This window comes from Arvicanthis niloticus, chromosome 12 (genome assembly GCF_011762505.2).
Source record: "Arvicanthis niloticus isolate mArvNil1 chromosome 12, mArvNil1.pat.X, whole genome shotgun sequence".
Lineage (NCBI taxonomy): Eukaryota > Metazoa > Chordata > Mammalia > Rodentia > Muridae > Arvicanthis > Arvicanthis niloticus.
In genome coordinates, this window is record NC_047669.1 from 36898808 (window position 1) to 37042986 (window position 144179).

The window sequence follows — 144179 nt, forward strand, 5'->3', positions numbered from 1 at the left end:
TTTTTGTCCATGTCAAAGATGAGTCTTAGTCCATGGTGGTCTGATAGGGTACACGGATTATTTCAATCTTTTTGTATCTGTTGAGACCTGTTTTGTGACCAATTATATGGTCTATTTTGGAGAAGGTATCATGAGGTGCTGAGAAAAAGGTATATTCTTTTGTTTTAGGATGAAATGTTCTGTAGATGTCAGTTAAGTCCAATTGGTTCATAACTTCTGTTCATTTCATTGTGTCTAGGTTTAGTTTCTGTTTCCATGATCTGTCCATAGCTGAGAGTGTGGTGTTGAAATCTCCCACTATTATTTTGTGAGGTGCAATGAATGCTTTAAGCTTTAGTAAAGTTTCTTTTATGTATGTGGGTACCCTTGCATTTGGAGCATAGATGTTCAGAATTGCAAGTTCCTCTTGGTCCATTTTTCCTTTGATGAATATGAAGTGTCCTTCTTTATCTTTTTGGATTACTTTTGGTTTAAAAACAATTTTATTTGATATTAGAATTGCTACTCTAGCTTGTTTCTTGGGGCTGTTTGCTTAGAAGATTGTCTTCCACACTTTTACTCTGAGGTAGTGTCTGTCTTTTTCAGAAAGGTGCGTTTCCTGTATGCAGCAAAATGTTGGGTCTTGTTTATGTGTCCAATCTGATAGTCTATGTCTTTTTATTGGAGAATTGAGTACATTGATATTAAGATATATTAAGGAAAAATGAATGTTGTTTCCTGTTATTTTTGTTATTGGCAGTGGGGTTATGTTTGTATTGCTACCTTCTTTCAGGGTTGTTGGAAGATTACTTTCTTGCTTTTTCTAGGTTATAGTTTCCTTCCTCGTGTTGGAGTTTTCCACCAATTATCCTTTGAAGTGCTGGATTTGTGGTAAGATATTGTGTAAATTTGGATTTTTCATGGAATATTTTGGTTTCTCCATCAATATTGATTGAGAGTTTTGCTGGATATAGTAGTCTGGGCTGGCATTAGTGTTCTCTTAGGGCCTGTATGATATCAGTCCAGGATCTTCTGGCTTTTATAGTCTCTGGTGAGAAATCTGGTGTAATTCTTATAGGTCTGCCTTTATATGTTACTTTGCCTTTTTCCCTTCTGCTTTTAGTATCTTCTCTTTGTTTTGTATATTTGATGTTTTGATTATGTGATGGGAGGTGTTTCTTTTTTGGTCTAGTCTATTTGGGGTTCTGTAGGCTTCTTGTATATTTAAGGCCATCTCTTTCTTTAGGTTAGGGAAGTTTTCCTCTATAATTTTGTTGAAGATATTTACTGGCCCTTTAAGTTGGGAGTCTTCACCTTCATCTATACCTATTATCCTTAGGTTTGGTCTTCTCATTGTGTCCTGGTTTTCCTGGATGTTTTGTGTTAGGAGCTTTTTACATTTCACATTTTCTTTGACCGTTGTGTCTATGTTTTCCATGGTATCTTCTGCACATGAAATTCTCTCTTCTATCTCTTGTATTCTGTTGGTGATGCTTGCATCTATGATCTTTTTTTTTTTTATATCTGATCTTTTTCCTAGGTTTTCTATCTCCAGGGTAGTCTCCCTTTGTGATTTCTTTATTGTTTCTACTTCAATTTTTATATCCTGGACGGTTTTGTGTAATTCCTTCACCTGTTTGGTTGTGTTTTCTTGCATTTTTTTAAGGGCTTCTACCTATTTATCTGTGTTCACCTCAAATTCTTTGAGAGTGTTGTTTATGTCCTTTTTAAAGTCCTCTATCATCATCATGAGAAGTGATTTTGAGTCCTGATTTTCTGGTGTGATGTGGTGTTCAGGCCTTGCTATGGTGGGAGAACTGGGTTCTGGTGATACCAAGTAACTTTGGTTTCTGTTGTTTACATTATTACACTTGCCTTTTGCCATTTGGTTAGCTGTAGTGCTACTCGAACTCACTGGTTCTGACTGGAGTCTGCCTTTCCAGTTATCTTGGTTGTGTCAGAACTCCTTGGGGTCCGGATGACTCTATGATCCTGAGCTCCAGCTGCTCTGGGTACAGTGGCTCCTCTAGGATATTTCAGGATATGGTGTCTCCACAGTAGTAGACCAGCTAGGTGTTTGCTGCTCTGAATGTAGTTGCTCTTCTATGATGCTTCAGGATATGGTGTCCCCTGCTCTGCAGCTCTGTGGGCTGTGTCCTCTCTAGGATGCCTGCAGCTCTGTGGTCCTTGACCTCTCTTGGGTACCTCTGCAGCTCTGAAGTCTGTGACCTGTGCCCTCCCTAGAGTGCCTCCAGACTCAGTTTCCAGAAGGGAACAGATTGGCTGAGAGACTGCTCTAGCCACCAGTATCCGGGCCAGGGGCAGAAGGGGAGTGGCTCTCCGCAGGGGCAGGGTCTGGGTGCCAGGTGTGCTCTGGGGTCTTCCTACTGCCAGTTGTGCTTTTAAGGCCTAGGGCAGTGTGCAGGTTCTCCTACCTGCTGCTCTGAGGTCCGTGACCTCCCTAGGGTGCCTCCGGACTCAGTTTCCAGAGGGGAGCAGATCTGCTGGGAGACTGCTCCAGCCACCAGTATCCGGGCCAGGGCGCTCTTAGTTATTTTAGATGCTCCCAGTTCTACTGTTTTGTTTAACTTATTTCATTGATTTACTTCCAAGATTTCTGCTTCATTCTTTTATATTACAAAATTCTTTGGTGGGTCTCTCATTTAACTTGCTTCCCTTGGGAATCTTCATCACTTGTACATAGCCTTCCTTTGGAATTTGTTGCTAAAAAAAATGTTTTGTCCCTTTGGTAACACAACATCACCTTTATTTGTGACTCTTTTTGTGATCCCATCACTCTGCCATCTTTTATAAGGTGGCTTTCCTAGTGAGAAGCTGTGTATGGAAATTCCATGTTAAACATATGTGACAATTAAACTGACTTAGTTATATCTTCTTAATAAACACTCAGGTGAGTTATAATAGCTTACCTTTCTTCAGCTTTATTCACTGTTACAATTCTATTTCGAGGCAAAATGGAAAACCTTACTATAGTGACTGATATGATAGCTTCTGTAGAGGGCAAAGGTTTGCTGAAGTGGCCACTCCTTCCTGCAGTAGTTCCGTAATAGTCAAGTGATTGCAGCCATTGTCTTACCATAGCTCTCGGAATTAGTTCTCTTGTTCTTCCAACGACCCTTTTAACTACCCAGCATTATTTAAGAAAATTGACTTCTTGAAGCATTCAGATTGATTTATTTCACTTGCAACTCCAACGATGAATTATATACTATCATCTCCCATGAATCACCTTTGAAACTAAACCATGTTCTGGACTTTTACAACTTTCCCCACTATATGATAGCCAAGAAGAACTGATTACATTGGGAAAAAAAAACCATACTTTAGAGATATTTCTCTAACAACATTTTAAAGATTCCAAGAAGGATACCGAAATTTGAATCTTACACAAAAGTGTAATTTGTATGACCTTCAGGTTAAATTTGTTGTTGTCGTCATCATTGTTGTTGTTCTCAAGTCCTGCATGGCTGTGGAAGGGACAATGTGAAAAGCAAAGCATATGGTTTGTTTGCATAATAATGTATATATTTCACTTTATGTTCCTCCTTTGAGGAATGTTCTCCCTGCCAAAATTTCTGACTTTGGTTGGAAAACCAGACAGTTGCTTTGAGCAGAGTGCTGTCTCAAGCAGTGAGCTTTCTTAACCAGGGAGCTATCTTAAGCAAAGAGCTATCTCCAAGCTGTCAGATTGTGCCCCATCATTGACTTCAATTCATTTTTTCTGCCACTCCCACATACCTGTTCCTCAGAAACCCCTCTCCAAGCCAAAGCTGGCCCTTGGCAGTTGTTATTGTTAATTAGTGACTTAAATTTTGGGTGTTTCATAATTAAAATAAGATCTGAGTAATAACTCCATATCCACTATGGTACTGGATGTTCAACAGGAGCTGATTTATACAGCCATGGCACTCTAGGAAGCCAGGCACACACACCTTGCCTTGTTCAGTCACTTTGTTGCCTGTCTGATCCTCCAATAATCATTCAGTAGCAGTCCCACATCATAGAGTTCATATGCATGCTTCATTACTAATACAGAAGCCTGAAAACATGATATACTCTGTATTAGTTTTGATATGACTATGCATTATATATCTCTTAACTTGAAAGAAAGGAGCAAGAAATGGTTATAATTACAATAAGAACAGATGTGTGACTGTGTAGCTGCATATTGTCACTCTCGAATTTACTGACCCTGTTTTATCCCCTGAAAATTTTCCATGGGTTTCCTGTGAGGACCAAATTAGATTATAAGCACTGCAGTCAAAGGACAGCCTTTTGAAACACAGTTTAATTCTCTAATTTCATTTATGATTTCTATCCAAATGATGTCCTTTAACTTCCTTGATTTTTAATTATAAAATCATATTATAATATATATAGTTATAATATATTATAATTATTCATATGATCTTGTAAGATAAGAGATAGATAGATAGGATACGATATAGATGATACAGCTAAAGATAGATATGTGTATACAGGTGTGCATTTGCATACACATATAAAATAAAAATTCAAGATTTAATAGTTTCATGGTAATCTGTAAATTAGTAAGAGTATGATGTTTATGGATTATTATTTATTAACTCCCAGTTTAAGAAAATATCTTTAGGTTTAATATGTCCTGTCCTGTTTCCTTTTCTAAATAATAATTAGATACATCAATAATGAGCCATAAATAATGGCCCACATTCTATACCTGAGTAATTCTAACATCAAGTATGTTTTTTCTGCCCTCAACTACATCCCCATTATTAACTAAACAACAGAAAAAGTGCTTAAATAAATTAGCATTTATGAAGGACCTACTAAGTGCTAGTCAAACTCCAGTTGTAATGAGGCCCTTTGGTTCTTTGTACATGTCAAAATATTTGTTCTTTAGTGAAGCAGTATTCACATTAAAAAATGATCCCAGCATTTTACAATACTATGAGTTTGTGAGGCTCTCCCATAAATGTGATAAATTTACCTTTAAGCTTTTAGTCATTCTCCAGTAAAATAATATTTGCTTCTCATTAGTGGACCCAAGAGGAATGTCCAAGATTCAATTTCCTCACTATGTCTATTCTGTTCCAAATTTGTTGTTCCATCTAATAGCATCCAAAATAGAACCATCTTACCGGCATTTATGACAGTAGATATTCACCATTTCTTGCCAGTAATTATGAGATACTTTGCACATATGATTTCTCCAAAGCAATATTGCTTTTGGTGCAGGCATTCAAAGCTCTTCACAATGTGTACTTTTATTTTCTCTAGATTGCTTCAAGGCTATCAAGCAGAATTTTAGCACATGGAATTTATGTACTATGTACCCTTATCCATGGACAATATATTGCAAGATTCAGGTATGACCCAAAACTATATATAGTACCAGATACTACACATAATATCTTTTTCTGTAATCAAATATCTACAATAAAGATTAATCTTTAAATCAGATGTAGTAAGTGACTAATAGTAATTAATAATAGTGAAATTGAGTAGTTATGACAAAAATCCCCAACAACAGATGCATTATTCTCTCCTTCCCTTCTTCCCCCTCCCTCACTCCCTTTCTCCTTCCCTCCCCCCCCTCCAGTAGTGCTACAGCATATATAGGGCTATATCAGGTACATCATAGTAATTTGAACTTGAGCCTTGTGAAACCACAGTGGTCAACCTGCTAACCAAGACAGCTACTCAGTGATTAGCAGGAGAGTTGTTTGTAAAAGGTGAATTTGAACAAAGGGGTGGTTTAAGCCCTTGGCTAGTAGATCATACGAGATTTCATCATGCTACTTAGAACCATACAAAATTTAAAACTCACAAAATATGTCTAGAATTTGACATTTATCACCTTTGAACCATGGTTGACCTCAGAGAACCAAAACTGTGGAGGAAAGTATGAATAAGTCAAGGATAAACAGACTTATGATGACTAATACAGGATATGAAGATTAAAAAAATAAGAGAATACAGAAGAGAAAGGAGATTTTCACCCAAGAGTATGGTTGAAGTCTGTCACAAGTGAGGGACAAAAATTCGAGCACAATTTACCAACACTGCTGTAATTGTGTCTATGGAAAGACAATATTTCATTTATAGAAAGACAGTTCTAATGGGGATATTAAAACCATGAACCATGCTTTTGGCTAAAGAGTATATTATCAAGTACAGACTTTCTCCTTTCACAAATCATAAACCTACAATTTTCTTGCAATCTCACAAGCAACATAAACTCCATTTACACTAGAAGGCATGTCTTAAGCCCTTTTTCCCATGTTTGTGACCCCTCCTTTAAAAAAAGCTCCTCAGAATTCACTCAATAACTTATTTACAAAACAAACAACAGCAACAAAAATCAGTTCTTTTAGAAATCCTTGAAACAATGTGACTTCAGAAGCCACTCAAAATACCAAAATTATGTATATGGTTCTTAAAATATTTAAGTGTGACACTTAGTATGTATTTTCTTAAGTACATATTAATCCCTATGTTTAAATCTATCTTAAACTTTTTCCTAATAAATCTCAGCTCTGCTTCATATTGACTTATCCTGAAATTCTTTTTTTTTTTCTGACTCAGTCAAGAATCTCACTCCACCTGAGTAGAAGTCTCTAAAATGAACGTCTTGGTGTAATACAGCATAAGAGTATAACAATGTCTTCTGCTCCCACTCCTGCTGATGTTACCATGTGATCTTTCAAGATCATACAATGTGCTTACATAGTCAGCAGGATGGAATTTCCAATGGTATTTTGTTTGTTTTCATTTCTACTTTGACCCCTTACATATGAGAAAGATCTCACATAAACAGAGTTATGAGTGTTTTGCGGTTTGCTGAGCTATTTCAAGCATTGACAAGGTTCTAGAAAAACTCACCAGTGTTACTGTTTTTTGGCTTTTCACTTTGATACTTTATAGTTGTAATGCTCACAAGTGCTTATTATCAGTAAAGAGTTTTCTGTTCCAAAAAAAGTCTTAAATGGTTAAAGAATATTCAATATCCTTAGTCATCATGGAAAAGCAAAGCTACATTGAGATTCCATTTCATCAAACTATACCACTGTACTACTCCTAGACATACACCCAAAAGATACTAGGTAGCTATGGTTAGAGGTAATTATGTTCCCATGTTCATGGTGGCTCTAGCCACAACAGCTGAAATCCATCATAAGATGAATATAATATAGATGAATTAAAATGTAGAACATGTCATAATAGATTTAGCTGTAAAGAAAACTATAATTATGAATTTTATCAGAAAGTACTATACTGAGTGAGGTCACCTAGACTCAGAAAGGCAACACAATTTGCACCATTTGTTCTTTTCCATATGCAGGTCCAAGCTTTGAATTTTTAGATTTTTATGCTTAATTTGGAATGAATATATACAGAGGCTAGGAGCCTAGAAAAGTGCCATAAAAGGTGGGAAATAGAAAATGTTAAATATAAAGGAGATACCGTGTGCTCTGAGAGAAGAAAAAGGGGATATCAGGAATGGAAAGGTTTCTACAGGAATCAGAATAGATCAAGGAAAGAGGAAATGAGGGGAAAGTTTTATGACAATTACAGATGAATGAAAAATTCCTGAGAAACCTACTACTTTGAAAACTAATTTTTAAAGTGTAAAAGAGGTCAAACAAGAGTTTGGACAGATGCAGCCTGCATCCATGGACAATACTGTTTCCAGTAGCTATAGGTTGTTAATCATCAATCTCAGTAACAGATATGGAGTAACCCTTCCCTGAAAGCCTAAATGGCTTCTCAAAATACAGTCTATTACCATTTCTCTTGCTTACCTGATAGGCCCTATTGCTGAGGAAATTACACACTTTGAGTGATATAGAGGCAAATCAAGCTAGCAGTGAACTGGAAGCATCCTTCCTGCTGGCTCGTTTTGGTAGTCTTCATGGTTTTATGGAGGCTGCTGGAAAAAAAAATCATTCATGAAATTACCCAGCTGTGGACTCAATGTGCAATAATATTGATCTTTCAGACAATATGTGCCAACTAGTGCAGCTATGGCATGACTGTTTTGATGGCAACCATTCACACTTTGACTCTATTTGAGGCCTGCTCCACCAAACTGTAGCCATGCCTTGTGTTTTAATTTGGCAGAAAGCCTGAGCTAGGAAAATCATAGGCTCTAGAGGGGAAAATACTAGTGAAGACTTCTTTTTCCGAAATGGACGTTTCCAAACTTCCCTATAACTACTTATGTTAATATCTATACATGAGTGTGACTTTTTAGACTTGGTCAGGACCATTTCTCTTTATAGTAGGTTGTAATGAATGTAGAGCTTTATAACACGGAAACATGTTGAGATTAAGGGATTATTAGATGCTGATCCCCAGATGGATCACATTTTTTACTGTTCCTAGAATGTCACAGATAAAGGGGAAAATAAGAATGTAAATGTCTATTACATATGTGCAAACTTCAAAGGATGAGGAATATTGCTGTGAAGTGCTGTGTTCTGTATCTGATATGGTTGTTACATCTATAAACCCTCAGCAGTGATGGTTACCTACAATACCTGTCTAAAATTGGACAACACTCCATCATGGATTGGTGTTTCGTGATGGCCCCCACTATTCCCTGAGGAGCTTAAGGTGCCTCTGAGTAATCATCTAGAGTCAGTTGATTGAAGGGGGAAAGACTCACATTAAGCACTATTCCCTTGTCTAGGTTAGTCTATGTTATTGGACTGTATGTATCACTTTCCTCTTCATGACTTTGAAGGCAATGTGGCTAGCTACTTCAGGCTCCTGCTGTTGATGGATAGACGATATCCTCAAACTGTGAGCCAAAGAGAACCTTTATTTGACTCTTAAGTTGCATTGCTCAGGGTATTTTATCATAGTAACAGGAAAACCATCTCAGCACCATTCTTCCTCACTTCAAACCATTAAAGCTTTAAACAAGGACTATAGTCCATCTACGTGCAGATAAGAACATTGAATCCAGAGGATCTAGATAGTCTAAGATCATACAACACTTTGATGACAGAATATAAGCGTTAGATGAGAACTGACATTTCTCTTTTCCCCAGATCTTTGAGTCCGTCAACCACATTCACAAACTGCTCTTCCTTCGCAGCATGTATCCTTGTCCTCGGAGAACATCTTGAGAATAAAACTTCTAGAAAGGTGTCTGGATGTTTATGCATGGAACTACTGAGAGATATTATGCGGTTTTAGTTTTGGCAAAATTTTAAGACTTATTTCTACATACTTCATAACTGTTTCACTGAACTGACTAACAAAATGAGTCAGCTAATTTATTTCCAAATACATATTCTGAAGAAAAAAAAATATTAAGAAGTAAGAAAAGAAAAAAAGACTTACTTGATTACCTGGTCTATATTTCCTTCTGCCTTAAGTGGGACAGTTTGTAAAGACTGTCGTTGACTTAGAGAGTGACAAAGATGTCACACAAAACATATTACCACATTCATGAAGGTTAAGAACAAAGAAAATCCTATATTCATGTTTTATTTGTGACTTCAAAATACATAAATATGTATACTAATTTTCATCACAGAAACAAGAATCAGACATCCAAAAGGAGACTGGATCATTATTTCTACTTAATTCACTTAAGGTTTCTTGTTTGTTTGTTTTAATTTGATTTTTAAAAGGGTCACATACATACATGTCTAGTGGGCTTTGAACTCTTTTGAAGTCATTGGCAGATGAAACCAATATATTATACAAGTACTAATTTCATTATTGTTTTTTCTTTATTATAATCATTTCCCCGATGGAAAAAAATTAAGCAAATAACTGTACATCTGGAGAGCTAGTGTTTTTATTAGAGTTTTTAATGATGTACATGAAAAAGACTGAAAACTCATAAACTGTCTACTGGAAATACATAACATATGACAATATTTCAAGGGGCTTTTTTTTAACCACACTAAAAACTTACTTTATGGAATCATTAAAACTTAAAAATATACATTTCTCATCAGAAAAAATAAATCCCTAAAGAGTTTCTGTGCAGGATAACCTAAGCTTGTGAAATAAGCCTTTGTTCTCAGGCTCGGCTTTGGCAAATTCTCTTGGTTGGGCTCTTGTTCCCTAGACAACTAGCTAATGAAAATATATATATTGAAGTTCATATGACAAAGAGGCCAGCCTGGGAAATGAGCTTCCCTTTCTCACTTGCTCAGCAGTTCTTCCTCCGGGATGGGAGCATCTGGCCTAACTGATTCAGCTGCTTCCACCTGCCCAGAGGCAGTTTATAATCTAATTTCTAATCTAAACTCAGGGTATCACAGCTGTGGAGACTCTCAGGCAACCTTCTGGTGAAGAATTGCTTTGCTTTTGTTTCAGACAAGAGTGAGAGCTGGAGTTCCCAGCAATCTCACTATCGGATTTAGAGTTTAAACAAAGGCTGGTACCATTGGGAACCCTGGTCTCTGCTGTGAACCCGAGACAGGACATAATGAGGACATAAGAAGGAAGTGGACCCCCTCATTCTGGAGTCTCATTAAAGCCTTTTGTAGGCTTCCAACATAGAGTTAATACATCTTTCAAATATAGACATTTTATATTTTCAAATAGCACTGAATTGGGCTTATGGCCTAAATATGCAATATTGGGCAGGACCTATTTCTTTCCCCCAGACATTTCTTGAGAATCTTATGCAAAACTTTCATTTCTTTATAGCAAAGCTCTCCTACCCTCCTGCATCTATGCAGCCCATGACCTCCACCCTGAACCACCCAGTGATACTGAAACTTTACCAAAATCCTATGTGAGACTGTTTTACAGCAATGAGCTGCTACAGTCTTCCGGGGAGCCTGGACTCACATTTGGGTAAGTCTTACCTTTTTCTCAGCACCATTTTTTTCTAATAACCCTGATAATTAATTCTCTATCAAAATATCTTTAATAAAATCTCTAACTCTGGGTTGGAGAACTGACTCAATGGCTAAAAACATTTGCTGCCCTAGGAGAGGCACTGAGTTTGGTTGTCAGCACCCATATCAGATAGCTCATAGCTGTCTGTGACTCCAGTTCCAGGAAGGAAAGGGTTGAGAGGCTGACACCTTCTCCAGGCCTGCACAGATACAGTACTCAAGTGCACATCCCCCAAGTAGAAACACATATAATTAAAAATAAAATCTTCAAAAATATATCTCTCCTGCCTCTGAGTCATAAATTGGTTAGTTTTGAAACTCTTTTTAATACCAAGGCCATGGATACTAGTTGGATCAGAGTCAAGGTCATTAAAACTCCAGGAACACACGTCAGGATGTTTAGGGTGATGGTAAGGGACTGTGACGTTTTACTTGTACCCCACGACGTTGACAGACCTAGATCCATCCTACTAGTCCACGGACTTTAGAAAATTGAAGGGACATAGAAAACAGTTACAGTACATAAAGAATGACACCCATCCACCAAAGGGTTGCACTGAGTGCACACACCCCTTAGCCACTCTAAATATGTAAAATGTGTTGTGTTGAATATGAACTGACTTATGCTAAAGTACAGTGTGTCTCTGCAAGACAGTGGGCCCACAGCAACCACACTCTATCTGGAAAAGACCAATCTGCCAGGAGGTGGTATGGCTGGAGAATCCACTGCTATATCTAATGCAAATACAGGGAAAAGGAAGAAGAGAGAAAAAACAATTTCCAAGAAGCTATTAGTGATTTTCTTAGCATTCTAAACAGATGAATATCTAAGGAAAGAAAAAAAGGAAAAATGTAAAATAAACCTCTACCCTGAAGCTGGCCAAGAAATGAGGACAAGGGCCTGGCATTTCCTGGAAATCTTGCCCATTATAAAGAAAACAATTTAAAAAAATGTTAGCTTCTCACATAAAAGAATACTCATGATGATGAAGGAAAAACAATCATTTAAGCAGGAAGCTTTTTAGTTGAAATGTTTATTTGAACCGTTCCCTACAAGGAAGATTTGCCCTATTTGAGGTTATATTCATTGTTAATTTTTTTTCTATAGAAAAATTCTTCCTAAATTATCACAGTCTAGGAATCAAATGAAAACTATTCCTCTTTTGGAATTTTTAATTCTTTTCCTTGGTTCTTACATGGCACTAGAATGTGGAGTAGAATTCCACAGTTGGCTTCAGTTCTTTTGTTAACAGATTGTGAGTATGTCTGGTTTTAGAAGAAAAACAAAATGCACTCAGGGTAAAATGCAAAAAAGAAAGTTCACTTGTGCATAGATTGTGCCAGTCTTGAGCTGTCCAACTCTTGTGGTGTCAACTTCTTACCTTTTTAAAAATATATATATTTGAAAAGTACTGATATGTATAAAAAGATATAAAATAAAGGTATCCCAAATTCCTCAGAAAATCTCTTATCACCACATCTAGATCTTTATTCTTTTTACGTAGTGCTTTTTTGTTATTGTTTTCAGTTATTTTATTTTATTATCTCTTATTATTGAGATGGCACTTCTCCATCTGATTTTCTAGAGTTAATGCAGTCTAAAGCAACTCACTTGGTAATATTACTGAATGGTTTTACATGACAAATTTAAAATAAAAAATATAACTTCCGTTTTTACTTAGTATTGTAGTACATGCCTCTAATCCCAGAACTCAGAAGCAGAGACAGGCAGATGAATCTCTGTAAGTTTGAGGCCAGCCTGGTCTACATAGTGAATTCTGGAAATACCATATTGATGAAGTGAGAACCTAAATCAAAAGAAAAAATAAAAAGAAAGATGGAAAGAACAGAAGGATGGAAGGAAGTAAATATAATTTTTCCATCTATAATGCATCTTATGTAGTTGAATGATATTAAGTCTGCAGACAAATAATAGTGGCCTGTCATGTAAAAAATGATACTCTTGTAGCCAGGTGGGACTGCCAGGGGAGGGCTGGGAAAAACCTTCCCACAAAACCTTCAACACAAAATTTTTCCTGCTTACAAGATGCATAGGTATAAAGATGGAGCAGAGACTGAGAGAATGGCCAAACAAAGACTGATCCAACTTGACACCCATCCCATGGGAGGGAACCAACCCCTGACACTATTAATAATATTCTGCTATGCTTGCTGACAAAAACCTAGTAGAACTTTCTCCTGAGAAGATTCATCCAGCAGTGGATAGAAACAGATGCAGAGACCCACTAGCCAAATATCAGGCAGAGCTTGGGGAATCTTATGGATAGAACTGAGCAAGTCGGAGGAATCAAGAAGACCTACAGAGGCAACTAACCTGACCTCATGTCAGTTCACTGGCTGAACCACCAAACAAAGAGAGCAGATAGGGGCTAGTACCCGGCCAAACACATTTGCAGCAGATGTGCAGTTGGTCTCCATGTGGATTCCCTAACAACTGGAGCCAGGACTGTCTCTGACTCTGTTGCTTGCCATTTGAGCCCTTCCTCCTAAGTGGACTGCCTGGTTAGCTTCAGTGTGAGAGGATGTGGTTAGTTCTGCTGTTGCTCAATGTCTCAGGGCACGGTGTACCCAAGTGGGACATCCCCTTCTCTAAGAAGAGAGAGGGTAATGGGAGGAGACATTTGTAATGATGGAACTGGGAGAAGATGAAGCTATGATTGGGATGTAAAGCAAATAAATAAATTAATAAAAAAATCATGTGAGTAATCTCTCCTCACTGTCTTAGTCACTCAACACAAATTTATTGTGTGAATTTTCAAAGTTGGGCATGTGAAAAAGTGTATCATAAGGTCACAAATAAACTTAAACCACAACCCAAGTTGCTATGAATTCAGAAATTCCTTAAAATAAGTTGGTGCTTGGGTAGAAAATGAGAAAGAAGAGGCCCCAGAACTGGCACCCAGGTTTCTGTTTAGAACAAATATGAAAGTACTGACTCATTTACTAAGATGGCAATCAAAAGGGAATATCTTAAAATATCACTGTACCATTTAACATAGCTACATAGGTAGCTATGTTGAGCTGATACAAAATCTTCCTCTGCATAAATTTCAGTCAAAGGCCGTCAGTTTTTGACAGTAGTCTCATGTAGTCCTTTTGGAGCAGGGTTAGAGCTGTATAGGACTATTGATTCAAGTATATAGGACATTCGTGAAACCCCAAGTTTAGTTCCCACGTAAAACACCCACATAGAAAATCACACGTATAGCCTTAGCTACAGATGTAAGGTAGAGAATGGTGAAGCTTTGGACTCATTATATTTGGCTACCATCCTAGCATCTTTGGTGAGTTCCAGTCCAATGAAAGAACTTGCCTAAAATAAGAGTGGATCCTGCCTGAGGAAAAGCACATGAGGTTGCCCTCTGACCTCCATATGCACACATAGTGTATGTACAACCACATATTGTTCACACAAACACAGATACACACACACAAACAAAAAACACACAAAGTCATCTGCTGCTTTCATAACCTCATAGCACCTAAATATGAGACAACATTGAGTAAGAGCTGAAAGACCAGGGAATTTGCTGTCAGATTTTCTCCTCCATAATGTCAGAAACTATACCCATAAAGCTTCACTAGCATGGCTGCCTAAATTTGAGCTGAGCAGAGACAACAGCAATAGACATACTAAAGTGCCCAGGAAAAGACGACTGCATGCCTCAACCCTAAACAATGAAGTACGGGCAACTGAGGTATGCTGAGAGTGGGAAAAATAGTCTTCCCTCAGAAGAGCACACCAATTGGTCGTCTAATACCAAATGGTCAGCTCTGGAAAAAATATTTAAGTAATCCTGAACAATCTGAACAGGTGAGATATATATATATATATAACATATATTCATGTAACACATGTAACATGAGAAAAAGAGGACATGAGTTATATGTATAATTTTATTATACTCTAAAAGAACAATTTAAAAATGTTACTTCCAGATTTGCAGGATTTAACAGGTGATGCTGCTATAATAAATCTACTGGATTACTGGATGACCAAATGACCATACTTATATATACATACATATATATGTATGTGTGCTTGTGTGTTTGTGTGTGTATATATATATATATTAGGTACATGATTTGTATCATAAATGTATTTATGTTATATATATTATATATGTAAATTAATATACAGTAAATAATACTTGATGATATTAAGCAAATATTTTCCTTAATTTATATAATAAACTAAGCTGTTCTCAATCAGTGGGTTCTGACTATTGAAAAATACTTATTTCCCATGGTCTTAGAAACCCTCAACCATAAGTTTTTTTATTGCTATTTCATAAATGTAATTTTTCTACTGACCAATGTCTCAGTTCCTAAGACTATGGGAAATATGTGTTTTCTGATTGTCCCAACCCATGGGTCGAAGACTGCTGGTTTACAGATTTCTTATATGATAATTTTCAATGCTTTGCTTTTGCAATAGGCTCTCACATCTTCTAGACATGTCTAGAGCTCAGATGTAGTGAAGGAATATCTTTAAGATCATTCCTGAAGATGCTGAATACTTGATGCAGTTTACCAAGTCCATTCAAAGCAAATTAAGAGATTCAAAAAGGAAGGAAGAAAAATGCAGTGATTATGGAAATAAATTAGGAAAGATTTATAAATGTATAAATGGAATAAGAGGAAAACCTGACCATCAAAATAAGAAAGTAGAAGCCTAGAGAACTTTCCAGGGCAGTTTCTGGTGGAATGGGGAAGCTGGTGAGAACAGGATAGAGTTTGTGAAGGATAAAAGAAAATGAAGTTGCCAATGTAGTCAAATGAGTGATTATTTTTACTATTTCAAATATCTAAATCACGATCATATTAAAACCTAAAGGCATAACAGAAACATTCTTTTTAAAATATTGTATTTTTAATTAGTGTATGAGTATGCATATGTGTGTGGGTGCAGGCGTGTACCAGCCTTGTAGTTTTAGGGCATAGAATTCACGTCAGCAGACTTGGCAGACAGCATTTTTACTCAACAAGTCATCTCAGCTACCCCTGAACTATTTTTAAAGAGGCTGGGGTGATAGATGCAAGTACTTTCCATGCAAGCACGGCAACCTGAGTTTAGATATTTAGAACCTACATACATGTTTGTATATTCTATAATCCTCCTGCTCTTACATGATGGAAGGCAGAACCTGGAAAATCACTGGAAGCATGTCTGCCTGCTACCCTGGTACAATCAGCAGAAAACAAGAAACCCTTTCTCAAACAAGGAAGAAGGTGAGGACCAGTCCTAGAATTGTCCCCTGACAAACCATGTGTGCTTTAGTACATATTCTTTAGTATACATGCATACACAAAGATTGAAAACAGAGAAAATAATTTTTGAGGGACTTTATCTCTGTGTCATCACTGTAAATGGCTTTCTCCATTAAAATAAGCAAGCATCTTCATTCATGCCTTGAGGGCACTTATTCCAAACACTATGTCTATGTCTATGTCTATGTCTATGTCTATGTCTATGTCTATGTCTATGTCTATGTCTATGTCTATGTCTATGTCTGTCTATGTATATATATGTATATATACAGATATACATATATATTTAATAATTTTTATGACATCACAAGCTCAAGTAATGTGACACATATAAATTTCGATTGCAGAAGAAAAGCTGGAAATTCTTAGACTATCAGGTAATGTGAGGTGTTATTTGCAAAGTTTCCTTGAGGGGAGGTTAATCTATCCTACTACAAGCCAAGGTGTCTGTTGTTGCCATTTTTACATGTTTATATATGCAAAGAATAATTATACCATACACTTAACCATTTCTATAGAGATAGAGCAATGGTATCAGGTGGAACAACCCTGAGCTCCACTGAAGGCTTCTATACCCTGTACCTTTATTTATCCCACTGACATTCATTCTGTCTGCTTCTTTAGTACACACACTGCTTGCACAGAACATACGACATGCAAAGCCTTGGGGTTCAAACGAAATTGAAATGTTTGAGTAACTTATCAGTCAGTTATTAAGACTGACTTCCAACTTAATATTTAAACTACAAGTTTAGCCCACATAGAATAAATTATTTTCCTTCCTAAGCTGGCAAAGGAGGACAGGTGCTTTTGTATTTTTATAATGCATTTCTGTTTCTTGCTACTACTGCTAGCTACTTTGTCATTTATCTTCTCTCTCTCTCTCTCTCTCTCTCTCTCTCTCTCTCTCTCTCTCTCTCTCTCTCTCTCTCTCTCTCTTTCTCCCTCCCCTCCTCCTTCTCTGCACCTCCCCTACCCCCTCTCCATATAAATGCCTTTCAGTAGGCAATTACAAAGGTTTTCTGGCTTGGCTGAGTCTGAGTCACCAATGTTTGTCTTTCAGTGTGTCCCTGTAGCCCTCGCATTTCCAGACTCCATCTGTTTTCTATTTCAATTCAACCAAACCCTCTTTTCATCTAAGTCCTTGCAGGTCCACCTCGATAACCTCAGTTTATCTGCACTTCCCCAGGAAAAATCTGTCCTGGAAGTCACCAGTGTTTAGTTCATTTCTAAATAAAATGCTCACCACAGTATTTTTAAGCCTATTTCACAATGAAATTGTTTTTCCTGTTCACATGCAGTAATATTTTTTAAAGGCATCCTGATTTAAAATATATGCCTAAGTAAAGCATATGGGGAATAGTGCAGAGCTAAGATTTCTTCTCTGACTTTGCTCTTTGCATTCTAATGCCAGATGGGAGGTTGATTCCAGAAATCACTGTTCTTTTTCTTCACCATCTCTATGTAGACAGAGTGACAGATGCAGGATCCACTCATAATTTAAATGTAAATGTTAAGATATTATGTCTCAGCTAAAACTATTTACCAGATGAATTAAAATAACACATTTTATTGTGGTGAGCCACTTCATTAAAACTGTCTAATTCTATGTTATCTTCCCTCCCCTATTCCCTATCGTTACAAGAAGCCAAACTACTTCAGAACAAACATCGCCTCCCTGTCTATCGGATTTAGAAGTGCCAACAGAGTTTCTTTGCTTTGCTTAAAACATATTTATTTTTAGACCTTTCAATCCACGATTGCAAACAGATGTGCTCTTTTTTTCCCCATAGAAGAAAATAAATAACCAAGGTTGCAATTCTCTTTTAAAACTTTTTTTTAAGTAAAAGAAAAACAATAGGAGTTTTATTTCAGGGTTCTGCTCTTGCCAAGCATCCAATCTGTAAAACATTTTACCCTATTGGTTCAGGATGGGGAAAGACATCTGTGCACGAGGCATCAATCTGTTCTTTTGAAACACAATTTCATTTCACAGAGCTTTGATCTGTTGAGTGTAAACACAATTTTCTGAAGCTGCTCATTCAGAATCAGAAATATTGACAATCTGAAGTCTCATTCCTAAAGACAAAGTTTTATGCCAAAAATAATAACAGCTAATATTTATAGAGCTTCACAATGGGCCAGATGCTAAGTGAGCTACTACATGCAGGCTATTCCAGCTGCTAGTTTCTTTTGAATATCAGGATCAGTGTCAGCACTGGATGCATTTTGTGGACAATAACATGGAGAAACACACTGCACAGATCATTTGGATCATTAAAATCACAGCCAGGTACTAACTCAAAATTTTGCCTCTTAACATAGCTATATTCCCCTAAAACACGCCACTTCCTTCAAACTAAGTGTCCTCTGGACTACACACATGAGACCTAACTATGAGATTAGAATATACCTACAAATGTTCTTTTAGAGTCATCTGCAAAGTCATTTAGAAGAGGTAACATATGGAAATCCATCTATTGCATGCACAAGATCTAGGTATCCTATTACATATTTTTCTAGGAAAACAATTCTACTGAATGAGAACAATGGTATAACAGACATCTTGTTGGCTTCCTTAAATACTAAATCATTGGATATAAGAGAAATTTTTATTACCTAGGGTCAACAACACAAATACATCCACATAGTCTTAGAATTCCTTGTGTAGTTTGGCATACAGCTATGAAAAGTTGTTCTTTAATTAACAACTTAATAACTAAACAAACACTTAAATAACAAGTGTCATCTATATTTAAATCAGACCTCTCATGCAGTACCTCACTTCTCTGCTCAACATCTTTATGGAATGAGAAAATGAGTTGTTTGGAGTCTTCCCATGTGCTAGCCAGGATGTTTTTCTGTCGCATTCCCACTGAATTTTGCATGCATTTTCCTAGAACATAAAATAACAATCTCAAAGTCTTTGGTCTGCGTTTTAGTCTAATATGGTTAATCATCTGGCATAGTATTTTAGCTCCCTTGAGTTTGTGTTCTGTCTAGTGTATACTGTATATATAATACCAGAGAAGCTCTAAGCCTTTCTCTGGCTCTGGCTTTAAGACTTCCACATTGTTTGAACACTTGACATACTCATTAGAATAATTACTTTCAAGTCTGAACAAATCTAGGGATTTTCCTTTGGTTTCTTCTTCAGCTATTACAGTTATCACTTGTCTTTTTCTAGCTGTAAGACTTTATCGTGTATCCAGGTCCCCAGAGGACGCTAAAGAATGTAGCTTAAGTAAGAAATGCTGGGAAAAGAATAAATAAACAATGAATGAAGTGAGGAAATGAAACCAAGAGTTATGAGAAGAGAAGGAGAGAGACATTATAAAAGTTAGAGTGATCAAGAGGGAATAGAAATCATGGTTGTTGCCAGGCATGGTGGCATGAAGCTGTAGCCCCAACACTTGGGAAGTGGCAGCAGAAATTGAGGCCTCAAAATCATAACCTGCTATAAGTTGAGCTTAAAATCAGCCTGGGATGGTGAAGATCCTGTGAAAAAAAAACCAAAACAAACCCAAAAAAAATAAACGATAAAAGAAAACCACACACAGGTAGCAAAGAATAGGGAGTAGAAGAAGGAATGGTAAATGTGGTCAGCTACGAAAGGTAAAGTAAAGCCACCAGGACTCATACTAGCTTTAAGGACTTTTGGTTTTATTTAATAATGATCATTTTAATAAGAAGAACTGGTTTAGGAAGAGAGCATGGGCTTTGGAAAGAAATGAATTCATTCAACTCTTTACCTGATAAGTAGTGTGACCTGTCCTGGTCTATTCTCTGTTCAGAATTAAATAACAAAATAGTATACCCTAGATACATCTAGCATACATTAGATCACCAAATGACATTGATAGACATTCATTTCTCTCAAGTCTAGAGTCTGGGAGTCCATGATTAAAGCACTAAAAAGCACTAGCATATACATTGTCTAGTGAGGGCCAGCTTTCTGATTCATCATGTCTTTTCCTATGGAAAGTCCAGGGTGACTTTCTGACCTCTAAAAAAAGACAAAAACTCCGTTCATGACCTGACCATCTATCAAAGGCCGCGTCTACAATGACATCATCTACAATACAATGGGAGTAAGGATTCCAGTGGAATTTGGAAGTTACATAAATACCTACACGATCAGGATATGATCTTAGGAAATCCTGTCATCTCCATCTTTATTTCAGAAAGTGTCTAGTCTTGTACCTCGAGATTGTCTGGGACTCTGTATAATCCCAAGATGACCTCCAACTCACAGTCTGTCATTCTGTACATCCTGTGTGCTAGAGTTTCATGTATGAACTGTCATGCTCAACATAGTCAATATTATTAATCTCTCTGAAAGTTATTTGTAATTTTAAAGAAGGTACAACATTCTCCTCCTATGATATCTATAAGAACAATATACATCATATAGTACAAAATAACTTCACATCATTACTTTTAAGTCATATACAGGAAAAAATCTTCCAGAATTAATCATAATTGGTATTAATACAGCCAGGCAAGAATATATACAGTATGTTTTTTATGTCATAGAATGTCAGAATGCATACCTGTTATTTCTATGCCTTAGATTAATTACAACTCATCCCTCTACACATATTTTAGTTTCCTTTGAGATTTGCATGAATGTTGGTAGCCCACTGTCCTTATATTTGCAAAGTATCCCTCCATGGTAAAAGTCTGCCTTGCCAGACAAGGAAGTAATATAGGAAAGCATCACATGAGTATCATGAAAATTCTGCAGGCATATCCTCTATGATAGAACTTGTGTATGTCTCTGTGCATACAGAAAAAATACTGGATGGCTTTTAAGACTAAAATTTCAAGGAACCATGAAAATACTTGGCCTATATTTCTACTATGTTACTCAAGTATAAGCAAGGGAATCCCACTTTAAACCTCATGTATGTTCTATATTTTCTACAATCAGAGATGAGGGGCAAGTGAGATGATACACTGGGTAAGAGAAAGAACTAACTTCAGATCTCAACTCCCACGTAAAAAGTCAGAACAACTACACACATATCTGTAATCTCAGGACTGTGGTAGGCAGAGACAGCTGATCTCCCAGCCACCCTAGCATTTAGTAAGATACATTGTCTCAAGCTAACAATAAAGAGTGATAAAGCACCTCATATCCTCCTCTAGCTTCTGTACACACAAGCATACATACAGGTTTACACACATGCACACACTATATATACCACCTCCAACACCACACACATACACACACACACAGACACACACACACACACATACAAAGAATATCTGCATAAGAAGTATGAACATTTTCAGTGTGGTGAGATTCCAGAGAGTAGATGGAAAGGAAGGCAATCATTTTATGTATATGATTCCACATAGATATCAGAAAGAAAACATATCTTCTTTATACTTGATAATAACTCAAGGTTGTAAGAAATCAAGAAACCAGACTTACTTGTACAGGGCATGGGAGCACAGTGTGAAACAGAAATATGGCAAGAGAAGAATGTACAAACTGAACTGCACATCTCTCTCTCTCTCTCTCTCTCTCTCTCTCTCTCTCTCTCTCTCTCTCTCTCTCTCTGTATGTGTGTGTGTATGTTTGACTTCCTGTGTAACTCTGTCTCTCTGTCTCTGTGTTGTGTGTGTGTGTGTGTGTTTGACTTCCTGTGTAACTCTGTCTCTCTGTCTCTGTGTTTCTCTGTGTATGTGTTTGCCTAACTGTCTGTGCCACTCTGTCTCTGTTTTTATCTGTCTGTATCTCTTTCAATTTTTTTGAGACAGGGTTTCATTATTTAGACTTGGCCTTCCTGGAACTCATTCTATAACTCAAGCTAGCCTGAAACTCAGAGATCAGCCTGCCTCTGTCTCCTAAGTACTGGAATTAAAGATGTGTATCACCATGGTGTGACATGTGCCACCACCACCTGGTGTAGGTCTGCTGTCTTAAATGACTATGAATGACAGCTAAGAGAAGCTGAGGCATCATACTCAGAATTGAAATCTCCCAGGACATTAAAACATCACACATATCTGCCTTCTTTTTCATAGATTTTCCTATTCCTTTAACTAGAAACAAGTTAAACTAAATAAGAATAATATCACTGAAGAACAAGAAAGATTATAAAATCTATAATAGATGGTGATTCATCAATTATATAAAAGTCAATACTAGTCAGTATATAATATTGGATCAGTCCCAAGATATATCACTATTAAAGTTCAATGGCCAAAACAAACAAACAAACAAACAAAAGCAAAAACAAACCAAAAATGAAAAACAAACAAAAAACAGAATTAGAAAAAAATTGAGAGAAATGATTTTTTAAAAAAAATAGTATAGCCATGAATAAAAAGTAAAAATAAGCAGTTAAATTATATGTTAATGTTTCATTTCTTTTACTCCAATATATCTAATTTAATACTTCAATATAAAGATGTTTAAATAGATATTTATATTTTGTTTTGGAGTCTGTCTTTATACTCTGTCTCTCTCTCTCTCTCACTTAGATACTGATTCAATCCAGCATTGCCTCTCAAGTTCATAGTAACCCTTTGGGACTGCTGGTTGGTACATCGATGACACAATATAAACCTTTCCATAGCAGTACAGACGAGTTTATGACTTCTCATCACGCACTGGTATCCACTCTGCATTTCCTCTTCCTCCCAGATCTCCATTGTTTATTTATGGAGCCACATGTCTGAATGTCAGAGAAAATTGGGATAAGGCTGTGTTCTTGAATGTATTTAATAGTGTGCCATGTCAGTATGCTTCAACGTGTCTTACTAACCGTATTCTGAAAAGTCCTAACATTTTTGGTAAAAGACCAGAATAGAAACAGAAAATTGTAGTTTTGAATGTGAAGTGCCAGTGGGTACTGGAAGCCACAGAAAACCACCCAGAGTTTAAGAAATTAGAGGCTGTAATTGCTGTGCTCAGGCAGCTTTTCTGTGTAGCACCCAGCTCATTGCTTTTCAGGACCACCCACAGTCCACACCATTTACATACTGCTTTAATGAGAATATGATATGTGGAGTGGTACGTCACATAAACTGTGGTCAACAGATGGCCACATTTGAGGAGCATGTTGAACCTTTAGTGCGTTTATGGTCTTTGGGATTTTCCACAGGTCCATTTAGTTTAGTTCACCAGCAGGTACTATAGCATAGTGTGGTGAAAATATCAATATCCAAAATACTTGAATATTGATACTGTCACTTTTTATCAAGCTAGTAGGTTCACTTGAAAGAGTTTCATAGATGCTGACAGATGATGCAAGTCTCTGGGGCCAGAGAATGGACTTCATGTATTCTTAATACTTCTTTCCTTCCAGTCACTTGATGGAATAAAGGATGAGTCATGGGGTTACAGCGAGTACTTGTCACATGTAAGAGCTTTTGGATGAAGGAAATCTCAACCTCTTAAAGCCCCAAAATTTTACTACTAAACCAACCCAACCTTTAATCAAGAGGGAGACAGTTATCTTCGTTTTCCTCTATCCTTGATAGCAAACAAATCTGTCTGACATAGAAGGAAACATTATATCTATCTTACAGGGCAACTTGCCATATTAATATATTGGAAAGATACCTTCTCTCAGAAGACAGAAGCAAGACAGACTTGTTTCCTGACATTCTTGTAGGAAAGCCTCTCATTAGCATTTTAAAATCTACTAGATAAGCTCCCCTTTTCTAGGACAGACAATATTTATCCATTGATTGTTTTCTGGTATTGAATTGGAGAGATTGCCAGATATTTATAAACAATAATATCTTACAAGTAGAACCAGCAAGATGACTCAGTAGCTATAGGCACTTGCAGCACAAGCCTGGCATCTGAATTTGATCCGTAGAATCCACACAGTGGAGGGAAAGAACTGGCTCCTGAAGTTTGTCCTTTTGTTTCTCTATGTTCTCTGTGGCTTGTAGTATCTGCTTACACTTAGACATGCATCATACAAACATACATATATGCACACTAATAACACAAATGATAAATAATAGTAATAAAAATTTAAAGTTCTAACTAGGTATAAGAAACTAAAATACACTTAAGTTCAAAACTCTGTTTCTCTGACAATAAGTGACAGAAACACTTATCGAAACTAGATTTGAATGTAAAGTATATACCATAGAACTTTCTGTTTTTCAAACCTGGAAACCTTTATATGTTCAGGAGATATAGATGCAGATATAGATAGATACAGATATATAGCTATAGATATAGATGAAGGTAATTGCTAAGGTTTGGAGAGTCACATTTATAATTCCAGAACTTGTGAGGCTAAGTCAGGAAATCTGCTGTGAATCTGAGGCTACCATGGCTACAAAATGAAATTCTGTCTCAAGAAAAACTTTTTCTTAATAATCCCTAGTACCCTAATATCTCTGTATAGAATTTTCAGCCTTCCAGAGAGCTACGAAGGGACTCAGCTCTGCAGTTTAGGAACGTGGTGAGAGATGGACTCCACTGCCAGTTTAAGTTCTCAGGGAAACAAGTCAGCTTGAGGTCATTCTCAAAAATGGGATGGAAAGGAATCCCAAGAGGACCTGGTTTATAAAATGAGGACCCATGGGCCTCACTCACTCTGTCATTTATAGACCTCAGAAGGACTTGGGTTGGGCTCATCTCTCAGCTGGCCATAAAGACAACTTAGGAATAGATTGTCACATGAAAAAGAGTGTTACCCACTCAAGGAATCATAGCAAATTCTCAGATACTTCTTGGTATGTGTTGGTTTTGTTTAGTTTTATTTGGTTTTGAATGGTTTAGTCTCAAAGGCCTGACTTTTATGGGAATGAGTCTCCAAACCTCAGTATGATTATATGTCTAGGATCCTTTGATAACTGTCCTGGTAATTTGTTCTCTAACTTGAAGTTAAACTAAAGTCACCTGGCAAGACAGAACTTCCCTTGAGGAATTGCTTCTATCAAACTGGCTTGTGGACATGTCTGTGGGATATTTTCTTTATTAATCATTGTGAGGTGTATAGGTGATGTCACCCTCGGGCAGATGGTCCTGGGTTGTGTAAGAAAGCTGACTGAGGACAAGCAGGGAGAGCAAGCCAGAGAGCAACTTTGCTCTGTGGTCTCTGCTTCAGTTCCTCACTTCAGATCCCTGCTTTGAATTCCAGTCACCACAGTCTGTAAGCTGTAAGAATGAATCAAAGCCTATCTTCTCTAAGTTGATTTTGGTTGTTGCTTTTGTAACAGTAACAGAAAACAAACTAGAATAAAAAAATTTTCAGTCTAACTCAGAATAATCAAAATTTTGAAGATCATTATTGGTAACCACATTGTGTGTGTGTATGTGTGTGTGTGTGTGTGTGTGTGTGTGTGTGTGTGTGTGTGACAAGAGCAGATGGACATCCACTGTCTGAATAACAGTCTTGGTTTTGCCTCTAGTTGAATTGTACAACTTAGAGAAGCTTTCTAACTTCCTGATTTTCAGAGTCCTACAGTGTGATGGCAGGGGATGACTTTTGAAGTATCTTTTAGTTAGAGCTTTGTTTATTTTTTATCTCATTTAAGATTGGGTCATCTTAAGAGTGTAGTGAGAGGAAAATACTTAGCCAGGGCCCAGCTTTTGCCACTACTGTTTGCCCATTTAATGCCTTGCTTGATGCCCCCATTACAAAGCATCATGTACGGACCTAAAGAAATGTGTGCACCTGTTTGTTGGTGTCAGTACATACTCTGTGACAGTTGGATCACACAGCTCATTTCTCTTTACTCAGGTGACTCTAGCTCTAAAGGTCATCTTCCTTAGCAACCTGTCACATGGTGATATAAAGCAGAAGCCACATATCTTCAGTTTAACCAGAAGGAAAGGAAAAATACAATCATCTTCCAGTCCAGTCACTCTGAATCTTCTCACAGCATCAAAGGGAAGCTAAGAGATAAATTTCTTGAGGTGTTCACCGATGATTGTGTGGGATACCTCAGTTAGATGAATAATACATGCGTCCATGAGAAGCACAATTTTAAAAGAACCTGGCATTTACAAAGCAGCTTTTGCTAGTGGAAAAAGTAAAGGCTTAGAATATGCTGTCAGTTTGAAAAGAGGTTCTGTGTCACCCTATCAGGGCACACAAACCATCTGATCAACTAGCAATTGATGAAAGCATTTATTAAAGTCAGCATAGGCAAATGCCAGTCTGAGGGATGGAAAAGACTAGAGGACTTATTTTTAAACCTCTGGGAATGGAAAGGAGTAAGGGAGATTTCTGTGTTGAGAGTAAATAAGATACAAAATTGGCTTAATATTGAAAAGGAGAAAGTATATATCTAAAAACAATAATAACTTCTATTGATGCCTTTCATTTTTAATTCTTGACACTTCTGGTTTTGTGAAGGGAGAGATGTATTTTCTTTACTACCACAACTAAATGCAACTTATGTGTACAACAGATGTAATAATAATCTGAAATGTGGAAAGACAAGAGATTAACAGGGGACCTCAGGACTGAAGCACGACACAGCAGTGAGTTCTATGAATTTTCTTCATGAACATTTATTCTGAACTAGGAACAGAAGAATTTGCCCCACCTCCCTGGGAAACATGAATGAATGTAAATCAGAGTGGATTATATAAAAACGAATTATATCAAAAGCTTTTCCTTTCTAGTCAGTAAGGCTGACTAGCAATATCAAAAGTTTTACACAATACTGCTCTCTACTAGCCAAACAAAACACAAACTCTGTGATTTTTCCCTTTGATGCCAGTAAAAGCTGAGTAGGGAAACTTGACCCTATAACTTTCTCTACAAATTACCCTGTACAGTGAGGTATGACCACACCACACCAGGTTGTGGCACAGCTGAGATTTTCATAATCCTCATCAGTGGAAGTTATGACCAGCTTCTAACTTTAAGTCATAGGAGAACACATAATAAGCCTGGATTCCTTCTTCACCTTGTAGTGATGATGGGCTCCCCTCTGGTCTCATGAAGGTGTTGGAAGATATGCCCAGTAGATGACCAAAATGCTTGCCTCTATAATGAGAGCCCACATTTATGAGGTAGGGAGTTTGTATGAAACAGAGGGATGGGTTTATGGTTCTTTCTCCTCCTAGTAACTAAGAGGTTGCTGTCACCTTGGGCATCCATAGAAACTAGTGGAATTTTTTATACTCCCTTCACACAGCTAGAAGAGACAGACACTAGAACAGTATCTGAAAATCCCAACTAAATCAGATTCATACATACAGGTGACATTATACAGAATGAGCAGGTTGTGCTTATGTATTTAGTAATCTATAGCAGCATATTCATAAGATAAAAGAGACCATAAATTTGAAAGAGAGGAAGGAGGGGTATACAGGAGGGTTTGGAGGGGGAAGTGAAGCAGAGGAGTGGTGTAATATTATAATATCATGACCCATGTGTGAAGGCCAGAGGCCAGTTCTATGGAGCTGGTTCTCTTCTGCTACCTTTACATACAGGGATCAAATGCAGGCTGTTAGGTTTGCTCAGAAGTACACATAAAGGGCTGGAGAGATGGCTCAGTGGTTAAGAGCACTGACTACTCTTCCAGAGCTCCTGAGTTCAATTCCCAGCAACCACATGTTGGCTCACGACCATCTATAATGAGATCTGATGCCCTCTTCTGGTGTGTCTGAAGACAGCTACAGTGTACTTACATACAAAAAATAAATAAATCTTAAAAAAAAGAGAAATAAACATAAAAATGATGTCCATATGTATATAATTCCTCTATATGTGTGTAGTTTCATAAAAAAATAAAATAGCTGCAGGGCAAGTTCTAGGCCACATTATGCTCTACTAAGAAATGATATCAAAGTCTTCATACCTTGCAACTGTAAAAAAAAAATTCACCTCTTGCTTATTTTGTAACACCATCGTAGATGACTTTGGCCCTTTTCACATCATTTTTTACTATGACCTAGGTTACAGGGGTAATATTTCCTAGAACATGCTAAGCTTTTGATAGAAAAATAATTAACATTGTTATGAGACTTGTGTTTTCTATGAATACTTGATGTATGTTTCTTCAAATGTAGGTTCGCACTAGCCAAAGGAAATTGGGTGGTCAAGGCTGAGAACAATGAGGTGTTAATATATAATTCTTTCCCCACAAAAAGAAAACAAATATTTAGAATGCCTGCATAGTTCACCACAACGAATATATATATATGTATATATATACATATATGTGTGTGTACATGTGTATATATTCATATATATACATATATATAAATATAAATATATATATTCATATATATTCATATATATGGTACCAATTTGTCTACAGTAGAAGTATTACAACATCTATAAAGTTTTTCCTGGGCTGGGGATATAGAGTAATAAGCTTAACATAGGATTGTTCTCAACTTTAGTCCTAGCACTACAAACAAAGCAATAGTAAAACTGTTATGTTTTCTTTATTTCTTCAATGTTAGGTCACATGTCAAATATTATAAAACATGCTTCTTTTAAAGAATACATTTTCCTAATCTTAATTTTAGTTTGCTTATAAGTAAAATTTATAGTATTTTTCAAAAATGTCTTAGATGAGAATTTTTAAATGTATTTTTAATTTTCTTTACTTTTAAACCTGGAAAATACATTTATATTAATTCACTATGTGCTTAGTAATTTTCTGTTCTTTTAAAGTCAGCTTGTATGCCTTTAAAATACATATTTTTATATGCACATATATAATTTTTCATATATATAGAAATTCTGTATATCTATAAATATAGATAGATACCTTATGCTATAGCAACAGCATTTTAACACAATAATTTTTAAAATATAAGTTGCAAACATAATAGCTTTATATCATTCTGTCGGGTATCACCTAGTATTATTTAGTAGAATGCTTTAATGTTGTGATTATGTATCTTTTCAGATTTTTTTTGGTTAAAATATTGGTATAGAAACTTAGATAATCCAGGCAAGAAATTAAAATTATTTCCATACCGTCAATCAAAGGTAACTATTTATTTTACCACGATGATCAGATCACTTAGAATTGAGTCATCTCAATTGATAAGCATGATTTTAAGGCTCTGTTCATATCATCAAATTACTCAATAGTATAAGCAAAGTCTCTAGATTTCCTTCATGTCTTCTTCTCAGGTGATAATCGTCAAGCAAATTGATAGTCTCTAAATCCAATATTTTTATAAACTTCTTTCTATGATGATAATCTATTTCCTTGGAGTGCTGACAAATAAATAACGCTACAAGTTGGACAGAGAATACAAAATGAGAGGCAGTGCTCTGTCGGTACTCCTTTCTTAAAGGGAGATTGCATTATTTGAACAGGATTTGGAAAAGAACTTTTCCTAGGGGTTGGGGGAGAAAGTCAACCAGTAGTCAACTGTATAAAGCCAGTGACCACTCACAGAAAGAAACATTTGTAAGTCAAAGATGAGAATCCAAGTTGGTAACAGTGAACACTCGAAAACAAACCCATATGAAGGAAAAACTATTCCAACTGCAATTTAAGGAAAAAGAAAATTAAACCTATAGTCAAAGTCTTAACTCAGTAATTTGTGCTTTTGACCCATTTAGAAGCCTTTTATCACCTCTTTCCTAGACCTGGCCATTGTTTTTTTATGAAGGTATTCATTTATAGTTTATTGTTACCCTATGGGAGGGTAACAATGCCCCCACCAGATACCACAGGTTAACAAATAAAATACCTAGTGTTAAGAGTCAGTTACCTTTACTGAAGTTTCTGCACAATGGGGGATCCCAAATATCACAGACGAGTGCCATTGTTCTTAATTATTCTTCAAATCTTGATGGTAAGACCCTATTGCTGCAGACTTTACAGACTTCAATCACAGAACATGCAGAAACCATGTTGGTACTGACTTGGAAGCACCATTTCTACTGATTAACTTTTATAGTGCTGGAAGTTACTATGCATGCTACCAAAGGGAAGAAAAATCATCAGTCTTATCAGCTGTGAAAACCATGAGATACAATAATGACCATCTTAGAAAGATATGTCCATGGCCAGCCTGGTCTACAGAGTGAGTTCCAGGATAGCCAGGACTACACAGAGAAACCCTGTCTTGGAAAAAAAAAAAAGATATGTCCACTGGTACAATAATAACATGAATATCTAAATTTTGTTAGATCTAAGGTCTGCCACACAAAGTTGAGCCCATACTTGGCACTGTTAATAGGCTCAAAACCCTATAGCTAAACCGGTTGGTTTTAGGAGAAACCTACCATTATTACTCTGCTAATGGAATTAACCTGAAAGCTAATGAGTTCTTCATGTATTCAGAGATTAGCATAACCCTCTAAATTTATCAGAAAGGCTTCTTTATGTAGTAAGTAGATAGTAATTATCATAAAGACCAATAAGTGGCCAAAGTGTAGAAAAAAAAGTGGCTGTGGAGACATCATCCTTAAGAACATCTGTATAACACTTCCCTTCTTGCAAAAGCTTAGGGACCACTGCAAAAACAAACAAACAAACAAACAAACAAACAAAAACTGAGGGTAGAGAGAGAGAGTACAAGCCAAATGTAGAGGATGACTACAAGAAAACTGCTTTTCAAATAGGCAGTTGCACAGATGAAATCAAAGCTCCTGTGACAGCATACACGAGGACTGTTCTAGTTCAAATCAGACCAAATCCCAACATGGAGAAGAGGGTAAGCAGGACACACTTAACCTAAGTAATTGGTAGTTGCTGATGAGAAAGAGTTAGGTTTTCTTAAGGTTGTGGACACTGGTAGGATTAACATGCTCTTCTTGTGGACTGGCCACTCTTGAGTCTGTAGATACCAATGGTATTCAATAGGCTATTTTCCTTTTAATGAAGATGTGGATAGAAAGAGATAGAGTAGGTCTGGGAGGAGAGGTAGAAGGAAAGTGTATATGATCAAGATACAATAAATACAATCTTTGAAGAATCAGTAATTTTTAAAAGAAACGTTCACAGCAATTTCAGAGTAATATTGTTGTCTGGATCCCAGTGTTATAATCAAATATCATGGGTTGGGGAGCTTAAACAGAAGTCCATTCTCACAGTTAATGTAAGTCTATTGCACCTACAGATCTAGTGCTTGGTGAGGAGGCACTACCTGTTTTCTGAAAAAAAAGGGGGGGTGGGGTGGGGAGGAGAGATTGACAATCTGTGTCTTCTAATAGTGGCCTAATCCCACTGAGTAGTGGCAGAAGTATTACTTGTTTTCTATTCAAGACTCTCTCGAGTTCCCATCACACTGGGTTCAGGATTTCAGCATATAACTCTCAAAGAGAAGGAAACACTCAATCCCTAGAAATTGCAATGGATGAATGGCAGTGTTAGAGATTCAGGATCCAGTCAGAAGATTTCTACATAGATGAATCCATGCCAATGGATTCTAAACAGAGGGAAGGGTCATCAAAGTCTTCCTTCTGATGATTAACATCCATTCATTTTTGCCTGGCATCCTGATCTTCCTCAAATTTTCTGTTTCCCAATTGCAAATTCTGCTAGTAAGTTGTCTGGGTTAAATGCAACAGAGCCAAGCAATTTGTTTCTGCCATGACCCATGTCATTAGAAACAGTTTTTCTTTGAGTTTATTTCTAAGCTAGTTGTCTTGTGACTTTGACAAATGTCCTAGGCTTGTCCTTGTAAGGAAAATGTTTGTGTGACAGTTTTTTATTTTTCTAATGAGAGTCCTTATTTGTATCATCTTCACAGTTCAGAGCATAACAGCGATACGTGATTGACAGCAGAGAAATAAAGTACATCAAATGTTTTTTTTTTTCCACAAATATAACTGTTTCTGAGGTGCTAAGTTAGGCTGGAAACAGAGTTTCTTTTTCAAAAGCAACTTAGAACTTGAAGAAAAAAAAACTGACCAAATTTAAAAATGAATAAGCTTCAGAGTTGAGAGGTAGGGCACAGAAAAAAAAAAAAGAGGTCAAAGATGATTGATGATTTAAGAAAGCTGGAAGAAATGGGATTGCTGTAATTGGTTGTTAATTTCTCAAACCATTGAGAACATCAAAAGATGATCAAAATATCTCAATAGATGTCATAACCTGTTTACTACAGAACCCAAAGAGACAGAATTCCAAATCTGTAATTATGGTTTTATGCAGCATAATTTTAAAAGCAGTTACCTTAACTCCTAAAAGGAACACCTTCTATTTCCTATATGATTGTACTGACAGCAGGAGATTAATTGTTTTATTTTTCCCAATTTCTTGACAAAACAACATACCTAAGGACAGGGAATCTATAATCTGGCTAATGAGCCTGGCTCAGCTTCTGCTTCTGTACACTAAAAATTAAATTACGTCTGCACTTTAAATGACTGAGGGAAAAAAAGTTAAATAGTATTTTGGGAAGTATGAAAGTAATATAAACTGCAAATGCTGTGCTGTCTACTACTGCTTTTGTGCTGCAATAGCAGAGCTGAGAAGTTAGAAAGTCTATACAATAGTGAAGCTGAAATGAACCTGGTTTTCATCTGTTATTGCTTCACTCGGTAAGTATATAGGAGATGCTACTGCACATTGATGAAAACAGTTTAATAGAAACCCTGCTGGTGCCATTCCAGGCAGGAGGATTGGAAGGAAATCAACTGGCCCTAGAATACAGGGTGTCTTGCATTTCACTGTGACCTACAGGGTTAGAGTCTAATTTATCCCACTTTCACACAGAGTTTCTATTTATACTCAGCAAAAACAGCGATTTTGAAGAATAATACATTTCTCACATCTTATTAGCATTTAATTCGTTTGTTTGCTGATACAGCCAAGTAGGCATCAGATCATCTCTGATATGAGTAAATTGTGACAGTATAAATTGAGAAGTTTTTCAAAATAAATATGTCAGATATAATGGGCTTACTGAATATGTAATATAATCTCTTGCATTTTTATCTAAAAACATGAAATTATACTCAGAAGTAATGATGAGTAGAGCTAAATTTAATGGGAGATGGACAAGAATGATCATAGTTCTTCAATATTACTGATAAACACCTTTTCCATGAACATCCTTGTTGCCAGCACATAGGAGCCAGCAATGACCTTGTGTCCCAACTTATTTCTATAAAACATGAATATAACATGAATATAACATGAATATAACATGAATATGTTATATTCATGTATAACATATAACATGAATATGCTTATATATGTTTCTTGCATAGAAGTGTTATAATAAATATTATATATAACATGAATATGCTTATATATGTTTCTTGCATAGAAGTGTTATAACAAATATTTTGTACAGTTATATGAAAATTATGCTGCTTAGAAAACCTTGAGCAAGTTACTTTCTGACTCTTAGTATCTTCCCTTGTAACATGGAGGTGAAACCTTTGACTCTAAGTGGTCGTTCTCTCTCTCTCTAAATATATATATACATATATATATATATATCACAAACAAGGAAGATTATTTTGAAATTAATTCTTTCAGTTTCTTAATGCCTCTCTGTTTTTGTGGTTCAGTAAATAAGGGTAGAATTCATTACAAAGGAAAGAAAAGACTAACAAAAAACTAAAACAAGGCTAGAGTTGACACATTTTAAACCACTCCAAAAGCTGCACTACAATAGCAAAGCACATACACACTGACTCCAAAACCCACTGCTTTTCAGTCCAGCTAGAAATATTTGCACTTTGTCATCAGTAACCTAATGTTTGACATTAGTCATTTAGGAAGTTTGCACAAATAGCCTATACATTTATGAAAGTATGTAATATAGATATTTTATGTATGTCTTATGCATATCATAATTACATATAATGTTTTATATATAAATATGGAATATATAAATGTATAGACATAATATAACTATTAAATACATTTGTTGTAGGAAATTTTAATCCCAACCTTGGGTTTCTACCCTGCCTTTGACCATTCAGTTCCCAGATAAAAGACACACGCCACCTTTATATTTAAAATAAGCCTTAAACAGCACAAGCTCTGGACAGATATCTACCCTCTACACTATTAAAATCTATTTCTTATCAATAACCCCATTATTACTTATGATGTTTCATCTGGGCTGGTATTAACTCTAATTGACCAGCCCTCAGAGCCATGTTTTCTTAACTCGTAAGCCATTGTGACTTTCTCTTTTTCCTCACCTTCTTCTCTCCCTTCTGGTTCTCCCCTAACCTTAGGCCAGAAAATCCTAAACCATACCTATGTCTCTTCTGTCCAGATATTGGCTGTCAGCATTTTTATTTACCACCATAATATAACTTGAGGGCAATGTCACATAGTGACACTTGTGTCTATGTTCAGACTCTCTCATCCCTGAGGCAACCAGGTCTTCAGGGCCCACATTTAGAGTTCCAATGCAGAGCAAAAGAGTAAAACTTCAACATACACTTTAATCTGTTACCAGATCTTATGTTAAAACAGATAATATTAGCCATAAGTGTTTAGTTATGTCCTAGTAAAACTTTTAGAATTGAATTTTGAAATCTAAACTTATGAAAAATAGAATGTATGAGCCAATGAAGTTTGATTAAGAAGTGTTCATCAATTGATATGTACCTGACTTAGATGGACCAAAAATGATGAGGACTGATGAAATACTGGGAAAGTTGGGGAACAATATTGTTATACCTCAAAATTCTTAAAATATAAATAAATGGTAATACCTTAAATATGTAAAGCTGATAACAAAGGTAGGATAAAAATAATAAAGACATTTAAAAAAAAAGTTTTTTTGATATCCAGGTCCTTCTTAGATTTTTTTAAAATAAAAAAAAAAAACAATGAAAATTCTCAGGATATTACAGTAGTCACGTGATAGGGAGAGTAGCAAGACTTAAACAGCTATTGTCTAGGGGTTAATAATACATAATCTTGAGATGAGCTACAATATTTTCTTCATTCTCCTTTATGGAAGCTGATGGCCAATCTAGGAATTTCAGGAAAAGACATTCTTCACTGGATTTGAAACCAAGAGAAAAATCAACTGTCACTACAGGCTTTACAACAAAGATGAGAGACCTATATCTAGTGAAGCCTAGATTCTGCAATATATAACTTCCAATTGTTGTTGATGCCTTGCTTAATGCTCTAGCAGAGAACAAAGAAGTAGAAGTAGTAGATACATAAAACATGTCCTAAAAATGAAAGAACCAAAATGTGGATATGTATAAACATAAAAAAACCAGAAAGAAGGAAACTACATGTGAAAAATCAATAATAAATAAAAAATAAATAATCACAGAAAAACATGCGGCATGCCATCAGGACATAAGAATGTGTGTGTGTGTGTGTGTGGGTGGGTGGGTGGTGTGGTGTGTTTCTGCATGCACACATGCACTCTAACATTTTGAAAAGAACAACAAAACATGTTTACAAAATTGAAATATGTTATCAAATATTGGAAGACAAACCTAAATGCAATTTTCTCTTTCCTCTCTGTCTCTGTATCTCTGTCTCTCTCTGTCTCTCTCTCTGTTTCTCTATCTCTCTATGTTTCTCTGTATCTGTCTCTCTCTCAAAAGAAAAACATATGATAAGGTAATAAGGAGATGGGAGTTGTATATAAAAATAGCAATAATTAATTATGATTCCCACAGGAGTAGTATCTAAGTTGGAGATGCACTGAGGGCTTAGAGGATGATACTGCCTGCTCACCAGAGCATCTGGCAGTTCTAAGGCACAGACTTACCATCAAAAGCTCTTACTTAAGTTCCTGGAATGAAATAGCAGAAAGTACTTCTTTGCACTGCAGAGTAAAGATTCAGAACTGAAGATTAAACAGAAGATTCAAAAGCATTCAGAAAAATAAAAAGGTCACATACAAAGGGTGATGAAGTAGAGTGGCTTAAATCTATCAAAAGCAGTTCTGGAAGGAGGTTGACAAGCAAGGCAAAAATTTGAGACTCTGATTAGGAAAGATTTTGGCTTTCACTTATTCTAATTTAAAGTGACAAATCAATAATAAACTGAAAAGATTTTCATATATTCAAGACTTTCAAATGCTATTTCCATCTAACATTTCTTAAGAAACATATAATAAGGACACATGCTCTACTATGTTCATAGCAGCCTTATTGATAACAGCTAGAAGCTGGAAACAACCCAAATGTCTCTCAACAGAGAAATGGATACAAAAAAAATGTGGTACATTTACCCAATGGAGTACTACTCAGCTATTAAAAACAATGATTTCATATAATTTGTAGGCAAATGGATGGAACTTGAAAATATCATCCTGAGTGAGGTAACCCAGTCACCATAGAACACACATGGTCTACACTCACTGATAAGTGTATGTTAGCCCAAAAGTTCGGCATATCCAAGATATAATTAACAGGCCATATGAAGCTCAAGAAGAAGGAGGACAAAAATGTGGATGCTTCAGTGCTTCTTAGAACTAAATACTCACAGGAGGAAATATTGAGATAAAGTATGGAGCAGAGACTGAAGGAAAAGCAAAACAGAGACTGCCCCACCTAGGAATCCATCTCATAAACAGTCGCCAAACCTGGATACTATTCCAGATGCTGGGAAGTGCTTGCTGACAGGAGCCTGATATAGCTGTCTCCTGAGAGGTTCTGCCAGAGCCTGACAAATATGGAGGTGGATGTGTGCAGCCAACCATTAGATTGAGAACGGGTCCCAATGGAGGAGTTGGAGAAGAGACTGAAAGAGCTGAGGGGTTTTGCAGTCCCATGGGGGGAGCAACAGTGTCAACTGGCCAACCCCACCCCCCCCAGAGCTCCCTGGGGCTGGACCAAAGAGTCCAGCCAAAGAGTACACATTGAGGGACCCATGACTCTGGCTGCATATGTGGTAAAAAAAAATGGCCTTGTTGAACATAAGTGGGAGCTTGAGCTTGAGCTTGAGGTAGTTCAATGACCCAATATATGGGAATGCCAGGGTGGGAAGGCAGAAGTGGATGTGGGGGGAGTACCCTCATAGAGACAAGGTTGGGGGAATGGGATAGGGGGTTCCAGAGGGGAGACCTGAAAAAGGAATAACATTTGATATGTAAATAAAAAAAAATCCAATAACAGAAAAAAAAACCAACAGAAACAAAGAGAGAAGAAAGAAAGAAAGAAAGAAAGAAAGAAAGAAAGAAAGAAAGAAAGAAAGAAAGAAAGAAAGTTCTAAAGGAACATGGTACAAGAAGAATGGTTTTATTACAGTCCTCTGCTTAGGGATAAGAATTTCATCCATGTAGTATAGGGACTGTCCAGGTGTTCAATGGTCTCTATAAATTGGCTAAGTTTTAGAAGCTATGCTTAGTGCTTCCCATAATTTCAGTTAACTCAGTCATTCTGGATTTCTGATGGGGTTGAAGACCTATAGTCTCATAGCCAATCCTGGCTATTTACTTTGAGAGAAAAGATCTGAGTGGATGGTTTTCAGCTGACATTCATTCTAAAACCAAAAAAAAAAAAAAAAAAAAAAAAAAATCCAGGTTTAAAACTAAGTGTTTTAGTTAGGAGAGATGACAGAGGTTCTGGTTAGTCAACAAAATGATGGACTGGGTATTAGGAGTATCTTGTACCTCACTGGTACAAATAGACATAATTATGCTCTAATTGTATTTTGAGAGAAAAGTTTTATTTTAACAGGAAGGGTGATATGTAGGAGGAGCTAAGGGGAAAGGAGTACTGAGACGAAGAGATGGAGTAAGGAGAGGAGAAGATGATGGAGAGGAGAAACTAGGCGATGAGTGAGAGAAAGAAGGGGGGGGGATGAAGGCAGATGTTTAAGTGTCTCCACCAGTCAAAGATAGTTTATATATCTAGGTTGGGTATTGAGTTACACTTCTGATTGAGAATTATGAAACTTACAAAGCCTTTGATTAACATTTAAAAATATTGTACAAAAGCAAAAAGGAAAAGGGGGCATGGGATAGGGGTTTTTTAGGGAGGAAAAATGGGGAAAGGGGATGGCATCAGAAATGTAAATAAAATATCCAATAAAAAAAAAGAATTTCATCCATAAGACAAGAGAGAAATATTATAATAGCCAGAAGTGATAGATGATTCAAGAAAACTGTGTCTTCAATACACAACAGGACTAATAAACATATGAACACTTGCAAACTGTAGCACTGCACATAAGACTTTTGCAGATTCAAAGCAGAGACAATTCCAGCACTGAGAAGAGGAAGAGGGCACAAAGCCTCAGCCCCTAACCAAGAAACTATTTACCCTTGACAGCTGCTGAGAGAGGAAAAATCAGACTTTTTTTTTCAGTGAAGTGAAACTGGGTACATTAGGCACACTCCAGGGCAGACTTCGTGCTCAGTAGTTGAACAACACAAAACAGACTCTATATCTGCCTATCTGTCTATCTGCCTCTCTCTCTCTCTCTCTCTCTCTCTCTCTCTCTCTCTCTCTCTCTCTCTCTCTCTCTGTGTGTGTGTGTGTGTGTGTGTGTGTGTGTGTGTGTGTGTGTGTGTGTGTGTGTTGGGTTTTGTTTGGGGTTTTTAAGAGAAAGAAAGATGAAGATATGTGAGAATAGGGATCTGAGGGAAGTTGGAGGAAGGGACACGAAGATCAAAATTTATTATATAATTTTTAAATAAAAACCTAAAATAGTAAATGACATAAAAGGAGGAAAACCAAATGAGGAAGTAACCAAGAAACAGAAAAAAATTGAATTTAAAACTTAAGGCTTTCTTTCTTTTCTTCTAAGAGAAACTCTGATGCAGATGACAGAAGACACCAGGGACATAGTGACCAACTGGACAGAGTTTGACAGCCAGAGTGCCACAACAGAGAAGATTCCAGGAAAGCCCCCTGTACAGAGTCCAGGAAGTAACAAAGAGCTGGGGTTTCTCAGTGGTTAGTTAACAGAAAAATTAAAGCCAACAATGAGACTCATGATTACTAAACAAGGGAAAAATGTTACTTAAAGATGAAAAATAGTTGTCCTTTTTCACATAACCTCACTGTGGATAAAGATTGCATAGACATAATAATGTACCCTAAAATTTTCTAATCACCATCACACAATGTTCCCAAAAACAAGACAGAGAATAATGAGTATAGACATTATCTCTGGAGCCCATTACGTAAATGAGAGTTACGCTCTCATAACTGTGACAAAAACATTGAAAATAATCATCTTGAAAGAAGAATTTGTGTTTCTCATGACTAGAAAGAAAACACAATCATTTGTAAGCAGAAAACATAGCAGTGGTATCTCCATGGCCCCTTAATCTAGACCAAGAAGCATAGATAATGGGTCTAAAAGCAGGGTGGGCTAGAATCCTCAAGGTCCACCCCTCAGCAAAGCATTTTATCTAGTACAGCCCCATCAACTAAAGACTCTGTATCCTCCCAAAGCCATGGGTGCCAAGTATTCAATATGTGCATCAATGGGAGACATTTCACATACAACCACAAGAGCCAAAGCCTTTGTCCTCAGTTGTGGAACTCAATATACGCTGTCTAAATGGGAAAAATCAAGAAAGAGAATATTATTGTTTATTATTATTATTATTACTATTATTATTATTATTACTAACAATTTATATCATTATTAGATTTATTTGAGTAGAAAGAAGATATCAAACAACTGAAGGTTGCCTCGGGTATCTGAAAATGGAAAGTTAGTAATTTTCATGAAACATGCAGAGGTACCAACTCTCACACACAAAGATAAATTATTTATATCATTATAAAAATTCTTTAAGGGGCTAACGATCTGGCTCACATTAACAAGGTATACTATATATATTCTTGAAGTACACTCATGAAATGAAACGGTGGTACTGTGGTCCTGTTATTTGAATGATACTTAAAATTTTATTCTTAAGTTCAGGGTTACATATGTTCTCTCATCTAATATTTTATCATTACCTATTAAGTCTTTGGATACTTGTGGCCAAACTTTTTTCTTTTATTAATAACTAATTTGTAAATTTAATATGAAATTTAATAGAAATCTGGGTCTGGTGACATATACTGCCATCCAGCCTATAATTTAGAGGCTTTTTTTTTACAATCAACTTCTTGTTGAAGTCACAGAATTAAAGAATCATAAAATGCTAGGCTTGGTTTAGAAACACAGACTTTTGAGAGCCCAGAACAAAACGTGGCCGGTTTGTACCCTCAGGGCTACAGGGACACCAGAATGGCCAATGCAATGTTCACAGCTCAGCAAAACTAATGAAAGTTCACTAACCTGTGTGCAACTTGATTCAACTTGTCTGAACACTAGGACATTTCTGTACCCAGAACAATTTAAATAGAAATATAAGTCAGGTATCTTTTGTCCCAAAAAGAACATAGTCACCAGTAGCAAGGATGCCGTAAACTGATGAGATATGGCATCATTTACAAGGTGAATGAAATCAGTCAGTGCCCAAGAAAACAGTTACTTACTCCTCAGCTGGCTCTTTCAGCTCGTTTAAAGAATATCATGACTTCCTTGTTCACATTTACAACTATGTGTCTTATATGGCACATTGGATACCAAAGGTCAACTTGTACAGGAGAAAAAGTTTACCGTGGCTAATAGTCAAGCTCACAGTGAAATACTCTCTCCAAGAGGAAGAACCCATAGGAATTAGGAAATCGTTTCCAGGCTCAAGGAGCAAATGAAACTATGAGGTTTAAGAAATTCGCTTCAGAAAGTTACAAACTCTACAAGACCCCTCCTCTGGGTGACATAAGGAGGAACAACTGTTGGGGAGACTGATCGGGGACTCAGCATGCAGGTTGGGCTGGAGATCTAAGGATGCAGCATTCCGAGCTCATCCATGCTGTGTAGGCTTCTCTGTGGAACTGCAGGTTACCCTAACTCCTATAAGCAACCCCAAGAAACTCACTGGTACACTACATTGTACTTGTATGTAATCATTTCTTCAGTCTGGGATCAGTATCGACCAGGGTGAGGAGACATCTGTTCATGTATCTTCAGGAAAACACATGCCAGTGGCTATAATTTCTCATAAAACGTATTTCTTATAAAACATCCTTTGTTTTATTTAGAACTTTTTGACAATGAGGCATAGAAAGAGATGGGCTTCGGAAAGATAAAAAAGAAAGATTTGTAAAAAAAGAAGACGGCAAAGAGGTACAGTGTCCATAAGGATGTGACCAAATGGGACTGTGAGCAAAGAGGCAGCCAGTCCCCAAGAAGCAGAACATACTTTAGTCTAACCTGACTATGGGCTGTCAGGTCAAGCCACAGCCATAGGAAAGTAGAAACTCTCTGGATCTATTCTCTCCTCACTGTATTAGCACCAGGGTGTGCCTTCCTACGGTTCAGTGGGCTGTCCTTATGCCATTCTCCCCTCCATTGGTGCTAGGCGATGAAAGATCAGGATGAGCATTAGAGAATCCATTGACTGTTGTCTACACCACCAAACCAGAGTCACTGGGGAAGAGCCACTAGGAAATGGAGGGATTATGATGATTGCTAAATAAGAGAAAGTGCCCACTATCCTTCATTAAATATGCCCAAGCCACTGAATGCACTCCTGTTCCCCTTAACCAGCATACCCAGTAGTTTTTAAAACAACTGGCTTACAATAATACCTGCTTATCAAACCAAGGGTGAAATTTTTACAAGCACAGTCACAGAGACAGTGACAGAATATACTGTCGTTTTATATATTAAAGCTGACACTCAACGGAGATAAAACTTCCAATTTGTAGAATGCCCAAGGGAAATACCATTTATCCTGTGATAAGAATTTCTCTGTGGGTGCTTCTTTGTGTGAACATTCAAATGCTAGAGGAATAGACAAGACTAAAATGGCTTGGGAATACTTTATGTTGACTTTCTAGTTACAAGTTTGTTCTCAGTAAAAGCTGCCGTGTAGTGTTGGTCTCTTAAGCTTACAGACCATTAATAGTATTTGCTCTGAAGAATGGTAAGTCATTTCCTTTACAGAGAAGTGATGCAGCAATACCTAGGGAAGACAGGAAAAATGTAAGCCAGACAGAAAGGGGCACTGTGGGAACAGGTAAGGTTTGGCCTAACTTCTCCACATCAAGAATCATGCATTTCTATTTAATGGTTATGTAACTCCTGTAGCCTTAAAGTTTTCATCCAGAAATTTACTGAAACAGCAAATCATCTCTCCTACAACTGAGTGTCAAAAGGGCTCCATGAAGTGTTTAAAAATAATGAAGCAAGTTGGAAGAAATAAAGGCGCTGTTAATGAGGTAAAGGAAGAAAATCAAATGGGTTTTGAAACAAAAGGCAATGAAAGCCATTTTAGAAAATCTATGCAGAGAGATTTTACATAGTTCATACAACTAAACGATGTATCAGCAATTCTTGTCAAGCTTGGGGATATTATGTGAAGTCTTCCTTCAAAGATTCTGACTTAAAATTATAATTTGCTTGCCACTTAGCACCCATATCTCAGCACTGTGGATGGAGGTGGCTGGCATTTTCTCTGTGCAGTGTGACATCCACATATATTAAGGTCACATAAAATTATGGGTGCCCCAGAATGATCTCAACTCACCTTTAGTGTTGATATCAATTTTGTCAAGTAAGAGTGTTTTAAAATAAAGCATAGCTTTCAGTCTATCTATGCTAGTTAAACAATAAGTAACTTAGGAACTTAATTATATGATAATATATTCTATAAAAATAAATTATAAAATCATAAATGATATAAGTATCCCTGCCAGGTAGGCAGCAAATACGAAGATTAATTCAGCCTAAGCAATGGCAACAATGAAACAGAGTGCAGCTCCTGTGGGGTTTGAGGGATGTATGCTGAAGTGAGTCTTAGAGAAAGTAGTTAGTCATATGCTTATAATGTATTATGTCTAAGAAGGGCAGATTTTGGGCACATTCCACACACAGACATCCTGTTCCATGACAAACCTAATGTGGCCTAATGTTCACCTAAGGACATCATGTGTTTTTTTAATATATGGATACATATCCTGTGGTGGTCATGCAAAGGCAACATTGCAAAAGGCACATTCCTCAGGATGTTATTTTTGTCGTCAAATGGTGCATGACTATATACATGTGGCTCAGTCTTCTGAACATTTCTATAAAAATTAGGAAACAGAAGCACATCATTAGCTCCCTAATTGTCACATTTCTCCCAACGCAGATTTAATTTCCATCACTTGTAGAGATTTAATTGCCCCCATTTTATCCAATAGGATTGCTTTGTTGGTGCTTAAACTCTTATTTCTACTTGTTTATTTACAGGTCTGGGAAATAGAGATTTTTGCTTCACCTTCCTTCCACATTGTATAAAATTCCTCCCTCTTTACAAGGAACTTACAGAATAATTTTAGTTAGATGCGTCATTAGCATCTACAACGTGGTATTATGATGAATGTTGGACAGGTTGCATTTATGCTAATACAATTTTTCCAAACTGAAACAACGTTTTCCATGCCTTGCTGGTGTGAAGCACTATCTCTCGTTAATAGTTTATTTTCTAATTTCCTATTGAAAAATTAATTAGAAAACTGTCAAAATCTCCTAACACCCCATTTTCCAGAGGCCCCCAATATCCCAGATATCAGTGTCAGTACCCCCTATCACAGAAGTCTCATCACCCCAAAATCTATGTTGAACTTTAACCCGAAGAGATTTTTCTCCTTTCATGGGATTGCATGCTTATGTGTGCGATCTCAACTACCTCTGTGAGAGGCTCCTATCTGACTGCTGAATCTGCTAAGTTTAGAATTAAGAAAGTTCAAATCATTTCCCCCCAAGTCTTTAAGGCATTTCTGTACCATCTTATTATTTAATCAGACGTTGTAAGATCTTTGATCCATTCTTGTTGCTGCTATTGGAATTCTCTTTGTAGATGTTCCATCTCCTTTGTCTACTGATCTCCAGCTGCTGGTTTGGCCACAACCTGGAAACTCATATTTTGTGATTTAAAGTAAATTCCTTTATTACTGATGACTTTTAATTATAGGTTTTCTGATTTCTCACTCTGAATTTTCTGTAAATCAGATGTTACAGTTTATAAGTAGATTCTCTAGTTTTCTTTTTTTTTCTTTTATTGGATATTTCTTTATTTACATATCAAATGTTATCCCCTTTCAAGTTCTCCCCTCTGGAATCTCCTATCCCATTTCCCCTCCCCCTGCCTCTCCACCACCTACCCACCTAGTCCTGACTTCCCACCCTGGCATTCCCCTACACTGGGGCATCAAACACCCAAAAGCCCAAAAGCTGCTCCTCCCACTTAGGTCCAAGGCCACATATGCAGCCAGAGCTATGGGTCCCTCCATGTGTACTCTTTGGTTGGTGGTCCAGTCTCAGGGAGCTCCGGAGAGGGTGGTGGATCTGGCCAGTTGACACTGTTGCTCTCTCCATGGGACTGCAAACTCCCTCAGCTCCTTCAGTCCCTTTTCTCCAACTCCTCCATTGGGGATTCTGTTCTCAGTCCAATGGTTGGCTGCAGACATCCACCTTTGTGTTTGTCAGGCTCTGGCAAAACCTCTCAGGAGACAGCTATATCAGGCTTCTATCAGCAAGCACTTCCAGACAACCACAATAGCATCAAGATTTGGCGCAGTATATGGAATGGATCCCCAGGTGGAGCAGTCTCTGGTTGGCCTTTCCTTCAGTCTCTGCTCCACACCTTATCTCCATATTCCTTCCTGTGAGTATTTTGTTCCCTTTAGGAAACACTGAAGCATCCACACTTTGTTTATTGTGGGCAGGGCAATATGTGCTTTGAGCTTTAGTAAAGTTTCTTTTATGAATGTGGGTGCCCTTGCATTTGGAGCACAAATGTTCAGAATTGAGACCGTTTCTTGGTAGATTTTTCTGTTGATGAGTATGAAGTGTCCTTCCTTATATTTTTTGATAACTTTTGATGAAAGTCGATTATATTCAATATTACAATGGCTATTCCAACTTATTTCTTGGGGTGATTTGCTTGGAAATTCGTTTTCTGTCCTTTTACTCTGAGGTAGTGTCTGTCTTTGACACTGAGATGCATCACCTATATGCAACAAAATGCTGGGTTCTGTTTATGTATCCAGTGTGTTAGTCTATGTCTTTTTACTGAAGGAATTAAGTCAATTGATGTTAAGAGATATTAAGGAACAGTGATTCTTCCTTTCTGTTATTTTTGTTGTTACAGGTGGAATTATGTTTGTGTGGCTATCTCTACTTTTAAGTTTGTTGAAAGAAGATTATTTTCTCGATTTTTATATGGTGTAGTTTCCCTCCTTGTGTTGGAGTTTCCCATCTATTATCCTTTGTAGGGCTAGAATTGTGGAAAGATATTGTATAAATTTGGTTTTGTCATGGAATATCTTGGTTTCTCCATCTACAGTAATTGAGAGTTTTGATGGGTGTAGTAGCCTGGGCTGGCATTTGTATTCTTTTAGGGTCTGTATGACATCTGCCCAGGATCATCTACCTTTCGTTGTCTCTGGTCAGAAGTCTGGTGAAATTCGGATAGGTCTGGCTTTATATGTTACTTGATTTTTTTTCCCTATTGTTTTTAATAGTTTTTTCTTTGTTTTGTGCATTTGATGTTTTGATTATTATATGAGAAATTTTTTTTATTGGTCCAGTCAATTTGGAGTTCTGTAGGCTTCTTGTATGTTTATGGGCATCCCTTTCTTTAGGTTAGGGGAGTTTTCTTCTACAATTTTGTTGAAGATATTTACTGGCCCTTTAAGTCTGGAATCTTGGCTCTCTTCTATACCTAATATCCTTAGGTTTAGTCTTCTCATTGTGTTTGGGATTTTCTGGATGTTTGGGGTTAGGAGCTTTTTGCATTTTGCATTTTCTTTGACTGTTGTGTCAATGTTTTCTATGGTATCCTCTGGACCTGAGATTTTCTCTTTTATATCCTGGATTCTGTTGCTGATGCTTGCTTCCATGACTCCTGATTTTTTCCTAGGCTTTCTATCTCCAGGGTTGTCTCCATTTTTTTTATTTTATTATTGATTCTATTTCCATTTTTAGATCCTGGATGGCTTTGTTCAATTCCTTCATCTGTTTGGTTGTGTTTTCTTGCAATTCTTTAAGGGAATTTTGTGTTTCTTCTTTAAGGGCTTCTACCTGTTTACCTGTGTTCTCCTGTATGTCTTTAAGGGAGTTATTTATGTCCTTCTTAAAGTCCTCTATCATCATCATGAGATGTCACTTTAAATCAGAGTTTTGCTTTTTTGGTGTGTTGGGGTATCCAGGGCTCACTAGTAGGAGAACTAGGTTCTGATGATGCCAAGTAGCCTTGGTTTCTGTTGCTTATGTTCTTGCCCTTGCCTCTTGCCATCTGGATACCTCTGGTGTTAGGTGGTCTTGCGGTCTCTGACTGTGGCTTGTTCCTCCTGCAAGGAACCTGTGTGTCAGTACTCCTGGGAGACCAGTTCTCTCCAGGATATGTTTTGCTGTGGAGAGCTGTGGCACAGGGTCAGTTCCAGGGCACAGACAGAAACCTGAAGGATCCTGTTCCTGGCTGTTCCTTGGATTCTGTGTCCTGATGACTTTGGGCTGGTCCCTCTTGGGTCAGGAATTTGAGCAGAAATAGTGGTGTTACTTGTGCTCACAGGTGTGTCAGCACTCCTGGGAGACCAGCCCTCTCCCAGTGGTATTTGCATATGGAGAGCTGTGGCACAGGATCAACTCCAGGCACAAAAGAAAACTGGAAGGATCCTGTCCCAGGCTGCTCCTGTGGTCTCTGGGCAGGTCCTTCAGAGTAGAAGTGGTGATCATACCTGTGCTCATAGGTGTACCAGCAGTACTGGGAGGCCAGTTCTCTCCCAGCAGTATTTGGATATGGAACATTGTGGCACAGGATCAGCTCCCAGTGCTGATTCTCTAGTATTCTTAGGGTTGCTTTAAAAATATAGCATCTTTGGATTTAGAAGGACCTAACTTGACCTATTGTTAAATGTCACTTTATCTTTAAAATGTTTTGTTTGGTTTTGTTTTGTCAAGACTTTGTTCCTTTGTATAACAGCCCTTGCTATCCTGGAACTTGCTGTGTAAACCAGGCTGGCCTTGAAATGCAGAGATCTACCTGTCTCTGCCTACAAATAGCTAGAATTAAAAGCATGTGCCACCACAGCCTGGCTCCAATACATTTAAATGAAATGTTATTCGTATTTCTTTTAGATTGTTTTTCTTAAATATTAGTTGCTTATTTGTTTTACATACCATCTGATGTTTTGGGATGGCTGGGTAGTGTTCACCAAGAATTCACATACTGAATTAAAATTCATTTGGGAAGTACTAAGCAGGTAGAAGCTTAACTTAATTGTGGTGCCCACGTGAAGCCTTTGGGGATGGATTATGGTTAGAAGAAGCCATTACAGTGGACTCCAATGGCTGTTGAATTAGTAAGCAGAGAGATAAGAAGAGATAGGCAAAATCTGTCTCCTGCCATGTGGTCATGTGGTACTTACTTTGCATTGGATTCCTCTGTCAAAGAAAAATAATCCAAAGCCACCACTGGATGCAGCATAAAGTTATTTAAGCCTCCATAATAATGATTGAAAAATATATCCCTTAAGTTCTTCATAGAGTAACTTAGTTTCATGTATTTTTCTATTACAATAAAAAGTAGAGTAACAACACACGCTATTATTTTTTGTTAATATGTCTGTGTGGTTTAGTATGTTATTTTACTTTTTCCCTATTTTTCTTTTATGGAAGTCAGCTTTCTTCATATAATATATTCTCATTATAGTCTCCCCTCCAGCAACTCCTCTGAGATCATCCCAACCTACATTCCCAGTGGGATCCACCCCCTTTCCATCTCTCCTTAGAAAACAAATAGGCGTGTAAACAATAACAATATAAAGTAAAATATGATAAAACAAAAACAAGCAAATTGGAATGAGAAAACAAACAAGAGAAAAAGAGCCAAAGAAAAGTACAAGAAACACATAAAAACACACAGAGATACATCCATAGGAATCCCCCCACCCCCCAAAAACCCACAAAACATAATATAATACAAAGGACTTACAATGTGAAATTAAATCAAATTAAATAATAAAAATAATAAAATAATTTTTTTCTAAGTAACCCTTATGAGACGAAGAATTTACAAAGACGCCACTGAGTTCATTTTGTGTCAGCCATCTACTGCTGGGGGTGGGGCATGGCCTTCAGAGTGGTTTGTATCCTCTGTCAAACTTCATTTGTCTTTCCCACGATAGCTTCTGGGCGAGGGGTGAATACATGTGTCCACTTCTCTCAGTGCTGGGACTTCCTCTGGTGAAGACTGGTGCCTGCTGCTCTATTCTCTGTGAGTTCATACGTGTGTTGATTCTGCTGTGTTTAGAAGGCCTGATTTCCTTCCATCCCATTTATCTCTGACAATCTTTGTACCTCATTCTAAAGGTTCCTGAGCCCTGAGGGAAGAAATTTGCTGGAGTCATCCCAGATAGACCTGAGTCTTCCAAAATTCCCCACTCTCTGGACATTGCCTGGCTGTGCATCTCTGTATCTTTAACTCTACATGTACAATACTTATTCTTAAACGTTTTTTGTATAATCAGTTTAGCATATGCTTCCTATAAGGTGCTTCTCTGTATACGAGTGATAAATTGTGTTTAGAAACACATAGAAATAGATTTTTCTATTGGAGACTTCACAGTAGGTTCTGACTGGAGATCTTCTTGAGAAAATCAATTTTAGTAGTTCAGGTCTTTCTTTAGTCTCAAGATTAACCAGAGAAGATTATTTCAGGTATGTGCAATCCAAAGTCCATACTGGGCACTGAATTGGAGAGAAAGGATATGGGGTCCTCAACATTCCTCCTCCTATACCTATAACCTCCCTTCAGGTGTTGCTCTTCTCTACGTCAAGTACCCCAATTACCACTTACCAACAACCCCTGCTGAAAGGGGGTTGCATAAAACCAGTTGAGACAGAACATTTACACAAGCCAGACAAAACAGACATTATTCAAAATAGTGATGGATTTTCATTTCAAGACTGAATATGAGGAACATCGTAGAAAAAAATACTGTGCATGTAGTGAACAGTTGAATGGATGTCTACTGTCAAGACATTCATTCCTTCACATGCATAAGAGAGCAGCACCAGTCTTCTCCATAGCAGAGTAGAAACAGTTTCTTTCATTCTCCACTAAGAGCTCTCAAACATCATTGACTTTGATTGTAAATCATCACCGGAATTATTAGTAATAGTTTCAGTCCTTCTCTTGTGCTTCCCACCTTTGTTCTCTTCCTCATTTAGTTTAATTATTCAAGTCATTGACAGTAATGGTAGGGACAAATAGCTGGAATTGAATGAGAGTAACAATAGTTTGGCCCTCTTTCTCCCTCCTGCCATTCTCTGTCACTATAGAGTTTCTGGGAAAGCCATTTTGAGGAGTGGATTTAACCTTAATACCAGAAATCCATGCTTTGTGAAAGGAAAACAAGGACAACAGTGATTTACTTTAATGAGATTTGTTTTCCTTTTAGTAATGATGATTGAAGCAATGGGGGAAATTGCCCACACTCTAAAATGACAGCAAAGCACCCTGAATATCCAGTAATATGCAACCTGACCTTGGGCTGTTCACTCAATCCATCTGTGAAAATGAAGATAATGTCATTGAAAGAATATCTCTGTTATGGAAAAAATGGCAAAGTGCATTTGTAAATATAATTCTGTGTCTCAACATATGATTTTACACTTAAACAACTGATGTTTAAACCTACTTGCATGGAACTCAGCAATCAATGAAATTGTGTAATGATTAACATGTCCAGTAGGTATCAACATGATGGCCACCTCACCTTATAAGGGTGTTTCTGATTCACATCCAAAAGATTCAGCAAATGAAAGCAAGCCAATACATTAAAGATAAATGTAATTGCTTGCTATGGTTTCACAGTTCTCATTTTTAGCCTCCAGGAACAATGAGCCTTTACATTTTTTATAACAACTATCCATTTCAAGTTAATGATCTACAGATATATTTGGCAATGCAAACAAAAAATAAGTGATTTCAAAATAACCTTGGCAAGACTGACGCACGTATGAACACACAGAGACCATGACATCATTCACAAGGCCTGCATAGGTTCATGACAGTTCTGAGAATACAAGTGGCCATGAGCTACCTCCCTGATCAAGAAATCAACGCCATTTTGTGCCTCAGGAGTTATCTACTCTAGTCTGAAAAACCTATGATGCATGCCTCTCAAGGCAGCTAGGCCAGGCCAACTCCATCATTTCTCATAGCATACTGCCTAGTTTATAATGTTTTATGATAACTTACCAGGCAGGCTATTATAGGGGTACAAGTAAATGTAATCAAGTGGATTAATTCACAGATACAGAAGGTGTAATCCATGGTACAACCTGGGATTTCCAGGTATATTGTCTTCAATTTCTGGTATTTGGCACATCTAAGCTTACCATTCTTCTTAGGTTTACAATACTTTATGATTCAGAGTTAGATTCCACAATGCTAAAGTCTTCATATGTTTCTATCTGATATGACACTACAGTTCATACGGAAATTTTTTAATGAAGACAAGACTAAGCAGAAGACTTAAGACTCGGGCATGTAGGTACAAAGTCTGTTCAGTTTCAGCCCATTCACTTTATCCAATGATGATGATCTCAATATACCATGGACCACTTTATTTTGTCTATGCCTGTCATTATTGCATATGAAGTACCTAGTATTTTAGAGGAAAAAATATGCTTATTCCAAACTCTTCACTGTTGTGGTTTTTTGACCCAGGTAGCTCTGAAAGGTAATTATATTTTGCTTGTTTTTCTCTTTATATAAAAAACTCTTTTTAAAAATTCAAATATGAGTTGAATCTGTGCTCATAATAGAGGCCAATGTCATGTCATCTTTGGAACCACCTGAGAGAATCTAATAAGTCGCTTTAGCCTAGACCTTTTATTCTGACCTTGTTAGGAATTCACAGATAACAAATGGCTAGAGCCTTAGCAGAGATAAGAAAGCTTTCCACTCTAGCTGTAATGATATGATTAAAATAGAACTCCAAGTCACATGTGGATGAATAGCCATAAAACTTGACAGAGCTTCTGCTTTCAAGATTGTGCCCCGAAAAGCTAAAGAGTAAGCCAAAGTCTACAGCAGTCAGGGCTGAAAATGTGTGGCCAATGTCCTGATCCACCCTGCCCCAAGTTAACAGAGTGTGTGCTCTGTCAATGGATACAATAACTGGGATGCATTTTGTTTTCCTATGTAACTAATGTGAAAACCATTTAAAATCCATTAACTTTTCCCTGAACATGAGAACTGCTATTTAAAAGATGATAAGGTAGCAAGTTTGGTAAAATCATAGAATATTCCTTTGGAAAGGTTGCTGAGTCTTTTCACTGCCAAGTAAACAAGTTTTGAGATCCCTCTTGTTCTAGACTCTGTGATAGAATAAATCTTATATGTCAGCTCTATTTTAAAATTTCTATGCTACAGACCTCTATTGTCCCATACAACAGCCACATACTACATAAAATTTAACCTCAGTGTGACTTTATATTTAATTCTTTGGTCCAACTCACAACATTTCAAATACTCAGAAGGACTGTGTAGATAACCATCATTATATCTGAAAGTTCAGATATGCATTGTTGTGGATGTTTATGTTGTGTTCAACTCTATTCACATTTTAAGGCAATAAAATGTAGTACTAAATTTAATACCTGGTTAAATAGTTTAATTTTTTAATTTCAATGAAGTAAAGAGAGAAACCATAGTTAGTAGATGCCACAAATGCATAGAATGTTGATTTTAGGTAAAAGAGAAGTGCACATGACTATAAACTAAGTTCTTTCTTCATTGTTATTCTCCTTTCCATCTTCCCTTTCTCACTTGTTTTCTCCTCCTTTGCTCATTTTTCCAAAGGATATCGTTTACATAGATGCATGAGGGAAAAGAGAAGAGAAGGGAGTTTCTGCATTGGAAGAGAGGCTATAGTTAACTGGAGCAGGCTGATTTGGGGCACTTCCTGGTACTGACATGAAGAGGTCTGTGAGACCTACCTTCATCTTCTGCATCTAAACTACGGTAGTTGACATCTTTATTCTTCCAAAATGACTTTTCAAACAAGCTTTGATTCCTCTCTCAGCAGCTAATTATCCCAAACTAAAGTCTGCAATTTTATAAAAACTAAAAATACACCACCCTTTGATGTGCATTCTCACTGTGCCTTAGACCTTGTCTTACTAATCTTTTTATGCCATAACAGAGCACCCCTGAATAAACAGCTGATTCCAAAACAAACATTCATTTCTTGGAGTTCTGGAGTGGGAAATCTAACATCAAGAGGCTGGTGTATGTTGAAAAATCTTATGGTGCATCATAACAGGGTAAAGACTCACAGATAGACAACAATGAAACCATGATTTCAGATCTCTCTTCTTCACACAGCACTATTAATCTCATCTCATAGACTCTCCCAGCCATGATCCTTCTCCAACCCCATATTCCCTGTAAAAGCTTCTCACTTCTAAATGCCATCAGCATTGGAACTTTGAGATGATGTTTTGAATACTTGAACTTTGGGAGAGATATTTGACTTGTAATATGTCTCCACATGTTAGTTACCAGCCAGATACCTAGTCATTGTGTAACACAATGCTCTACCCATTTACCCAACATACAATAGGCTCAGCATACAAAATGCAGATTGATTAGAAACTATAACATTACTGTCTTAATTAAAATATTCATTAGAAAGTCTTTAAGTTCAAGGCTGAGGCACATGGAGGGCTCTGATTCAAGGCCAGCCTACTCCACATATCCGAGTTCCTGTAAGCTTTGACTACAGAGTAAAACCTTATCTCAAAACAAAGACAAAAAAACACAAAAATATCTCTGAAAAAATAAAAGGTATTTCTATATTATTAAAATATTAACATGTCATCTCTGCAACACCAAGGTAGAATTTATGTTGGGATTTCTGAAAAAATACATTTTAATAAGGAACAATCTAGGTGGCAAGAAAGTAACTCAATTGGTAAACTGCTTGGAAGAGACATTGTTTCAAAAAATAAGGTGGAGAACTACCAAGGAAGACATTTGATTCCAAAACATGACACATACCTGTAAAACCATGGGTGTACATATGAACACATGCACATGAATGCACAGACACATATAAATGCATACATATATAAGTATGTACATACATACATAAATACATACATACACCTACCTATATACATATATACATACACAAACACACCTACATACATGCATACATATATACATCACACACACACACGCCCGCGGAAGGAAGGGAAGGATCACTAATTTTTGCTTGATAATTATCCCATATATCTTTGTAAATCAGTTTTAACTATCCCTAATTTATACCATTAATAATTATACCTCCTTTTTAAAATTATGTCCATTCTGCTACATCAAAGCCCAGTCAATATGAATGGACATAGACTTCGGTGATAACTGCAACTGTCTGTACATTTGGTTAAATGTTTACCTTTGATGGACTTTTCTTACCTTTATGATCTGTAAATTCTTCTCAGTGATGAATTAGGTTTGATTTCATTCTAAGTCGGTCATTAATAATGTTGACCCCAGCTAGTTTTCTTTCCTATACTAACAACAATGTTACTTTACTGAGTATATTTTTATACTCATTTGGTTCATCTAAGCTTCAAGTTCAGAAATGCAAGATATTCACAGTTAGAGACACCAGTTGTGCCAAGCCCTGTCACATACAACTTTGCTTTATACTTGCTGTCACTTTAGCAGCTATGACCATCTGCAGTTCACTCTTCCCTCTAAAATTGAACACACAAAGCATCAAACTTGGCTGGTAAAGGCAGATACATTTCCCATAGAGTCTTCTAGGAAACAAAAGAAACTTTCAAAATACTAGCCCCGTCACACTGCTCATTGAAATGTTCCCCACTACTACGTTTTCGAAGTATAGTTTGGAAATCCATTCCTATGAAGTGTTAAGAGTTTTGTTTCTGATGAGGTGAGGCATGAGCAGAGTAAGAAGGGGGAAAGGACAGGGGAAAAGGAGTTAATTATATTTAAATTAAAGTTAACAATTAAAAGGCGGAGAGATATAGCTGCAAAACATAAATTTATAGACATACCTAGAATTTGGGCATTGTGCTAAAAATAATAAAACAAGATTCTCATGAAGGCTATTTGTTCAAAGTTTCAAAAAGTATGCTAAAATGGTAATTTTGGCACCTTTGCTATAAAACTGATTTGCAGGTGTCATATGTGCAGAAGAAGCTCCTGCTGAAAGTAACGTGGTCTGGGAAAATAAAGTGTACTCTCTGGCGTCTGTGGTGGTTCTATAGATAACTACCCTAATATGTGAGGATCTAGGATACACAGTGTATGAACACAATATATGAGATAATTCCAGCTTGGTTTAAAAGTCAGTCATTTTATCCAGATAAGTGGAATCTCTAAGGTCACTATCAATAAACTGAGTAGATAAAGATAGGGAGAGAGCTTGTGTGTATGGGCATTTGTGTGGTCATGTGAGCTGCGATGGGCATTTGTGTGGTCATGTGAGCTGTGTCGATCTTTCAGAGACACAGGATATTAAGACAAAAAGTGCACTAGGCATAGAGTGATGTTCCAAGTACCATGGTTTTGCATTTCATTCAATGACCACTTGACTTTAAACAAATGCTTCAGTAACCTTCCTACTCCTTCTCTTCTTTCCCATCTAAGAAAATATTAGTACCACCAAGCTCATTTGGGCATTTATCTTGTATCTTATTTTCTACATGTTCTGTTTAGTATAAATGTGAAGTAAAAAGAGACCTGTATCATCAGAAAACTCATAGCTTATTACAAGAGATTTTTAAAAAGTAGACATAATGGAAAAACATTAATTAAGATTTACACTAGTTCTTGGGTCCCAGACCAGTTTGTACATTCAGCTCATACCATAACATGAGCTGAACAGTGACAACCCACATCTATTAGGGTGGCTGTGAGAAGCGATGATGAGAATGCAACCCTTTCCCCACTGGCTTCTCTGCTCATCATCTCTGCTCACCTCATTTCTATTGGGCTGCACAGTTTTTATTTGCTTCCAGGACAACAGAGAAGTAAGTTTAGAATTTTATTACTATTTGATTATTGACCACATAAAGAGAAAATTCTGTTAAATTAAACTAAAGTATATACTTCTAACATTTAGTTACCTTTCTCTAAGTACCTCTCTTGGCCAAAACAAGCAAGCCTGCAAGGGCCAGGCTGACCTGCTGCACCAGTGTGAACTTTTGATATTGCCTTCTCTATCAGTAGCTTGCACCTCGCAGAGGAGGTTAAATTGGTGTGGAAAGAAAGAGGCAGTTTAAAAGTGAGTATAAAAATTGTTAGTGTGGAAATAAAATATCAAGAATGTTCCAGACCCAGGAATGTTTGTACCTACTTGCTAACGTTATCTTAGATATGGGCAGAGTCTATAATTTCTCCAAACTTACCCTTCTATAGTCTGTCTCTGAAAAACAAGGAAAGTTTGCAGGCCAATCAATCTGAATTTCTCTAACACACATGAAACCAAAAGAAAAATGAATATATCACTTCAGGTCAAAGTTTTCCACATTTATTCTTTATATTGGGAAATTTGAAGGTTAGCTATGTCTGTTTCGTTTGCATTTGTAGAGATTGTAAGTAGAAGAAGCTATTTCTAATATTTTCAAATTTTAAAAATCTGCAGGGTTTTTTTTTTTATTAAATACAAAAGATCTTCCTGATAAAGTTAAAACAAAACATAGCAAAAATGCTTAGGGAGCAAACACTGACATTAATGGTATATCCTTCTGGAAACACATATACATGGTGGTTAATATTTGCTGTAGTCATAATCAATCATAGTCCAACCTCGATCATATTTCAACCTTCATGCAAAATATAGATCTCAGTGCTATAACATGGACACATTCCCTTTATCACAGAGTCCTTGAACAAACAGCTTGAAACTTCCATGGAATACACTGTAGCTTGTATTTTGGTAACTCTGGAACAAAGACTAAAGGGACTGCTTCCTTTTCACTCTATATTCCATAAAAATGATACAAAGATTTAATATGACTGTTGTTTTACTCACGTCTAAAGAGTATGTTGTAAATTCTCATGCAGTGTGTGGCTCTTGCTTATCATCTATATGTTGACTTCTTCAGAGAAGCACCTTGACTTTATTGATAATTTTAATACTAGAATCAGTCATTTTATTGGTAACATATATGCAAGGAGTGAATGGACGACTGAATGAATGAAGTTAAAGATGCAAAATTAAATGAATGAAGTCATGGGAATAGTTCTTTTTAGTTTAAGTTATCCTCCGTCTGCTGTGGGCTTGTATAAGATTGTCTATCACTCCATGTCATTTTAGTTTTACTCAGAGAATATGTTATCTACATTTTAAACCTGAACATAAAAACACAATGGCCTCACAGTCCTCATTCACATGGCCCTGTGATAAAGCCTGTGGTCCCTCCTGGAGGTTGACTTTGGTCTGCAACCAATAAGAGACAAGCTTCTTGGAAGCTCTGTGAGGGACCATCTAGATTAGATTAACCGAAGGCACACATGTTAAGCATCTTCCTGGTGGCATTAACTGAAGCAGATGGATCTTCATGAGCATGGTGACAATTTTCATTTGTAGCCAAAATAATGGAGTGCCAAAGGCAAAATTTAGTTTTGACTTGCTTCCCTTTGTGTTTTGATGACAAGTTTATCCACCCACCTTTGTGAGTTCTTCTTCCCCATTGCTGTCACTGCCATCCTTCGCTGTCATGGGCAGATGCTGCCTGTGTCCTGGACTTCTCACTCCTCAACCCTACTTGCCCTTAGGGGTTGGAGGTGAGGTGTAGTGGAATCAACAACATAGACTCTGGTAGCATGAGAAACGCTGCAGCCCCATTGGTCCAATAAAGCACCCCTTCTTAACAGGAATTCCCAATTGGCTGGCAATGCCTGCCAGCAATTCTTGGTGTCTCAGGCAGTCTTTAATTAGGTCCTTCAGCAGAATATGCCTTTGCAGTTTTGCAACCCCACCCCCACTCCTGCTGGGGGAGTTGGTTGAGGTGGCCACCATGGTTCTTCCTATAAGCACCCAACTCCCTCATCCTTCAGGTGGCCTGAAAAACCAGTGGCTCTTCATGCATCCTCCAGATCAATGTCCAATTGGACTGCTGAGGCATCTAGCTTGTAGACCAAGCAGCTTCCAGCTGTCAACCGCTCCAGTGTGAAGATGACTATCGATGGACTACAGAGACCTGTGTCCCGCAAACAAATCTGAAACATCCCATTTAATATACACTCATTATATTGTTTTTATTATCTTTAAAGAACCCTAATATCTCCATTTCCTAGAGATGCTGTCCCATTTCCTGGAGATGAAGTTACAGTTGTCAACTCTTTGATGTAGATTCAAGGACTAGAACTCTAAAAGAACCATGAGTGATCTTTAATTTCAAACCCATCTCTCCAGCCCTGTATTATTAAAAAAAAAAAAAAAACATGAAGAAACATAACTATGTAATCCCTTGGTAATACTTCCCTTGTTAAAGGTGGTCAGTATCGTTATACCTAGCAGGTGTATGTTTTCACCTATCCCAGGCTACTGAGGACACAGACTTGTTAAATGCATTGTTCAACAGTATTTAACAACTTGGGACACTGTGTCCATGTCATGTTGGGTCATACTGGGATAAAACTAGTACAACCACAACCTCAGAAATAACACTCAGAGAACACTGTGTTTAACTTCTTCATCTTTATGTCCTAGGCTCTCTCTCCCTGGGCTTCTCACAATGTTAGGGGAAACAGTAACAGGTTAGAAGATTAAAGAAAAAGTGGATGTCAGCCTCTCTAGGAGGTTGGTAGCATTTCTTTGGAACGGAAGAAAAACTAGAATAAATTCCTATGTGAACAAGATAACAGAGTCCTTGGGAATCAAAATCCCAAAATATATAGAAATTCTTTATAATACTATAATCCCAGAGAAAAGCATTTATTTAAATAAAGGCATCTGGTTATTTATTTATAGAAGAAAAACTCTGGAAAATTCTATTCTCACTGTTTTAAGCCACATATGCTCTCCCAGGGGCGTGTCAACACTTGTCATGATGTTTCTAGTCCCAAAATCAGAGATCTATCTTTGTGATCTCTTGTGAAAATAAAATTTATGGTAGTAAGGTTGATTTTAACTTTGAAAATAGCCACTGTTTCAATGACTACGTGTACAGTTTTGTAAACTTTTTACCCCTTAATAGCTAGCAGGAAAGGCATACATCCAAAACCCTAGGATACAAGCTTATTTGACTTGATTAATGTGTGGGACTAAACAGCCCTGTTATAAATGTAGATACCGACCTCATATTCCAGAAGGAGCCAAACAGAGAACAAAGAATAACAATCTTGGCAAATAGGAGGCAGGGGAACTAGGGGGTGAAGGCAAATGTGAATTTAATATACACAATGCTGAGAATTTTCATTTTGCAATAAAAGCAACACACTATATATCAATTACTATATATCAAGACACTATATATCAGTTACCCAAGCAAAAGAGCACTGCCTACATGAATAGATGACATTTTTACAAAGATGTGCAGACATGTGAGCACACGTGTGCGCACACACACACTTCTTTTTCCATTACTTTTTAAGACAAAGTCTCATTATGTAGCTGTGACTAGCCTGGGACAATATACCATTCTAACCTCAACTGCACAAATACCTCCCTGCCTCTGCCTTCTTGAATGCTGGTATCTTACGACTTTGTAAAACTTCTATGTGAAAAAGAAAAATTTTGGAAATTTATGTATACACACACACACACACACACACACACACACACACAATTATACCAGCAAGGTTCATTGCTTCTCCTAATTTTATTTCTTTAAAAATAGAAATGGTAAAAAAGTATTCATCTACATTAATCAAGAATTATGATCAAAATATGGGACACACCTTTAATCCCTGGCTTTGGGCATGCCATAATAACTCTGGTTCTCTTCAAGTGTCTATACACCAGCTGAGAGCTGATGAGTGGTCAGACAGACTGCTACATACAAACCTTCTTGTAGGTACATTTTGACTCTACCTCTTGACTGAAGCAGCTCTGTGCCAGAATCTATTTTTGCATTGATTCCCACACCACTACAAACTGCTGCAAAACTCAGCAGTGGCCAGACACTCATATCCATGCCTGGGGAGTCACTCAGGGAACAAACAATCTGAATCATCCCTGGCAGTGGCTCAGAGGCTATCTTTGAAGGGCTCCTCTTTGTGGCTAGCCTTAGATGTGCTTTGATTAGCCCACCACCAGCTAATGAAAGGAGAGGCCTTGGAGTGAGCCTGCTGCAGCTTAACCCTTGGAGGTAATTTCAGCCTTGGATAACAGACCATTTTATCTCGTGGAGGAAATATAGATAAGGCCTAGGTAAGTTTGCCTTAAAGGCACATTCCACTCACATATATCCCAACTTTCTCTCTCCTACACTCAAACACTAAAAGGACACATACCTGGACAGTGTGAGATAAAACTTTCCTCTTCTAACCAAATGCTTGTGCTTGCAAAGGGTGAGCCATGTAACCCAAAAGCCTTCTGTGCTCACAAGCCACTAGAATTCCTCTTTTTCATCTCTTCTGACTTTTAATAAATTTTAACACTGTAGCTAATATTTATTGTCAGCTCAAGAAGATCTCTTTGAGAGAGTTTCTAGGCTGGGTTAATTAAGTCAGGAGGACTCATTCTCTTCTTAGGTGATGTCAGTCCATGGGCTGCATTCCCAGACTAAATAAAAAAGAGAAAGGAGACTAAGACTCAGCATTAATCCCACTCTGCTGACCAAAGGCAGATGCAGTGTGATCAGGTACCTTGTGCAGGAGCCACCGTTTCCGTCTGCCATGATGAACTACACTTGCCTATGAGCCAAAATAAACTCGGGTGCATTTATCAGGTATTTTTTCAAATGACAAAAGTCATTAAAATGAACCACCCAACCTCTCTTGCTGACAGTCTGCGTAACTCCATATTATTTCAATGGGCCCCAGACAGCTCACCCACTGTTACTTGGCTTAAAAAGGTTACTTCATTAGAAATGGAAGGTACTGGCAGAGCGGGTAGTTTTCTACCAATGGTCTTTGGAGAGAAAATGCTACAATTACAAAGTAGAAACTTTACAACTTGATGTTGTGATCTCCTTCGTAGGTTAGTGAGGAATCACCCTGGCATCACGTTCAAGTATTTGTCTTTTATGTAAAGAGCTGTTCAAACTTGGACTAGACTAGAATATATACATGGCATTGTGCCTTAGGGTGATGGTTCTACAGACAGACATGGTTGATTTAACAGTGTCCTAGGGGACTACCCAAAACACTGCATTCCACCTACCACAACCTCAGCCTCTTTCAGACTAGGTTAGAAATTCCAAATGGGACAGCTTGTAGCACTTTGTATGTAGAGTGAAATCCACCACTACCTGGGCCTCCTGAACCTGTTATTTAGGTTTCTCTGAAACAATTCAACTAGAATCAACTGAGAAAGGCACATGAGGCCTTATCTAGCAGTGAAGACTAAGTCAAGTCACTGTGCAATAAAATTTTTAAATAATCAAGTTAAAACAGGAACATTTAAACCTACTAGATCTACTCATCTTAACAAAGGCTTTAACACACATTTAATTTTTAACACACATTTGCTGGGGTTTCACCTGGACTGAATTGACTTCTGAGTCCTTGTGCTGTTATTTACATGGTGTCACTGATCCCACAGTTCTCCATCCACCCCTGCATGAGACAACCTGAAGTCATTCTAAGGTGTGTATTGCCCTGCTATGCAACTGCTTTCAATACAGAGACACCACCATCTTACCTCACCTTGTCTATCTATTGGTGTAAAACCATTGTCACAAAATAAAATGATGACTCTCTCCTTTAGATGCACAGAGCACAGATGACTGCTTTCTATGTTGTTATCAGAGTTCAAGTTTCATGATCTTGCTTCTTTAGTAGCAGGGGTGCTTTAGAAATAAAATAGAAGGGAAACAGTGGCTCCAGAACAACTCCTAGTTTCTTAGTAATCACAAGTTAGTGTTTAGGTCAAGGAACAGTCTGGTAACCACCTACACTGCCATATTCAGGATGGAATCAATGCAACTCCATGACTGGTACCTATTTCTCTGGTATCATATAAAGCCTGATTATCAGGCACTAAACATTTTATACTTGCTGCTGGGAAGCCAGTGATATACCCCTAAAAGTAGAGAATTCCTGAGTGGGCAGATCACATAAGATTACTGTGGTCTTATTTCTTTCTTCAAAGTCCTTTGATAGTTATAAGCAGAGGGTTATAGAAACCAGGGGCAGTATCCTTCTCAGGTTCCATACATAAAACACACTGATTTTTCTTTAAACTGTCATCTCCATGACTATCTACTCTTTTAAACATTGTTTTTAACATTTTGCATTATATGACAACAAGAAAATTCTGTCAAATTGCAGAATGATCTCTCCCCAGAACTAAATTCTACAATCAGACATGTCTTACAATAGAACACAACTTTAGTAATTTTACATAGGGTGTTGAAATCCAATTGGTACTGTTAGACAACATAAACTAAAGTTAAATAGCATTTATTTCATCAAAGGCATCCTCTCACACAAAGCTCTTGGAAATACAAAGCTGCTATTAGTGAGGTCAATATATTTTAAGTAAAATGAACGAGTCACATCTCAAAATAATGTAGAAATAAATTTTATGTGTAAATGTATATTGACATAAATGCCACCAGGATTGTATTTAGCACTAATAAAACATGGTTGCTAATTCCCCAAATAAAACAATTTTCAATAATAATGTGGAACCAATAAAACTGAAAAAGTGAGAGACAGTAGGAGCTGTCACCAGGAAGAAAGGCAGTATCTCTATATGGCATAATCTCAGAGCTGTAGCACTCACAGTGCACTGCTTGCATCTGAGTTTTACATCCTCAGAGTCAACAAACCATGGATGAAATTGTCTTTAAAAACAACAAAGAAGCCTACATCTGTGTAGAACATGTGCAGATGTTTTTTTCCTGTCATTGTTCCTTAAGCAGTTCAATACAACAGCTATTTACATAACATTTGCATTGTACTCAGTGCTGTAAATCAGTCTCATATAGCCTGAAGCATGTGGAGATATGTGCTTATGTTATCTGTGAATCTAGACTATTTTATAGGAGACTCAGCACCTATAACGTTGGTATCTATGGGGGGTCCCGGAAGCAATCTCTTTCAAACATAAAGGAATAGCAGTCGTTATTTTTCAGTTTTGGAAACCAATTACATTTCAGACCAGAGAAGGATGGAAAATCAGGCATGATTTTAAAAGGCATCTACCTTAAGGATAAGGCTAACCCTTCAGCTGTCTGAAATACTTCTGACTAGAGCTCACGACAAACTTTCAGCATCTATATACATTTAAGAAAAAAAATCTAGGATGTCAGATTTCTGAAATTGCTGCCCAAGGGAGGTCTAAAAACAAAATTTAAAGTTCAGCGAACTGTTTCATTGACATCTTTTTCTACTAGCACTTTTTCAAATGGAAAGTATCAATTTCTCCAAAAGTCAGAAATAGTTCACTAAAATCTTATTTTATTTTTGTCTTGGACAACTTTATAACTTCTGCCGACACCTACTGAACTCACATTTTAGGTAACTGTTTTGTTCTATTTACATGTATTTATTTAGGTCAGGAATAGTGCGTGTCGCTACATGGGTATGGAGACCAAAGGGTATAATTAGTATGAGTAGTTCTTTCTTTTCACCATGCGGATTCCTAGAAGTGAACTCATGTTGTCAGGTTTAGTTGGTGTAGTATGACAAATTGGTTCTGGGGAGCCACAAGACATGAACCTATTAACCCCAGCTAGGGAATTTATAACTAACCAAAGATTGGAGGCCCCAGACTTGGTAAGACAATGAATTTTATTGGAATTACTTATGGGAACATGAGTAAGAGTTCATTTGCAGGAGTAGAAATGACTCAAAGATAGACGAAGTTCCAACACCTACCACATCATAAGTTACCGCTCACCAGAGCTTGAAACCTCAAGCATATATATTGTATGGCCTATAGAGCACACAGCAGGCTAGAGTGTAACCTTTTCAGGTGAGGTGACTGATTCAGTTAGTCTGAAAGTCTTCCAGGCAGCTCATCTGGCCTTTGTTTCTTTGAAGTAATTCTGCTGGTCTTTACAGCTAGGTTTGTCTAAGAGTCTTCTCTGCAGCTTGGCCTGTCTAAGAGTGATTCTCATTAGTCTCTATTGTTTATATTCTCTTGGGGAAAAAAAAAAAAGAACCATGGAGTGAATCTGCTCAGTTTTGGAAACTTCCTGAAACTATTGTTGGTTATTTACTTTCTGCTCTGAGAGCTTTGTTACATAATGAAATATTTCAGAGTAAACTGCTACACAGCTGTCAGTTGTACCTTTTCCCAGAAGCCATTTGTCTACCTGTTTCAGGGAATTTTTTTTAATGTTTTTGAGATTATAATATCATATAATGTTTCCCTTCTCTTCCCATCTCCAAACCCACCTACCCCTCCTTGTCTCTTTCAAATTTACCAACTTTAGAGAGGCAGAGGCAGATGGCTCTCTGTGAGTCTAAGGCAAGCCTGGTGTATATAACAAGCTCCAGGATATCCACGGCTGCACCTTGTCTCAAAACAAACAAACTGAGGCAATTCTTAAGAAGTTATGTTAGTATTTTCTTATGCAATGGAGTTTTCTTTAATTCTAAATTATAATCTGTAACCCTGTGATAATTTAGCTTTGGTCTCATAAATCCCAGTGTTTTTAATCACCTGCAAAGTTGGGTAAATTACCTTTTATTTTCTAGTAAATAAATTTAATTTCTTAGAATAAGCTTAGTTTCACAAGAAAACAAAGCAGAAAATAGAGTTCTTATCTATTCATTTCTTTCCTACATGAATACGACTTGCCCACTACCAACATCCCTTACCAGAAGAACACATTTGGGCATGATTTCACATCTCATCTGGCATCAGCTCTATGTACTGGAGTTGTTTCTGTACTGTCTGTAGATTTTGACAAACAGATGATGGCATGCCCACCATTCTTTCACTATGCTGTTTTCTACCTCTTCCTCTCTCACACCTACCCCTGGAGAGCATGTATATGTTCTTATTGTCCCCATAGTTTAAGCTTTTCTTGATGATCATATAATGTTTGCCCATGTTTTTACATGCATTTTAGATAATAATCATTTATTGAATAAGTTTTACAAATATTTTCTCTGTATTTTTAATTATTTTGTTATTTTATTGTTCTTTATTTTTCCTTTTTTAATAATTACTTATTATTTTAATTCTCTTCCCACTCTCTTACTCTTGCTCACTTGTTCTCTCTCTCTCTCTCTCTCTCTCTCCTCTTTCCTCTCTCTCTCTCTCTCCTGTGTGTGTGTGTGTGTGTGTGTGTGTGTGTGTGTGTGTGTGTGTGTCTCATTATGCACTTTTGTGGAGGTGTTTGGCAGATTTTGCATGTGTTTGTGTGTGTGTGTGTGTGTGTGTGTGCACATGTGCACACCTGTGCACTCCAAAGACACCATCAATTGTCTTTCTCTACTATTCCCCACCCCATTCTTTTGAGACAATTGGCTGTGTACTAGTATAACCATATCTGATTGTGGATCTCAATGATTATTTGCACTAGCTGGCCAGGGAACCCCTAAAATCCTCCAATCTGTGTATCCCAGATCTAGGATTACAGTCATCTGCAGTCATGACTGGGTTCTTACATAAATGCTGGACATCACACTTATGTACCCATGCTTGTACAGCTGTAAGTTTTCACTCAGTAGACACTTTCATTGTTGAGGAGCTCCATCTTTCATGGTTCATGCTTTTAATTTTAGATATTGAATCTATGGGCACATTGAACGTCATGAATATTTCCTCCTGTGTTATCTTCTAACAAATTCTAGTTTTACATTTTCATTTAGGGCTACAATTCATGTTGAATTATTTATGATATATAATTTATGCCTGGGTTTCTTTTTTGCAGGCTGATTGACTGGCACCATTTGTTGAATTGTTGCTTTTCTATGTTGCTTTTGCTTCTGTGTCAACGACCATCTGAGTATGGTTATTCAGTATGCTCCTGGATTTTCTATTCACTTACATTAACATATTTGTCTTTCAACAGATGCCACCTTGTCTCAATTCCTGTAGCTCACTTACAAGCCTTTAAGTAAGTTAGTATAGGATTTCCATCTCTGATCTCTTTCCACATAAAGTTGAGTATTTGGGATCTTTTGACTCTTCTTGCAAGCTTCTTTGGTCAGTTAGCCATTGGCCACTTAACAATTTGCTGGAATTGTAACTGAAATTGACGTTGAACTACAGGGCTGCTGCAGGAGAATTGACCTCTTGACAACATTGACTATGTGAACTTTGAGTAATTTTTTCTTGCATGTAGTTTCTATTCCCCCCTTTCTTTTCTTTTTGTTTTCCTTGCAACATTTCAAGGACAATACTGAAAAGACTGAAACATCCATGCTTCGCTGCTGATATCCGAAAGGATGTTGTAAGATTTTCACCATGAATGTAATCTTAATTAAAACTTGTTAAAGAGTTCCATTATCAGGTTCAGTAAGTTTTCACCTTTCCCAAAGATGTTGAGGATTTTTATCATGAATTGATGCTACATTTTTGTTGAACACATTTTCACATGCACTGATAAATGACTGTGAATTTTTTAATCATTAACTTGCTATTACTATAAGTTGCACTGCTTAATTTTCAGATGTCAAAACTATCCTACATGATTAAGATCAATAAATCTTGTATATAATTTTGTAAAAATTTTATATTTCATTCGAATATTCTTCTGAGTTTTTAAGCATCTTTGCTGTGATAGATATTAGTCATGATTTTCTTGCATGCCTTAGTACTAGTGTAAGAATAGAATTGATTTCAAGGAATTTACTCTGCTTCTCTTTTATGTTATTATTGGCAGATAAATGGACAATTTTTTGCTTAAACTTTGGAAGATTTCACCAGCAAATACTTTTAAACCTGCCTCTCACATGGAAGATTGTTAAAAACTGTCTTAATTTCTTTAACAAATATAGACTGCCTATTTCTTTCTTTTAGAATATTGGCAGATGGTGCCTCTCCAATAATTGGTCCATTTTATCTAGGTTATCAAACCAGTGCACTGGGAGTTATTAATATGTATACCTTTATTATTCTTTTGCCATCTGTGCAGTTTTTAGTGTTCTTTCTTTCATCCTATATATTAATATTTATAACATTTGTCTTTTTCTTAATTAGCTTGGCTAAATGATTATTGATCTTTTTAATTTTGCTGACATTCCCTGTTGATGTCTTGTTTGAAATTTCACCTTTCTAAAGTAATTTCTTGGGTTAAACATTTTAGATATTTCCTCTTTCTGATGTCTGCACTGAATGCTGTAGATTGCTCTTTAAAGACTACCCTCACTACATCCCACACATATCAATAACTGTATTTCATTTCCCTTTAATTCGAAATATTTTCAAGTTTTTCTCTTTAGTCTCTATTGGTTCATGCTTAATGTTCCTGTGTTGAAGATTTCCTTTCTGTGTCTTTCTAGTTTAGGTTTCTAGCTTAATTATTTTGTTAATTGAGTTCCAGTGTGCCTTGAGATGAGACAGGGAAGGGTATCTAGTCTTTCTTAAATGTTACAATGGTTTCTTTGTGGCCTGGAAAATGTCTAGTGCTCTACTGTTGCTGAGGGGCTTAGTAAATGTCCGTTAAAGGATGTTAAGTTTAAATCTGTCCTGAATAATTTTCCACGATGTGGATGCCTCTGTTTCTGATAGATTCTAATAGCATATTCATCTATTTCTCCTTGCAATTATGACCAGTTAAGTTCCATATCTTTAAATGCATTATGTTTGTTTTATTGTATGTGTATATAGGTGTTTTGCTTATATGTATGTATGTGCACCAGATACATGCCTGGCATCCACGGAGGTCAAAAGAGAACATCAAATCCCCTAGAACTGGAGTTAATGGGTGGTTTTTATCTGGGAACTGAATCAAGGTCCTTGAGACAGTAGCAAGTGCTGTTAAACCACTGAGTCATATCCTTAACCTCACCATTTCCAACATTAATTAACTAAATTAGGATCATGATTCAATTCAGTCAGGGAAAGAGTTCAGAAAAGAACACTGTTTTGCAAAGAGTTTGTATTGCTTAAATGTAAAATAGATAAATGTACAAGAGTTCATTACAGTAGAAATTATACTTAGCAAAATGTGATAGCTATAATAGTTAAGAAAATTATGAATGTTCTTACAATACTCTACAAATAACAAAGTCAAATTTGAACAAAAAGTAAGTGATATGGCTATGATTTTCTACCTGCCTGCCTTTCCTCTCTATGGTGTATGTTAAGTGAAAAAAGATAGATATAAAGCTATTCTTATTAAAGTATATAATAAAGAAAATACTAGTTGTATATGCTAAGCTTTTTATAAATGTATATTTTGATTATTATATATTACTTATATCTTTTCCTAAACTGCAACAATGATTTTTTTAAATATATGAGGTTGATGTTGTATTAGTGCTTAGAACAAACAAATTCTACTTCTTTCAAGTTTACTTTAAAATTTAGAATCTCAAATATCAGTTTTTAAATAACTATAAATGTCATTGTTTACATAAAGCAGTATGCTTGTATAGCGGGTGCCAGGTTGTTCCCTTTGCTATAACATGTACTCAAATGAATAGCCCTCCAGAGGCTTTCAAAAATGGCATTGTGTGTCAGTTTAAACTAGGTGTTTGTGGTGCAACAATGCAGAGAATAAAAGGATTGAAACAGCAGAAGATTTCTATAAGAAAAAAAAAAAGGATTTTAGTAACGTAGTGACTGTGCAAGGCACCATCAATGCAAGCTTGCATTCAATTGAATTCATTGAACACAAAGCAAAAGATGCATGTGTCTAAATCCAAGAGAGTAGATAAGTCTGACTTGAAATGTGTTGCTCTCTGGTAGAATGCTTTTTTCTTTTAAGTTCTTTTTCAATAATTCCTTGCAGCTCCAGCACATACACAATGAATTGTTAGTTTCTTTATTGAAAGTGTGTGTGGGGGGACCACTTCTAAAAGCCAATACCAAAGAAAACAACTCCTTTTGTGTGAAGAGGATCAATAATGGTCTCTGTGTTCTTTCTATTTCTTGTTTGTGTTTCTATTGATGTGTACAAAACCTAGACATTTGGCTTTAAGTGTTGTTTGGATTTTTTTTTCAGAAAGAATAAGAGAAAAAAGCAGAAAAAATTGCCATTCTTGACCTACTTTAAAATTTTTCACTGCATGTATGTACTCCTACAAAGAAGAAGTACTGAAGACCATCTACATGCCAAAACATTTACTAACTTTTGTTTCATTATTTCTATGGCAATAAATGCAAAGGCATCTACCTGAGTTGACGTTGTGATCAGAGACTGCTCGGACCTTATAATTGCTTATCAATAGCCTTGTGTGCATTTGATTCTCAAGGAAAGATCATTGCCTTGCTCTAAACAAGCAGCTACATAAACACGTAGGAGAAAATTTCTTCCTTGTCGATGGTCTTTTATCCCTTCCATACCTGTTTCCTGGTTGCTTTTGCAGCAAACCAAGAACAGAAAAACACAGTTCCATCTGAATGTCTTCTTTCATCATGAATGTCATGCATCAAAATTCCATTTTCCTCAAACATTTATAATCTGAAATGGCAAAGAGAAACAAGTATATCCTCACATATATAGCCTGGAGAACATAGTGATGCAAAAGTAACAGTAATGTCTGACTAGATTTTATTAATCTATGGGGCAATTAAAGCTAATATATGTAGCTTTAATTTTTCAGAGTAAAACTACTACACAACCTCATTCATTCATTTTTAATACACTATTCAGGGCATACTATGTGTTATGTGCCATATAAAGAGTATAGCCATTGTACAAGAATGGAAGCACAGTTTCTGCCCTTTTAAAACTTAAAATAAGATATAATTGTAACATAGATGACAGACAGACAAACAGACAGACAGACAGACAGACAGACAGACAGACAGAAGTAGCCAAATGGAGGCTGGAGAGATGGCTCAGCAGTTAAAGGCTAGGCTCACAACCAAAAATATAAGAGACAGCTAGATGGAGAAAGAGAGAGAATGAAGATAATAAACAATAAAAAAGAATTATCAAGAATAATGATTATGAGGAATTGATTCACATAGTTATGAATTCTGAGGCTTCCATAGTTTTTCATAGATTTTCATAGTTTTCATAGATTTTCAGTTAGTAAACTGGAAATCAAGAATGAATGTATAGTTTTTATCTGAACCCCAAAATCTGAAAACTTAGGAACCCAGTGGTGTAAGACCAGTCCAAGGGCAGGAAAAGAATATGTGCCGTGCTTTAACTGGCAGGCCACAGACACTCCTAGTTTTTAGTGTCTGAGTCTATGCAGGTCTTTAATGGATTGGATGATGTCTACACCTTATGAACAGTTGGACTTAAAACCCACTAATTAGGGGGATTTTTGTCTGGTACCATAACGTGGAACCTAAAGGAGAACCTACTCCTGCCACTTTAAAAAAACATAATTTCTAACAACATTCTAACTATTTATCCTTATATTCAAAAGTAAGTGTGACTCTTCTCCAAGAGCTTCTTTTTGCAGCAGATGGAGATTATTACAGAAGTCCACCACTTGCTAAAATGCAGAGGACATGGTCCCATAGAGATAGTTCATCAATACATTGCTCTTCCAGAAGACCCTGATTCAATTCCCAGCACCCTCACAAGCTCAATACCATCTATAAATCCAGTCCCAGAAAATTTGATGCCATCTTTATGTCTCCTTTCACACAGCACACATGCGATACACAGACATGCATGCAGGCAAAACACCAAACATAAAATTTAAAAAGACTAATAAATTAAAATAAAAAAGACAACAGATCATGGCCTTCTCAGTCCCAAATAATACAACATAAGTCACTGTATTTAAGGTTCAAGGAACATCACAGAAGAGAGAAGAAAAAAGATTGAAAGAGCCAGAGGACCAGGACATCTTTTTTTGTTAATTATATGAAAGCTACATCCATAAAATTTTAAAAGTATAGTCAACTAATCAAAAGCATATTGACAATACAAGTTGACAAGCTAAGGTGAAGGGGAAAAATGTCACAAGGCTCTACCCTTAGATGAAGATCTACAGGCAGTTATTGGCTGATGAGTGAAGGAGAATCAGTCTCCTCCAGGGATTCTAGTTGGAAGTCAGTTTTGTCTTACTTATGACAGCTAAAGAGATATTGGGTTATCATGTATAAATAGTGATTGAGAAAATGTAAAAAGCATAAGTATTTCCATGTTTATGTGGAGAGTATTCCCCTATGTTCAAACCTTCCAGGCATGGGTGAGCTACATTATTGATTTTGTTTGTTCAGCAACTCCCACATTTGGGCACCTTCATTGGTGGAGCCCTTGCCAAAAGTATAAAAGTGCACTACTTCTTACCAAGGCATATTAAATGTGCTGGTAATTGAAACGAAGATAGGTAACTATCCTATTGCCTGGCCCATGGGACAGCTCCCTCACTTTTTATTGACTTTTATTGAAATAAATTACACAGGTATTTTAAACACATATTGAAGCCATTTTGTGGTCCATACTGTGGTCTCTCCTGCTGAAGTGGAAATGATGTGTACATGTGAAAAGAATGTGAATTCTACAGTTGATTGACATTGTCAACTGCTAAATGTCAAGTCAAGCTGGCTGGTGGTTCTGGTCACATTTTTCTATAAGAATATTAAATTTTTATGCAGCTTTATTTACTAAAGAGAAATGAAATATCATATCCAATGAATATTAGCAAATCAGCAATTTCCCCTTTTAATTATATAGAAACGTGCTCCAAAAAAAAATGTGAAACTATGTTTATAACTGTATATCTTCCTCATGGAGTGGGCATTTTATCTTTGTGTCTGGCTAAAAAAATAAGATTTGCTATATGATTTAGAACTAGTACACTCAAAATATGGAGAAAGGAATCTAAGACAAACACAGCTGTTTATTTATGTTTAGCATAGTGCTATTCACAATAATTATACTACCAAGTCAGCTTTGGTATCAAATGGTAAAAGAATTGATAAAGAAAATGTGGATACATTTTCTAAATACACACATTGAAGTTGCTTGTTTAGACACAAAGAAGAATAAAAGTGGATGACAACAAAGATCATTCTGTAAGGGAAATAAGCTAGATTCAAAAAATATAAACCATGCTCAGTGAGCCTATGTTTTATACATGTGCTTATACACACACACACACACACACACACACACACACACACACACACACATATATATATATATATATATATATATATATATATATATATATATGACTTGAAGGTAGAAGGATGTACAATATACTTAAGAAGCAGGATTCATTGTGAAGTGCCATACAGAGGAGAGAAGTGAGAAAAAAGTATGCTGACATGTATGTACGTATAAATATGCCATTATGAAAATCATTACTGTGTATTATATCTTTAAAGTAGAATATTAACTATAGACAGAGATGAAGGAGAACGGGGAGAAAAGAATAAGGAAGGGAAAGGAGGGAGGGACTGAAGTAGAAAAGGAGAGAGGGAGAGGGAAAGGGAGGGGAAGAAGGAATAGAACCTACAGGACAGGACATATGTCAGAAAATACACTGCTAAATCTACACAGCTACATCTATGCCCTACTGTTCAGGTAACATGAAGAACCCTTGTTATAATAAAATCAGATTTATAGAGAAGAAGTCCTATATACCTCTGAGGATTATTTCAAACACTGAAACTACATAGAGTTTACCTAATTTGATATAGAGCCATGAATCATTTATGTTTGAAGGCTATTATCCAATGTCTATTGTACTATAACACTTAGGGAGCAGATCAATCATTACCTTCAAAGTTCTGAAAATGAAGTGGAGATGTGCTCCAGGATAGGTTATTCTAAAATACCTCTCCTGCTGGTAATTTAAGTTATTAGGATGATGAGACTTTTTTTTTTCCTTTGAGCTGATGAGAATTACATGAGGATTTGGTCCTTGGAACAAAGTAAGTGTGTTTTGTGCATGGATGGACATAAAAATCTAGAGGGAAAGGACAATGAAATAGACAGAAGATCCTCAAATGATTCCCATACATAAACCTCCACATCATTGATTTGTTACTGTGCATGGAAAGTAGAATTGGAAGCACGTAGGAATGGACCCATGGCTCCAACTGTATATGTAGGGAAGAATGACCTTGTTGGGCATAGGTGGGAGAGGCAGTCCTTAGTCCTGTGAAGGCTGCATGCCCCAGTGTGGGGGAATTTGAGGGGGGGAGGTGGGAGTGGGTATGGGGATACATCCTAATTGAAGCCAGAATGGGATAGGAGGTTTCTGGGGCGGAGGAATGAAGAAAGGGGATAACATCTGAAATGTAAATAAAATATCCAATTTTTAAAAAAAGAAGAGAAAAAAAAGATGTGAGGAGGGCGAAGGACTTTGAAATGAGAGGCCTCTGCATAATTCAGATTGGATTTATTCAGCTACATTAGTATCTCTAACTACAAAAAGTGGATGAAAAAGTGTAGGACTGGGGAGAAATGAACAGAAGAGTGGGCAACACTTTAAAGATAGAGATTGGGGTCAGAAGCCAAGAAAATGATGCCATGAAATAGAAGACAAGGAAACATGTACCTCGGTCCTACAGCTAAAGGGGCTGAACTCTGCCATTGGTTCACAAAACCAGCAGAAAAAATCTTTCTCTAACATTGTACAAAAGCCATGCTACCTGAGCCACACCTTATGGACAGCAAGCTCTTGTTGTTGTTAGAGAAACCTATGCTGGGTGCAGATACTCATTCATTCTGACTTGGCTTTGTATAATATGGTAAGCTTGATGTTTCAGAAGCAAATTCAGGCAATGTGGGGTGATCTTGGATGTTTAGTTTGCTCTGTTTCTGCTTTTTGTCCTCTCTGCTTTGGTTTGGAGAGAAAATTTTATATATTATATGGATGCATCACCTGTCAATTAAAAACCCTATGGCATATAGCTTAAGCAGGAAATAGGAAGTTGGACATTCAGGAGGCAGAGAGGATTCTGGGATAGAGCCAAGTGTGGGAAGATCTGACTGGGAGGACATGAGGAGGCAAATGCATGGTATTGAAGACATATAACCAGTCACATGGAAGAATTTAGGTTAAAATAAATGGGATATTCTAAGTCAGATCTAATCAGAGAAGAGCATATCTATATGGCCAAGGAGTATGTAAATATATTTTGAGTCTGAAACCATGAAGACTGGAAGACTGGAATAATCCAGTTAAAATGGTTATACAAAGAAAACTGTCAATATAAACTTCTGTATTTGTAATATCACTCAACAATGAAGGAAAAATACATTTCCAGATATAAGAAAATGAGTGTTATAGATCAACACTATAAGGAACACTCAAGAAAATTCCTCAACATAATGCAAAAGAATACCAGGAATGATATGAATTTATGTTTTTTACCATATCCCTACTTTTTTGTAAAATATGGAATTCTTTAGAATATCTTAAAATTATGTGAGATTTATAATGCATGTAGATGTAATGAATAATTGTACCACAGACATCCCATGTTTGTTAGAATTCCAACTTTTATATGATTTATAAATAAAATTATGTATTTGTTTTCCCTTATATTATACATGATGGTTTCTTGCATCTTCTTATACTTGCTCATTATTTCTTGGTTTAAAGTCTAATTATTATGCATATTAGCTACAGTGCTTGTACTTCATTTTTTATTTTCTTCTAATATCTTGTTTCTCAAGTCTCACAGTTTTATCAATTGTGAGTCATTTTTAGTTTTAATTTTTAATATATTTTCTCTCTCATTTTTCTCTCCTTCATGTACCAAAACTGCATCTGACTAGTAAGTAAAATCAGACAGTAAATTAAGAAGACTATGTAGGATATGTAAAATGCCTACAATGTGTTTTTGTATTTTTTAATTATAGCAGAATAATCATAAGAATAACGTGTTGAACATGTTCAAGTGTACATTCTCATGGTATTAAGTAAATCCATAGTGTCATATTACCATCACCACCATGCATCTCTAAACCCTTTTCTTGTTTTTTCTTTTATTGGATATTTTCTTTGTTTACATTTTAAATGTTTTTATTGTATACTTTCTTCATTTTCCAATCTGAAAACCCCCTATCCCATTCCCCCTCCCATAAATCTATAAGGGTGCTCCCCACCCACACACCCACACACTTCTACCTCCCCTTTCTGGCATTCCCCTACACTGGGGCATCGAGCCTTCACAGGACAAAGGGTCTCTTCTCCCATTGATGTACCACAAAGCCATCCTATGCTACATATGCAACTGGAGCCATGGGTGGTTCCATGTGTCCTCTTTGGTTAGTGGTTTAGTCCCTGGGAACTCTGGGGGTCTGGTTGGTTGATATTGTTGTTCTTCCTATGAGATTGCAAACCCCTTCAGCTTCTTCATTCTTTTCTCTAACTCTTCCATTGGAGACCCTGTGCTCATCTTGAAAACCCAAACACTATACCCATGCCTCCCATGCCAAAGTAACCGTCATTGATACTCCTTGTCATTGTAATTTCTACTACTCCAGTTATCTCAGGTGATTCAAATCTTACAGTGTTTGTTTCAGGAGGCTTGACCTATTAAATTTATAGGATGCCTTTATCTTTCCTTTAATTGTAGTATAAATATGAACGTATTTGTCTGAATAATAATATCACACTGTGTATATAATCCACAAATATCTCATCAGCTTGTCTGATATATGAAGTGCTTAAAAATTTAGTCTGGAGATAGAGAGATGGCTCAGCAGTTAAGAGCACTGACTGCTCTTCCATGGGTCCTAAATTCAATTCTCAGTAATCACATGATGGCCCACAACCATCTGTAATGGGATCTGATGCCCTCTTCTAGTGTGTCTGAAGATAGCTATAATGTACACATATGCATTAAATAAACAAATAAATCTTTTTAAAAAAATTATTCTGTTACCTATATTGCTAGTCTAAAAGTGTTTCTTCATTTTCTCTATTTTCAAAAGCAGAACTTTAAAAAATGAAATATCTAACATGTGCTGAACACATACACACTCACATATGCTCACACAGAGAGAAACATACACACACACAGAGACGCAATCACATACACACACACACACACACACACTCATTCACTTTCTCGCGCAGACACAGAGGCACACTTACACATAAGTACACACAGAATAAAAGAAAAAAAAACATATTGTTAGCTTGCTGGCCCTTTTTGCCTATGCTTTGCTTTGTAAACTTTAGAAATAGATCTTTTAACCTATTCATTTACATTTTCTTTTCAAATTATTGTTTTCAAATTCTCCAAGGTTCACACCTTGAAGAATTTCTTTTGTGGTTTTCGAAATTAATTCAGTCTTTCATCTTGCTCGTGCTTTTAGCAAGCATGTCTATTCAGAGAACTTTTTTAATTTTAGAGAATGAATTTTCTTTAGCTCTAAATTTTTCATTTGTGAAACATTTATTTTAATAAGCATCTTTGATCTTTACTTGGTTAATTATAGCTAGCAGAATTATTTTTAAATCCTTCTCTGTCTGCTTGAAGATTGGCTTCATTTCAAGGATATATATGACTTACCTTCCTTTTGCTTAAAGCTGTGATTTTTCTAAATATATGTTTGGAATGTCAAATAATTAAACTTTTAATTTTTAAATTATAATTTCGAAGGTATAAGTGTTTGCCTGCATATATGTCAGTGTACCACATATGTGTTTGGTCCTGCAGAATCTAGAAGAGGGCATCCTATCCTATTCTCTGCAATTAAAGTTACAGATGGTTGTGAGTTATCATATCGGTCCTGGGAATCAAACCCACCCAGGTCTTCTGTAAAAGCAGCCAGTCTTCCTAACTACTGAACAATCTCTGCAGTACCAAATAAGTGGATATTTAGAAAGATATTGCAAACGTTGGATTTGGGAGATCTTGAGTTATGTTATTTTACATGGTATGCTTTATTTCCTTTTTTTTTTTTTTTTTTTTTTTTTTACACATAACGCTTTTGACACATCTTGAACTGACAACTCTAAGTCGTGGTCAGTAGCTCCTTTCTGTTTATATCTCTAAATTCAGTGCACCTGCACAGCCAATACCTCCAAGTGTTCAAAGACCAAAGAGATGGAGTAAGCCAAGCTTAGGAAACCACCGATTTCCTCCTTCCTTGGGGATTTCCCCTGACTCCTCAGCATTCAGAATGACCAAGCTCCAGATTCCCTGATTCTTCAACACTCAGAATGCTGGTGCTTCAGATTGCAGGTTCTTTAGCCACTGCTCTACTCACTACATGGGCCTCATGCCACCATATTAAAGGATATGGAAATTTAAATGAAAATAACAACAAGATACCTTTTTATATCCTTGATACCAATGTCATTAAAATTCTTTTCCTGTGCTGTTGGCCATTTTTAGAAAAAAAAAAAAACTAAAATTCTTTGCTCATTTTCCAAACTTTCTTGACTGTTTGTTAAAGCGTAAGAATTCCTTATATATTTTAAATACATCTTTTTTAAAATATAGGATTTTCACATATTTTCTGTTTCTTTTATTGAAAATTGATTCTTCTCTCATACAATACATACTGACCAGTTTCTTCTCCCTCCACTCCAACCAGCAAGCCTCCCACCTCCTTTCTTCTCCAGATCCACTCTCCTTCCATTTCCCTTTAGAAATATTGTAGAATCCAAAGAAAACCAGAAGAATATGGCCCACTGAGTCGAGTAATCAGGGCCCATATGGGCTCACAGAAACTGAAGCAAGAAGCCCGGAACCTGTATGGGTCTACACCAGGTCCTTGACATGTCCGTTATAACTGTTAGCTTCTTTGTGTGTGTGTGTGTGTGTGTGTGTGTGTGTGTGTGTGTGTGTCTCCCAATAGTGATAGTGGATGTTTCGCTGACACTTTTGCCTTCCTCTCGGGATTTTATTCCTATTGAATTCCCTTGTCCTTCCCTTATTTAAGGGCGTTTGCCTTGTCCATCTTAACAGGGTAAGAATGAGAAATTAGAGTTTTAAATGTAGCAAAATAAAATCATTTTGTCATTTTAGCAGACTCTTTGGCAGTTTCTAAAAATATCCAATACAGGACAATATTATAGGATCCAAAAGATGGAACCCCAGATGGGTAAAGATGGAAACACTTGAGCCTGTGAGATGTTTCCGTGAGTAATAGTGCTTACTGGCATCTAACCTTTGATTTTGGTCTTTTGTTTGCACATGGTGGTTGAAGAGAAACCTCTGAACATTGCCCTCTGACCTCCCTATGCATGCTATGGCATGTGGTCACATCAACACCTGCACATACACAAAGCCAATAAATGTAAAATACAAAAACGTGAACATAAATATTAATAACCAGCTGATATGAGGCCCCCAACACATATACAGCAAAGGACTGTCGGGTCTGTTTTCAGTCAGAGAAGATGTACCTAACCCTGAAGAGACTGGAGACCCCAGGGAGTGGGGAGGTGTGGTGGGGTGGGGGTTGGAGGTGTGGGGACAACCTCATGGAGACAGAGGGGTTGAGGAGAAGGTATGGGGTGTGGAACACCCAGAGGGTAGACCAGGAGGAGGATAAAATCTGGAGTGTAAAAAAAATTAAATACAATTGTAAAAAAGAAAGAATACAACAAAAATAAATATTAATAACATTATCCAAATGGCCATCAACACACAGATGAATAATAAGGGGTAGCATTTCTGTAATGACAAAAATGATACATGGATATATGCTACAATGTGAATAAGCTTTGAAAACACAATGAGAGATTAAATATTTCCTGTCACACAAGATTGATCTTGTTTAATACATTTTGTGAAAACCCACCAGATTATATAATCTGTAGACACAAGAATAGAAGTCTAGTGAGATTAGTTCTTATCCCATACCACAGTTTTAAAAATGTAGAATGAAGTGGTAATGGGTATGTTGTTTCTTTTGAGAGATAAAGTCTTCTAAATTAGGCAGTGATAATCATTGTACAAATCTGTGAATATACCAAAACCAGTGAATAATCTATTTTGCAGTTGTAAGTACATAATACATGAAGTACATATCAATAGAACAAATCCTAAGAAAGCAAATACCTAAAAATATTTATTTCACTTTGGATGTTATAATCACACCTTTACAAATTCATAGAAAAGAAAGTTTACTTCAAAGAGTCCTCACCACTGTGAGCATGCCCTTAGCAGAATTTGTCCTGACTTCAGTTCATACTCTTTCTGGTGGATGTGTAGTGGTCCGCTAACACCAAAGAGTGAAGTCTGAGATATCCATAGGAGGTCTGAATCTGTGAGTACATATTACTTCTTACCACACATGAATATACACATGCAGACTTATAACAACATTTGATTTATGAACTAGACAAAGTGAGAGACTAATAACAATAGCCAGTATTAAAATAAAACATTACTATCATAGTATAAAGAAGTTACTTACGATGTAGCAATAATTTATTTCTAAAATTGTTTTGGTTTGTATTTTCTGAGTGTAAATGACTAGGTGGGACTGAAACATTCGTTAAGCATGTTGAGAGTGTGGCTTCCATACTGAGTCAGGGTGTTGTGGTTATTTTCTGTTGATTGTCATTTCACAGGGGCATAGTATGTGTCCTTTTATACATGTTCTATCATGAGTGTAGCCATCGGTCACTGTGACATCTGAGAGAATCTGTGGAGGTAACTTTCCACTCCAACTTTATCTCTGTAAGTTCACTGAAGACCTGAATGTGTTGTCTTTAATGCTCAAGAAGAGCTCTTTGGAAATGTGGAGGTAAAGGCACAACTGACTAGACAACTCCCTGAGCAAAGCCTCCACCATGTAGAAAAGTGTTCTTTACTGTCCAATGGAAGGGTTTATTTTTAATATCCTAGAAATATTTCCTCTTAACAACTTGGAGGTTGAAATTTCACATAAAGTATAGCCAATGTTTTATTTATACAACACCTTCCTTGACAAATTTTTTTTACATTTGTATATACCTCTAATACCTGAAAAGTTAGCATTTACATTACTGACTAATACTCCTTTCAAATTATGAAGTGTTTTGTTGTGGGGACTGGAGAGCTTGTTCAGTGGTTAAGAGTGCTTGTCACTGTTTCATAGAACACAAGTTCAGTTCCCAGCACACATATGATAGCTTACAACCATCAGAAGCTTCAGTTCCACAAATCTGATCTTCTGATCTCCACAAGTACAGTACACATACATACATGCATGCTGAAAAAGCATATATATATATATATATATATATATATATATATATATATATATATATAAAAGCATATATATATATAGAAAGAGAGAGAGATGCACACACACATATATGATGATGATCATATATATGTAATGTTATGTACCTATATTGAATAATAGTTATATCTTCACATAGGCAAAGAAATAATCCAAGTTTGCTGTATCTGTTGAACAATGTGGTAATCCTGAGTTTAACAAAACAGAACACAAAATGTCAATACTATATCTGAATATCCAAAAGCTAGGTAAATATGTATTCCATATACTTCTCTAATAGTTTATATGCTGACTTTTATTTTTGTCTGTAAGTATATAATACCATGAAAAAAACCACACAATTAAGTGTAGTACTTTTTCCCAGTGATGAAAAGCTGAAAGTACTGTTATGGCTGAATATAAATCATTCTTCATATTTTGAACATGTGGTTCCCATTGATGGTGATGTTTAGAGGGTTAGAGGTAGAAGTTTTAGAAAGTTGGTTCTATCTGGAGAGAGAAGTCACTGAAGGCAAGCCTTGGAGGGTCACATTTGTCCCTGGTGCCTTCCTCTGCCTGCTGTATGCCTCTGGTAACCAAAACTGGTTCCTCTTGATATAGCCCTGCCTTTGTGGTATTGTGACTTCCCACTGGTCCAGAATCAACAAAAGCAAAGACTGGACTCAAAACTCTCAAACTCTAAGCAATCTATCCTCCATTTAAATGGCTTCTTTTTAGCTGGTTAAGACAGTCTCACAGAAGAGAAATTTGGATACCAAACAAATATAAATCTCATCAACATTTCACAGAAGAGAGAGTGTTATGCAACAAGATGAACCTACTTTGTCTTCTGTTAGCCACTATCAGGTTTCAGTGCAATATACTATTCTAGTTTCTTACAGAATAATGTGTGTGTGTGTGTGTGTGTGTGTGTGTGTGTGTGTGTGTACTTAAATTTGTATAATCATACAGAAATGGTTCTTTCTTGAATTTTCCTTTTTTTCAAAGACAGGATTATTTTTGAAGAATAATTCATAGCTGTTTCATCTAACAATAATGTATGTATTCCCATTGATATATAGTATTCAATTGTGTACACTGAGGTTATTTTACCTGTTCTAATCATATGTTTAGTTTCTAAGTTTGAGGCTTTTTCGAAATATCATTATGGACATTTTCTTCCTGTCCTTTGCCACACACTTGTAGGTAGACTTTTTAAACATGTCTTTATGCCTGAAGCATCTAGATTATGAGATGAGTATATCTCCACCCTCAATAATGTTGGTATTTCCAGCAGTTACTTGGAGCAAATGACATGCCCTGCAGCAGTGCTTGAACATCCCCAAAGTTCCAGATTCTGGTCACCTTAGCTATTTTATTTTCTATGCTATGACAAAAATTTTATTTCAGTTTTCAAGTTCCTGATAATTAACTGGGTTGAGGGTTTTTTTAATGGATAAATGTGGCATTTTAAGGATGTATTCATATAATGTATGTGTTTTTATTTTTCTGCTTCTTTTCTATACTGGCAAAAATTAGGTGCATTTTAGATTTGGATACTTTGTGAACTATATATACAGGTGTGTTGTTACTATCTTTTACACGAGATAGATAGTTCTTTTACTCTTTTGATGAATATAAGGTTTGTGTAACAGTGTAATCCAGTGTATGAGTCTTTGTGTACATGGTTTAAGCTTTTAAAGCTTATAAAGAACTGATGGACTATGTTAACTACATGTAGATATTTTCCTATAATATCTTCTGCATGGTTTGCCTTTTTATACGGTACAAGGGTAAACATCAATATTTATTTTTAATTTACCATATTTGGATTTTTTTAAAATATCATTATTTCTCTGTCATTCTTGTAATGATTGTTAACAATATGTTTTATCATCTGTGGCCAACTTGATCTGGATTCTGGTGTTTTTGTCTCATCGTGACTCAATAGGAAAAGTTTATTATCACTTTGTAATGATTTTGACATACAATAGCATGAGTCCTAAAAAAAACTATATAGGATAATTTAAAATCCAATTATCAATTCCTTTTAAATGTTGACATTTTTATTGTTATTGTTTTGAATCAATAAACCAACCTACTAACAATTGACACGGTTTCAATTGCTTCTCCAAACCATGAAAATACTGCATCCCCTTGTTCCTTTACCACCTTAACTTGTATTTTTTTCCTAACATAAGGATCTTACAAGACTTGCATTATATATCCCATAGTTTTATGCTATTCTATTCTACTATAGATAGCATCACTCTAAGATAGGACCTGCTAATCAATTTTGATAGTGTATAGAAATGATCCCAGTAAGATCTGTTGATTCATCTTGGACCTAACAAAATCTCAAGCCTCTGATTATTGATTTGTATCTTTATTCTTTAAGTCATTACTCATTTCAATGGGTAACACAATATTTCGCATGCCAAAGTCTCATCAAAGGCATCATTTTAGTATTAGTATTTATTACCTGATTACCTCAGTCTCTGCCATTATTTACTTCTAATCCATGTTGGTAAAAAGTTGTAATGATTATGTTCTTTTCCTAACTTAGAGGCACTTGTAATTACCTGCAAATAAAGTTCATAGTAAAGGTAATGGATAACTATAATTTGATATTTCTCTCTCTCTCTCTCTGTCTCTCTCTCTCTCTTTCTCTGTCTCTCTGAATTTCAGTTACTAATTAAAAGCCCATCATTAAGGCAGCCATTCCTAAGCCACTAACATTTTTTAAGCTGAGCAATGTTTTATACATTTACAGACTTTGGTGCATTCTTGTTCTTCCACTTGTCCTGTTCTGTTCCCTTTCTTTCTCTAGAAAAAGTGCCTTCTTGGTCACTGACACCTTTAGGATCATTACTCTGGTACAATTCTTTATCCTGCATTTTATTTGTCTAGTTAAAGGAAGAACATATTTACTATTTACTAACATATAATTTTTTTTATTATGTTGAACATTGATGAGTGAATGAAACAAAAATACAGTGAAATTAAAAGTTAGTACTAGTTTTGTACATTGAGAGTAAATGGCCAGGACTAAAAGTCTTTTTATTCGGACCTCTTCAGTGGACCACCTGTTAACCCAAGAAGACAGCTGGAAGTATAGTTTTCTGTTTATTTTACCAGTTCAGGGAGAGAAGCAATTAATTCTAACACAATTTAAAACTTCTCATTTCGGCTCTTGAACAATAATATTTTAACATAATTCAGGCGCAAAGTGCATACAATAGAATTAAACAATGAGATGCAAATGGTTAAAATGGGTCATTCACACGGTATCAGTCTTGCCTCTGGTCCGTCATCCCTCACATAAGTTAGTGAGATAAGCTGGTGAGAATCATTTTGCTCAGAAAATTGGCTGAACTGCAGGGTTCCTAAATAATTATGTTCCCAATGTTTATATACAACAAATGCTAGATTCAGTTTTCAAAAGGTAATTATTTATTTTTGAAAACTTTCAATTAGTCTAGTTTATGGTTGGTAGGCTTCCCATTTATTATTATTGGATTTGAAGACAGTCAAACCATTCATTTCATCAGGTAGCTGGTAATGGAGCTATAAAGAAAACATGTGATTAATATACGTTATATAAACATATATTATTTAACATAGCCATTGGGAAGCCTTCTGATAATGTGTGTACAGAGATAAATTACATGGAGTTCTGTCTTCTAAAATGCACAATCTTTGTTTACACATTCAACATTTGTAAAGGAATTGTCTTCCTGTTTATACAGAGTTGAGAATCTAGTAAGAGATAAATTTTTATCATAGTAATGACTGAATAAGAAAAACAAAAAATTAAGTTAAAAATGAACAGAATTCATAAACAACTATAGCAAAGAAAGAGTATGGTCTTAAGAGAAGACATGTGTGATCCTTTACAAGATCCTACAGAGTGTGTCCAAGACAGGAGATTTTGGCTCAGAAATAGAAAGAACTCAGTATTGAAGTAGAGGAAGATCTCATGAATCACATTTGTAATTTTAGTCTATACAATAGCAGATACAAATATGAGCAGATATATTTAAAAACTGTATTTACAGAAAAATCTCCAAATAGCAGTTATTCATTATTAATTTTCCATATAACCATATGTTTCATTTTTAAATAATGGTTTTAATTAAGGATAGATGTATCAGGGTAGTCAAAAAATCACCTTTTCCTCATTTTATTAAAGATTTTCTTATCACTCAGCTGAAGTTTAGTTCATGCTATGTCTCAAAACACCAAGGAACCAGTTGTCCTCAGCATAACTTTTGACTAAAATGCTATATAGTTCTTTTTAGTTCTCTATGTAGTTCTTTTTATATTTTTATGTTTATTTATCTTATATTATATGTATGAGTATGTCTGCATATATGCATAGGTACTACATGAGTTCTTGGTGTCAGATTCCTTGGAATTGGACTTACATGATTATAAACAACCATATAAATGGTGGAAACTGATCATTGGTCCTTCACAGGAACAGAAAATGTTCTTCTCTATTGAGCCATCACCCTAGCCCCTGTTAGGCTGTTTTCTATGTAAAAGCATTGTTGTTGCTGGTTTAGAATTGTGCAGTTCAGTAAGGTAACCACCAGTTACATGTAACCATCTATATTTGAATTAAAAAGTCAAACATTTTCTTTCTTAGATTTATTTGCCACATTTTAAGTTTTCAATGGCCACAGAACCTATGTCTTCTTTGTATTGAATAAATCTATCACCACAAGAATTTCTACAAGACAGCTGTGGGAAAGTTCAGGAAATGAAGAGTTCTTGGTGAAATAAAATTTTCAGTCACAAAATGGCTCTATCAATATCTATGCTGTTTTGGGGGCTGGAAATCAAGGATGTGCTTCAGTGACCAGACACTGATTTATTGATTTATTTCATGTGAAAATCTTGCTCTGTTTTTGATCAAGAAAAATAAAAAAATAAAACATAATCTCAAGAGATGATGCAAACATCAATTACGGTTTATATATACTTTTAAAAGCAAGGGAAATAAACAAGATATGGTGTCCTATAGTTCATTAAACATCAATTTACCACCCCTTTTCTTAAACATGTGATCAAAAGCAAAGGGCTCCCCTGAGGTAGAATGTTGTACCTTCTTTATTGTACCTTGGAGGATTCATATTTATCCCACTGGTTTCCATGAAAAATATTTAACAGATATTAACTATTTTTCTTTGCTCCAAGCTTTTAGAAAATCCAGCTTGAGGCAAGGATTAAAGTGCTTAATTTTTTATTTAGTCTGGGAATATTCAGGGCAGTGAAGATCAAGAGGGAAGGCAAGAAAAGGTGCAAAGAAGTACCAGTCATACAGAGAATGTCTGCGTTTAGTACATGAGGCTTCCTGGTATAGTTTTTGAAAAGAAAGTAAAGAATGAATTTATAAACTGGGAGAATAAAAATGATGCTTGTATTTTCTGTTATTTTCCAAATCCATTCTTCCTCTCGATGAGGAATACACCATGCAGAAGAGACCCTCTACTTCAAAGATATAGATGTAGCAATCCACCAAGAATGTAGGTGGTATCAGCAAGGGAAAGACTGCCCACCACATATCACTGAATTTGGTAGAATGAGCTGTAATTGAACTGACACCCCAAGAGACTTTGGAGCTTGGCCAAGCCTGAAGGAGGGATGTGATCGATGTTGAAATGAGACTTTTGTATCAAAAGAGAGAAGGTGATTGCAATGGTTTTAGTTTTAAGTAAATGATAATCAAGCTACAATCTACAAACCCAGAGAGGTTACATAAAGGAGGGCCATAGGGAAACACATGGGAAGTGTCTTCCTTGTGGGAAACAGTACAAATTTTGCTGGTGATCTGGGAGTGGGTAGGGACCAGAGTTTGAGGGATTAGGTCAAGACAGGGTTGGAGAGTGTGGGGAAACACAGCTGGCACTTGGTGGATGAGAGATGGTATGGAAACCTAGTACAGTAGAAATTTCCTGTAATCTATAGAGGGTCACCCTAGTGAAAACGACTAATAATGAAGGAAATGGAGTCTCAGCTGGCCCTCTTTTGTAGTCAGGCAAGGCTTCTCATGGTAGGACTAGGTTCACACAATTATTGGCCCAGAAGACCTCATGAAGATTTCTAAACAACCCAGGCTGATGTTGCTCCCTGAAAACTGGGATGAGAATGCCATTACAGAGGACAACAACCACATAGCTCTTTGAACATAGAGAGGTCCAGCTGGTGTCTGCATGGAGCCTTCACACCTATGCTCTAGTCTCTTTGACTCAGGGTTATTTTGGGGTAAATGCTACAGTATCCAAAAATTTTTATGAAAAAGAGAAGATTAATACTTTGTAAATGAACAATTAAGGAGAAAAAGATAGAGAAACACCATCAATTGAAAAATCACAGGTAAAATAGGGTCTTTGTTGAAGGGCTACTCTTTTATTAAAGAAATATGGAAAGGGACTAGAGAGATCACTCTGCCTTAAGCACACTGCTCTTCTTAAGGACCCAAGTTTGGTTCCTAACAACTTGTTGGGTGGCTAGCTAAGAACCACCTATAGCTCACGGGATTGAGTTATAGCTTCAAGGGATTAAGACTCTCTTTGTGCCTCTGCAGGCTCAGGTACACATGTAGGGCACATACACATGCAAATGCTCATGAGCACACACACACTATTTTTTAGTGCAGGATAGAATATATTTAGGGCATGTGGATGGAAGTTGAGGGATTAGAGACAGAGAAAGGCAGAGAGAGACAGAGAGATATTAGAGGAGTAGAGGCCAGCCATGGACAAGTGGAGAGAGGAGGAGAATGGGAGGGGAAGGGACAGAGGGAGAAGAGGAAAAGAGAACAAGAGTATAAGAAAACACACTCCTTTTTTAATTAAAGGAAGAGACTATAAAACTTTCAAACCAGCTTTTTGTTTTATTTAGTTTTAAGGCAAATAGGGGAATGGACATTTAAAGTAAGTTAAATAAGGCTAAGAGACAGAGAAAGGGCACCATGTGCAGAGGTTTTGCTGACTAGAAAAGGTAAAAGCGAGAGTTAGAGTGGGGTTTCATGTGGGTTAGGGGTCTCTAGGGGAACAGAAACTGTAGAGTATTACATATATATGTAATATTATACATATATATATATATATATATATATATATATAGAGAGAGAGAGAGAGAGAGAGAGAGAGAGAGAGAGACTCTTAGCATTCAGAGTAGTCCAGCAAGGGCAGAGAAGCTGAGGGGCTTCAGTGTCCTCAATCTAATATGGAAAATTTGGAGTATTCCCCAAGATCTAAGTGTCCTCAGTCCATACTGGAAGCTTGAAAATGTTGATTTTGAGTGGAGGTATCAACAGATGCAGCCAGCTAGAAAGGAAAATAATTAAGCAGTAAAAAAGAAGGTCAATCCAGCAAAATCTTTCTTCTTTACAGTGTCTTTTTTTATCTGGGATGCTATCAAATGCTGCTGCCCACATCTGGGCCAAAATCTCCCACATAAATTAAGGCAATCAAGATTTGATCTCTCAACTGAAGAGCCCTTCTCGGGTGAGTCTAAACCATGGGAAATTAACATTTAAACTTAACCATCACAGCGTTGTAAGCTGCTTCATGGGCTGTTTACATGGCTTCATGGATATTCAATGCTTCATGGGCATTGAGCATTCATGTAACTCTTATCAAGGATTTATTATAAGAGGGATTCTATGTCCACTGGCAAGGAAAAGAGAATTAGATCTTGAAAGAATTAACCTTCGTTTGGCACACTAGCAGGATAAGGCAATCAGTATTGGGGAAAATAAAATGAGAAGGGATTGGTCTTCAAGTAGAATGTCTGCTTCTTGTGCGTATTCGAAGACTGGCATGTGTGGGAACACAGAGCGTTATAGCCCAAGAGATACAGAAGGATCAGAAAGCTCTTCTGGTAGTATAATGCAGACAGCACCATAGATGCCTTTGCCAGGATTCTCTGGGTGAAGAGATAGCAGAAAGAGGTGGGTGGACCACATGTTCACATTCCTTTACAACAGTGCCACATTTGTATATATCACAGTTGGGAAATATTTACCACTGGCATCTATGGATGTTGCTCTCTTACACAGAACAGCAGTTGGTTAATTAAAAAGCCACTGAATTATCTACAAGTACCACTAAAGCCATTTTCACACTGATCAAATTCCATGGCAAAATAATTTGATATCTTATCTCATATCTAATCACTCATTATTGATGATATAGACATTGTAGGCTTTATCTTCATCTGTAGTTAGGGTGGAAGAGTTCATATGAAAATCCTCAAATGACTTTATGTAGCATGCAGAGTTTTTAAATAAACTATCTTTAATTTTCTGCTAAATATTCCACTTTTAAAATAGTACTATTGCCTTGGGCACTTCTTACCTTTGTATCAGAATGTGTCATACTAAAATAAAATATTTATATCAAATATAATTACCATAGAATATTATTTCTAATATTTGCCATTGTTTTCAATGTTAAGAAAAGTTTGTTTACAAAATAAAGCAAATATTTTACAGGAAGTGATTACATAGCGTATTATTTTTCCTGTTACACAAGTCTTCCACATTTCCATTTGTGCTAATCCAACTACACTAACTAATTACAATCTTTAGAAAATTGCTAAAAAGCATGCAGTCTGGATACTTATTAATGTTCTTTATAAACCTGGAATAAATGTGTTTAGTCCTACAGATCTTATATCCTTTATTATTTGCATTAAGAATCGTTCTCCCTCCATTGTTGGTGGGATTGCAAGCTGGTACAACCACTCTGGAAATCAGTCTGGTGGTTTCTCAGAAAACTGGACAAAGTACTACTACCTGATAACCCAGCTATATCACTCCTGGGCATATACCCAAAAGATGCTCCAACATATAACAAGGACACTGTTCGACTATGTGCATAGCAGCCTTATTTATAATAGCCAGAAGTTGGAAAGAACTCAGATGACCTTCAACAGAGGAATGGATATAGAAAATGCAGTACATTTACACAATGGAGTATTACTCAGCTATTAGAAACAATGACTTCATGAAATTCTTAGGCAAATGGATGGAACTAGAAAATATCATTCTGAGTGAGGTAACCCATCACAAAAGAACACACATGGTATGCACTCACTGATAAGTGGATATTAACCCAAAAGTTCAGATACAATTCACAGACCACATGAAGTTCAAGAAGAAGAAAGACCAATGTGTGGATGCTTCGGTCCAGTTTAGAAGGGGGAACAATATACTCAAGGGAGGAAATATGGAGACAAAGTGTGGAGCAGAGACTGAAGGAAAGGCCATCCAGAGACTGCCCCGCCTGGGGATCCATTCAATATACAAACACCACACCAAGACACTATTGCGGATGCCAAGTGCTTGCTGACAGGAGACTGATATAACTTTCTCCTGAGAGGCTCTGCCAAAGCCTGACAAATACAGAAGTGGATGCTCACAGAGGGTCCCCAATCGTGGAGTTAGAGAAAGGTCTAAAGGAGCTGAAGGTGTTTTCAACCCCATAGGAAGAACAACAATATCAACCAACCAGAATTCCCTACCCCAGCTTCCAGGGACTATACCACCAACCAAAGATTACACCTGGAGGTACCCATGGCTCCAGCCACATATGTGGCAGAAGATGGACTTGTCAGGCAACAATGGGAAGAGAGGCCCTTGGTCCTGTGAAGGCTCAATGCCCCAGTGTAGGAGAATGCCAGGACGGGGAGGCAGGGGTGGGTGGGTGGGGGAACACCTTCATAGAAGCAGGAGGAGGGCAGAAGCGATAGGAGGTTTTCTGGAGGAGAAACCAAGAAAGGGGATAACATTTGAAATGTAAATAAATAAAATATCCAAAAAAAAAATCTTTCTCTCTATTTAGCTCTGTACCAAATTTTTTAATTGGGTTATTTGATGGAATTAGAGGAAGAAATGAAGAAGATGAAGGGAAGAAGGACCCCATAGTAAGACCAGTAGTCAGAGACTGAGCCACCAAGCAGAAGCAGCATACACCGGCCAGTCCAAGGCCCCTAGCATATTATATAGCAGAGGTCTTCCTGGTTTGGTCTCAGTGGGGGAAAATGAGCTTAATCCTGGAAAGGCTTGAGGCACCAGGGAAGAGGGGGGCCTGATAGGGTGGAGAGCACCCTCTCAGAGAAAAGGAGGAGGAGGAATGGGATGAGCAATTGTGGGAAGGGGGACTGAAAGGGAAGGGCAATGACTGCAATGTGAATAAATATTTTTTTAAAGAGATGCTTTCTAAAAACTAAATGAAAACTGCACTTAGCCTAAATACACATATATCCCTTCTTAGATACATGACTATTTTTATTTATATTTTGCAAGCTTTGGAAGAATTGCAGATACAAATACTGTATTATGTCATATCCTCCCCTCCCTCTTCCACCTTAAACTTCTCCTATATCCCCTAACACTTTCAAAAATTATGTATGTATTATTAATTATTATTGTCACATATCTAAGTGTATGTATAAATAGAAAGTGCTGAGTTTGTTTACTGTTATTTATGTATATATGTGTTCAGGGCTGAATGCTTGGGGTTAGATAACTTGGGGTTAGGGTTTTATTGCTGTGAAGAGACACCATGACCACAACAACTCTTATAAAGAAAAGCATTTAGTTGGAGACTGGCTTACAGTTTCAGAAGTTTAGCCCATTTTTGTCATGGCAGAAAATATGTTGTCATGCACAAAGACATGGTGTTGAAGTAGTTGAGAGTTCTACATCATGATCCAAAGGCAGCGAAGGAGACCATGTCACACTGGGGGTAGTTTGAGCATAAGAGACCTCAATGCCCACCTCCACAATGATGCATTTCCTCCAAATGATACATCTCCTAATAGTGCCACTCCCTATGATCCAAAATTTCAAACTCATGAGTCTGTGGGGCCATTCCTATTTAAACCTCCACAATAAACCATCTGTGGCTTGCCTTTGAGAGAAGACTCACTTTCCTTCTCTCAACAGTCAATAACTGACTGTAACTTTTCATCTATGGGTGGGACCATATAAGATTTCTTCATTCCTGCTAATACATCAGCTAGCTGTGTAATCATGTAGACATTGTTTAGGCAAGCATTATTGTTGAGATTCCATGGGTGCAACTTTCCTATCGTATATAGAAGATATTATCTTACTGCAGACATGTTGGTCCTTTGGCACTTATAATCTTTTAACCCTCTCTTCTGTGATGTTCCCTAAGCCTTAGGTGTTGAAGTTATACTGTTGATGAATCCTTTGGGGTTTGGCATCTCAAGATTAGTTGTATGAGTTTTGACTTGTTATGGGTTTTTGAGATAGTATTTATCTGCTCCTAGAGCATGCTTCTCTGGTGAGGGTGAGGGCTACACCTCTATGTATATAAGGGTAACTATTTAGAATACAATTAGAGATTATACTGGCTCCAAAATGTAGTGACAGTCAATGATTTACTTTGGTCCTTAGTCATATTTAGAAAGATAAATGTTTTATTAAAATTTTAATGGTAGGCCCTTGGGTGAGTAGACTCCACCTCTTGCTGAGGTAGTGCTAGAGATCTAGCCCTGGTGGCATGGGTATGGGAGAGCTGCCCTTATCCCAATGGCATAAACATGGAAGAGCCAATCTAGTCCCTTGCAGGCTGCCTTAAACATGAGATCTGCCCCTACCTAACCTGGGAAAAGTGGGAGGCTGGTGGGCTGACTAAAACAGCTACCACTCAAGACCTAGATCCAGGGCATTAAGTAGGCCCACCACACATCTATTTCATCTATGAACTGCTGGAGCATATGAAGGAGCAGGTCCTATACGTCCAAAGGTGCAGAATGTTGCACAGGGCAACAACAGGATGTCCAAGAGGAGTCCTGTTCCGCGCCCCTTTTCGAGTCCCCTTCACCCGCGAAAGAGACACGTGAGGCAGTGTTCAGGTGGTTACTACAACAAGGCTTTGTTCTTGTATCAGCAGAAGCGGAAAGACCCAAGCCCAGAAAAGGCACTGCTTATATACACCCTAGAGTGATGTGTTCACTTCTGATTGGCTGTTCACTCATTACCCATAATACGCCCCGGGATGGGCAGTGACTTTGGCACACTTTTTGCCTTTTGCACCTGCGCAGTCAGTTGTTTACTAGTGGGAGGACAGGATGCCCGTGCCATCTTGTAATGGCGATTGCTGTCATGCTCATGCAACTCCTAACATCTCCCCCCATCTATATATTTAAGATGGAATAGCCTTTTGCCTATCAAGCGCGGCACCAGCTCAGTGAGGGAAAGCAGAGGCCTGATCCCCTGTGCAAAATGAGATATTGTAATGGGTTTCTTCTCTCGTAGTCGTGCAATGAGGAATACTTCTCATACTCATCTTGATGCCTTTTGACAGGGAAAGGGAGCCTCCACCCTGGGGCGCCACCAGGGGAGGTTTCTTGGCATCAAACCTTTGTGCAATCAGGCATATTTTCGGGAAATCTATCCATACTCGTGGAACATTCCCTGTAGAGTACCCACTCGCAACACCTCTAAATGTTCAGGTACCACAGTTATTCAGGCAAGGGCTGGCTAGACTTAGACCTCTCATCAACCCAGTGCAATGGGCTGAACCCTTGGGGTGCATCGACTGAGGGTCTCAGTCATCAGCTACTTTCTTAGCCTAGATAGCCAAATTTCAGGGGGAGATGCTTGCTCAAGTCTATGAGTGCTTGGGTGATAGCGACCTTGTCACGTTTTTGTTGGGCTCTGAGCTTGCAGATCAACCATAACATGAACACTAATCCACAACATAGGGCTGCACCAAACAGACCTATCCCCACCCTTTAAGAAAGAAAAGGCAGAGGTAAGCCAAGAAGTAAAATCGCCAGGGATAACAGGATCCACTCGTGTTCCATCAAGGCTCAAGATCTGCAATTGCTGCTGCACCTGGTCCAACTCACCAGTCCAATTCCCTTGTAAATAAGCAGAAAGATTATGGCTTTGAATAAATGTATTATTCATAAATCTCAGCAGTGTAATACATAGATGTGGGGTTGCTGACATGCAGCTCATTTGAACCACATCCATGAGCTGCTCCACATGGGCTTGGAGCAAATCAACTCTCTGATTGACCAACAGGATGCCTGATGCCAGGTATACATCCACTTTCTGTAGAATAGTCAAAGCCTCAGAGGTCTTTTCTGAAATTTGATTAACAACAGTAGCTGCTGTAACCTGATCAGCCAAGGCTGTGCCGGCTGTCACAGCTGTAGCTGCAGAGATGGTAATAGCAATGATAATGGCTACAGTAATGCCAAAGTCTCTTTTATGTCTTATTAATGATGTAGTAGGGAAAGTTTCAGGATCAGCTTCTACTGGGATGGGCACAAAGGTAGGCACGTGATCCATTCCAGCATTGTGCCAAAAGGCATGTAACAGTCTTACAATCCAAGATATCAGAATTATTTTGAAAGTTGGATAACATAAAGAAAAATGGGGGGTCCACACACACCAACACCGGTTGTGCAGATGCATTCCTAAACACCTTATTAATTTTAATGTTATCCAAATGACTAGAGATATTAGATCGTGTAGCTGAAACATTTTGTACTTCATGAAATATACCATTCAACAAGACAAAGGCAGATATACCTTTTTTAACATTCTAAACAGTGGCTACAACACATAACTTAATTGTGTTGAAGCAGGGTAAACTCAAGAAAATACACATATGATTTAATTACATATACTGTCTTCTCAATAGATGAGGCATCTGTAAATATAGTAAATATAGCAAACATCTTTTCTATGGTCTGCATGTATAGTAAATTTTAGGAAATATAAAAGCATGTATAGAGAAAAATTGTAACATATGATTATCAAATTTGTCTAAAATGTTTGTCATGTAATAGGCCAAATTTAATAATTCAATAACCAATTTAATTGTTATGTGGAATAAAGAATAAACCTTTTATCTAAAATGTTTTTAGGATTTTATCATATAAACTTTATTTGTAAATGAAGAAAGACAAATCCATATTAATGGTTTCTTTTTTCAAAGGGCTGTTGTGGACATATGAGTAGTAATAACACAAACAGCCAACAATTTATTATAGTCTATATAATTTATCTGTTGATAACTAACAGCTTACTTTATTTTCAGCAAAGCTATCTATCTTTTATTAGTTAATTGTCAAGGGGCATTAGGACTTGCATCCCTTTGAAAATATCAAACAGAGGTTTAAATCCTCCTATGGTAAGCTTAAGATGAGGTTTTAGCCAATTAATATCTCTAAACAACTTTTAAAAATCGCTAAGAGCAAATCAAGATTAAAAGTAAACCATTTTCTTTTTGCATGTACACTCACAAGCCAGAAGATGGCATTAGATCCCCACCACAAATGGTTGTGAGCCACCATGTGGTTGCTGGAAATTGAACTCTTATATTTTTGGTTGTGAGCCTAGCCTTTAACGGCTGAGCCATATTTCCAGCCCCAACTATCTATTTTTATTAGAATTTTTTGTGTCACAATCTGATTAGGATATAACTGAGGTCTCAAATATTGAAAGACACTGTCTTTGAATCCTTTCTGGAGCAACAAGTACTCTAAAAAAATTTTTAAAGCTCGTTATATTGGAGCAAAGGCTTGCGGAAAAAACTTCTTTAGAGAAATCCACTAATAAAGTATCACACAATGAATAATATACACTAAAAGATTTAACCTCTTAATTTTTTTGTATTAAAGCAACAACAATATTTATATATATAAAATGTAAAACAATTAACCATTTTCTGAAGCAATTATTTCTAACAAATATCACTTCATGGGCTCTTAAAAATTATGAATAAATTTACTGACTATAAACCTCTCACCTTTACCAGAAATGTGAACGGATGTTATGAAAAAATCTTTTAGATATATAATAATTCTATAAGCATTTACTGAAATGGCAGCTGGAGTAGGCAAGTTAGGCTGTATAAATCTTAAATTTGAACTTTATTTTGGATTAATTTAATAACCAATCTTTTTTAGTCCAATGAATATATCAGATAAAAGCCAACCTTATTCTCTAATAATTGTTACATATATTAGAGGAATCCAAAGCATCTCATTTTTAACAACTTTGAATATAAAGGAATTAAAACAATTTGAACAATATTTTATCAGCAGGTACAGTTATACTCATGGAGGAAAGTAGGCATAATTTTAATGTCTCCAGCATAATCATAACTTTTAGCCCACAGACTGTTGTAAAGTCTTTGGGTCTTAGATTTATCCCTCTTCTCACAAGAAACAATGAAGACAAAAGGCGAATTCCAGTAAACACATTTCTAGGACCTGGTTGTGAAGACCCAGAACAAAAGGGATGCTTAGCACCTGGGCTTCTGCAGCTCAGTCTGCATTGTCTTAATTCAAATGTAAATGTGCTTAACCTCCCTCCGGCCTGTTCTCCAAGGCTTGGCTAGGCCTGAACTGTGTGATTTTGACTTTAACTTTAAACCTTAAATTTAAACTGTAAACTTTAAAAGACACATGTTGTATCTTTTCTCTATAAACATAGGCAAATCAAAAATTTTCAAACTCTCAGTTGAACTACCAACTGTAGCCAATGGAATATTGGCAGTTTAACTATGTTTTTAAGCCTCTTTTGTAATATTGGAGTATAACCATATTTTTGAGAAACAAAACCAATCTTTAATGATGTAAGCAATTTATTTTCTCTAAAATCAACACCAAGTAGATTACCTTTATGCTATAAAGTTTTGCTGCCTCAAAACAAAGTGTAAAATTTAATGGAAAACTTGTAGCATTATATAACTCAGGCTGTTGGTGGGTATGCCATGAGGACGGGGCAACCAAGTAACACTCAATAGCTGTAAACAACAGCAGCACTGCAGAATTTGAATGTACTGGCATGGGAACAGGCCAAGATCTAACTATGGCCCATGGTGGTATACTTATCCCCAAATCGAACATCAGTATCAGGAGAATCAGAGCCATCATCTTGCAATCTAGCTTCATTCTTCACAATCTGCACCAGCCGCATAGGGACCCAAATTGGATTGTCTTCACCTGTGGAATAAACACAAACAGCTCCCCTCCCCGGCCATGGCAGGGGCCTATCGCGTCCCTGACCTTGCAGAAGGGCCGCAGCCATTTCTAAGTTTGCTGCTGCAAGTCCTGCCTTAGTGAGGAGGCCTCCCAGGCCGCAACAGGCTCTCAGCCAGTCTTGTAGCCCCTTGTTCCTATGAGGGACAATGGCTGCACAGCATTCAGCTGTGGCATTTTCAAAGATCATCTGTTCTATCACTGGCATTGCTTGCTCTGGTTCCCCAAAGATTCTGCCATAAAGGGGGGGAGGGGGTCCTTTTGTCCTCCACTCTTTCTCCACCAACCGGTGGAGGGTCCTTAACCTTAACAGGCTCTGCAGTAGCCCTTGTTTCTTTTGAGTACTCTTTTTTTTCTCCAGGTTCTTTGGCCTTATCTGTTTCTCCAGGCTCTTTGGCCTGAACTCCAGGCTCCTTGCCTGATGCTGGCAAACACACTCTGTTTCTGGTATGCTAGGGTGGCCCTCTCCTGAAACCTCTTGACTTGCACTAATAGCTGAAAGTAAAAGCAACACAAACAAGAGGCTAGCTAGTGGAGCTGCGGCGGTGAGTGAAAGTCCGCTCGCAATGAAGACTTCCACCCCAGGCATATCTCTCAGAGATGGACCTCATTCCTGTAGTGTTTTAACCCACCCCGAGTCTCGGGGGGGGGGGGGGTCTCCGCGGCACCTTGAAGATCCCGGGTTTCGGCACCAGATTGTTCCGCGCCCCTTTTCGAGTCCCCTTTGCCCGTTAAAGAGACAATGTGAGGCAGTGTTCGGGTGGTTACTGCAACGAGGCTTTATTCTTGTATCAGCAGAAGCTGAAAGACCCAAAGCCCGGAAAAAGCACTGCTTATATATCACCCTAGAGTGATGTGTTCACTTCTGATTAGCTGTTCACTCATTACCCATAATACGCCCCGGGATGGGCAGTGACATTGGCACACTTTTTGCCTTTTGCACCTGCGCAGTCAGTTGTTTACTAGTGGGAGGACAGGATGCCCGCGCCATCTTGTAATGGCGAATGCTGTCACGCTCACGTGGCTCCTAACAGAGTCCCAGTGAGAATCCAGTATTAATAGTGGCCCAGAAGCTAGAACCCTGGAAACAAACCAATGACTCATCGAAATGAATATTTGCAAGTAAAAATGTTTGGGCAAAACTATACAATACACAATATTGTGTGACAAACTATGACACACATCAGCTTCCATGTTGAGATGTTTTATTTCATTTATTTGTTTACTTACCTATTTATTTATTTATTTATTTATTTATGGGGAAGGTGGTTACAAGAGGGGAGAGCAAATATGGAGGGAGAGTTGTGGGGCCCATGCCTGTAACTCAAGATAACATAATGTTATACTCTGAACTATTTTGCATATACAGCATATAGGGTTTTTTTTATAACTAGATCAGTTATTTTACTTACTTTGTTTTTTAACATTATAACTACCTATTCTTGGTTGCCTAGTGAGAAACCGTCTTTTATCTATAAGTTTTGGGTGATAAATTTACCAATAGTTTCTTCATAGTCTTAGGTAAAATTTCTTCAAATATTTTTTGAAACTTTTCCTCCCCTTCTAACTCCTCCCATGCTTCCTTCCCATTTCATATTCATGATCTCTTATTCTTTATTTTATTGTTTTACACACACACATACTTATACATACAATCTGCTGTCCCTTTACTGTTTTGGATGAGTACATGTGTTTAGGTCTGACTGTGATTAGATAAACAATCAGGAAGTCTTCCCTAGAGAAGACTGATTCTTCCTCTCTCTGTAATCATTAATTGTCTGAGGCTATTCATATAAGCATGGGACCTTGTGAGAGTGCCCATATGCATGATGGCATGTCAAGTTGGAAAATAAGCTTATGGTTTTGGAAGCAAAACAGCATGAAGTTGGCATCTGACAGAAGTCATACCACAGAGACCACAGCGTGTGAGCTGTGTTTCTACAGGCTGGGTGACTTTGTTTTCATGTTCAGGACTTGGATCTGCCAGGACTATTTTGGTGCATATGGTTTGCAAGAAAGAATGCCATTGTGCTTTTTTCTGACATGGAGCCAACATACCCAGTTTGAGGTCCATCTTTGCATGATTAATCTACTTGTTGCCTTGGCATTCCTATGGGAATTTGGCTCAAACAGTTGAGATACTGTTTATTGACTCTTGACATAAATACTGTGACATAAAGAAGTATTAGATAATCAATCATATCCTTCTTTATCTTTCCATTTTTCAGATCTGATCAGGATCTAAGACTTTAGCAATTACAGTAAGTACATGAGTCAATATGATGAAGAGAATTATGATATTATTTTGCTATTTGTCAAAATGATCCATATCACTATCCACTTGTTTCAATGTTCATCTTTATTGTTTATTTTGTCCTATAAAATATATCTTTAATTATGTCTGGTACTATATACCATATTCCATATACTTTCAGTATTAGTAAAATATTTTATATTCTAATGTATTAGCTCTCTCATAGCAATTATATTATATGGATCAAAGTGTTATACCTAATTAACATAATACTTGGTCTCACTCATTTTATGAGCTGTCTCTAATTTTTATGAACCAAATTGTATTGTCTGAAATTAAAACCAACCTTTAATGATTAAAAAATTGATGCTTGAAATGAAGCAATGATACTTGTCTACTTTAAATAAGAATCTACTAAAATATGTTGATTTAAACTCTTAAAGCAATATTAAGCTTTTATCAACTTATATGTGTCAAATCATCTCAACATTTATTCTTTCACCAAAAATTGTACTGCTATATTATTCTGAAATGGCCCAAATTGGCCAATATATATATTAAAATTTGATCATATCTTGGTTAATAATTTGGGATTTGGGTTTGCAAGTCAATACAAAGTATTTTATTCATAGTCATCTGAGAAATTTTCTTTTCTCACAATTTCTTCACCTGATTTCTCTCACATGCTTAAACTGGCCTTGAAAAGGAATCTGAGTATGTCTTAGTGTGTTTTCTGTTGCTAAACAAAAATGCTGAAACATAGCAATTTATGAAAAGTAGTATTATCACCCAGTAAAGGTCTTCCTGATGTTTTCTAGTATGTCAGGGGATATCAGATACAGTTCAAATACCACGTCAGGACTCTTCCTATTTTATTTTTCTTGTAAAGCCACAAAATAGCATCACACAAGCCCCTGCTTAAAGACTCAAACTTTAACTGCCTTCCTGATAGTATTACTGTAAACTGCATTGCTTTCATTTTCTACAATTTTGATAATGTTGCGTCAATAAGAATCACAGAAAATATGTTAAAGTCTCACACTTGATACATGGTATCTAGTCAATTAGAATTTTGTATTTTTAGTTAATTAAAATAGAACACCACAACTCTTAGATACTAGTGAATACTTTTGTTACTATAATGGTCACCATGCTTTAGGGATTTGTCTTGAATCTGACTTAATAATTCCAGTTAAATTTTTAAGGATATATTTTTTCACTTGTTTCTTTTATATGTATTTCATAGACTCTCCCTATGTAGCCCAACAGTGCTGAGCCTCACCCTCACAAGAGTCGAAATTATATAAATTTTGCCGCACTAGGCTTGACCATGATTATTGTATTTTTAACTATTACAGTGTAGCAAACTCTTGGACATGGTTAATAAATTACATTTTATTTTTGTTTTATGTCTTTTTTTTTCAAATTAAGTTACTCTTTGTCAGTGTTTCTGCCTATTAAAACCAAGATTTAAAATAAATATTGTAAACTCCATTTTCAGCTATGCTTGTTGGTACACACCAAAGGAAAGAGAAGTTCAACAAGAGCCTGGATACACAGTAATATTATATGCTAATAAGAACAAACAATGAGAAATGACACACATTTTGGCAAATTCTGTATTTTCATAGCTAAGTAGGCTGCTAATTGTGTGAGTTACGAAGCACTGCTGGCTGCATCATTGCAAATGATGTCCAACAGAAGCTGTTTAAAGACGGAAGGTGTGTCTGGACTCCCAGTCCATGTTTGTAGTGCATGCTTACCTGTTTCCATGTCTGTGGTCCCAAGGCAGGGCTGAACACCATGGTAGGGAACATGACAGATACAGCAGGAACAAGATACATTGTTTTCCAACACATGCATCAAATACTTCCTCCAACTGAACTCTCCTCCACCACTTTAAAAAATACTGTCAAATAATGAATCCAGCCATGTTGAGCCACTGAAGAAAGCTGAGCCTTTATGGTCCATTCACCATAGTGATGTAGTTCCCAAGAGAGACTAAGGCTTCACACAGGCTCCACACAGCCACTTCATCCTCTAACCCTAACACTGAACTTCATTTATATCGGCCAATTTTTTGTTTCTATTTTCCCTTGATTTTTCATGGCTTCTTTTCATTTCTTTGGCTGTAAAATAGCAATTTTTAAAGCACATTTTGTATGGTGTTATTGTTATTATTATTATAATAGCACATTTTGTATGGTGTTATTGTTATTATTATTATTTATTAATTATTATTATTATTGTATTTCTATTATATAAGTAGTTAGTTTTGTGAAGGTTTTTTGTACAAAGTCATGTAATAATTCATTCTTCTTCTATGCTTATTTTTTTATTATTATCAATATTCAGGTTTTTTTACAGTTTGTTTTTGTGGGTAAAAAAAAAAAATGAAGGCCAAAGAACTTGACATAGATTGTCATTTATCACCCAGTTAGGACCTCATTCCACACAGCAAACTTGCTAGTTAGTAATATATAATATCTTTAGGCTTTTTAAACAAATAAAGCTTCTTTGTATATTTTCCTCTCACATCAGATCATATCCACATTATTCCCATATATTATCCAGCTTTGGCGTTTTCAAAACAAAAGTAACAGAAATTTAGCAAAAGAGATATGATTTATTCAAATGTATAATCATATTTTATTTTCCCATTGTTTCTCTCTACACCTGCCTCTGGAACATGATTTGCTTTGAGCTAAAATAAATTTTCCTTAACTTCTCCAATTGGTAAAATATATTACTCATGTGTATACCATGCCTTCCTAGTGTCCTTATTATTAAACAACCATTTAGAGTTGCACATAACTGTTGCTTAATTTACCACTTTGAAGTCACTACTGGTATCTTTCTCTGGTCTCTGTTGCTTCTGAGCCTTTTAAATTTTTGTCTAGTTTAGTTCTTGGCTAATCATTTGCCCTTCCACAATTTTTCACACACATGTTGTAGGCCAATCATAATTATTTCTAAATAATTAGTTTTCCCTTAGTTTCCAACTGATGCTCATTGTGGTGCTAATTCCTCTCTCTCTCTCTCTCTCTCTCTCTCTCTCTCTCTCTCTCTCTCTCTCTCTCTCCTGTCCCTGTCTGTCTTTCTTTTTGCTATTTTTCATTCCAGCAACTATATTTTTATCTCTAAAATTTCTCTGACTATTTGTTTTGGCTCACATTTTAATTCCCACATATTTTAGTATTATACTGTAGTATTATAACCATTAGTTGCTTTCTCATCACTCGTGTATCTTAAAAGCTTAAAATTTATAAATCTCCCTCAAATTGTTCAATCATGTTATCCAATTTATAGCTATCTGATGGCTGTCTCTCATGTTTTGCTTCTCCTAGAACACTCTCAAATTTTAGTGCTTTTAAATATTACTTTCCTTCATTGTTTGTATCTGAGCATTTTTTTCCCTCATCTTTCCCTGTGTGACAGTTTTATGGGTGTTGATACCTGCTTCATTCTTTTACTGGAAACAAGCAGTTTTAAACTACAAGCATATTGCATGCATGTTACCAAGCTGCTGAGAAGCTTTGGCATGACAAAAGTAAAGCAATTATTTGTATTTCTTCCAACTTCATTAGGCTATTAGATTCAGCTTAACCTTTGAGTATAGGTGCCCTAGACAAAAAGCACAAAATATACACTGATTCTGAGTCTGTTCTAGCATTTTGATCCTAAGAATTTGAATAATGCAGATATTTCTATTCATTTCTGGTTCTGGAAATCAATTGACCTATGCCAGCACAAACCACATTTGCTGTCATGTGTTTTTATTCTACTTCTACTCTTTAAAGATATATAATCCATTTTGCTTTGGTTGTAGTGATGGCTTTAAAAATTACCACAGGGATAGCTGATGTTAGCTGCCAGTGCCACCTTCAATGGCAGTTTTATTAAAGTGATTTATGTAACCAGAGACAAGCAATAACAGCTACATACTGAAATACAAACTTTCTAAATAACTAAGCATTAGCCAACTACTCATTGTTGCAATTCTGAATGGCATCTATCCAAGTGACTAGAGAGCTTAACCAATGCTATATGGCTTCACAATATTTATTAGTTTCTATAATTTAGTCATAATATGATGTCTGTAATTTAAGAAAGAGTTTCTAACATAAATTATCATCTTTTCTTTTGATATAATACATTTTTCATGTTTAACAAGATTTTTAGGCTCATCTATTAAAGCCTAAAGCCTATTGTTACTGTTTAATAAATGATTTCCTGCCATTAGGGTTGAATTAGAAAGTGTGTGATTGAAATATGGCTCCAGTTATAAGCCTAAAGTATAAGTTGTTCCTTACTGTGATTCATTAAGAGTATATAGAATTGATCTGAATATGTTATTAATAGGAAAGGACATTGGAGAATGTATTGTTTTATATGAAAATGGGCACCATAGTCTCATACATTTGAATACTTGTTTTCCAGTTGATGAAAAGATGTGGAAAGGATTAGGAGGTGTGGCCTTGTTGGAGGAGATGTGCCACTGTAGTGGGCTCTGAGGATTAAAATCCCATACCTCTCAGGTCAAGCAGGGCCTTGGAAGGGACAGTGTGGCAAGGTTTCCAACCCTGGAACAGAGCCAGTATAGCATGGATCTTCTCTAGTGCTGAAAGTTGCTGTAGATATAAGCTTGTTTGTATAATAATAACATACATTTTTTCCTTTGTGTTCCTGCTTTGTGAGATGTTCTCCCTGCCAATTCTGATGACTCCGTGATAATCAGAAACTGCATGATTCCAAGAATCAAGAGTGTGTCTGGAGGTTCTTAAGGCTGTAGGAAAAAAGCTCTGAAAACATGAGTTCAAGAATATGGAAATTATATGAGTTCAAGAATATGGAAATGTGAAAACTTCTTTACAGGATTTCTTTACTATGCAAAATATAAGAATGCAATATGAATTGTATGGTGGAGGGCATCACAGACATGAAAAAATAGAGGCAACTGCACAAATGAGCCAGCTTTGTAAGAAAGATATTAAGGAAGGAGATACAGAGATTTAGAAAGTGGTAACCTTAGGGCAAGACCCTACCCAGCCAACTTTATTGTTTGTGTTTCCAGTTGAACAAGGAATAGTGTGGATTTTAAATCTGGAATCACTGACAATACAGAAATGGAGGATACACTTGTGATCAAGATCTTGAGGCTGGAAGACACAGGCTTTTAATCCATATCTTGAAGAATAGTGGCCATAAAAAAGCTTAGGCCCAGGCATGGTGGTACACCTTTAACTCCAGAAGACAAATGCAAACAGATTTGTGAGTTCAAGACCAGCCTGATACAGAGCAAGTTCTAGATGAAAAGCCTATATTCAGGCATGGTGGTACATGCCTTTAATCCCAGCACTCAGAAGGCAGAATAATATACATCTCTGAGTTCAAGGTTTAGCTACAGAGCAAGTTCCCTGACAGCCAAGATTGTACAGTGAAGGAATTGAAAAACAGAAAGCTGGTAATAATGTAATAGAACAATGAAGCCTTGTCCCAGCTCCAGCAAACAGGACAACTAGACAACTTTGGCCAAGGCTGTCTTTAGTGTCAAGGTGCTAAGGCCATAAAATGCTGATTTATGGGAAAATCAAAAGGAACCTGGAGTAAATGATTGAACTGATATGCAATTCGTAAGGAAGTAGCTTATGTAAAATAAAAGAGGAGGCTTTGGTCTGCATGAGAGCTATCTCAAGCAGAGAACAACACTGTCAGTTTGCGTTCATCACTGACTCTGAGCTGTTCATCCTCTACTCCCAACCTTCCTCAGGATCCTCTTCCAAGCTGTCACTGGTCCTTAGCACCATACCATTCCCAATTAGCTCTCTTTACTTCGTGCTTGAGAAGAAGACATAAACTCTTGGTACTGTCCTGTCTGCTTACTGCCATGTCCCTACCATGATGGTCATGGACAATAGCCCTCTGAAACCATGAGCCCCAAATTAAAAGTTTTCATTTACAAATTGCCTTGGTCATATTGTTTTATCACAGCAATAGAAAAATAATCAAAACAAGGGATAATTAAGATCACATAAAATCATTGTAACCACCATGATTACATTTAAATAGCTTTATAAGAAGAGACCAGACATACATAGAATCCACCAGTGTGTCTTTCTGTGTGCTGTGTTTTGAATACATTTTGAGTGTTCTTGAAGAATCCACTGATTAAAAGCTTAATTGGTGGGTTTATTTTACTTGGGAAGTAGTATCTAGTGGAATGACCTTGAAGCATACTGAGGATGGCCTTGGAAAATGCTCCTGTGCATACTTGAAAGTTCTCACAAGAAGGCTGTTACAAAGGGCTAAGTTTGGTTTCACCTCATACCCTCTGTCTCTGGTTCCAGATATCACTCTGGTCGTTCATGTACTCATAATAGAATAAATACCTAGACTTTGGCCATTGAGAAAATTGTAGCTGTGATTCAATTAAAATCAAGTTATACCTTATACAGACACCAGTACTTCTAGTCCACATGGAGTTGATTTTGTAGGTACACAGAATTCAAAAGTAATAGGATCATGGATGGTCCCATAGGAGATTAGGCTATTTTTTTGCTCAACATCAAATTCCAAACATTTTGATCATCTTGAAGAAAAGATGATCAAAAGTATTTCGTGGACGTGTGGAAATACCACCAACATAAGCTCATATCCCTGTGAGTGACCAGGTAACCTATCATGTGCAAAATTATGTAGTTAGTGCCACACATTATGTTAAAGTCACCCCTTACCTCAATTCCAGGCTCAACGTGGAGCCTTAAGATTGAATGTCTGACTTGTCGACCTTTTATAAGCTTTTAGTTATACATAATAATGTGTTTCATTGTGACATTTTTTATAAACACAGACTATATTTTGATAATACTGTCTCCACCATTTTCTCTTGTTCCATTATTCGCTCTTATGCCCCTTCACTCTTTCCTCTTTTCACTTAGTTCCCTCTACTTCAAAGCCCTTTTTTGTAACCCCATGAGTTTTGCTATGTTTCTGTAAGGGTTGTTTATAGAAGTTTACAGAATCATGAACACTTTACCAGTGACCAAACCATATTAAAATGTCTCTCTCCACACAGCAAGCACTAACTACCTATAGATCCCGAAAGCAAAGCATATTGTGACCCCCTTGTCCAGAAAAATGATTTAATTGTTTTTATTTAACTCAGAAAAAAGGTCATTTAATTTATTTAACAGACAAAATGCAAACTATAATTCAGATTCATAAGCTCATTATCAAGTGGTAGAATCCAGTTTTCTAAGATACTTTTAATAATATACATTTTAATAATATGGCTCAGTGAGCATATGCACTTTGTGAACATGTTGGATGGCCTGAGTTTGAGCCACAGAATCCACATGGTAGAGGGAAAGAACCAATATCTGCAATTTGTCCTCTGACCTCTACATACATTCCGTGAATGCAAATGCATGCACACAATCTAGATGAATAAACACATATAAAATGTATTTAAAATATAGCCAGTTTGAGTTAAATTAGTAGTTAATCTAACATTATCAAAGCTATCAGAATACTAACTTAAAATTAGAAATTCTTAGGACATGATACATACATTCAGAGTAAACAGAGCATGCATACAAGATTTAGAAGGAAACATTTCACAGACCACTGGCGTGGTTACTATCCAGGATTCATCTTTGGGCCCTTGTAAATAAAATTGCAACTGTTGAGGAAGCATGCAGATGATGCCTATGCATAAAAATTATCATTTTAAATATCATCTTTAATGTATTGCTTAAGAATTTTATCTGTGTATACTATATTGTACCATTTCTACCAGTTTTTTTCTCCCTTCCCTCTCTTGCCTTGTCTTCCTCCTGCCAGTATCTTATTTCTTCAGCTTGCTATTTCTCATGTGTAGAGTTGCACAAAATAACTCGTGCCTGGCCTGCCCTTTTGTATTGAGAAGAGATAACTTGTTTTGATTTTACAATTATACTCTTTGTTTTCATATTGAGTGTCAAATATGATTTTGTGCTTCATAATTTAGATTAATGCTAGATTAAAATAAGATGGCCGGTCCTCAGGATGGAAGAGATTACAAATCATGAGGGCAAGGAGCCAAAATGCTACGGTTTGAAAATAATTTGTATTTATCTACAAAGATTTCACATATTGAAATTTGATTTCCATTGTGAGGAATGAAGGGGTTTGAAACTTGGTAGACCTTTGCTGTTTTGAGGCAGAGTCTTTGGGAGGTGCTTAGAATTAAATAATGCTCTTGGGATAGAGTCCCCATCATTGAATTGTAATCGCTTTGTAAGAAGAATACTAGAGACAAGACAAGAAGACACACACTGTTTGTCAGTCTTGTGTCTTAACAGCTAATGCTGCCCTGTGAGGTTTGGGGACTCTAAGGGTGATGGCCACCACTAGATGCTCCCCCTTAGCTCTAAGTTTCCCAAACTATAGCCCAAGATAAATGAGGCCTTATTTTGCCTAGAATGTAAATTTGGAGGACAAATTACATTATTCTTGAAATAATTCTGGTCTGAAAAAGAACAGAGAAGAAAAGCTACTGCCTACAGGCTGGCCATCTTAAGCTTTACTGTTTTCTTAGCTTCGAAAATAGAATCTTTATGGATATTAAGCACTAAACTTTAAGCACTAAAAAGACAACAAAAACATCTTCTTGGTTATAAAAGCCAGAAAAGTAACTTGGGTAAACAAGTTGTCATACTAAGCACAAAATTAGACATGTGACCATTAATTTTTGGAAGTACTTTAGTGCAAAGACTTGATGATCAAAACTTCAGATGAAACCATAGAAATTTGCATTGGCTGGGTTTAACTGCGTAGCCCCTGAGGTCAAAAACAAAGAATAAATTCATTGTCAATGCACATCCACTATTTTAATTGACAATTAGTTCTAAGTCAAGACTCTGTGAACTAACAGTTTGGCAAAAAGCAAAACAAATGGCTTTACAGAATGGCTAAGTAGGCAACAAGGAGCAAGGAGTTTTTGCTATCTAAAGCTGTTGGCTTTTATTATTCCTTGGAGAGAGCATGGCCCTAGATACTAACATTAAACAAAATCTTAAATTACGTAGCACAGATACATTCAAACTCATAAATTAGCTCAAATCCCTTGCTATATTCTTTTTAACTAATTACAAGTAATTGCTGCTGTATCAAAATTGAGCCCAAAGGATATTAATAACTCTATCTTACATTTCCATCATCTCTTGCAGTTTCTAAAGTACTTTTATAGGAAACATCTAACTAGAGATTCACAATAAATCTATGGAGTATAAAACGTTACTCCAGCACACAGTTAATGGAGACAACGGTAGTTCACTTCTCCATCAAGTAATCTACACTTGGCAAGGCTAACCAAGATTCCTAGCACCTAACACATCATCTATACTTCTTGCATTTTCACTGTTGGGTGGAAGACTCAAAAAACTAATTACAATTCCACATTGTATTTCCAAAGTATCTTAGAACAGTCATGCTATTTACTACAACCAAAATGCATATATTTTATTCATAATGGGAACCTGTGATATCAAAGATGAGTCTGAAAAAAATATCTTGTACAGTTTCTCATGTCCACTACATCCCAGCTTATTTGAAAAAAAATCTTTAAAAATGATAATGGAAGTGATTTATACTTATAATTTTGCATAATAGGAGAAAACAAATCAATAAGGAAAAAGTATGTCTTTTATTGTTGACAAAGTATAGCATTCATAGAAGTTCAAATTTTTCTTATGAGACAGTGGTACCAAGCTCAAGTAACCACATCACACACTTAAACCCAGGGTTTGCATGAGCACTAAGCTCAGATTCAGTTTGGGAAGGTGCCTGCTTTAGTTTTGGGGGATCCTCATTAAGACCAAGTTGCTCATCTGTGTCTGTTCAGGGGTTCAGCCCATACTTGTTCTTTGGTTGTTGGTTCAGTCTTTGGGAGCCCCCAAGCATCTAGGTTAGTTGATTCTTTTGGTCTACCTGTGGAGCCCATACCCTCTTTGAATCCTTCAGTGTTTTCACCAACTCTTCCATAAAAATCTCTGAATCTAATGCTTGGCTGTAGGTCTCTGCATCTCTTTTTATTGGCTACTGGTTGGAGACTCTCAGAGGACAGTTATGCTGGGCTCCTGTCTGCAAGCATAACAAAGTATTAATAGTGTCATAGATTGGTTCTTGCCCATGGGATGGGTCACGACTTGAGGCAGACATTGTTTGTCCAGTCCCTCCTTCTCTGTTCTATTTTTGTCCCTGTACATCTTGCAGGCAGGACACATTTTAGATCAAAGGTTTTGTGGGTAGGTTGTTGTCCTTATCCAACAATGGGAGTGCTTCCTAGTTACAGGAAATGGTCCCTTTAGGATCCATATCTCCCACTGCTAGGAGTCTCAGAGTCACTACCCATAGACCCCCTGGAGCATCCTCCAAACTCAGGTCTCTAGCACATCCTAGAGGTTGCCCATCCCCATCCACATCTGATTTTCCTTCTCTCTCCCCTATTCTCCCCACATTTGATGCCCTGCCCTGCCCTGCCCTGCCCTGCCCTACCCTACCCTGCAACCTGTAGCCTGCTCTCCTCTCTATTTTAGGGTGTTTAAGTGTCTGAAGCTTTTCTCTCATCCAAGAGGCCTGTTTCCTCCTGTGAATAAAGTGAGGACCACAGATACTGAACTTGTATCATTTACACAGAAGTCACTCTAATATTTGTTGAGTGTCAAGAGTATAAAGCAGTAGTGCAGTCACTTTTTATGCATCATTTCATTTTCAAACTTAGCTGCTCCTCATAGAAGGAGGGGGTAGTTTTCTCTTTAGTGATGTGTTGTGTTAGTGTTTGAGTACATGCATGTGAGTGCAAATGACTGGTAAGGCCAGAAGAGGGCACTAGAGGCCCTGAACCTTGAGTTTACAAGTCTTTGAGTCATCTGACATGGATGCTGAGAACCAAATTCTCATGCTCTCCAAGAACAGCAAACATTCTTAACCACTGTACCATCCATCCAGCCCTCAAAGGGCCATTTTTAAAATTTAACTTGGGTAAATACTAAATATAAAGTTCAGGAAAATAAAACAATTTGTTCAGTGAACCACAGGGTGTAATTGGAAACAACACAGTCAGCATGGGTGTTATTTGATCCTTCACCATTATTTAACTCAGTAGGTAATGAACATATTTCTAGTAAATTACAAGGTATTAAAAGAACTTTTACAATATAATATACACGTTCTCCTTTGAAATGTATTTCATTAAAAACCTAGAAGGGTAAATGTTTCCAGTTTTCTATTGCTAAATATGGTAAGAAATGCTTAGTTGAGTTTCGTTTAAATCTATTTTCATAGCTACACATACAAACACATGCTTGTAGGTATAATATGCAGACCTATACTCACTGGCACATGCATAGAAAGTCTTGCCTATCCTTCTTTGAGCATTCATTATGCAAAATTCTTCATAGAATTTTTTGGCTCAATAAATTGCTTTTGTTCAATTTCTAGGCTATATGTTAACCACACAAAATGTAAATAATGGTAAGAATATATATATATATATATATATATATATATATATATATATATCACTTACATTTCTTTTTTTTTCCAATTATTTTGAGAAAGGGTGTTTATTTGGTCCTGTATTTGCTAATTGCTAGAGTTTATCTCTAAAAACTCCTTATTTAAATGTAGTATGAATGTAAAAATTGCATTTTACTTGCCAAAATAAAAAGAGAAGGTAATACAAATAACAGAGAGACTGGTCACCTGCTGGATAAAAACTTTACTATAGGTGGACTAGATGATACTAAGATCCAACAGCATCATCATTACAGAGAATATGATGGCTGCTTCTATACCTTCTGCTCGCTCATTAGTGTTTGTACACCTTCTCAACAAGTGTTATGCTGTTTAAGTGATGCTAGTACAATATAAAGATATTTTGTATGTTAACAACATAGATTAGGCTTGGGACATGTAAATAAATGAATATGTTGACTATTTATCATATGTTCTCGTGCGTATCTTTAAATGTATCTAAACAACTTGCTTAAAAACTCAAATTATTTTCCTTGGGTGTCCTGTGTCTGTGCTAAAGGTGAAGGTAGGGTTTTAGAATGTTTGGATTTATTTATGAAGATGTGTTTTACCTCAAGGAAGTTGTTCATGAGCAAACACTGTCATTCTGTTTACATTATTTTCATCGGGTGTCGTAAGGTGTCCAAAACAGCACAATCCCAATTGTATGCACTTCCTCTTCCTCTCTGGACCTGAGGAGGCAGAAGTGTCATGCCTCCAGAGAGGAAAGTGACACTGGAACAAACTTCTCCTGCCTAGGAACATTAAACTTTAAGTTTTTTTTTTTTTAAACACATAGTGGAGAAAAAATGATCCTGTGCAAGAAAAAATATGTAGATTTTCAAAATATATTCTTTCTGAATCTTGCAGAAATGCATCCTGGATTATTTTAAGATAAACCATTTAAAGGATAAAATAGAAGAACACTTACATTTGGAATGGCCTGAAAAGCTAGAAAAGTGATTACTCTGCACTGCACCTCTCTGCATGCAGAAGGACTTGGCTATAATTTGGATGCAAAGATAGAGACCAGTGTCTTCAGAAGGTGGATGGAGATACTGACTGTCTTCCTATAGAAAAGGGAGTACCATAAGACACATTCTTCCTTCAAATGCTTAGCAGATTTTCTGTTGCATTTAAAAATTTGCTTTAAATCATTTTGCATGTTTGGATTTATTTTTTATATAGTTATAAAACTCATATTTCACTATTCATAACATTTGGTGGAGGTAAATAAAATTTTAAGTATGTCTATGTTTACAATGCTCAATGCAGTTGTCTGCATTTCAAACACATATGTTTGTTGTCAGGTCTTTAGCCATCACTTGTATTTATATTTTATAAATATATTATAAAATGTATATTTATAATAGTATATGTAATATATAAAATTATATATAATATAATGTTGTTATTAATTGTATATTATTATATAAATTTTATATTATAATATAAATATTATATATAATATATTTATATATGTGTATAATATATATTATAATATATTTATAAAATATAAATATATTTTATCTGTCTTTTCCTAGATGTTGCCTGGGTTCACATAGGATAATGTGACAAAACTAAGTCACTGTTATGCTACACATACACACATGCACATGTACACTCATACATACACACAGTGAGAGACAGAGAGAGACTGGGAGGCAAAAAGACCGAGAGATTGAGAGACAGAGACAGAGAAGAAAGGAGATTAGGAGAGAGGGAAGGAAAAAGAGAGGAGGAGTGAGAAGGAAGCTAGATTCCATAAACCAACTATTGATTACAAATCAGAATAAGACAAACAACAAAATACAAAACAATAGCTGCAGAGATGGCTCTGTGGTTAAGCACTTGCTGTTCTTTCAAAGGAACCAAGGCTGGTTTCCAACAGAGACACCAGATAATCATAACTGCCTATATTTCCAACTCCAAGGCATCTGACAGATTTTTCCAGTCCCTGTGGGCAACTACTCAAACAGCATACATAAACGTGTACATACGTATAGTTTTAGTTGTTAATGAAAAGAGGAAAACAGTTTCTTATTCTAGGAGAACCACCTAGATTTTTGCTTCTAATTTCTTCTGTGTATTCTACTTAAAGGGTTGCTCAGAAATCCCATGCTCTTTAGTTTGAAACTCAACTTTCTACCTCTGTTTCTACATCTCTCTTACAAGGGAATTGTAATGAATTCACCAGTAGACCATTCTGTCTGGACACTGCAGAGGTTTCTTTTTGGAGGGTAGGGGTATTGTTTTATTGTCTTTCTATTATTTGATGGTGGTGGTTTTTGTTGTTGTTGTTGTTGTTTCTTTTGCATTGTTAGTACCTTTGTTTCTGATATTGTTTGTCAAATTTCAAAATCATTCCCGAGGACAGTAGGACTTTATCCTTACCTGAATGCCATTTGTTTGGCTATAGAGTAGACACAGATCTTTTCATTGTGTTTAGGCTATACATAGGATTATGCTTGTAGTTCAGCAGAGATAGAGGTCTTTGCCTGCTACTAAAACAAAATGTATTAAATTTGTTAACGTATAAATAGTAAAGACATATTAGTCATAATTCTAGGGAGTTGGTACCTCAAAAATCAAGATACCAAAACATCCATTGTCTGCTCAAGGTCTGTTCTTCTAAGATGGCCTGATATAATGGAAAAGCCTCTTTCACGAGGGAATAATCCCACTGTTAATGTCTATTTTCATGAACTAATGGCCACCTCAGGCCTCATGTCTCCATATTGTCATATTAAGGACTAGAGCAATGGTTCTCAACTTGTGGGTCCTGATCCCTTTGGTGGTCAAATATCTTTCAAACCAGATATTTACATCATGATTCATAACAGCTGCAAAATTACCATCATATGGTAGCAATGAAATATGTTTATTGTTGAGGGTCATCACAACATGAGGAGTTGTATTAAAGTATCACCGCATTAGGAAGATTGAAAATTACTGGACTAGAGTAACAAAAGACGAATTTGGAGGAATGTGATCATTCACAGCACAGCAGCTTCTACTCCTATTCAGCAGAAAGAAGAAAAAAAAAACAGAATAATAAGGACAAAATACCACTCAACTGTGTTGTTGCAGAAGGACTTCATTTATCCAAGAGATTCTGAAAGCATAAAAGTGGTGCTAAAGGTGCTTGTGCATCTTTTGTTGTTCCAGATGTTGATCTTGTTAATTTCATCAAAGCATCTGGCAGTTTGTGTGCTGTGATAACAATAGGTACATTTAATGGGAAAATAGTGACGTTTCCCCAGATGAGCAAGAACCAATGGTAAGAGGCAGCACATAGATGCTAATAGGAACAATGCATGCTTCAATAAACATCTACTTGGACTAGACAACCAAATTATATTAACAGTTTAACAAAAATGATCTCTCGCTTTGGTTTGAAATATTTCTCTTCCTTGTCTCTTTAGAGTCACTCAAAGAGAACCCCATGAGTGAAAAGGCCTTTTCTCTCTCTCAATTACCAGATGGGTTCAAATCCATATCCTCATCCTCCTCTGTCTGCATCCTTGAAGCCCTTTCTGGTATATCTCACCAAGTTATTCTCTTAATATATAAGATGCTTTATAGTCAGGTGGTTCTTGTGAACACAGAGACTAACCAGCAAGATGGAGCACATCTGTCTCCAGAATTCCACACATCCTCTCTGTCCGTTTCCTTCATCCATCCCCCAGGATCTGTTCCTTCTCATTAGACTTTTCTGGGAAGTCATACAAATTGAATTAAACAACCTGAAAGTTGTTGGGACTCATTTGCTTATCCTTATCATCAAACATTCTTCCAGTGGGGGGTGGGGGGAGGGCAGGGTGGTACCAAACGATGATGCTTCATTTTGTTTGTGGGAAAGACTTCATTTTGCAGCTTTATAAAGTTTATTTCATATCACCAACTGGGTCATGTAGGGTGTTTTCAGTTGGTTATCAATATCATGATAAATGCTGCTGTTTGTATCGGTGTTCATATCGGTGCCTGGGACTTTTAGTGGGGACCTATCTTCATTTATCTACATAGATACATAAGAGTGGTATTGCTGGGTCTTACCCACAGATATATTTGATTTTATAAGTCAACTGATCTACTTTCTAACCTGACATTTTTATTTTCTTCAATTTCTCCTAGCTGCTTTTATGGGTAGCAACTGGCAAGAAGCAGGCCCTACAGATGTTCTTTGACAGTTATAAAGGAAAAGTAGCATTTCCAGATCTGATGAGAGAGAAAGTAGGTGACACATAAAGTGACATGTATGATGTATGGTCCCATCTGGCTTGCATAGATAAAATTTGCTGTCATAGTGAGGATAAGATCAAAGTGACACAACTGTTAGTGGGCAGTCTCCTGTCTCCCAGCTCTGTATTTAGACTTCACACTCAACAGCTTCTATCTTCATTCTACTATTGTATACAATCATGACACCAAGTTCTTGAAAACGAACTGATGGTGTAATTCAAAAAAATTGAATGTCTCTATGGCATAAATAAACAGAAATAAAATAAGAAAATTTTATTATTAATCTTTTTCAGCTTCATCTGCTATGTAGTCTAGCTTGAACTGAAAGAGAATGTGTCAAAACACAGTTTAGAAAAGTACCCATGCATGTGAGTGTTTCTTGCTTTGATTGGAACCAGAAGTAGTAAAAGTCTTAAACATGACTGTCTACCTTTTGAGCCAATTTCACAGTTCCTATTTGCCAACAGTATTTCCATCTGTAGCTCTTCCACCAAGTCTCATGAAATTGGAATCTGGTTAAGATGTGCCTTCTCACTTTAAATCAAAGATTAATGCAGACTTGGGTGGAGAATGAAGAACAGGGAAGGCTTCGCTACTGCTAGGAAAGAGAATAGGGCTTTTTAAGGGGCATATGAGTCATGTCCTGGGAGAGCCTGTGTCCTTTAATGATAATAGAGATCTTTAAAGTAACTTTTCACATAGTGAAAGCATCACCGTTGAGTAGTCACACTACTTGAACACTAGCTGAGAGTCCCACCTATCTCAACACTCATGATTGTAATGGATGGACTATGGGCACAGCTGTTTGTGAGTGATTCCTGTTGAGCTGTCTTCACAGAAGTTGAACAACTGGCTGGTGGCCTGGTTGCTCATTAATTCCCTTTTCTACTGATGTAAGAGTTACACTAGGCTGTCCACAATGGTAACACAGACCTTGTGAAAAAGAGATAAACACAAAGAAATGAAGCCATTGAGAGTCTGTCAATGCACAGAGTGGGTTTCAAAAACAACACTCTGTTTCATTAAAAATTTATTTATTCAAGTTTAATGTGCTTTGACATGAATTTGCATTTTACAAAGAACAGAATATATTTTCATAATACGTTATCAAGAAAATACCACCCCATAAAGGTCACTTCTGTATGTGACAATGACAAGTAAGTTCTGTCCTAAATTTGCCATACTGGAGGATTAAATTCATGTTCCATAAATTACTCATGATGCCATTTTAACTTTTTAATATTACACGGCTTTTGATAAGAGTCTTTTCAAATACACTTTACACTTCAAACTTTAAACTCTTTTAACTGATATACACATTCCTAATTTAAAAAAAAATATGTATTCTATATTTCCCCATAGTGTACTGACTTGGGGAGATAAGAAAAAAAAAAAAAATATATATATATATATATATATATATATATATATATATATATGTTATACATTCATATGTATATAGCTTCTGAAATAATTTAAATATTCTGAAATAATCTAAAGTATAAATATTTGTTGTTTAAAATAAGACTGATTCCAGATTCCTGCTATTGAAATTATTATATTCATAATTCAAATCAAGCCTATTTTGTAGAATATTTTGTTTTATTATAGTAATATTAAACTATTAGGAAAATTTAAAATATTATCTAATTCAGGGGCAAACAAATTATAATCTGGGAAGCAAACATTTATTTTTATGATAAAGATTACTGAAACCCAGTTACAACCACTCATTTAAGATCTATTTATGGTTAATAGTTTTGGTATTGTAAGAGCGTTAGGGTGTGACAAAAAAGATCATTTGACCAAAAGGTTTAAAATATTTACTCTCTGGTCTTTTAATAAATGTTCTGTATATCTCATATATTTAAAAAGTAACAAAATCTTTAATGTTTTCCATTATGCTACCAAGAAAACAAATATCATTTTAGGAAATCTTAAAATACCAGAAATATGTGTGACAGGAAAATATATGTGGAGAAATTGACTTCCAACCCTGAGCATTAAGATGAGATTAGAGGAGTCAGTAGTGTGGGAGAAGTGCATCCTTTCCTCTCCCTTTTGGAGGAAAGATATCCAAAACACAGGGCAGCTCTAGCGACCCAGGATTTATTGAGCTGCAGTATGATTTGTAGAATGAAGTTATTGATCAGAAAACCTGAGGGACTGTAAAGTAAACTCATCATATGCAGTGAAGATACCCATCTTCCTCCTGTTGTAAAAGCTGCACTGGATAGGCATGAAATAAATCAGTCACACAACTATTCTTGTGAGGCCTCTCTCTTCGGTCTGATAATGATGAAAAGAACAAAGCTGGCATCTGGAAGGTCTAGTGGGGTGCACCCAGCATAAATTGTAAATGGCCAGCTTTCTCACAGGGGTGGGAAGGTACTAGAATCACAGTAAAAGCAAGTCTTCACCAGCACTTGACTTCAAGGTTTCCTACAGTAAGGAAGTACCAGTGGCAGTCTTTAACTTCAGGATGCTTAAAATTGCCTTTAATGAAATGAAAATTACAGGAAAATCCTATCCTTCCTGGAAATGGCATCCCTTGAGTTATGGAGCTGATAGTTATTAGAAAGTGTGAAGTGTGGCTGAGCTGTTTGTGGGAGGGCTTCCATTCCTGATTTTAATGCAAGAGCAGCTAACTTTATACAGAAAGACACAAACTTTTAGAGCAGAAGTAATCATACCTACAAAATCACTCTTTGAGTTACTTAATGAACAGCCTGAGTCCTTGAGCACAAACCACAGGTCACTGAAACAGAGTCGCTATTAAACTTCCTTGATGTTTTTACTACAATCCTGTCTAGCACCAAACTTAGCATCAGCGTTTCTGTAATGCATTTTCAACTCTAAATACTTGAAATTTTAAACTAAGAGGGCCAGCGTCATTCTTTTGGTCACTGGTTACTTATTCTATTTAGAATTTCACTGGAATGGACACATTAGCACTTTGTGAGTTGTGACAAATGAGTTCTCTTTTGTGATCATCATCTTAATCAGATATGTATTTTTAACACTCAGAGAAATCTCACTTCTCCTTTTAAGAACTTCATCCTATAACCCTAGACAGTGAGCATCTTTAGCCCTTCTGAAAGCACACATGTGTGGCACATCACTACATATGCTTTCTGGACCTGCCTTTCCTACTCAACATAATAGGGCGATTCATTCTTGTTGTCAGATGTATCAAACTTCAATTTGTGTTATTCACCACAGTGGAGTTGCATTGTGGAGTCATCTCACAGTTTATTTATGGGCATTTAATTACTTCTAAGTTGGGGCTAGCAAGAATTATGATCTATAAACTCATATTTAATATTAGGAGGACGTTTATTTCTTTCTGGTAAGCAAGGAATACACTTCAGTTTTAATATAAATTGTGTAATATTTACTTTGAATATTTCTACTAATGATTCTATTTAATATTTTAGGTATTCTTTTACAAGTTTGTGTTCCATTTTGCATTAATACTTACTATGATAAAATGGTATGCGATAAAATGCACATACTGATATACACTCACAAAATGTTTAGAAAGCATCTTAGAAAAATCAATTCATTTTGTATTCATTAAATAGCTTTGATGAAGTTCTCAGAATGAAAAACAGATCTGGGGAAATCCTGGTTTCTATAAATTTTCTCAGATTTTTTTTTTATTTGCAAGAGTTCACCAAACCTGAAACCTGGGGGCTGTGTGTGATCTGAAAAGAAAAAGCTTTTCTTTAAATGAGGAAGAAAAGAAACCTTCTAAGCTGTCTGAGGCTTAGATAATTTTCTTGACCTATAGGTTGTGAAACCCTCCTTGCTACAGTTTTGGGCCCAGAGAAAAAAGGAGTGGGAAGATATTTTAAAAGATAACACAGTCTTCTCTAATATCAGAATGAAGTCAGTGAGTTCAGAGTTTTTTAAAGGATGGAATGTTGATCATGAGTACCCCTGAAAAACCACAGAGATTTCCTCCAACTATGAAACACATGCTATGAGTCACCAATAACACTCAGCAGTCAAGAACAATTGAGGAGGTACATGTTAAGTGCCGCAAAGGCTTGAAAGGAAATGTTATTTTGCCCTGTATACAAGCTCAGTCATTATCCCGAAAGACTATAAGAGAACAGTGTCAAGCAACCCATTGCCTTCAATGACTGGCACCAGCTCCCCCAAAATGGCCGTGCGTCCAGCAGCAGTACTCACAAGGCCACACTGAAACTAAATATTTGATCCTCAAAGTGACAACTAAAGCCCCAACTCAATAGTTACGATTTTGAACAAAATAAAACAATGACAAAACCAGGTGAAAACAATAAAATAGGGAGTGATGGGTATGATAAGAGAAACCTTCTGTACTTGACCCTAAAAGGAAACTGAAGTAAGAAAAGAATTCATCTTGATCAGAAAGCACAATACAGTATTCAATAAGTTTCCATACTAATCTGTGATTGCATAATCTACGTCTCTGAGAAGGAACCTATTGGGAACCAGGGAGATGGTTACAGCTTAAACTTAAATTCTATGTATACAAACAAACCGAATAAATCAATCTTATTTTATTAATAAAATGGATATTTATGCCCCCAGGTATAAAGCACTGGCTCCTGCCTCCACTGGGAGGAATTATAAGTCAGTAATACATCTTATAAATCAAGTGTGTAAGCTATTCATCCTCTCCTGAGATTCTAAATCAGTCATGTTCACAAAACAGTTGCATGACTTGGAAGCAACTCTGTAGATAAATAAATCAGTCACTTCTAGGTATATGAATAAGTGACATGACCCATAAATCACATGACTGCAGAGCTCTGCTCCATCAATCAGAAACTCTTATTTCTAATTTGGAAATTTAAAAACACTTATTATGAGTAATTTACTAAACATCAGAGCCAGATTCCCACAACACTGGACTATGACAAGTAGGAGAAATGCAAGTTTTCCTGAGTCGATGCTGATTTTAACTACATAGAAAACCAATAGTTTGCCGGAGTTTACTAGCATTCTGTGTTTATAATATCCCACTGTCCTACACACACACACACACACACACACACACACACACACACACACGCACACACACACAAAATAAATAAATGTGTAATAATCCTAAAACTATTTTTTTTTAGTCACCAACATATGTAGAACATTCCCCACCAAGATATTCTCAGACTTTTCCTGTGTCCACAATTTAAATCAACCTGACATTAATGAGTTGAATTATTTAAGACCTTATGGATAAAAAGCTTGGTGTGAAGAGCCTGTCCTATCTCAGATGTCTGCTGCATGGATTGGGTTTCTGTGTTTTTCTTACCTTTTATCCATGTTGACTACCCATGTGAAGTTCCCACAACTCCATGCTCTACTCTAATGTCTTACTGGAGTGGTCCATAGACCTGAAATGAGCACCTTGCTTTCTGTTCCCATTTTTCATAAATGATACTTCAGGAACAACTTGATTAGAGATCCACAATGTGAAGGGAGAGGGACAAAGACGATGTGGCTTTGTGGGACATGCTACTCTCCAAGTGTTTGATCCAAGAACTTCCAGAGTATTGTTATTTAATGATGACATAATGGCTGTTATTATAGGTATGTATCACTATGCACAGGGCAGGCTAAAGAAAGAATTACGATCTCAAGCATGTTAGACAAACACCCAGACATGTATTTGTTAATTTCTTATTACATTGGAGTTCCACAATACCTTATGCAAACTATAGTTGAGTGCCTATAACCAATACACAATCTATTTTTTATACAGTGCTTTTACAGTATACAAATATAAACATATCAATTACTACAACTTGCCTCATCTAGAGAGTATTTTTTCATCATACAATTTCCCTCATCTAGAGAATATTTTTTAAAAATAGTACATTCAATGCAATTATAGCACAAAGAAAATAATATAAGCAAACAGTAACAGATAATGATGTTGACTACACATTAATATATGAATCACTACCAGTGAATTTTATTACTTTAATTGTTTTGCATTTGCATAGCTTTCATGTATTCATTATTTTTGCAGTTCTGTCATAGTGGTTATCACCATGTTACAGATGAGAAAAGCATGAGGATAAATAAAATCTCAACAAAACACAGATTTTTGCATCTACTGTTTCTTTTTCTCTACCTCCTTTTGATGCCTACATAAACTCTGTTACCAGTAAAATATAAAAAAATATAAAAATATAAAAATATACTCATCTAGGGTTAAGGTTCATTGAGTCAAGCTTAGGTTTTATTAATTTAGATATATTTATATAGGCTTAGGGATATCTTTCACATTCTAAAAGCTCTTACCAACTGTCAGTATTTCATTCCATTTATGACTATAATCTATTTATTCATGCACTATTATATAACCTGTCATGAACTGAAGGTTGGATTTTATATTTGTGATGGCAAATACATCTTTTCTGAGTGAGTCACTCCTTATTACTGTGTTTAATGACTTTTGTCATTGAATTCAACCTACCACAAAATGGTTGGATTTCATGTCTCTTCATTGTAACTCAGCTGGCTGCATAATTACAGATTACTAAACACTTACGATCTTCACAAATGTGTCTCCACACTTTATTTGATGATTGGGAGTCTCCAAGGAATCAGGCTCCTCGCTGCACTTATTCATGTGGACTTAACGTGAGCGAAGGATCAAATACTTCTAGTCTTACTTATTAAATATGCAACTTATGCAAAAGCAGTTCAAAACTCTAGGAAGGAACAAATTTTATGCCTTCACATAGACCACGGTATTTATTCTGGGTGCACTGAAAAAGCCCTAATTAAAAGTCCTTTTTACTTATCAGATGGCACATCATGCTGACTTTTTCCAATTTTTGTTTCAGGGTTTGTTTTCATTAGAACAATACTTTTCAGTCTCTTACAAACTGTGTTTTGGCAACTGTTTTCATTCTCATGTCAGGTAACATTTGGGAATGAGAAATGAAAAGTGTTCTACAGAATTGAAAAGTACCAACTTCAAAATATGCCACTCAGCATTTGATTCATTTGGAGTTGCTGCTTAGTAATTAGCTAAATAGATAATGACACCTCCTCATCATCCCCAGAGGGACAGATATGCTGTTGTGAAGTGTTGCCCAGTTAGCATAATTATGTATGACCTAACATTAGCTCAGCTTATCAAAACACTGAGTCACAGAGACTTGCACAGACAATGTGATGTAGGTAAGATCACTGGTTGGGAAAGAGGTCTCCATTCACTTTCGAGTCTAAATGTTGCTTTTGTTACCTTGAGCATGTGACACCCTGTCTTCTGGTTTGAATTCTGTCTTAAACTAAAAGATTAAGTTACATTTTTCTTTTTTGTGAGATTGTTGTGAGCAAACTTTAATAAAATGGAAGCGAGCTGAGTTTCTAAGATAAGATAACATCAGTCTTGAAAGCAGGTGGCAGTCATGAATGGGCTTGGAGTTGTGTGATTCCATTTGGCGAACACTTTCATTTAAAAAAAAAAAAAAGACCACTTTAGCATCAGTAAACCATTGTTCTCGGGATCTGTTGGAAAATGGTGTCTTTCACTGGAACCAGCCCCTTATTTAACTTTGCATTCATATTGCATTTTTTTTTCTGTAGTTGCAGAAGCATACATCTTGTATTACCTTTGTTCCACTTACTCAGTAAAGATTGTTCTCTTATTATAGCAATCACCTTTGGAGGCTTTTTTTTTTTAAGTTCTTAGATTCTGTGAAGTTGACGAGAACTTCCACATCAAGCTGAAACACTTGGAACCATTGTGTTTTTATATGTATAACAAACCTCAAATGCACTAGTGAACTCACTAATTAAGAATAATACAAAAGTAAAGGACTTTATAGACAACTGTACTATTTGTAAATAAAGGTTGCTTTTTAATGCTGTCAGCCTGCAAAAACATCATATATTTTAGAACATCATCACTACCCCTGCACCCCAGGAAACAGACCATAAAACAACTCTGGTTTACCATGTCATCTGCGTAGCCCTTCCTGTTCATCTGGATGTCAGATGGGAGAAAAAGAAATCCATAGCCCTTTGAAATAACCGAGGTGGCCTGGGTAGCATTTCCCAATGCCATTTACAAAACCAGGTTCTAATATCCCCTTTTCTGCTTGAGCTCTTACAAAGTGGATGATGAAGGCCACATTTTTCTCCAAGTCATTCTATTGCCACATTTTCTAATTCACCATCCTTGGAAAACTTCAGAAAAGATGAAATAAAATTAAATTTTATGTAATGTTCTTCATCATTCAACAAAGTGCATTGTGGAATCATCTTCCAAAAGCCCTTGAACTTTTCCCAAAATTTTTTCTTTGTCTCTACTGAGAAAGACCACAGTTCCATATTGAATTTATTATTCTTGGCATGCCTGCCCAAGGCGATGGGGAGGAAACAAAATGGAAGAAGAATCCTTATTAAGGATCCTTAAGAGAACAAGAAAATGAATTTTTCAGTCACTCCACAAAATAATAATACCTTTTTAAAAAGATTGTAAGAATTTCTGGATAGATTTTATGATGTCATCTTTCAGGTCCTGACCTGTTTGCTCATTATAGGACCAAACATCATGACTTTAGGCTTGCCTGGGGGGCAATGGAACTAGCATGGTAAATGCATTGTGAGGAAAATGGAAAGGTGTTGCTTGCAGGCTACACAGATTCTCCAAAATGAAAGGCAATGTTTATTTTTGTTGAATTTTCAATTTGCCTCTATATTCAAATAGCCATGATGTATACAGGACAATGTGCAATTGTCAAATGTAATTCCTAAAAGATAAACTTTTCCTATGTTATCTCATGTAGTGTGTGTGTGTGTGTGTGTGTGTGTGTGTGTGTGTGTGTGTGTGTGTAGATAGCTCTCAGGAGTTTGTTATTTCGTTCTATCAAGTGGGCCCTGGGTATTGAACTCAAATCATTAGGCTTAGTTAGTGACAAGCTGTAGTTACTTGCTGAGCCAAAACACTAGCTCCTAACTTTATTTTTTAAATAATGGAGATAAAAGTTGACATCTTTTGAGAGTTCCCAGAGGTCCAGGTTACAGTTGACTCTGTTGATTCTCCTGTGAGGTTCCCATCGCCTTCGGGGCCTTCAATCATTTCTCCAACTCTTACATAAGAGTCCCTGACCTCTGTCCAATGTTAGGCTATGAGTATCAGTGTCTGTTTCAGTCAGCTGCTAGATAGAGCCTCTCAGAGGACAATTGTGCTAGCCTCCTGTCTGTAAACATAACAGAGTATCATTAATAATTTCAAGGATTGGTGCTTGCCCATGGGATATGTTTCAAGTAGGGCCAGTTATTGGTTAGCCATTCATTCAGTTTTATCTTTGTCTTTTCATTTCTTTAGACACAACAAACTTTGGGTTGAAAGACTTGTGGGTGAGTTGGTGGCTCAGTGAAGGAAGTTATCCTATCTGCCTCACTGGCCAGCAAGTTGACCTATAGGTTCCCAGGGCAGAAATATTTTTTTTGTTTAATTTTGTTTTCTCATAAACTGAATTCTATTTTTAATTTATACATTTAAACTTTTTAAATTGGGGGGGGGTTGAGAATTTTATACATAAGCTTTATATTTACATAATTTCCACCTCCATTTCTCTGCCTCCACCTGCTCCCATGTTTTCTCAATTCATTTTCAAATTATTGACTTCTTTGTTGTAAATGAATATGGGATACATATCCCATATTCATATATATATATATATATATATATATATATATATATATACATATATATATATTCTTATTCATATGTACATATGTTTAGAACTGTCTCCTCAGGATTAGATAACATATCAGAAACTTTCCCCTTGAGAATATTGATTTTCTTATCTAGGTGGGCAGTTTATATTCTTATCTATTAGCTCTGAAATTATTGTGAATTGAGAATTTACTGATATATAAATCTGATTGATTAATAAAAAAATATTGATTTTCTTTCTGCAGCCACTAATTGCCTAACTCCTCATCTACTAGTGGGGCCTCATGTAATTTCCCATGTCAGTGTTGACATAACAACCTGTGTTGTCATTAGGACGATCTTGTTTAGTTGACAATTGTTGATATTTCTCAATCATGTATAAACACATTACATCAGCTCTCCTAGTGTGTTTGGTCCTATAATTTTTCTACACCCTGAACCTTAAGTATAGGGCTTTCATTATAACTCTAGCCATTGAGGTAGAATACTTCAATGTTAGTTGTTTCTAAATTTAAGTCATTGGGGCTCTCTGTAACAATCTTCATGTTCTGCAAGATAAGTATTTAGAACGCAGTTAGAAATTATACTGGTTTAGGAAAGTGTCAATGGCACATTCTCTTCTAGATTCCATGGTCTAATCTACCATGGGTAGTTGACTCGCTTTGTCATACCATTCATGAATTTTCTGCTATTAAACAAGCCTTCAGAACAATTAGATTGCTGTTGGTTACCCCTAAAATACAAGTGCCACTGCTGCATCCTTTAGGATATCTTGTTGTGGTTGATAAGCTCTGTCACAGAGTATGACTATTGTGTTTCTTCCTTGGTATCTTGCATAGAGCCTTTGCATACTATGAGACTAATACTCAAGAAGTCTTCCAAATTGGTTCCAGCTCAGCTTCTCCAAATCCTGTCAGAAGTATGTGTACTATCTTCAGCAACAGGATCTTACCTAATTTTTTTCTTTTCAGGAAAAAAGAAAGGTGACAAGAAAGTGAAACAAACAATATAGTGAGCTTTATCTAAGAAACAACTTGACTGATAATGCAAGGAGAATATCTCACAGTATGAGTCTGCCCATAGTCTTTGTCTTGGGGAGTCTTAACAACAATAATAGGAGTCCAGGAGAACTTCCAGGGAGAGAAACATCCAAAAGAGACTTGTAAGCTTGGGTAGTACTGATCAGCAACCCAAAAGTACCTGGCTCCAATGTCTTGAAAGATTCAATGTCTTTAATACAAAAAGGGTTATCTTATCTACATTAGCAGATTTTGAGAGGAGTTTCACGGTGTATAAACAATCAGTATATTTTAAATGGCTAAGAATGTGTGTCTTCAGGTTATGTTTAAAACCACTAGAGGTCTACAATTTGAATTTTGTATTGGTAGATTTTACACTTGTAAAACTTCCTCTGCTTAATTTTCTTAGGATATAAGGAAGATAATACACAGAGCTGGGCTATGGAAGCCATCTTTAAGTCTCATATTACACTTGAAAAATGACAAAGTTTTTTTAATTTTAACATCTTCCACTGTCACAGACATCATCTACATTTTTTTTAGACATTCAAAAATGTTTTGAGGCATTCAGAGCGCTACAGATCCCTCAGAGGCACCGATTCCATTCAAAATCTTCCTATACTTGAACCAGCATTAACAGACTATTAAAACAGCCATTGACTCAGGAAAGCTTTCTTTTTTAAAAGGATTTCATTTGAGGATTACTCCAATAGATACTTTAAATACCTTTTACCACTGGTTGTCATGGAAACATATTCTATCTTCCAGTAATAACTAGGGCCCTTAAACATAATCAACAAAAGATGGTCTCCCCCCCCCCTTGGGATGTGATTACCTGCAATCAAATTGGCAAAGTAATTATTGTATGACTCACATTTCATTTTGGATGTAGACAACATTCTGCCATATATCAAATGTTTATGTTACCCCTAAAATGTATAGTTTAAAACAAAACTTGAAAAGTCAAAGTATTAGAAGGAGTAGCTCTATAGACATTATTAGGTCATGAAGGCAGAGTCCTAAGTAGGTATGGGTCTATACTACCTTATACAAGCAATCTAAGGACTGCATGACAGGAGGATCGTAGCATGTTTTCACCAGAACCCTTTCTAAAGTCCAGAAAAAGTGATGTCAGAAGATACAGAATTTGCTGTGACCTTGATCCTGAACTTTCCAAGCTGCAGAGGGGCCAAGTAAGAACATAGTGAGTAGGAAGGCATGGGGATATATATCATGTGTAAAATTCTCAAAAATTAAAATAAAGTTAAATAGATTTTTAAAAAGGCAAATTTTATAGTATTCAATGTCAAGTAGAAAGAAATGTGAAGAATGACTGTGTATATGTCTCTCTGTGTGTACATCTAAGCATAGAATAGAGAAAAATGATTAACTTTTAAGTATTAGTTATTAAGGCTTGGGGATTTATCTGGCCAGCAGCACTTTTCATGTACCAATCATTGTATTTAGGCAAAATAATGGGTGAATAAGCAAAATCTAACCAATAACTTCTGACTAAGAAGTTGCCATATCGTGTACTGAAGCATAGCTTAAAGCACATCATGTGGGCATTTCCAGAGTATGGATGGAACTGGGGAAAGAGGGTAGTGAATGAATGCTGAGAGGAGCAAATATCTTTCACAGATGATATTGCAACTTAGTAGGCAACGTCCATATATCCCAACCCCCAAGAGACTTCCAAATCACATGGTGTGGAAAAACATTTGATATATAGAAATAAAAACAGAAACTGAGCAGCACTGACTCAGCATTCCTGGCAAGTAACATGATGGTATTGTATTTCCATGACACTCCCAGGAGGTGCTGATGCTGCTACCATGTAAACCACATGTAAAAAAAAAAAAACAAAACACTGTTCTAATCTAAAGGTTACAAGTCACTAAATATCATCGTCTACCTGTGCTGTGAGACTCAGTGGTAATACTGTAAGGCCAAGAACTCAGTCTTTAATGTGCAACTCAGAGTAAATAATTACATTAATTTTTGAGGAAGTCTCAAGAGGATTGAATGACATGTCTAATTTGTCTAACTGTAACTTCATGAATTTCCCACTAAAAGTCTAGTTTTTTTGTTGCAGTTTGTTGATGCTTACTGGATTTCCCAGAAAGACTATGTAATCATGTATTTGATTTAGTTGCAAAATGAAGTCAAAGACATCATTATTTGAAATGCAGCCTAATAAAATCAATAGAAACAGGTAAGCTGGGGCATCTAAAAGGTAGTATCTGGAAAGGGCATTAATGAGACAAGCAACCCTTCTGGAAAATGATCAAGTTGTCTCTTGAGTATAATAAAAGCCATGGTGCTTCAACCTAATTATAGTGATCAGAATGTATTTTCCAAGCTACCGCTCAGCTACAGGACAAGAAATTGCATTTTTACCTCACTAATGTCATGATGAGTTAAAGTAGAGAGGCACTACATGAACACACAAAAAAATAATGCCACAGTAAGAATGGATTGATTTGAACCTAACACTGACTAGATAAGTGTCTTCAGTGATGGACATTAGCCGTTAGAAATAAATACCTTAATTTTACAAAAGAACAACGCATAGGGTAACTTAATTTGTAAAAAACTGATAGTACATGACAAATGCCCTTCTTAAGTATAATTGTATTTTGGTATTTCTTTGATCTTCTCAGTGTGCTGAAAGAACAAATATACTGCCCTGGATTACAGTCACTGAAAGGATCTAAAGTTACAAAACTCTAAATACAATTCTCCCTTTTCCCTCCTTTCCCGGCAGCATGCTGGATTTCCAATGTATGGTTGCAACATAAATGTGTTGTAATGACTACTAATCCACTATAATGCTTTAAACATTATGGAAGAAGTAGGAGGAAGAGGATTTTTTTTTTTTTTAAAAAAAAATGTGTTTCAGAATGTGTTTTAAAAAACAGGGAATTAAGGGGTCTTAAATCTCCCATTGTTACTACACAAATTTCTCTAGTGTAATCTGTGAACCACGGATCCTTTTACAAACAGTTCAGCCCTGAGAATCCATTCCAAGAGCTTATTTGGGTTTATTCAGCTGACAATTTTGTTTCAGAGATTACAGAAGGGTCACACCATGTGCCCTGATGAATCTGCTTACTCTTGCCACCAGTGTCAGCGTCACTCATGAGCCACTCCCTGACTCCTTTCATTAATATTTTTGGATGCAACAATGTAATGCTTTCTCTCTTCTCATAGTCTTTTGCACACTGGAACTGATATACCTTCTAAATAGCTGACAAAATATGTTTATGCTTTCAAGAGTTCACCTTAGAAATATGCTGGTGCGTCTCCAGCTACAGATACATCTGTTCTGTCTCCTGGGAGTAAGTCAATGGTAATTCAGAACATCCATCATAATCCATTTTACACTGATGTACTAATATGCAAAAAGAATAATAAACCACATCTAATTTCCTAAGCATTACTTATGAGGTATTACTAAGCAAGTCATCATGATAAATTTCTTCATTTGCAGGCCATCTAGCTAAGCATCCAATTTTTGAGAAATATGTTAGTGTCAAACAGGACTCCATAATTAATTATAAGACTTCCAGTGTCAAAGAAATTAACTTACTTTGTATGCTTCCAGAGGGCAGAGTAAAGGCCAATGAGTTGAATTACCAAAAGGGCATTTTAAAATAATTTCTAAAAAAAAAAAAAAAAAAAAAAAAAAACTATTTCTAAGAAATAGAACTGTTAAAAATTGAGTGGACTTAACCCCAAATGAAAATTTTCAAGCTATGATTTTATAATTACTTTGGATGTTATAAGGGCATTTAAACATCACATGAGCAGTGGACCAAATACCCTCTGAGATCTTGTTCTATTCTCAAACTATAATTCTATACAAATCGAGCTTGAGGGGCTTCTCATAATTTGATTCCACTTAGTGCTAAAATTCTAAATTACCTTATAAAATTTCCTCCTAAGTATAAATTTACTCCTTTTCCTGGAATTGCTACCAATTCTTTTCTTTCTTATATTATCCTATTTGTCTATGAGAAATCTCAAGCCATAACAAAGGCCTTGTGTGCTTTATTTACAGAACCTAGCACATTGTTGGTTTTAAATGGTACCTTTAAAGCAGAACTTAAAATATTCTGAGAAATTCCCTAGATTCATTTTCCCTCTTCTTCTTCTTGACATTCATAGACTGTATTTCTACCACATAGACTCTAAGATGGTGTATAGTACAGTACAACCTTTAGAAAAAAATATTTGGAAGATTGTCAAGTAAAACTAAAATAGAGTGTTCTTCAAAATAAAGCTATGTCTCAGAAAAAAAAGGAGGAAGTGTGGGTCTAAATTCTGAGTTATCATTCCCTAAAATTCAGCATCAGATTCTGTTCTTTACTGCTGGCCGGATCAGTTAGCAGTAAATGACTCTCTAATGGCAGATGAACAGACTTGTCTGTGAGGAAATCATTTTGGGGATTCTCTTTTTCTCCTTCCTCTGTTCACTTTAGCATGCTTTCTTTTTCTTAACAGTGATCTTTTCTACCTCAAAAGTAAATGAAGAATGCTTATCTGGACTTTGTTACCCACCAACCTTGCTTCCTCTCTCCTTTGGAAATTAACGTAGTCAAGAGAATCTTGTAATGAAGTCTCACAGAGGATTAAACCACCTGTGCAGGCCAGAATTTCTGATACCACATAGGTCCCAGAGCACAGCAAAATCCAGGAACTACAAGTAATACACAACACCCAACACCTCTGGCCCAACAACAAGAAAGAGGCTGAAGAGTAGCCAAAGTGAAAGTTTTCCACTAGCTTATTAAATGTCAAAATTCAGAAATTTATACATCATAGGAAATAAAGAAATCCGCTATTATAACCACACTACACCCAGATGCATGTCAGTCACCAATAGATGAAAAGTGGCTATTCAATCAGATCAGGATACACTGGAAACTGCAAATCTCATATTCAAAATTCATAATTCAGCGTTACATGTCTCCAATAGGCAGTGGTACTAATTTCTCTTTTTACCTTATTGGCTACAGCTTTGTAATGTCACAACCTCCACTTGTGCATTCTGTATTAATTAGTCACATTATGATATAAGTCATCTTGAGAAAAAGTTCATAAGAACTTGGTTTATCAGGGACCCACAGCCAGACATTATGCAGAGAGTCTAAATTAGAGGTCTTCATTGGGTCCCTTCCCCTCAGAAATTTGGGAACCCTATAGAAGACAGTGAGGAGAGTTTGCAGGAGTCAGAGGAGATGGGGGACACCAGGAGAATGTGGCTTACTAAATCAACCAAGCAGGGCTCATATGAGCTTACAGAAACTGAAGCAGCAAGCAAAGGGTCTAGGTGGGTTGGGCTGTACCAAGCCCTCTGTGTTTATGTTATAGTTGTTGGGTTGGTGGTTTTGTGGGACTCCTAACATTGGGAGCCTGTGTGCCTTTGACACTTGCTTTCTCTTGGGACTCTTTCCCTTCTATTGGATTGCCTTGCCTAGCTTCTGTTCGATTTTGCCTTGTCTTACTGTAGTCTGTTTTTTCCGTTTGGTCATTGTCTTTTGAAGGTCTGCAGTTTTGTAACTGGAAACAGAGGAGGAGTGGATCTGAGGGAGAGGACATGCGGGGGAAATCTGGGAGGAATAGAGGAAGGGAAACTGTGGCTGGGAGGTATTGTATGAGAAAAGAATGTATTTTAAAGGTCAATTAAAAAAAAAAAACAATTTCCTTGTGCCATGTTCTCTTCATCTTTCTACCTATCATTGGAAGTAAAAATAAAATTAAAAGATATATGCTTTTTCTTTTAAAAACACCGAGTCATTTTAGTATGTTCAAGTGTTTAATCTTCCTTACAGAAATAAAAGCCAAATTCCTGCTTGAAAAGTAGCCCTACAATGACTTCTCAAATTCTTGAGAACATCACTCATTTAAATATTTGTTGTGTTGAACTTTTCTCTGTGTTGGACCTAAATGGTCCCTGTTATAACACGTGACCATTTTATTTCATTTTTCTTGTCTTCTAGAAGAAATGATAGCTCCTATTATGTCATTATATACCACAATGTGTCTACTGCCATTGTGATAGTTCAACAGTGTGTACACTCCTTAACCTTGAATTCTTATTGTCACTTCTCAACCTTTTATTATGTGCATCTTGTGAGGGATCCCATGACCATTCATTTTCCAATCAGGTGGACAACTATTTAAGCAAGTTGAAGATGCTGAGATAGTACTGGATACTGAAGCTGAAGAACGGCTATTAATTCCATGCTGGCATTCCCCAACTTAAATGATCATTCTCATCAAATGCTTTCAGGGGGTTTCTAGAACTGAAAAAAAAAATGCTTCAGACACTTCACAGCACCATGACAAAGAATCCGTATTGAACATGAGGATTCTGAGTTCTGAGGAACACTCACATGCTCTGGTCATGTCATGATCTTCTGACTCAACGTTCTCTCACTTCTCTAAAAATATAAATCCAAAGGTTCATATCCTGGGCTAATGGCCCAGTGTCTCTGTCAGTTCCTGTAGTAGCCATAAAACACATTGGAACAGGAAACTTAAAAATGATAGAAGTGTATTTACTCATGGCTTGGAGGAGGACAAGAAATCAAAAGGTACCAGCATATTTTATATTTAGTGGGGTCCTGTCCTTCACACTTAGAATCTATTATGCCTTTTCCTACACTAGGAGGACAAAAAGACCTCTTGAAATGCCTCTCTATCAATATTAGTCCTATTTATGAAGATAGAGTCTTTATTTAGTATCAATAAATCAGAAACCAAACACAAATATTGGAACGTTAGATCTAAGTATTCAGACTATAGAACCCATGCTCCATCCAATAAGTCTTTTCTGTTTCACTGTCGGCTACTTCTAATGTACAAACTTAGTTAGGTCTCAGAAGGCTGCTTGGTAGATGTCCATTCCAGGTTGTATTACACATTCATAACTAGTGTATAGCCTACCAAATGCAATAGGTTAATGCTGAGCTAGATCATATAGATAAATGTATTGTGTTTGCTATCATTTTAGCAATATCAGAATGTTTGGGGATAAGAGTCACATAGAGACTTAATTTTAAGATTTTCCAATTGTATAGAAAAGGAATAAAATAACCGAGGCCAACATACATCTGCTCACTGTGAAAAAAATATTACCACCTCTGTTCATAGAGGTGTTTCTGGACCTTCTGCTTAATGTTTTATGGGTGGGACATTGAAAGTGGATTTTCTGAGAATGCTATGACAATGGGTTTATTAGCTACATTTAGATAAGGGAAAGAAAGGTAAGAACAGAGGCTACTATGAGGAGAAGTAGGCACTCATTCCTCAAACTACAAATCCACTTGCACTTAGTCTTGTACTGTGTCTTTGTTTTGTTTGTTTCCATGATTTGTCCATTGATGAGAGTGGGCTGTTAAAGTCTCCTACTATTATTGTGTAAGGTTCAATGTGTGGCTTGAGCCTCAGTTCTTTTACAAATGTGTGTGCCCTTGCATTTGGGGCATAGATGTTCAAAATTAAGAGTTCGTCTTGGTGGATTTTTCCTTTGACAAGTTGTAGTGTCCTTCCCCATATTTTTTGATAACTTTTGGTTGAAAGTCAATTTTATTCAATATTAGAAAAACTATTCCAGCTTATTTCTTGGGACCATTTGCTTGGAAAATGGTTTTCCAGCCTTTTACTCTGAGGTAGTGTCAGTCTTTGAGGTGTGTTTTCTGTATGCAGCAAAATGTAGAGTCCCGTTTATGTGTCCAGTCTATTATTAGCCTATGTCTTTTGGGGGAAGTTGAGTCTATTGATGTTGAGAGATATTAATGACCAGTGATTGTTATTTTCTATTATTTTTGACGTTAGAGGTATAATAATATTTGTGTGTTTCTCTTCTTTTAGGTTTGTTATGAAAAGATTGATTTCTTGCTTTTTCTTGGGCGTAGTTTCCTTCATTGTGTTGGACTTTGATTTCTATTATCCTCTGTAGGGCTGGATTAGTACAAAGATATTGTTTAAATTTGGTTTTGTTTTGAAATACCTTGGTTTCTCCATCCAAGGTAATTGAGAGGTTTGCTGAGTATAGTAGCCTGGGCTGGCATTTTTGTTCTCTTATGTTCTGTATGACATCAGCCCAGGATCTTCTAGCTTTCATAGCCTCTGGTGAGAAGTCTGATGTAATTCTGATATGTCTGCCTTTATATGTTACTTGACCCTTTTCCCCTTATTGATTTCAATATTCTTTCTTTGTTCTGTGCATTTGGTGTTTTAACTATTATGTGATTGGAGGAATTTCTTTTCTGATCCCATTTGTTTGGTGTTCTGTAGGCTTCTTGTATGTTTATGGGCATCTCTTTCTTTGGGTTGGGTAACTTTTCTTCTATAATTTTGTTAAAGATATTTGCTAGTCCTTTAAGATGGGAATCTTCACTCTTTTCTGTACCTATTATTTTCAGGTTTTCAGGTTTGGTCTTTTCATTGTACCCTGGATTTCTTAAATGTGTTGAGTTAAGAGCTTTTTGCTTTTTGTATTTTCCTTGACTGTTGTATCAATGTCTTTTATCATATCTTAGGCCACTGAGATTCTTTCTTCTATCTCTTATATTCTGTTGGTGATGCTTGCATCTGTGACTCCTGATCTATTTTCTGTTTTCCAAATCCAAGGTTGTCTCCCTTTGCATTTTTTAAATGTTTCTATTTCATTTTTAGATCCTGGATTGTTTGTTCAATTCCTTCACCTGTTTGATTGTGTTTTCCTGTATTTCTTTAAGGGTCTTATGTGTTTCCTCTTTAAGGGCTTCTACTTGTTTACCTGTGTTCTCCTGTATTTCTTCAAGGGAGTTATCTCCTTCTTAAAGTCGCCTATTAGTCTCTACTAATTCATGAGATGAGAATTTACATCTGAATCTTGCTTTACAGATGTGTTGGGGTATCCAGGGCTTGCTCTGGTGGGAGAAGTGGGTTCTGATATTGCCAAGTAGTATTGGTGTCTGTTGCTTATGTTCTTGTACTTGCCTCTTCCCATCTGGTTATCTCTGGTTTTAACTGGCTTAGTTGTGTCTAACTGGAACCTGTCCCTCCTGTGATCCTGTATGTATCAGAACCCCTGGGGTGTTGAGCTGATACAAGGGTGTGGGCTGAGTTGGTTAGGATCCAGAGAAGATGCTTTGTTCTGGGTACAGATGCAAACCGGAAGGATCACTGGTCTCTGGCTGGGTGGTGTATCTGTGTCCCAGGGTTCAGGAGATCCTTGTTCTGCCAGGCATTGGAGTGGTGCTTGGAGTCTCACCTGTGATCCTGGTTGTATCAGAATACCTAAAGAGTCGAGCTGCAACTGGAGTGTAGACTAAGTTTGTTGGGATCCAGAGCAGAAGCTCTGCTCCCAGCACAGGTGCAAACTGAAAGAAAACACTTTTAGTCTAAGTAAGATCATTTAAAGCATCACCTGAGAACTGTGAGTTAGGTTGGCTCTATATTAAAATGCAACTAATAATATCAAATAGTTAGAGACACTTAATATTAGTTCCCTTAGCAAAGAAAATGCCTCTGAGGAAACATTATTTCAAAGAGTGAATATATTCCACACTAATTCAGGACAACTGTGCACATTCAAGACTTAATCCACATGTACAAAAGCTGAAAACTCAGCCTTATATGAAGTAATGGTACTGCCCATCTGGGACAGCCATTTGATCAAGATTTTTGTAGGAAAACAAACAAACAAACAAACGTGTGCCCTTTGGGGCTTTCATTCTTCATCCAAACACAGATCAGAGCCCTAAAATAAAAATCCTTATGGTGCCTAGACAGGTTGTAGCCAACTTATACTGGACCAAATGGGACCAATTTATTTATTAGTGTGGACAGAGTTGTCACAGAGTTTTCCTTATGTTTTTAATGATTACTTTAAAGACTCTTGCCTTAAAACTGTCTGGGGAAATAGAAAAGTTTCTATTTAAAAAATAATGAGGGAGCTGGGAGCAGAGCTGAACACAGAGCTGTTTGCATAGCATGTGAGTCCTTGTGCTTAATTCTCAGGACTCATCAAGTGAGGAGAGTCAGAGAGGAAAGAAGAAAGAGATACAGAGAGAAGGGGTGGCAGATGAGAGAGAGAGAGAGAGAGCTAGGAGATGGAAGGGAAGAATAGAGAAATAAAATAAAAACAAATTATTAGATCCATGTCTCATTTTTAAAATTCATATCTATTTTTATCGAAAACAGATTTTTCTTGCAGCAGAACATTTCCCCAATTGACTTAAATATTAATACAACAAGAAGCTTGTGATTGGACAGTGGAAAAGTAAGGTGGGTTGAGAATTTTAAAGATGAGGGGAGAGAGACAGAGGGAGAAGAAGAAGGGAAGGAGAGGACGAGATAAGATGGAACTTGCAGAGGAAGAAGAGGAGCCAGAACACAATCCTAAGAGCCATAATTATTGGGGATTTCTTAGATTGATGATTAAATAATAATTAAGGTGCATCTGCCCTATCTACTTGTGTAGCTTGTGTTTATATCAATTGAGTTTTGAGTTCATTGTGTGGGCGTTTTGTGGGTTGAAAATCTACAAATATAAATCTGACTGATAAATTACAAGCCTCTAGAGTTTTGATTTTACCAAGGCTGGGAATGTGAGCTGAATCTGCCGCAAGAGAACCATGAGATGGGTGGTTGCTACATGGGGCTAACTATGGAGATGGAGATACCACAGAAAGCAGAGAGTAGCTGGCAATAGTTAGGGAAGGTGCCATCTCATTTGTAATATTTCCCACAACATTTTCTCTCAAAAAACACATCCCATCACAACCACAGTTTTGACTCCCTCCACTCCTTCTAACCCTACACATCCCATCTTCCCCAAATCCACTCCTTCCTTTCCCCTTCAAAAAAAAAAGAAAGAAAGGGAGGAAAGAAGAAAGAGAGAGAGAGAGAGAGAGAGAGAGAGAGAGAGAGAGAGAGAGAGAGAGAGAGAGAGAGAGAACAAAAAACAACAAGCCTTAAAAAGACAACAGCAAAACAAGACACAGTAACACAAGGCAAAAGCCCTCAAACTGGACAAGGCAACCCAATAGGAGAAAAAGAGTCCCAAGAGCAAGAGGAAGCAAATGATTCAGAGACACACCTGCACCCATTGTTAGGAGTCTCACAAAAACACCAAGCCAGCAGCCGTAACGTACACAGAGGACTTGGGGCAGAAGCCTGAAACCCCAAATTTGCTGCAGCTTCAGTCTCTGTGAACTCATATGAGCTTTGCTTTGCTTGATTGATTCAGTGAGCCACATTCTCCTGGTGACCTCCATGTCTCATATTTTAAATGAGCTTTTTAATTATGAAGATATCTGATTGAGTTAAATGAATGATGATCAAATCACTGATAGTCAACGTGCTTAGCCATATCAGTGTTTATTTTGAAATTTCAAAGGCAATTAATTGAGTTTTAAAATGAAATATTATTGTGTGATATTTTTGAGATTTCCAATGTACCACAGGATGATTTTTGGCAGCAAAATGCTGAATAAAATTGATCAGCTTAATATACCCATTACCTGACATAGTTATACTTCCTTTTTAATGGATATTATTATATATTATATTAATAATATTAAATATTATATTATTTTATTATATATTATATTATATATTATATTAATAATATATTATATATTATTATATATATTATTATATATATTCACTTTACATTCTGCTCGCTGTCCCCTCCCATAATTCTTTCTCCCATTCCCTCTCATATTCACCTCTGAGGAGGTGGAGACCTTCCTGAGTATCCTCCCATTCTGGCACAACAAGTCTCTGTGAGGCTAGGTCTATCTGTTCCCATTGAGACCATACAAGGCAGCCTAGCTAAAAGAACATATCCCATGTACAGGCAAGAACTCTTGGTATAGCTCCTGTTTTCAGGACCCACATGAAGACCAAGCTGCACATCTGCTACATATGAGCAGCTGAGCCTAGGTCTAGCCAAGTATGTTCTTTGGTGGGTGGTTCAGTCTCTCAGAGCACAAGTGTTCAGGTTAGTTGACTCTGTTGGTCTTACTGTAGTGTTTCTATCCGCTTAGGGACTGCAGTTCTTCCTCCTGTTCTTCCATAAGAGTCCTCAAGCTCCATCCACTGTTTGGCTATGGGTGCCTACATCTGTCTGAGTCAGCTGCTGGGTAGACCTTCCAAGAGGACAGCCATGCTAGGACTCCTGTCTGCAAGCATAACAGAATATCATTAATAGTGTCAGGGACTGGTAATCGCCCAGAGTATGGGTCTCTAGTTGGGCCAGTTATTGGTTTGCTATTCCCTCAGTCTCTGTATTTTCTGCTCCAACCTCTGTCCCTGCATTTCTTGTAGATAGGATAAATTTGGAATTGAAAATTTTGTAGGTGGTTTGGTGTCCATATCGCTATATTGGAGTTCCTGCCTGGCTATAGGAGGTGGCCTCTTCAGGTTCTATGTTCTCAGTACTGAGTCACAGTTAAGGACATCCCCATTGATTCTTGAGTGCATCCTTTATCCCAAGTGTCTGTCTCTTCCCGGAGATGTTCTCTACCTCCAAACCCTGTCAGTTGTACATTTCCATTTATTTTCATAGCTATCTGGTCATTCTTCCTTTCCCTCCCCTCACCTGACACTGATTCCCCACATTCACCTCCCGATCACCTTCCCCACCTTATTCCTTCACTCGATCTGCCTAAAATATGACTATTTTATTTCCCCTTCTAAAAGATTCAGGCATCCTCCTTGTGCCTTCCTTCTTGTTTAGCTCCTGTGTGTCTGTGGAGTATAGCATTGATATCCTGTATTTTATGGTTAATATCCACTTATAAGTGAGTACGTACCATACAGTTCTATTGTCCATACCATACTGATGATCTGTCCTATTGACAGTGTTCTCTGCCTTACAGAAGCTTCACAATTTAATGAGGTCCCATTTATCAATTGTTGATCTTAGAGCCTGAGCCACTGGTGATCTGTTTAGGAAATTGTCTCCTGTATCTATATACATTCAGGCTATTTTCCAATTTTTCTTCTATGGATTTAATATATCCAGTTTTATGTTGAGGTCCTTGATCCACTTGGACTTGAGTTTAGTTCAGGTGTGGAGTTTGATGTGCTATTTTAGCTTTAACAATGTTTCTTTTCCAAATGTGTGTGCCTTGTGTTTGGGGCATAGATATTCAGAATTAAGAAATCACCTTGATAGATTTTTTTTTCCTTTGATGCGATTGAAATGTCCTTCCCTGTGTAATCTTGGTTGAAAGTTTTATTAGATATTAGAATGGCTTCTCCAGCTTTCTTCTTGTGTCCTTTTCCTTGGAAAACTTTGTTCCAGCCCTTAAGTCTGAGGTGTGTTTCTTGTACACAGTAGAATGATGGATCCTGTTTTTCTGTCCATTCTGTTAGCCTGTCTCTTTTTTATTGGGCAGTCGAGTCCATTGATGTTGAGAAATATTAATGACCAGAGATTGTTGTTTCCTATTATTTTGATGTTGGTGTTATTTGTGTGTGTACACAAATACATAGTTGTATTTTTTGAAATACATAGTTGTATCTCAAAAAAAAAAAAAAAACAGATTCGAAATGAATTACTGACTCTTACTTGGCCATGTGTAAGGGACAATATGACATGGTTCCTTCCTTGGAACAGAGACAGTATGACATGGGCCTCCATGAGTTTCCATGGTTGCTGTGGATGTAAGGCTTGTTTGTATAAAGATATATTCAGTTTTGACTTCATGTTCCTCCTTTGAGGAATGTCCTCTCTCCCAAGGTAAATGACTCCATGATAATCAGAAACAGCAGAAGTCCAGGAGGCAAGAGTGGCTAAGGTCTCAGTAAAATGAAAAAATGCTAAGATCTTCAGGACAGCCCTCAAGGCTAAGGGAAAAAGCTCTAAAAACATGAGTTTGAAAATATATAATTTCTCAACTGTGCAAAATATAAGGATGCAATATGAATTGTATAAGGAATCTCACAGATCTAAAAAACAGAGGCAGCTGCACTATGAGCCAGCTTCTCAGAAAGATACTAAGAAAGGAAATAAAATGATTAAGGGAGTGACAATTGTAGGGCAAGATTCCACCCACCTAAGTTTTTTGTTGTTGTTTATATTTAGAAAAGCAGGCAGATTCCTGAGTTCAAGGACAGCCTGCTACAGAGGGAGTTTAGTTTCAGTACCAGGGGTGGTAGGAATGGTAATTTCAGCTATCTTATTGTCTGCATGTGTGCTTGCAGTGTCTCTCTAAAAGTCAAGGAGCTGGGTTTATAGGATGGTGATTCATGGGATGGAAACCTGAGGTAATGACTGAATTTTGATTTGGGGTAAATAAAAGACTGGAATTTTGATCTGCAAGAGATGAACTATTCAGAGAGTTTTTAAAATAGCAAAAAAAAAAAAAAAAAAAAAAAAAAAAAAAAAAAAAAAAAAAAAGCTGTCTTCAGCAGAACAGATAGAGCTATCTGAAAGCTGTCTGGAGCAGAAGCAGAACATAGATCATCAGCTTGTAACCCACAATTTAACTTTGAGTTGTTTGTTCTGCTGCTCCCAGACACCCCTTCCTTAGAACCTCTTTGCCAAGCCCAGGCTGTTTTTTGGCAATGTATGCTTTTATTAATTGTAATCTTCATGCTGTATGTTACATGTCTAGATTTTTTACTTTGTGTACTTCGGCCTATATTTAAAAAATAAAGAGAACAAAATGTTTTTATATTTTGCTACAAAACGGTGACTCTGTCTAATCAAACATCTGAGGACTTAAGATTGTTTTAGAAGCAGCTTGAGTTCTCAAACAGTCAATACTAGATCTTACCCATTTAAAAATGGTCAAATTAAGTTATACAGAATAACAGAACCAGGAACAGAAGACAGGACTTGGTTACAATTTAGAAAAATGACCTCTAAAGTGCAATTTTGAAAAAGGTAATGTATCCTAAAGGTTGAATTTTTGAAACAGCAACAGCTAATAGTGTCAGGGCTGTGGTAGAATAACTCTTCTGTATGTACAAGTCCCTGGATTCATTTGTTAGCATGTGCCCGCATGCACACACAGACACACGCGTGTACACACACAGACACACGCGTGTGCACACACACACACACAAACACACACACACTACAAAACACAGATTAAGTATATATTGGCAATGTTTTTAAGGTAGCTTACAAATAAATGTGTTTAGTTTTTATTTTGTTTCATACTAAAATTTTATTTTAGCATATATGATGTTAGCAACAAGTTGTTTTTGAAATACCTGTTTTTCACATGTAAAATATTCTTGCAGAAAATATTAAAATACATAGTATCTGGAATTCTAAAAATTACATCTTAATAAATGTGCAAAACACATGCCATTATAAATTTATGTGTATGTATATGAAAAGATTAAAATGTAAGCTGTGAGTTTAGAGCTAAAACTTCCTGGGCCATGTATATTGCTTTCTGGAAAAAAAAAAAAAAAAAAAAAAAAAAAAAAACAAGAGGAAACACACAGTGATGTAGAATAAATGTGTACCATGAAAATACATGTGGGCATTTTAAGAGAAACGAGGAGAGGGAGAAATGCAGCAGAGATGGAAACTGATATTAACAAGCTTGGCTACCAGCCTTTGGCAGAGATGATATAAAAAGGGTAGGATTGATGGAATAACTTGTCTAATGTGTGTGGGCATCTCGTGATTTGAGTATTTGCTGATATAAAAATCCACTGGTTAACTTTAAGCATTAAGGGTCTTATTTCCACCAGGTACTGGGTATTGTGATATCTAACCTTGACGGTGAAGGTTATTGGATGGAGCTAACCTAGCACCATGGAGGTGGCCTGGTTGGCATAGGGGCCAGGCCAAGAGCAGTGGAGGCAGGCAGAGTCAGCAGCCAGGCCAACATCTCGGAGTCCAGGCCTGTGCCACAAAGACAGCCTGCTGGTGATGAGCTTAGTGCGGGAAGGCAGGAGCCAGTCAGATGCCTCTTTTCTAAAACCACCTGCTACACAGTTGTATTTAAAATGTTGATATACACTAAGCTTTAACTGAAGGTGAAAGGAAATGACACATTTTCACTTAACATGAGCTGTATAAATGTACGTCCAGTGTCTTCCTCCCTTTAAGACCTCATTTGCATTCAGCAAAACTCCTACTAAGACTGTAAACACCTACATTATTATCCGGTTTCTTACTATTTACTTGGCAGTTGACTCCTTTACAATCTGTGTATAGCATAATGATCTCAGCAATGTGAAGGAAACTATGGAGAATAAAAGCATAGAAAATGAGGAGTGAAATAAGAAGCTGCTCACAAGTATTACTTAAATTGCATAAATTAATAAGTAGCTGTTTAATCTAGCTGATATCCTTCTTTAGGGCTGCCCCAAACATATTGGTAGGTATGAAAATACCTTGATTCCACAAGACACCCCAAAACCAGGTTCTCAGCACAAGCAATATTTATTTGACCCAGAGGGGACAAAGGGCAGGGAATAATGACGGAGAAAGAGGATAGAGGTTGAGGGAGAAGGGGAAAAGAAACAAGGGAGAGAGGGAAAGGATATTTGCCCAGAGGGACAAAGACTACCTCTGGATAAAGAGGAGACAGACATGGCCCATAGCAAATGGTAGTTTATAAAGAAAAAACAAGAAATCCAGTTATAGAATAACTTGGTTTGTTTGAATTGAGCATGTTAGTTGGAGTAGACAAAAGGGGGTTTTGATTGTTGTACTTCCATACTGACTTGGCTTGGTCATAGTGTCTGATCACAGCAGTAAAACCCTAAGACACAAGGCAACTCTTATAAGAACAACATTTAACTGGGGCTGGCTTACAGGTCCAGAGGTTCAGTCCATTATCATCAAGGCAGGAGCATGGCAGCATTATCTAGTCTACATGTTGCAGGAGGATCTTCGAAGTCAACATCTTCATTTGTAGGCCTCTAAGAGAAAAACTGGCTTCCAGACAGCTAGGACAAGGGTCTTAAAGGCCACAACCATGGTGACACACCTACTCTCTAACAAGGCCACACCTCCAATAGTGCTACCCCCTGGGCCAACCACATACAAACCATCACAAAGGCCTTGGTGGATAACATTAGGAATGTAATCTAACAGTTTAGCAACTGGGGAAGAATAATCTAACAGATGGAACTGGATAAGGGTCAGGCCTGCCAGAGCCATGTTTGTCCTGCTTGAGCTGGCTAGAGCCCATCAGACAGTGTTAGCCAAATTGTCTCAACTATCAAGGAATTTGTTTATTCACTATTGTTATAGTTCTGGGTTGTCCAGTGTCTAAATACCAATATTGGTATTAGCCTCTGAAGAAGCAGGTGGCAACAGTGGTAGTTTACTCTTTAGATACATGAAACTCACAGAAAAAGCACAGGCTACCAAACATTAAAGAGCAGAAGTGACTACAGCCAAAGTTCCGGGGGCAGGCACAGTAGGGTTGAATGCCAGGCATAGCAGGCAGAGGGAGTGAAAGATAACTTGATAACAGTGGGAAAACGCCTGAAAGAAGACTGGTAGCTGCCCTGTTGAAAGATGTCATCAACCAGCCAATAAAAGTGATAGGAGCATTCAGTACAACAGTTGGTGCTTTTCACAGTCAGAGAAATTAGAGTTCAAACTTGGGAAACTGGTATGCATGCCTGGGCTTGAAAGCAGAGTAAAGGTTAGCAAGAGATACATTGTGTACATCTGGGTATTCACTCATTCCTTCCTTCTTTGAGAAACAGGCTGAAAGTGAACATCAAGCTGGCATGCTCACTACTGCTAGAATATGGTATGAGTTGGAAAATCCCTGAGTTCTTAAAACTTAAAATAAATCAGGTAAAATGAAACTAAGACAAGTAATTATAGGGAAAAAGTATAAGTTGTTTTATTTAGAAAAAATAAGGTGTATTCTTTTTTCTTTTAAATCTTTTTAACATTATTTTAAGCGCATTGGTGTGAGGGTGTCAGATCCCCTGGAACTGGAGTTACAGACAGTTGTGAGCTGCCATGTGGGTGCTCGGAATTGAACCTGGGTCCTCCTCAGAAACAGCCAGTGCTCTTAATCATGGAGACATCTCTCCCGCCCCATGATGTGTTTTAATAACACATAATTGGGAGAAAGCTAAATTTACCTACAATTTCTAAGACAATTGTTAATTTACATTAAAGAGGAATGAGAAATGAGGAAGAACAAGGCGCGGGACACACTCCCCAGCATACCTCACACCCCAGCATACCTCACAGAGACATGAAGCAGGGCCCCGGTATTTAAGGTTTCTGGTGTAATTTAAAGAGCACAGTAGAAGTCGCAGGAGACGGACCTTCAACAGCAAAACAGTTATGCAGCAGTACATAGCAATAATATGAAGTTAAGAAAGATTTGTGGAAAGAATCAGAGGTTGATACGTGAAGCACTTTGCATGCTGTGCTAAAAACTACTCCAATTTCCATCCTGAATCAGGAGGTAAAAGTAAAGAAGATGTCAAGTGTGTCCCAGAGGTTTCACGACTACTGGGATATGTTTACAATTCACCTAGAGAAGAAATAAAAAAGAAAAATTGATTTGGAAACTTTATGTGCTCTTGCTGAGTTTAAAGTGTTTGGGGGATTTCGGAGTGGTGTTGGCCAACGGCTGATACATTTACAACCTTCTCAGGAGAAATACCCAAGTAACCTCGATGTGGAATAAAAGCAAGCACTATATACTACGCATAAAGTTGTGTTGCGCTGACCCTAAGTCTGTATGAAAGTAAAAGGAAAATCGTGTCATTAACCAGAAATGGAAAAATGACCTTCACTTAAAGGAAGGGGTTCTTAGTCAGCTTTAAAGGATACATAAAATCTGTAATTGAAGCAGAGAGGGCATTTAAAAATGGCAGGAGGTATATAAAAATATGAAGAAATGCCTGCCAACAGGAATAAAGGAATGAGTGGAAAAGATTCTCCTGCATCACCTGGACTTAAGATCTGTTATTACTCCATCAATATACCTTTTGAGTATGTGGGGTGTGTGTGTGTGTGTGTGTGTGTGTGTGTGTGTGTGTGTGTGTATCACAGATTCATACCCATGTACATGTGTACACACAAACATGCAGAGATATACACATAAGCACATACAAACACACAGAGACCCACAGACACACGTGCACGTACACATATGTAGTCATGCATATGTAGACACACATTAGTATTAGAGTAGAAATAGAAATGGAATTCTAAGATAGAGATAAATGGGATAAATGGCTTATGAATTCACTATATAGTGGCTATAAATAAGGTGAGAGGAAAATGATTTATAATAAAAATGACTCACTTCTGTTGAAGTTAAATAATTTATAATGTTCCATCAGATCAGCTTCCTCAGTCCATCCTCCTACTGAAGTCAAAATTTGAAAATGCTCAGCTATTACCTAAGATCATAAATGCCAACAGATTTGAACTCTGTTCTAGTTCTCCTTAGAAGATCTACCCACATTATACCTTGGGGGCAAATAGATCCATCTCACACTTTAACCCTGTGGCTCGACCCATGAATATTTTCTCCTTTTCTTGTTTTTCTCAAACCAAATATTTCAAAGACTGTAGGAGGAGCTAAGGTGGGAGGAGTAAGGAGAGAAAGAGGAAAAGGAAGAGGAGGAGCTAGAGAGGGCAGAGATGTAGGAGCGGTGGAGAGCCATGCAGGTAAGGAGAGCAGTCACGGGTAACAACTTATATTTAGGTTAGCTAATTGGGAAACAACTCTAATTGTATGGGCATATTGTTATTGAGCATTACCAAACATATAAAGCCTTTGATTAATATTTAAGCATTAGAGTCTCATTTTCTACTGGGCCCACATGGATGGCGGGATGGAATGGGCAATGCCCAGCCTTGCGGAGACAATGTGGAAGATTGGCAGAGCCATCTCCCATGCTCTCATCTCGTGAGTGGCAGGGCTGGTGTTTCTGGCTGGCCATTTCTAGCTGCAGTGCGCATGTGGCCTCTGGCCACAGAACATGTT